The sequence below is a fragment of the Hippopotamus amphibius genome, chromosome 11 (assembly GCF_030028045.1).
Source record: "Hippopotamus amphibius kiboko isolate mHipAmp2 chromosome 11, mHipAmp2.hap2, whole genome shotgun sequence".
NCBI lineage: Eukaryota > Metazoa > Chordata > Mammalia > Artiodactyla > Hippopotamidae > Hippopotamus > Hippopotamus amphibius.
In genome coordinates, this window is record NC_080196.1 from 23,844,794 (window position 1) to 23,964,523 (window position 119,730).

The 119,730-nt window shown below is 43.0% G+C and overlaps 4 protein-coding genes, 1 non-coding gene and 1 pseudogene across 14 annotated transcripts; 4 read left to right on the top strand and 2 right to left on the bottom strand.

Annotated features, from left to right (window-relative positions):
- LOC130830853 (DNA replication complex GINS protein PSF1-like) overlaps positions 1-4,475 on the top strand; it is an 8,890-nt pseudogene extending 4,415 nt beyond the window's left edge.
- Positions 4,476-10,742: 6,267 nt separating this feature from the next.
- LOC130832029 (class I histocompatibility antigen, Gogo-C*0203 alpha chain-like) lies at positions 10,743-18,142 on the top strand. Of its 4 annotated transcripts, none has more exons than XM_057700566.1 (8): positions 10,743-10,861; positions 11,179-11,448; positions 11,679-11,954; positions 12,628-12,903; positions 13,023-13,133; positions 13,567-13,599; positions 13,746-13,794; positions 14,897-18,142. In XM_057700566.1, the coding sequence occupies exons 1-7, from the start codon at positions 10,789-10,791 to the stop codon at positions 13,790-13,792; spliced, it is 1,086 nt and encodes a 361-aa protein (XP_057556549.1). In that variant the 5' UTR covers positions 10,743-10,788; the 3' UTR covers positions 13,793-13,794; positions 14,897-18,142. The 4 variants fall into 4 exon arrangements, 3 of the variants coding, with proteins under 3 accessions (XP_057556549.1, XP_057556550.1, XP_057556551.1); XR_009048172.1 differs by having other exon boundaries at positions 10,765-10,861; positions 12,628-13,018; positions 13,053-13,133; positions 13,462-13,599; XM_057700567.1 differs by lacking the exon at positions 13,023-13,133 and having other exon boundaries at positions 10,765-10,861.
- A 19,154-nt stretch (positions 18,143-37,296) lies between these two features.
- On the bottom strand, positions 37,297-69,668 carry LOC130832032 (HLA class I histocompatibility antigen, alpha chain G-like). The gene is made up of 6 exons (XM_057700572.1): positions 69,245-69,668; positions 47,320-47,495; positions 42,068-42,364; positions 39,908-40,183; positions 39,019-39,294; positions 37,297-38,901 (listed from the first exon to the last, which is right to left on the bottom strand). Exons 2-6 carry the CDS (start codon positions 47,378-47,380, stop codon positions 38,723-38,725), a joined length of 1,089 nt encoding a protein of 362 aa, XP_057556555.1. The 5' UTR covers positions 47,381-47,495; positions 69,245-69,668; the 3' UTR covers positions 37,297-38,722.
- Positions 58,390-58,528, bottom strand: LOC130832150 (small nucleolar RNA SNORA70). Its single transcript, XR_009048229.1, has one exon. It is a non-coding gene; the product is annotated as a small nucleolar RNA SNORA70 (small nucleolar RNA).
- TRIM39 (tripartite motif containing 39) lies at positions 69,201-82,306 on the top strand. Of its 4 annotated transcripts, none has more exons than XM_057700561.1 (8): positions 69,201-69,539; positions 69,889-69,997; positions 71,618-72,077; positions 73,102-73,197; positions 77,148-77,378; positions 78,566-78,588; positions 79,179-79,294; positions 80,035-82,306. In XM_057700561.1, the coding sequence occupies exons 3-8, from the start codon at positions 71,625-71,627 to the stop codon at positions 80,580-80,582; spliced, it is 1,467 nt and encodes a 488-aa protein (XP_057556544.1). In that variant the 5' UTR covers positions 69,201-69,539; positions 69,889-69,997; positions 71,618-71,624; the 3' UTR covers positions 80,583-82,306. The 4 variants fall into 4 exon arrangements, with proteins under 4 accessions (XP_057556544.1, XP_057556545.1, XP_057556543.1 ...); XM_057700562.1 differs by having other exon boundaries at positions 69,915-69,997; XM_057700560.1 differs by lacking the exon at positions 69,889-69,997 and having other exon boundaries at positions 69,204-69,539; positions 80,035-82,305.
- Positions 82,307-83,268: 962 nt separating this feature from the next.
- On the top strand, positions 83,269-89,711 carry RPP21 (ribonuclease P/MRP subunit p21). 4 transcript variants are annotated; one of them, XM_057700579.1, is made up of 5 exons: positions 83,269-83,400; positions 83,477-83,577; positions 83,672-83,754; positions 84,854-84,979; positions 85,125-85,264. In XM_057700579.1, the coding sequence occupies exons 1-5, from the start codon at positions 83,344-83,346 to the stop codon at positions 85,220-85,222; spliced, it is 465 nt and encodes a 154-aa protein (XP_057556562.1). In that variant the 5' UTR covers positions 83,269-83,343; the 3' UTR covers positions 85,223-85,264. The 4 variants fall into 4 exon arrangements, with proteins under 4 accessions (XP_057556562.1, XP_057556563.1, XP_057556565.1 ...); XM_057700580.1 differs by lacking the exon at positions 85,125-85,264 and adding an exon at positions 89,629-89,711 and having other exon boundaries at positions 83,282-83,400; XM_057700582.1 differs by having other exon boundaries at positions 83,282-83,400; positions 83,624-83,754.
- Positions 89,712-119,730: the final 30,019 nt, after the last annotated feature.

Genomic DNA, 119,730 nt, shown 5'->3' on the forward strand with positions numbered 1-119,730 from the left:
TCTTTAGTTGCAGCAGGTAGGCTCCTTAGTGACGGTTCCAGGGCTCATGAGTCATGGCTTGCCAGCTCCTTAGTGTGGCATGCGAATTCTAAGTGGCTGCACGCGTGTGAGATATAGTTCCCTGACCAGGGATCGAACCTGGGTCCCATACAGTGGGAATGCAAAGTCTTATCCACTGCACCACCAGGGAAGTCCCAAGACTAACATTCTTATAGATTTTGTCTCCTCCTTGCCATTACTCTTCCATTTATACTACTTACTGGAGTATGACTTTAATCTTCTAATTCATCTATTGAATTATTCATTTCCATAATCATATTTTTAATTTCCAAGAGTTCTTTCTTTTTCTATGATTATATATAATTGTTTATAATTCTGGTTTTGTTTCATATGCCATATATTTTTATATATGTTTATATGTCTTTCAGATATTATTGATAATAGGTAGGGGACATATCAGGGCTCCTAGTTACCTGCTTTCATAATATCATGAATTTTTCCTCACAGCACTTAGCTCAGTAGCGATTTGCACTTCTCTTTGGTGTGTCTGCTAAATATCCATCTCCCTCACAACAGTGCCTGTCTCCCATCACCAGGGTCTTCTTTTCCTCTTCATTCTACTTCCAGTGTCTCCAGATTCGATTCAAGATGGCCTTGAAATATATGCTCCTTAACCTGTCTGCGTCTCCCTCTCTCTGTCTTTACAAAGGGATCACACATTGGGTGCCTCATGGATTTGCTCTGTGTAAAAACACGTGGCGTTATTGAGATATATTAAGTGTTCCTCTGTTCACAGTTACCATCATTATAGTGATTATAGCATTTAAACAAATTCCATTCTTTTGCTTTTATAAGCCAAAATTCAAGAAATTTCTTTGGGGAATTCTCTGGTGATCCAGTGGCTTTCACTGCCGTGGGCACGGGTTCAACCCCTCAACAGGGAATTAAGATCCCACAAGCTGACCCGGCAAAAAAAGACAAAACAAACAAACAAACAAACAAAATGCACTCTGCTTATTGGAGAATATAAACTGAAGTAGACAGAAGCAGGACCACATAACAGAACATCACAGAAGAAGTTGAAAGATGTCATTTATTAGTCACTCGTTCATCCAACCAAATTCCAGTGCCTACAATGCACCAGATCAAGTTCTGGTCTAGGACTCTACGCTGCCACTGCCAGGGGCCTGGGTTCAATCCCTGGTCTGGAAGCTAAGATCCCAAAGGCCTTGAGGCATGACCAAAGAGAGAGAAGAAAGAAAGAGAGAAAGAGAGAAAGAAAGGAAGAAAGGAAGAAAGAAGGAAGGAATGAAGGGAGGAAGGGAGGAAGGGAGGGAGGAAGGAAGGGAGGAAGGCAGAAAGGAAGAAAGAAAGAAAGAAAGGAAGGAAGGAAGGAAGGAAGGAAGGAAGGAAGGAAGAAAGAAAGAAAGAAAGAAAGAAAGAAAGAAAGAAAGAAAGAAAGAAAGAAAGAAAGAGAAAGAAAGGGAAAGGAATTTCGTTGAACATATATTTTAGAGAACATGTGTGATTATCTAATTAGGATAATTTTCTAAAAGTGAAATTTCTGGGTCAAAATGTAAGCACACTGAAATTATTGAGATATTTTCAAAAGGGCCCATTAGAAATTTTGTACCAGTGTTCAATCCCATCAATCTTTATGACAGTATATTCTTCCTACCCTCTGCTTGATTCTCTCACCACTTGCTTTCATCTTTGCCAAATTGACAGATTTTAATTTTTACTCCCATTTTTTATTCCACATTCTCATTTTTGTTCACATTTATTTATTACTAATATATTTGACATTTGCATTTCTTCTTTTCCAAATTGTTTCCTAACATTCTTTAATTATTTTTTGTTTGGGATGTAGTTACTTTAAAATATTAAATTCAGGAAGGACAAACCAACCCCAACATCAGGAACTGGTCTGACACTTACATTAGGCCTCAGAAGCTGGGCTGGTGCTCACATGGCCGTGTTATCCTCCTATTGGACGTGTCATCTCACAGAACATCCACATCAGACAAGGACACCTGAGACCATGACACAGTGAGACAAAACAAGCCCACGACATCATTCTGTTCAAGCACAGACCAAACAAGGCAGCACTGTGCCCCTCACAATGTACCAAACCTCTCCCTATGCTGATAAGAGTGATTCCTGCTTCTTTCCAGTCACAGCCGTATCCTCGCTCTAGTCTGCCCTCCCTACAGGGAAGAGTCATTGAGATGCCCAGTCATAGAATGGCCCCCACTTCCTGACAACACCCAAACTAGACTGAGCCCCTCCTCCACAGACCCTCCTCCAAATAACCCAACCAAAGCCCAAATCTTATATATGTTCTAACACCTTCACACCTAGACGCCCTATGGTCCCTGATGTGTACATTCTCCCTCGCTGCAACCAGTAAATCCGACGTGTTCATCCACAGTGCTCCTGGTGGTCTTTGGCTGAAGAACATTGATACGTCGCCCTTCTGTCAAAAAATTTTATGTGTCTTTGGTGAATATGGGCATGTGTTTTTGTCTTTGTGTGTTTGTGGTCGACATAGAGAAGTTTTCCATTTTTCTTTATGGTTTTTCATCTTTGGATCATGCTTAGACAATTCTTCGTTCCACAACTGTAAAAATGGCATGGGTGTTTTCATTTAGGTAGAGACCATGAGGACAGAAGAGTCCAGGGTGAAGGAAAACAGAATTGTTTGAATCTGGGGGAAAGAATGGGGAGGAGCCATAGGTAAAGAATTCCAAGCTGGTGGAGTCTACGGGTCACATTTTCTGTTCTACAATTTCACAAGTATATCTACCAAGCCTGTAAGGTAATTTTTTTAAATTAATTAATTTACGGAACTTCCTAGGTGGCTCACTGCTTAAGAATCTGCCTGCCAATGCCAGGGACACAGGTTCGAGCCCTGGTCCGGGAAGATCCCACATGCGGCAGAGCAACTAAGCCCGTGCGCCACAACTACTGAGCCTGCACTCTGGAGCCTGTGAGCCACAACTACTGAGCCCACTCACCTAGAGCCCACGCTCCGCAAAAAGAGAAGCTACTGCAATGAGAAGCCTGCGCACCGCAACAAAGAGTAGCCCCGCTCACTGCAACTACAGAAAACCTGTGTGCAGAAATGAAGACCCAACACAGCCAATAAAAAAAAAAAATCTAATAAATAAATTTAAAAAAATTAATTAATTTACTTATTTATTGGCTATGTTGGGTCTTCATTGCTGCTCGCAGGCTTTCTGTAGTTGCCAGCCGGGGCTACTCTTCATTGTCCTTCAGGGGCTTCTCTTGTTGCAGAGCACAGGCTCTAGGCACATGGGCTTTAGTAGTTGTGGCCCAAGGGCTCAATAGTTGCCTCTCACAGGCTCTAGAACTCATTCTCAATAGTTGTGCTGCTAGGGCTTAGTTGCTTCGAGGCATACGGGATCTTCCCGGACCAGGGCTCAAACCCGTGTCCCCTGCATTGGCAGGCAGATTCTTAACCACTGCACCACCAGGGAAGTCCCCATAATTTTTAAAAAATATTTATATATTTATTTATTTTGGCTGCGCTGTGTCTTAGTTGCCGCATACGGGATCTTCATCATGACATGCAGCATCTAGTTACCCAGCCAGGGGTCAAACCCCGGCCGCCTGCCTTGGGAGTGCGGAGTCTTACCCACTGGACCACCAGGGAAGTCCCTATAAGGTAACTGATATATAACGTATTCAATAAATACTCAGGCCTGCGTTAACAAGTGAAGACTTATATGCCTGCTTATGTTTACCAGTTAATGAAAACAGCACCGGCCACGCCATCAGGAGCCGTAGGAGCCGGGGCCATGGGGCCCAGAGCGGCGGCAGTTTGCCTGAGAGACTGTGGTCTGCAAGGGCCCGCACCTCCACCGTGTTCTGCGAGAAGGCGATCGAGCTGGTCCGCGAGCTGCATTGCGCGGCCGAGCGAAGGCAACCGGCCTTCAATGACGATGGACTCAGGCAAGTTCTGGAGGAGATGAAAGCTTTATAGGAACAAAACCAATCTGATATGAATGAAGGGAAGTCAGGTGGACTAAGTGATTTCGTATCAACCATCAAATTTTAACACTGTTCTCTGTTAAGAAATCAGTGCTGCACTGTAGCATACCTGTAAGACCGATTGCTTCAGATTAGAGCACTCACGTGGGAATATGGCAGTGTCTTGCCAAGTGCTTTATGATTTCACATGTCTGCTGAAGAAAAGGAGTGTTTCAATCATTACAAAAAGTTGCCTGCAACCTACATGAGGTCATTGGGAGGAGATGAAGGTTTGGACATCACGCAGGATGTGAAACCTCCAAAAAGCCTATACATAGAAGTGCGGTGCCTAAAAGACTATGGAGACTTTGAAGTTGATGATGATACTTCAGTCCTATTAAAAAAAAAATAGCCAGCACTTTCTACCTCGGTGGAAGTGCTAGCAGCTGATTAGAAGCGTTCCGGAGCATGTGATGTCGTGACCCAATGGCTGCCAAGGCCCCCGCCCCACCATGCAAGGCTGGACCCAACCAAAGACACTTCTCCACCTCCTCCACCTCCCCCAGGCCCACCACTTTTTGGTTTCAAAATTAAGACTTTCTTTAACCAGGAATGCTTGGCAGAAGAGTATGGTTGGTTTTTTTCTCTTTCATTTGAACCTTAATTTTTCTTTTATTTAATTTCCAAATATAATTCTATAACCTTCCATTGTAAACATATTTTTGAATCTGTGTTGTATGCTTGCATTTTGAAGCATCAGTTCTCAATAGAGGGTCTGAATTCTTGCCATACAGAGACTCCACATATCCAAACTGCTGTCCAAGGGAAGTCCAAGATCAAGGCTCTAGCAGAGTCTGTGCCTGAATAGAGGGCTTCCTGATTCATACACCACCATCTTCTCATTCTGTCCTCACAAGGTGGCAGTGGTTTATTTTTCTGTTATACAGGATTTTCCCCTTTGTGTGGTAAGTTGAATCTGTAATCAACATTCCTACAATTCCCAAAATACTATAGTGTTTTTGTTTAATGAAAGTAAACATTTATCATATTACACTTTAATCTCTTTTAAACAATGAGGAAGAGTTTCACCTGGCTGTATGGGGAGACAGTAGGTCCCGGTGCATCTTGTGTTGTTGCTGGAAGTATGCATTGTGCAAGCCAAGGAGCTGAATTTCTGCAGTTCCTGTTTCCAAATCACATGGGCAGGTAGAGCTAATGGTCTATAAATTTGTCAGTGTATTTGATGTTTAGTAACATATTAACTTACCACCTGGCTATTTAGGAAGAAAGGAAGGACACAGTGGATTTTGCCCATTCCCAGCAGTGGTGGCTGGTCTGGCTCATGCCTGTCTGCAAGATTGTGGGGTGAGCACCAGGATCTGCACTTTAGAAAGGGAAACTGAAATTGGGGCTAGGAAAGGAGCTTTATGCAGTTTCCCCCCAAGAGTCACAGTGACCAGAAAGTCACATGAAGAGCTGGTCAACTAAGTGGAGGGCAGTTTCTATTGCCCAATAAACTGAAAATGGTAGGCACTGGAGAGGCACAGAGTGGGCTTGCCTAGGGGTTGGTGGCCTTTCCCCACAGGTCCCCTCCATGACCAGCCCAGTAATCTCAGAGGCATTCAAATTTAAAGTCCAAATAAACTCAGTACCTGGCACACCCTGTGCAGTTTATTTCTTAAACAGGAATGTTTCTGGCCAAAATTATACTCAAGAAATCAACCTATAGAGAGGCTCTACCTAAGCTGTGGATCTGCATATTTTCACAACACATGTACTTAGGTCAGTAGGCAGCCTCTGGCAGATTTGTTTTTTGTTTGTTTTTGCTTTTTTTAAATGGGCGTGCAGCGTGGCTTGCGGAATCTTAGTTTCCTGACCAGGGATTGAACCCACGCCCTTGGTAGTGAAAGCATAGAGTCCTAACCACTGTACTGCCAGGGAATTCCTTCATTTTTAAAAATGATTCCTCCCATAGGTTCATAGCCAGATCAGATTTTCATCTGAATCTCTGCCAACAAACAATAAGGAGAATGTCCCTAGTGAGTGGGATGGATGATGTTTTAATTGTAGGTCAGTGGTCACTTCCTTCCCTTGCATTCTGCTCTTCTAAGAATATGGAACCATGTGCAGGTGATCCTAGAGTTCATGTGGGTCAGCCGTGAGGATAAACAGCAGTGAAGACCACTACCCTGTCTCCAGCCCAGCATCATTCCTGTACGTAAATTATATGATGTAATTTTCTGTCGAATTCCCAAAATAAAATAATAAATATATTCCTTATTTGAAGTGCATGTATACTAGTCGAAAAGTTAAAATTTTGTAGGTTTTACTGGTTTATGTTGACTGGTTCTCTAGAATAGTGGCTAGAATTTTAAAATATGTGTTTTTTTCTTATTATAGAGGTAATATATACAGTTAAAAAGACAAAAAAAATACAATGTAGAAAATGAAAGTAAGTTCCCCCTTTACCTACTAAATACCACTATCCAGTGTGTCTACTGTTAACTGGTTACAGAGGTAAGTGCAATCCCATTTCTTTTTAGTATTTTCCCACTTACTTTCTAGTTTTTGTTCCTAATGTGAATGGAATCTTCTTTTGTATTATATTTTCAAATTGGTTTTGGCTGATACATATAAAAAAGCTATAAATTATGATGATTTGGCCACATTCCTGTATGAACTCATTTCTTTTTCATATCAATTTTGTTGTCTAGAACTTTCAGGAAAATGTTGACTGCTGCTGGTAATAGCTGAGAACTTATCTTTTTCCTGACTTGACTGGAATGCCACTGTCTTCTCAATCTCCCTGTCCCATGCTTCTCCAGGAAAACTACCAAAACTCCCTCAGTGCAACTTGCAACCTCAAAATAAATTCCATACTGTAATAAAACAAAACAGTGGTAATTAACAAACATGATTTTTCCAAGTGCACTTTGGCAACTTGAGTGATGATCATAGATGGTTTCTCACTTAACTCCCTAAAGTTATGAGTTATATATATAGAATTTTATTGTTGAACTATCTTCCATTCCATCTCAACATTCTTCTTGGTCATGGTGTGTTAACCATTCAGTGAACTGCAAGATTTCATTTGCTGTTATTTTATTGTGGAATTTTGCAACTGTGAGTGATGCTGGTTTATAGTGTTTGGGAAGAGGGGAACCTCTGTGTGTTCACCTATGTGTCTATGCTTTGTCAGTGTTTTCAGTTATCTGTTCTATGAAACAGCCATCTGAACACAGTGGCTTTAAATGACCCCATTTTATTAGCTCTCCCAGTTCCGTGGGTTGACTGGGCTCAGCTGGGAGGTTCTGCAGATCTTGCCCCTGAGGGACCCCAAGCAGTTGTATTCAGGTGGTGGCCTGGCTGGGATGGCTTGGCCTCTGGTCTCCATGTGGGCCTCTCCCTTGGTTCTCTCTAGGGAGCTGGCTGGGTTTCTCACCTGGCAGCTTAGAACTCCTGCAGGGTTAAGAGGGTGGATGTGGGTGCCGCTAGTTTTCTGAATGGCTAGGCCTGGAACTGGAGTAGTACCATTTCTGCCAAATCCGGTCCAGATTCAGTGAAGAGGCCACGGGAACTACATGAAACAGAACAACGAGAGGCCCCACAGTCAGATGGGGTGTCTGTTTTTAGTGGTGCTTGTTCCTTTATTTCTAATAGAAATGTACCTTTTAAAGTAGCATTAATACCTGTAGAACCATCTCAGTATGAATCTTCTTTGGAGATGTTGATCTTTGATCATTTTTTATTTTCTTTAGTTTATGGTCAAGTTTTCTACTTTTTCTTAAGTAAATTTCAGTTAATCATGTTTTTCTAAATATTGTAATCTATATTTTGAAATGTATTGAGGAATTTTTTTCTTTTCTCTACATATGGTCATTCCTAGCATGTATCTGTCTTCCCTTTTTTGTCTTAGTCATATAACTAAAAAAAGTATCTGTAATGACAATGTATTAATCTTTTAGGATGTAGAGGAGGGAGATGCAAATTTCAGATCTGTTGCTTTTCACAACTGATAGTATTTTAGGATGAGTTGAATTTATTCTATTTTGTAACTTTAGAAAAACTTTCATATAGTACAAAATGTAATAGCGAAGAAGGCAGCCATCTGCAAGTCAAGGACAGAGGCTTCAGGAAAAACAAGCCTGCTAATAGCCTTGATCTTGGATTTCTAGCCTCCAGAATTGTGAGAAAATAAATTTCTTTTGTTTAAGACAAAAAACAAAAAACTATCACCAATATAATATAGACAAGGATTAGCTCTTGTTATGGGCCTTTTTAAACGCTTATGACCTTGATGTGATAAATCATGTTACACTCTTTGGGGTATGCTGTGTTTTAAAGATATGCCTACACCCAACATAAACAAATCCATGATTTCCATATGAAGATAATTTTAATATGCATACACCTATGAGTCACACAGTTGTCCTTTGGGAGAAAGGAAACTGAAAACTAACAATGTAAATATGCATTGTCCAATATGGTAGTTACTAGCCACCTATGGCTATATAAATTTAATTAAATAAAATTAAAACTTCAACTGCTCTGTGCACTAGTGACATTTCATGCGCTTGATAGCCACGTGTAGCTCATGGTTACCACACTGGACAGTGCAGAAACAGAACAATTCCTTCATCACAAACGTTCTATTGGATAGGACTGCTCTTCATGCTTTGTGGGCTTTGAAAGGGCCAATATTATTCTGTTACAGACTATATCAGATTTCTGTCTGGGATATGAAAATTAAGCTGGTGTATAACAAAACCAAACTAGGTAACGAGTAGGTCTGCTTCTTTCAGGCATAAACTGTTCCCCATTCCAAAGGTAAACACCTGTCCCCCTATCTCCTTTCCCAGTCTGAGGATGCTCTCTGGCACCAAATTGCCAAGGGATGAGTTCTCTCCTAGAGGAACCCAGGGGCAAAGCTGTAGCTAAGTCTGGGGGGGCAAGGAGTCCAGCTCAGGGAGAGGGATTCTGAGAAATGAAGAGGAGGCAAAGGTGGGGCCAGTTGGAAGACTTTCTCTGGTTTACTCAGGACAGCAGTTCTCAGAGTGTGGTCTGTGGAACTCTTGAAGTCACTGTGACCCTTTCATACCATGATCACGATCATGTCTTGGATAATGAGGTCAAAACTATTTTCATAACATTTGTTATACATTCTTTGTCTTTTCACTATGTCGGCATTTGCACTGAGGTAAAACTTAACAAGAATGGAGGCTGCAGTAGTAGTTATTCTTCACCATCACCTACTTTCACATTAAAAAAAAAATCAAACTAGTGTCACTTTAAACTGGTTAAAGCATTAAAAATTATTATCTGTACTGGGATTTCCCTGGTGGTGCAGTGGTTAAGAATCTGCCTGCCAATACAAGGGACACGGGTTTGATTCCTGGTCTGGGAAGATCCCACATGCCGCAGAGCAACTAAGCCCGTGCACCACAACTACTGAGCCTGAGTTCTAGAGCCCTCAAGTCACAACTACTGAACCCATGTGCTGCAACTGCTGAAGCCTGAGTGCCCGTGCTCCACAAGAGAAGCTACCACAATGAGAAGCCTATACACTGCAACAAAGAGTAGCCCCCCACTTTCCACAACTAGAGAAAGCCTGAGTGCAGCAATGAAGACCCAACGCAACCCCCCATAAATAAATAAAAAAATTAATTAATTTAAAAAATTATTATCTGTACTAAATCACTATCCTCATTCTGCATTTTAAAAATATCTTAAATGATGTCATCAAATGTACATATAGGCATTTCTGCTACATTCCAAAGTACTATGTCCCAAGGAAAATAATTTTTATGAGCTGAACTAGCCTTTTTTTTTAATGAAATGCTATTTTTACTTGAAGGAAAGAATGACACACAAGTTATGACAATTTAGACTTGGCCATTTGGCAGACATTTTCTTGAAAATGAACATGAGCATCTCCATTCAAGAAAACCAACTGACAGATGACAGCTAACAGTATTGTTGCCTTGATAAAATGTAAGCTCTCCAGAGAAAGTCAGAATTCTGGAAAATTTGTTCCCCATCTCTGTAAGCTTGACAGCTTCTCAGTACTGACAAACTTTTCTCTTGGGATGTGTGGTAGTATTAAAACAAATATGATTTTTTTTAATAGTTTGATTCCAGTGTTGATTTATAGGAATCAACACTGGAAGATCTATATGACTTAGTGAAACACTACATTACTTTAAAAACCCATGCATTACTAAAACATCTATTCAATGTCCAAGATAAGCCTATGGATTTTAATGTAACAAAACAGGAAATATTCAATCATAGTGTTTCAGGCTCCACTTGGTTAAAAAAACAACAACTTTGAGTATCAAAGATGAATATCCACAATTATTTGAAAAGGGTAATAAAAATACTACTTCTACATACTTGTAAGGCTGCATATTTTTCCATATACTTCAACCAAAATAATAATTTAAATGCAGAAGCAAATACGAAAATCCAGCGGTCTTCTAATGAAAGAGACAGCAAAGAGAGTTGCAAAAATGTAAAATGTAAAAGATCCACTCTTCTCACTACCCTGCTTATTTGGAGAAATCGTTATTTCTCATAAAAACATACTACTTCTGTTAACATGTAAAGTGTTATCAGTATGATAGCCCTGCCTGGATTATAATGTCGGGCCCTCCCGCGTGGATTCTTTGACACGGCCCTACTACTCACTCCCAATACGTGTCGGGTTTCTACAGAAGCCAATCACCGCCACCGTGGTTCCTGGTTACAAAGTCTCCGCGGACCCGCCTCCACTCAGATTCTCCCCAGGCCACAAGGATGCGGGTCATCGGGCCCCAAACCCTCCTCCTGCTGCTCTCGGCGGCCCTGGCCCTGACCGAGACCTGGGCGGGTGAGTGCGGGGTCGGGAGGAAACGGCATCCTAGCGGGGAGGAGCGAGGGGACTGCCCCGCGGGGTCGCTGGACCCCTGGGGATAAAGCTTCTCCGCTGTCCCCTGCCCAAACCCGCCCCCTCACCTGGGCCCCGCCCCGTCCTGTCCCTCCCCCGCCTCCCGCCCCCTCCGAAGTCCAGAACCATCTCGGAGCTGCAGCCCCTTTTCCGTCTCACAGGCCCCTCGCCCCCTCCCCCCTCCCGGCCCCACCACCTCGGACCCGGGGCCCCGCGCCGGGAGGAGGGTCGGGCCGGCTCTCACCCCTCCCCGCCCCCAGGCTCCCACTCCCTGAGGTATTTCTACACCGGGGTGTCCCGGCCCGGCCGCGGGGAGCCCCGCTTCATCGCCGTCGGCTACGTGGACGACACGCAGTTCGTGCGGTTCGACAGCGACGCCCCGAATCCGAGGATGGAGCCGCGGGCGCCGTGGGTGCAGCAGGAGGGGCCGGAGTATTGGGATCGAAACACGCAGGGCGTCAAGGACACCGCACAGACTTTCGGAGTGAACCTGAACACCCTGCGCGGCTACTACAACCAGAGCGAGGCCGGTGAGCGACGCGGGCCCGAGTCCCGGTCACGACCCCCATCCCCAGGGACGGGCCGGGGTCGCCCCAACATTGCTGGACCCGCCGGGCCCCCTCACCCAGGAGGATTAGGCGGGTCTTCAGCCGGTTTCATTTTCAGTTTAGGTTGAATCACTGTGGTTGGGCGGGGGCGGGGGCGGGGTTGGCTTCGGGGCGGGGATAGGTGGGCGGGGCTGACCTCGGGGCGGGGCCAGAATCTCACACTCTGCAGTGGATGTACGGCTGCGACGTGGGGCCGGACCGACGGCTCCTCCGCGGGTACGAACAATTCGCCTACGATGGCGCGGATTTCATCGCCCTGAATGAGGACCTGCGCTCCTGGACCGCGGCGGACACGGCGGCTCAGATCACCAAGCGCAAATGGGAGGACTCCGGTGAGGCAGAGCGCGACAGGAACTACCTGAAGGGCACGTGCATGGAGTGGCTCAGCAGACACCCGGAGACCGGGAAGGACACGCTGCAGCGCGCAGGTACGAGGGGCCTCGGGGCCGCCCTGATCTCTACTCGGCTGGAGCTGGTTTCCCACGAGGAGAGGAAAATGGAATCAGTATCAGAATACCGCCCTTCCTTCTGGACGAGAGAGGGAGGAGATCTTCTAGGTTTTTATATCCTGTACTAGAGAGTGACTCGCCCAGATGGCTAGACTTTCTCTAAAGGATAATTAAGGAATCCAGTTTCATGGGGTTGAAAAGGGAGACCATCCCTGAAATAACTGATCAATAATTCCTGTGAGCCTGCGTTGGTGGTATAGTGGTGAGCATAGCTGCCTTCCAATAATTCCTGTGACCTTGACAGCAATATTGTGAACAATGACGTTCTCTCTCAAGGCCTTGTTCTTGGCTTGCAAACATCTTTGGAGGCCTAACTCCAGCGTTTCTGAGTCATTCACTCTCCACCCAGATTAGCACCGGAAGTCTGTGTTTTCTTCCTTTGAGACCTGGAGCTCCTACCCTAGTCTCTCATTCTAGAAATTCCCATGGAATAGGAGATATTCCCAGACCCCTGAGTCCAGGCTGGTGTATGGATTTTGTGCTTCTCCTTCCAAACCATTCTCCTGTCCATTCTCAGAATGGTCACATGATGCTGCTTCAGTGGCCCATGGAGGGAACACAAAGTGTGCATTTTCTGATTCTTCCTCCTCAGACCCTCCAAAGACACATGTGACCCGCTACCCCATCTCTGACCTTGAGGTCACCCTGAGGTGCTGGACCCTGGACTTCTACCCTGCAGAGATCACACTGACCTGGCAACATGACGGGGAGGACCTGACCCAGGACACAGAGCTTGTGGAGACCAGGCCTGCAGGGGATGGATCCTTCCAGAAGTGGGCAGCTGTGGTGGTGCCTTCTGGAGAGGAGCAGAGATACACATGCCATGTGCAGCACGAGGGGCGGCCTGAGCCCATCACCCTGAGATGGGGTAGGAAGGGGGTTGGAGTGTGGAGCTTATAATCAGATAAAGCAGAAGCCCTTCAGGAGAACTTCAGCAAGCCAGCACTGAAGCCTGAGGAAGGCCCTCACCTTCCCTCTCCTCCGCAGAACCTCCTCAGCCCTCCGTCCCCATCACGGGCATCATTGCTGGCCTGGTTCTCTGTGTGGCCACTGGAGCTGTGGTGGCTGGAGCTGTGATCGGGAGAAAGAAGCGCTCTGGTAGGGAAGGGAGGGAGGGATCTGAGCTTTCTTGTCTCACTGTGGGGTTTCAAGCCCAGGTAGAAGTTTGCTCCTCGTGACTGGAAAGCACCCTCCACACACTAGTGGAGTCTGGAGCTGGGTGCTGACCCGTCTCCTCCTGCAAAGTAGATGTGAAAATGAAAACGGATGTTTCACCTGGATAATTCCGGTGATGGGGACCTGATTCCCAGCCTTTGAAGGTCAGAGGGGAAAGTCCCTGCTGAGGACAGACCTCCAGGAGGTCCGTTGGTCCAGTCCCTGCTCATCTCCTTTTTTTACATTTCCTGACCCTGCCCTGGGTCTTCAGTCATAGCTCTGGAAACGTCCCTGGAGTCCAGGACTACGGGGCTCCTCTAGGATCTCATGGCCCTGCCTCCTCCCTGGCCTCCCATGTGACGTTTTCTTCCCACAGGCAGAGAAGGAGGGAGCTACGCTCAGGCTGCTGGTAGGTTTGGGTGGGTGGAGGGTTATCCCTGAGACCCTTGGAATATGTAGATGGGAGCCCATGGGCGGAATCTCACCATCCCGTAATTCCTCCTTTAGTCTCATCTCCTGAGGGCTCTGACGAGGTCCTGTTTTGTTTTATTCCAGGCAGCAACAGTGCCCAGAGCTGTGATGTTACCTTTCACCAGCCCTAAAGGTGAGACCCTGAAGGGCCTGAAGCAGGAGAGGTGTGGGTCAGAAGGTGACATGACTGGGTTATGGGGATTCTCTGAGTGGACATTTGGAACATACAATGGACTGCTTAGAATGTCAAGACTTCTGTGACTGGCTTATATTTGTTCATGATTATTTTCTTCTAAATGTGAGACAGCTGCCTTGCATGGGACTGAGTGATGCAAGAGTTGTTTACACACACCCCCTCCCCTGCATTGTGACTTCAGATTCCCTGACTCTTTTTTCCGCAGCTGCATCTGAATGTGTCTGTGTTCCTATCAGCATAGTGTGAGGAGGTGGGGAAACTGGCCCAGCCCTGCCCACCACCACCCCCTCCCCCCACTGCCCTCTCTTCTCTTCCCTGATGGACCCTCCTGTTCTGTAAGAGGCAGGGCTGGGCCCTTTCTACCTCTGTCTTAACTTCATATGGCACTGAGAAATATTGAAAATAAGAATCTGGATGTGAATGTTTTTTCTAATTCATGTCTTTAGGGTCTATGGGTTAATGAAGAAAAAGATTTCTTAAGTTTGAGACAAGAAACAAATGGAAGCACTGAGAACCTTCCAGAATCCATGTTTGCTGTGCTAAGTCTTTTGTAGGTAGGACTGGAGAGGGATATGAGGAGTCAGTGCTCAGCCCACTGTGGGCTTTGAAGTGGTCACTCTTTGGATGGGTCATCTTCTCAGCTCCTTTGCCCTTCTCCCTTCTGTAGAACCTTGTCCCGTCAGGACCTGTGATCACAGAGACTCACAAGTCACCTGGGCCTTGTCCTGTCTCCGAGCTGTGGGAAGCAAGAACTTCCTGTGGCCGGGTCAGCCTAGATTCTTGCCTCAGTCCAGCCCTCAGCCCTATCTTTTGGATGTTTATGTTTTGCTTCTTTAGTTAGTTTGTTTCATTGTGATTGTTCTTTTCACCTATTGAGTTCTGGTCTCATTCTGCTCTGGGTGTCCCCCGTCTCTGAACGCAGTAGGACTCATTTTGCCTGTCATTGACCCCACAAAGCCCACGGCAGCCCCTGCACACGTGAGTCTCTGGTATCGAGAGGTGACTTTTCTCACTCATCTAGCTCTGGTCCTCCTTCTAGGGCTGTTTCCTGGATTATCCTTTCCATCTTTTCCGAAGAACCAAATTCTGGAAAGGAACAAGGACTAAACCCTGGAAGTCCCGGTGCTGCATGATCTGATCAGACCACACACCTGAGCAGACTGCAGAGTTTTGGCACTACGTGTGGACAGCACAGAGACCAGGGAGTCCTAAACTTTATTCGCATAAGAATCATCGGGACATCTTGATAAGATTCAGAAGGTCTGCAGTAGATTGTGTATTATAACAAGGTTGGTGCTGATGCTGCTGGCTTTCAGACCACACACGTAGCAGCAAGAATGCACGTGGACCAGGATTCCCACGTGGCTGTGCACCAGCCTCACCTGTAGGGCTTGTCGAATAAGCAATTCTTGGGCTCTGTGCCCAGCATTCTGAGGTGGTGGGTCTGGGAGGAGGCCTGAGTATTTTGCAGCAATCCCTACAAGCAGTCCTGCGGTTCAGCCAGATTGGGAACCGCTGAGGTCAGTGATCAGAGAGCGCTCAGGTTGGGGAGGAGCCTTAAATCCACACTTAAACCTTGTTTTTTCCTGGGAAGAAAAGGGCGAGATGTACGCTGGAGGCACATGTTGGTTTCTCTACCCTGGGGTATTTGGCCGGGTGGAAGACAGGAAGTGTTCTTAGCTCGAGATAATGAAAACCTGTGAATCTTTGCTCTCCAAAACTATTCCCTAGATAGATTTCTCACTCATTCCTTGGTGTAAACAATGGAATACAAATTTTTCTAATTGTAACACAAATGAAAATTGTGTGTGTATGTGTGTCTTGTGTACCCTGGGGACTCATCTCATTTCAGGGAAAGCCACAGAACAAGCTTGAGGCTACACAGCCAGGAACAGAATCCACAATCCACCCAAGGTCAAGTCCCACATAGGGGGATTCTGTAATGGCATGAGACATTTGGGGCCTTGGATGGGATGGAGTTTATTTTGCATGTGGGAGAAATGCAAATAATTAGTGTCCAAACGGTAGAGACTGTGGTGGTTTTCAAATGTCCCTGTACTGTATGATACTCGAGAGGCAGAAACAATATCTTCCATAGTGGCTGTGCTATTCTGCATTCCTGTCAGCAAGGAGTGAGTGTTCCTGCCCTTCTGAATGTTTGTGTGCCCTCAAAATTCTTATGTTGAAATCCTAATGCCCAGTGTGGTGGTAGTAGGTGGGGTCTTTGGGAAGTGCTTAAGTCATGAGAGTGGAGCCGTGATGAATGGGATGAGTGCCTACAACCCTGTTCCCAGTCCCCAAGGTGTGGGTTTTTTCCACACCACCTAGCACTTCTCTGATACCAGCAGGGGTTCTTACAATTCAATTCAATTCTGACACTATCTACACTATCTACCTGGAGATCACATCAGATCACACGGGTTAAAGATTCAGTCTCACAAGAAGAGCCACCCCTCCCAATTTTAGATGCCAATCGCAAATACAGGTTGTCACCTGTGATTCTGACTGATGGGCTGTGAATCAGTCGTTCCCAGGACCCCTCCTGATTTGCTAGAGGCTCACAGAACTCATTTTACTTAATGTTTGTCAGTTTATTATAAAAGGATATGATAAGGGATACAGATGCACAGTGGTTAAGAATCTGCCTACCAATGCAGGGGACATGGGTTCGAGCCCTGGTCTAGGAAGATCCCACATGCTGTGGAGCAGCTAAGCCTGTGAGCCACAACTGCTGAAGCCCCCGCACCTAGAGCCCGTGCTCTGCAGCAAGAGAAGCCACCACAATGAGAAGCCCACGCACTGCAATGAAGAGTAGCCCCTGCTCACCACAACTAGAGGAAGCCCGCTTGCGTCAACAAAAACCCAATGCAGCCAATAAAATTTAAAAAAAAAAAGGATACAGATGAGCTTCCAGATGGAAGAGATGCAGGGGGGCAAAGTATGTGGGGATGGGCACCAAGCTTCCATGTCCTCTCTGAATGCACCCCTTTCCCAGCACCTCCACATGTTCACCAACCTGAAGACCCTCCAAACCCCATCCTTTTGGGTTTTTATGGAGGCTTTATTACATAGGCATAATTGATTAAGTCATTGGCCATTGGCAACTGATTCCACCTCCAGCCCCTTTCCCCTGCACAGAGGTCACGGGGGTGAGACTGAAAATGACAACCCTCTAATCATGGTAGTTTCCTCTGGTGACCAGCCCTCATCCTTAGGTTAGCTAGGGACTTTCCAAAAGTCACTTCATTAACACAACAAGACACCTTATTGCTCTCATCACTTAGGAAATTCCAAAGGTTTTTGTAGCTCTATGCCAGGAAAGGGGAAAAAGACCAAATATACACTTCTTATTATAAATCACAATATCACAGTGCCTCACGTAGAGATCCCTAGCCCTTTATATTGTGTGAGGACATAGCCAGAAGGTGGCAGCTATGAACCAGGAAGAGGGTCCTTACCCAACCTTGCTGGTGCAGTGATCTTGGCCATCCTGGCCTCCAGAACTATGAGCAATAACTTTCTGTTATTTATAAACTATGGCTGATGCTATTTTGTTACAGCAGCCCTAACAGAACTGTAGTTCCTGTTGCTCCACATCCTCACCAGTACTTGGTAATATCAGTTTTTATTTTAACTAATCTAATAGATGTGTAGTGGCATACTATTTTTTTATTTGCATTTCCCTAATGACATATGATATTGAGCACCTTCTCATATGCTTTTTCATATACCACCTGTATTGTCTTCAGTTATGTGTTATCTGTTTTCTTATTGTTGAGTTTTAAGGGTTCTTTGTATATTTTAGATACGTCTTTTATCAGATACGTGATTTGCAAATATTTTCTCCAAGTCTGTGGCCTGAACTCTTTTACTGACAAAACAGCATATACTAATGACTAAATATAAGCATAGATTTGTATTTTAGAAAAAAAATACTAGTATTTTTCTGGAAAGAGAAATGAGAAATTGCTAACTGTGATTTCTGGGCAGATGGCCTTGGGTGACTGAGGGATGGCAGTTGGAGAGATGTGACGTGTGTGCGTGTGTGCGTGTGTGTGTGTGTGTGTGTGTGTTTATCTATACATCTATATCTATATAGATATATGCCCCTCAGCATTTTAAATTTTCTTGTGTGTGTATCAAAGAATGCTTTCAAAACTAAATTACATTAAAATCCTTTAAACTTGTAAAACACTTGACAGATCATGTCCAAATCATGTGTTAAAACTCATAATCTGATCCTCTATTCTAGAACCAATGATTTATTTTTGAGTTTTTTTTTTTTTTAAAGCAGTAGTAGCTTCACATCAAAATTGAGAGGAAGGTACAGAGATTTCCTGTTTACCACTCCCCCACCAACGTATAACATCCCCACAGAGTGGTACATTTGTTGTAATCGATGAACCCACATTGACACATCATGATCACTGCACACCCACAGTTTACCTTGTTTACCTTAGGGTTCGCTCTTGGTGGTGTACATTCTATGAGTTTGAACAAATGTATAATAGAGGTATCCATCATTATAATATATGGAGTATTTTTACTGCTCCAAAAATCCTCTGTGCTCCTCCTATTCCTTCCTCCCCTCCTCCTAATCCCTGGCAAACACTGAACTCTTTACTGTCTCCATAGTTTTGCCTTTTCCAGGATGTCATATGGTTGGATTCATGCAGTATGTAGCCTTTTCAGATTGGCTTTTACTTAATAACATGCATTTAAGGTTCCTCTATGTCTTTTCAAGGCTTGATAGCTCATTTCTTTTTAGCACTGAAAGAATTCCATCGTCTAATGTACCACCATTTATTTATCCACCTACTGAAGAACGTATTGATTGCTTCCAGGTTTGGGCAATTTTTTTTAAGAACTTTTATTGAGATATAGTTAACATACAATAAACTGCATATATTTAGAGTGTACAATTTGGTATCTCAGTCTCCCAATCCATTCCCCCCAACCCTCCCCGCTTTCCCCATTTGGTGGCCATGTGTTTGTTCTCTACATCTGTGTCTCTATTTCTGCCTTGCAAACCAGTTGATTTGTACCATTTTTCTATATTCTGCATATATGTGTTAATATATGATATTTGTTTTTCTCTGACTCACTTCACTCTGTATGGCAGTCTCTAGGGGCTTGGGCAATTTTGAATAAAGGTGCTATAAACATCTGTGTGCTCGTTTTTGTGTGGACAAGAGTTTTCTCCTTTGGGGAAAGACCACAGAGTGTGATTTCTGGATTGTATGGTAAGTTTGTAACAAACAACCAAACTGTCTTCCAAAGTAGGTGTATCATTTTGCATCCCCACCAGCAATGGACAAGGGTTCCTTTTTCTCCACATCCTCACCCACACTTGTAGAAGATTATAATAAGTCCAGCTTATCAATTATTTCTTTTGTGGATTGTGCCTTTGGTGTTGTGTCCAAAACCATACTCAAAAGTCATCAAGGTTCTCTCCTGTATCATCTTCTGGGTGTTTTATAGTTTTACATTATACATTTAGATCTCTCCTCCATTTTGAGTTAATTTTTGTGAAGGGTGTAAAGTCTGTGTTGAGACTGACATTTTTTAATGGTGTTGTTCCAGCACCATTTGTTGAAAAGGTTATCTTTGCTCCATTGTATCACCTTGCTCTTTTGTCAAAGATCAGTTGATGATATTTATATGGGTCTGTTTCTAGGTTCTTTATGCTGTTTAGTTGATGTACAGTGTCCCTCAGCATCCACAGGGGATTGATTTCAGCACCCCTCAAAGATACCAAAATCTGTGGATGCTCAAGTCCCTTTTATACAATGGCATAGTGTTTGCATATAACCTATACACACCCTCCTGTATACTTTCAATCATCTCTAGATTACTTCTAACACTTAATACAATGTAAATGCTATGTAAATAGTTGCCAGCTTCTAGCAAATTCAAATTTTGCTTTGGGGAACCTTTTTGGAATTTTTTTTTTTAATTTGGGGGCAGTGATTTGCCCTGTTTCCTCTCCTCTTTTATAAATCCTAGAAGAGTTGTTGACTTTCATTCTGTTCAGCTTTTTACTTGGTTTAAGGACAGAGAGGTGATTTCCAAGCTGCTTATATGTAGAACCGAAACCAGAAACTCCCCAAAGATCTTTTTTTGGTTTTTTTTGGAGTATAATTGCTTTACAATGTTGTGTTAGTTTCTCCCCAAAGATCTTTTCGCTGAACTGTTTTGCCTTAAATTTTTCATTTCTAGAAAAGATGGGCTATAGGATATGGACAAATCCTTCCCCTGAAAATAGGTACAAATGTCATGTAAAATTCAAAAACCATCTTCTTAAAAGCATCAAAGAGTTGGCAAGATAATAAGAAATGACCTAGCCCCCAAAAGAAGGGAAATATCCTGCTTGGACTCCATAGAGAACAGTGTCCTGAAAATGGAGAAACAGCTCTAAGTTTATTGCCCCAGAGCCCAGACTGGGTAGTCCTGCATTTCCAGCATTTCGCCCCAAACTCCTGACTTTTCTACCCATCTGCCTTCCCTTTAAAATTTCATACCAGCCTTTAAAAATTCTGATTATAATGTATATGGATAGTGTATAATGTATGATAATGTATGTTCACTATAGAAAATTTATAAAATGCTGAAAATAATGAACGATAGTAGAAATAACTGTAATCCTCACACCTGGAAATATTTTGTTGCATTTTCTTCTAGTTTATTGTACAACCTGCTGCTGCCCTAGTGCTGAAGCACCAAGTTGATGAGCACAGACCTCAGTGGCCCTGAGCTCTGTGCCTGTATCTGCCTTCCAACTAGTGATGATAGACGGTCCCACTCCTATCTAAGGTCACGCCTCAGCTTGGGCATAAGATTGGGCCTCTCCGTCCCCTGATAATCTATTTCCCACTCTCTACTGTATCATTCATTCTTTTTTTTTTTTTATAAATTTATTTATTTTTTTATTTTATTTATTTATTGGCTGTGCTGGGTCTTCGTTGCTGCACACGGGCTTTCTCTAGTTGCTGAGAGCGGGGGCTACTCTTCATTGTGCACAGGCTCCTCATTGTAGTGGCTTCTCTTGTTGTGGAGCACGGGCCCTAGGTGCGTGGGCTTCAGTAGTTGCGGCACATGGGCTCAGTAGTTGCGGCTCACGGGCTCTAGAGCACAGGCTCAATAGTTGTGGCTCACGGGCTTAGTTGCTCCATGGCATGTGGAATCTTCCCAGAGCAGGGCTCAAACCCGTGTCCCCCGCATTGGCAGGCAGATTCTTTACCACTGCGCCACCTAGGAAGTCCTGTATCATTCATTCTTGCATACAAATGTGCTATAAACCTCTCATTAAAACAAATAAAAGGAAACTAAGTAAGTGAAAACAAAATTATTCCAGGACTTCCCTGGTGGTCCAGTGGTAAAAACTCCATGCTTCCAATGCAGGGAGCCTGGGTTCGATCCCTGGTCGGGAAACTAAGATCCCACGTGCCGCGTGATGCAGGCCATAACAACAACAACAAAAATCATCCCCCAAATCCACCACCTGATCCCATGTCCCCCACCAACCAGTGCCCCATTTCTATGACACTCCTTATAGAACAATCCCTGAGTCCATTCTCTCTCCTACTGTGTTGTCTTTTCATTTTATCAGATGCATGTATGTACGTATCTTGAAAAGTAAGTACCTTTACAAGGCTTGTTATGGAGACTTACATCCCCAATCTTCCATGCATCCCATTTCTGATCCCAGAGACAACCTCTTTCACTTTTCTTTTTCTCTTATTGCTACTTCTGTTCCTCTGAATAGCATGTTCATATTGCTCCTTCTTTGTTTTTCAGTTTTGTATCATTGTAGTGGATTAGCTCTCTTTAACATACCACAGTCCTCCAAATAGTTATTTTATAATTTTGATTAGCTCAGTGTTCAGTGTCTACATTATTATGACCATGGAAATGCTACTCACAACTAAGCATTTAGTAGACTATGATTATTTTTTTCCCTGGAATTAAAAAAAAAATTTTCTGGAGTTAATGTCTTATTCCTTCATTCGCTTGGTTTCTGTTGTATTCATCATGAAATCACTCCCAAACTTCCTCCACAGTGTAAATATTTATGAATATATTCAGGTGCATCGGATATTCTACCAACTCCGTCTCTTTGCACAGACTCTCCCACAGCCCTCTGTGCTGCCACATAGGGACTGGTTTCCTGCACACCTGGGGCAGGGCTGACATTCGGGGTCTCCTTCCCCTCATCCTGGGCAGCCCTCTGCCTCTCTCTCTTACTGGCTTCCCTGTAGCCTGGATCCCACGTGTTCCTCTTTATGGTTTTCTCAGACATTTCCCCCCTACTTCATCTAGTTAGTATCCTGATAAAGGGAACATGTAAAGTAAAATATTGAAACCCTAAACATCTAAAAATGCCTTCAGGCTACACTAGCACTTATTCACGTAGTGACTTGGTATAGAATTCTGTGCTGGAAATAATTTTTCTCAGAATTTGGAAGGCATTGCTTCAACATTTTCTAGCTTCTCCAGAGCAGATTTTCTTACTTCTTAAAGTTTTCAAGCTTTCTTCTTTCCACCCTTTTTTTCTGAAATTTCATTTGTGATGTATCTTCCTGTGGATTTGTTTTCATTCACTGTGCTGAGAACTTGGTTGAGACCACTCAAAGTGTAAACTTTTGTCTGTCAAACTCTGAGAAACTTTCTTGAAATTTTAAAATTATTTGCTATTTTCCATTCTTTTTGAAACTTGTGTTATTGATGTGTTGGACTCCCTTGATTGATAACCCAGAATTCTTATAGTTCTTCTCTCCTTCTTGCCATTACTTTCTCATGGGTAGCCCTAAACAGAAGTACAACTTAATTTTCCAGTTCATCTACTGAATTATTTATTTCTGTGATCATATTTCTAATTTCCAAGAATGCCTTCTTCTTCTCCAACTGTAGACAATTGTATATAACTCTGTTCTTGTTTCATATGCCATATCTTTTTTACATCTTTTAGATATGATTGATTATAGTCATAAGGAATCCATTAGGTCTCCTGGTTATCTGCTTTCATGATTTCTGCAAAATGTTCACTTCCCTCATGACAGTGAAAGCTCCGTATCACCAGGGTCTTACTCTTGCTCTTCACCCTGTCTCCAGGGACTAGCAGATCCTGATCTACTGGAGGCCTCAAAACATATGCTGGATGATGGACTTTGGTATGATTTGGGCAGTTAAGTCACACTGCTGCTTGATGTCCTCCTGAGTTCTGAGCCTAGCAGTCTCCTATCACAGAACATTCTGGAACACTGCAACAGTTCACTTGCATGGGGTGCAGAGTCATGCCCGGCACCCGATGGACAGGGAACCAATGGAAGATGGATCAGAAAGGTCTCTGAGAGAAGACATCATGGTTCAACCCCAACTCCACCACCTCCTTAACCTCTCTGAGTCTCCCTTTCCCTGTCTGTACAAAGGGATCACAAACCGGGTGCTTCATGGGTTTGCTTTGAGGATTAAATTTGTTTCTCCATGTAAATCACATGGCATTATTGCCTGAGACATATGAAGAGTTCCTTTATTCACAGTTACCACCATTACATTGATTACAACCTTGAGATAAGATCCACTATTTTGCTTTTATAAACCACAATTCAAGAAACACCTTTGAACATGTATTTTTGAGACAGGTGTGATTATCTTCTTAGGATGAATTCTTTTTAGGAATTTAGTTATTTCTGCATCAAAATGTAAGCACAGTTCAATTGTTGAGATGATTTGCAAAAGGGCCCTTTAGAAATTTTACACTACTTATCTTTATTTCAAAGTTGAAAAAAAGACTAACAGTTTATTAAAATTTAATGTACTCATTAATGCTATTATTTTCCCCCCAAATTCTATACTTCAGGATAAAGATGAGCAAGAGACTCTGGATTTTTAGATAGCTTTCTTTGAATGGCTAAGAAATTTGGCTTTGTGCTTAGCACACTTAAAAATAGTTTTATATTATATAATCTTTTGGTATCATTTACATTGAGACCATGTCTGTGGAATCTAATATTCAATCACTAAATTGAATGTTCTCTTTACTACTTACTTTGTAACTGTGTAATATCCTAAAAGTAAACACAAATTAATAGAGTTGGTAAGAAGAGAAAAAAAGAAATTTTGTATTCCAGTTTTCAATCCCGTCAAGTTTTATGACCAGTATATTTTTCCCTTTACTGGCAATATCCTCCTCATTCACTTTCATCTTTGCCAAGCTGATAGATGTTAATTTTTATTCCATTTCTTATTCCACATTCCCATTTTTGTTCACATTTATTGCTACTAGGTTTGCTTGACATTTAACCTATGTGTCAAAGAATTTACACAAATAATTGCACAAGATAAAGGAGCAGCTTGGAGCAGGAGCTGTATAAGTACAGGTGGGCAAAAGGCAATATGATTGAGAACCACAAGAAACAATAGATAGTACAAAGAGGCTCATAAAATTTCAATATCCTAATTATAAAACATAGAAAACCAAATGATCCGGATTATTTTGTATAAAGAGAAAAGTGACAAGCTTGAAAACGCCATGATGGAGTATCAAGGATCAGATTTACTCTCCTGTCTTCAGCAGCAACAAATTCACATAAACATATGAGACCGTGGTATTCCAACCTTGGACATCAGGCAGCACAAGAATTGTGACACTTATGAGAAGGGAAACTGAAAGCGGCAAGGCCTACAATTGTCCAGTTTCCTTCCTGGAGAGTTTCCAGCACACAGCGCAGGAAGGGAGGAGCCCTAGCAGAGCCCAGCAGTCTCACTGAGTTAAGGGGACAGAGACCAGGACAGTAGAATTAGCAGAAAATGACGTTAAAAGTTATTATAAATGTACTCCTTATGTTCAAAACGTTACAAAAGAGACATGAAAGATATATAAAAGACCACAATCAAACTTCCAGAGACGAAAATGTCTGAGATAAAAATACACTGGATGTGTACTGGTAGATTGGTAGATTGTGTTGGATGTGTAATGGTAGATTTGATATTGCAGAAGAAAAGATCAGTGAAGACATAAACATAGAAACTTCCCAAAATTATATGAAGTAATAATTAGTCCAGTGTATTATTGTTTGTAACATATGTTCAAGCAACATTATTCATAATAACCAAAAAAAAATAGAAACCACCTAAATGTTCATGAACAGAGGAATGAATAAATAGAAGGTGATATGTCCACACGATACAACATTATTTGACTATGGAAAGGAATGAAGTAATGGGTATGGGGTGATGAAAACGTTCTACAAAATGTTTTTGTTTTTGTTGTTGGCTGCACTAGGTCTTCATTGCCAAAGCAGGGGTTCGATGCCTGGCCCGGGAATATCTCACATGCCTCAGAGCAACTAAGCCCATGCACCACAACAACTGAAGCCCAAGCACCTAGAGCCTGGGCTCCGCAGTAAGAGAAGCCACCGCAATGAGAAGCCCACGTGCAGCAGAAGTAGCCCCTGCCGTCCCCAACTAGAGAAAGCCTGCGCACAGCAATGATGACCCAACGCAGCCAAAAAATAAAAAATAATAAGTAAATGATTTTTTAAATAAATAAATAAAAGTGTTTAAAATAAAATAAAATAAAGTGCCCTCTTGAAGTCCCCTGCAACACTATGGCAAGTGTGTACATTAGTAATTCCCCAAGTCCTTCACTAAAGGAATCAATGGCCATTTATTTATACACTGAAGAAAAAAAATACCCAGATCTTTGCTGGGTTTATTGGACACAGTGTCCAATCTGACACTAATTCTTAGGGAACCAAAGCACCATCATGGACTCCCATTAGGGAGAGGCATATGGGGACCAGGAAATAACTTGTGTCCTGTCTCAGGTCCACCCATATTTCAGTGGGTTCTGTGTCCATACATCCACTTGGTGGTTATTTCCCCAGTTTCCAAATACATCATTGGAATGGATATGCTTAACAACTGCCACAACCCTCACACTGTTTCTTTGGCCTGTGGAATAAAAGCCTGGTAGTAAGAGAGGCCAAGTGGAAGCCCATGAAATAGCTTCTGAACCTCAGCCAGGATAGAAAATTAAAACAATATTGTATCTTGAGGGTAATGAAAGAGGTTAATACCACCCTCAAATATATAAAGGATGCAGATGTGAAGGATGGTCTGATCATATTAACAGTTAATTTGCCGGTCTGGTTCTCGTAAAAATTGGATGGATTGTGGTAGATGATAGTGGACTGCTAGAAATTTAACTCAAATTAGCCTAATTGCAGCAGATGTGCTCGATGTGATATGTTTACTAGAGCAGATTTATACAGTTTATGGTACATGGTATAAGGCTACTGAATACCTAAAAGGAATTCTTTAACTCAATTTAGTTGTATAAACAAATGGCTCAGCCCTTCATGTCACCTACCACTATTGTGCCTTTGTCTTTTCCTCATTTCTCACCTATGACCTAATGGGGAGTTCCTATGACCAGCTGACGTAAGAGGGGAAAACCTGAGCTTGGGTCACAAATGTGGCAGCTCAGTATGTTGGTATGAGCCAAAAGTGGACCCCTGCCATGCGGCACCATAGCCCCATCAGGGATGACCAAAGACAGTGCTGGGGGGCCTTCCTGCCAATGGGCAGAACTTCAGGTGGTGCTCCTACTTACCTACATTGGGCAGAGAAAAAAAGTGACCTGAGGTAAGACTATGCACAAACTCAGGCAGAGGCAGTGGCTTAACTAGGAGGGATCTGGGAGGGACCTAAAAGAAGCAAGATTGGAAGATCAGGAAAAGAATATTTGGGAAGAGGCGTACAGTAGACACAAAGAGTTAGGATAAGTTGTATCACATGTTAATGCCCATCAGCAATTATCCAAGAGACACTAAACAACCAGGTGCACAGGATGACTCAGCCAGTAGATATTAGCCAGCCTCTGTCCTTAGCCAACTCAGTGCTTGCACAACTAGCTAGAAAAGGAATATCCATGGTTGGGCTCCCTTTCACCCAGGCTGATATAGTTACTGCCACAGCTGAACAGCTGCTCTTTCAGCAACAAATAAACTCCAATTGTGGTACCATTCCTTGAGGAAGGCAACCAGCCCCCTGGTGGCAAGTTGATTATACTGTTACTCTTCCATCCTGGAAAAAGCAGGGATTGATCTTGATCTGGGCTAATTTGTATTCCGGGTAGGATTTTGTCCTTCCTTCCCACAGAGCATCACTCAGAACTATTATCCAAGGGCTCACATAGCAATATAAGTATCTGAGGCTATACTTACAGTCATTGTAGCTGAGTGATGGAGAGAAGATTAAATTCTGCTGGGCCCTCATTAAAAAATAACAATATTTGCATTATTGTGGCAGGACTCTTTCAGTCACAGGTTAACAATTTTAGCAGAAGAGATTCAATGTGTGGATCTACCTGAGAGGGGAGGGGTGAGACTGACTTGAGACATGACTAGATACAGGGACTCAAACTTGTCATCAGCTCTCTCTCTCTCTCTCTCTGTTCCTAGGGAATGTAACCAAGATCATCTCTAACCTCCCCCACATTACACCACTTCAACAGCTTAAGCAGAAAGATGAACATCTTTCTCACAGTGTCCATACATAAAGCACCAGAGAAGGTTACCTTTGGACCAATCCCTGTTGCTAGGCAGATGTGGTATAATGTGGTACACTCTGATTGGTCAGGTCTGGGTCATGTTCATCCCCTGGTACATCACAATATTTCCTAAGCTATTTAAGGTCATGCTGATTATTAAACCATGTAACTATTAAATAAAAAAAACTTTGAGAATTATTTGGGCCATAAGAAAAATGAGAGAACATTAACTATAAGCAAAGTTAGCTTTTTTTTTTCATTTCTTTACCTTTGGTTTCTAGCTAACGAAACTGACTCTTTTAATCACAAAAGTACTGGGAAGACTGGGTCACCTTTCTGGATGGTAGGACAGACAGACTCTAAGATACTCCTAAAGATCTTCATCTCCTGGCATCCAGGCCCATGTATAACCTTTCCCCTTAGAGCATAAGCTGGAGGTAGTGACTCACTGGCAGCAAATAGAATTCAGGAAGTGAGTGACGGAATATTTATTTTGGGATGACCGGGCCCAGGATATGAGGGAACTGGAGTCAATTGTCTCAAGTTCAGCTGTTTAAGCCAGGCTGGGGAAGCACAGGCTTCTGGTGAAAACCAACGTCAATGACCCTGCATTCCTTTTGCATCTGAGGACTTTCCCGTCTAGATCTCAGCCTACACAGTCACTGCCTGGAGACAGGAGGAGAAGGAAGAGACCACCAGCAGCGATTCAGATACTGACTAGGACCGTTGTGTATATGATTTCAAATCCACTTGTTTATACCTTAAGTGGAGTTGTTTTATGTTTACGGCAAAGACCAAAAAAAAGTCGTCTTCGAAGTAAAGTTGTTTTGATATAAGAATGAAGTAAGTTGTGTCAGGATGTCATCCTGTTCTCTGCTGTTGACTGACAAGTACCTAGCAGCCCAGATGCTGCTGGGGCCCCCTGGGGGCTTATCAATAAGAACATGTGGAGGAGCAACTATGGCAAAGGGACATTTACAATATGAAAAACCAGCAGTTTGGAAGGAATATCTGAGAGTTTCAGTCAGGGCAAAGCGACCCTTTGAGGATCTAGCTCTCTGAAGGTATTGAGACACTTGCTCCTGCCCTGGCCAAAGCAACTCTTTGATCGGCGGCAACAAAGTTCAACCATGCAGCAGTCTCAGGAAGGGAAGGGACCTCTGTTCGTGCTTCACCGAGGCCCTCCCTGTTGGCAGTGACATGAGCCATGCGATGGTCCCTGGAGTGATAACCCTCGAAGCAGCCTCTCCTGCCCACCAACACAGGCTCCAATGTTTTCTAGCAACATGCTCTAGCAAAGCCTTCTCTCCCGAGAAACCAAACTCCTATAAAAGATGTACCTTAAAGTATATCTGGACATTATTTCTGTCATCTCTGCTTGCCTGGAACAATAGTGTAATTAATCATTTGTTTGGAGTATGTTATTTTTTTATTAGCTTCTTAAAAGGCATTATCCTGTATGCTATTGGCTGATGAAATTATTAAAATTTCCGCAGTGAACCTGTGTTAAATAAACCATTGGCAAAGACAATCTCAGTCTCTGAGCACAACTTGCCACCTCCAAAACAAATCATAAAACAAACAAGAAATCTGATCTATAGTGAAAACAGGAAGTGAAGAAACAAAGACTCCCAAACCTAGCACCTGGTGAGTCCCATGGCTAGAAAGATGAGGAAGGTAGCAGTCTCCAATCTCCCTGTGCTGCACCTGGGACCCAGCTCCCCTTTCTTCCGTTTAGAATAATGTCCCAGGAGCCCACCGTGGTGACACTGTAATATATCTCTGCTCATCTCCAGAACAGACCACCACGGCCACACACTTCTGAGAAGTCCTTTTCTCTCAGTAAGTATTAATTCAGTGTGTGCAGCAGAATCCAAATATCATTGGTCTCACAGGATGGAAGCTTGCGTGTGTCTCCCATGACAGTGAGGTGGGCAGTTCCAGGGCTCCTAGGGTGACTCTGCACCACGAGGTTGACCAGACATCCAGGGCCCTGTGACCTTCCTTCTCTGCTTTTCCTGGAGTGGTGCCTTTATTGGGATGACCCAGGGTATCTAAGACCATGTTCATGGTTCATGAGCAACCAGAGAGAGCAGGAGAGGAGAAGGGAAGCCCTTTAAAGGCAAAATCTTAAACTTAGCATCTGAGTCATCACAGTGGCCATAATTTAGTCACACAGACACAGATATAGATTCAAGGAAGGCTGGAGAGTGAGTAGTTTTTAACCTGGGTGACTTTGTACCCAGATAAAACTATTACTATGGAATAAGGATGATTTTTGCCATACTTAATACATTTTTAAAAATCAGGAATGTCAGGATTTTTATTATCAATGTCTTAAACTGAACCAGATTTGTCTGTAAAAAATGGAATATTCTCAGAACATATCATTAATTGAAAACAAAAGTACAGGAAGAATGTGTAGTAAAATTACCTGATAAAAAAGGAAATCCCCCTCTATGATACTATAGAAACTGGTAACAGTGGCTAGGCCCAGGGAGGAAATTTGGAAAAATTGTAGATGGATGGAGGAGAAAATTCACTTTTCACTGTACCATTTATTTTTTTAGTTTTTTAAACCTTGTGCAGATATGTTGTGACTTTGTTAAACTGACTTTCATTAAGTATTGCACAAGGTATCGGACAGTGATCCAGTTCAACAGAAGACCACAAGAGAAGTTGAAATAAAAGTTTATTATTCACAGGTCTTGGAGGAAGTACACTGCATGCCCCGAGGGGCCACAGAGCAAGGTCAAAGCATGATGCGGGCAAAGTGATAGAAAGGACCTGGAGTCTATGCCTTTATTAGGGTCTGTGGATGGAGTGCTTTGGGGTTCCCAGACTAAGCACAGATTAGTCAATGCAAACCAAAAAGAGCAGGGTATTGGTAAGCTCCTAATATGCACACAGCGGAGAAAGCTTTGGGAGGCGGGAGAGACTGTTGCTCTCTTGCAGGAAGGGCTGGGGTTAGTTCAAGCTCCCTGCAGGCCTGTTGGCCACACAAAATGGATGCCAAGGCAGCAATATTATGAAGTCATTTAGCTAAACGCTCCATAGTTGATTGGCCAGTTGACATAAACTTTGAATGACCAAAGAAAGCCCCACATTTTTTTAGCAAGCATTTATTAGGCAGTTATTATGTCAGGCTTTCTGCCAGGGCCTCAGTGAGTGAAACAGCAAGGAATTCACAGTGGGGCTGAATAAGCTGGTAAATGCAACACACTAAATAGTGCTGGGAAACCACTTTTAGGAGGAAGCAATATCTAAACTGAGATCTAGAACTCACAGATATAGAGAACAGACTTGTGGTTACCAAGGTGAGGGTGGGGGGAGGATTGGGGTTTGGGATTAGCAGATGCAAACTATTATATAAAGAATGGATAAAGAACAAGATCCTACTGTACAGCACAGGGAACTATATTCAATATCCTGTGATAAACCATAATGGAAAAGCATATATACATTTTTCCATATGTGTATATATACATATACACACACATGTGTGTGTATATACATATACACATATATGTGTGTATGCATGTACACATATGTGTATATACATGTACACATATGTGTGTATACATGTACACATGTGTGTATATACATGCACACGTATGTGTGTATATGTATACATGTACACATATGTGTATACATGTACACATGTGTGTATACATGTACACATGTGTGTATACACGTACACATATATGTGTGTATACATGTACACATATGTGTGTATGTGTGTTGTGCTGAGGTATGTTCCTTCTAAACTCAGTTTGTTGAGTGTTTTTATCACAAAAGCATGTTGTATTTCATCAAATGCTCTTTCTGCATCTACTGAGATAATCATATGACTTTTTCGTTCTGTTAATGTTGTGTATCCCATTTATTGATCTGCATATGTTAAACCATCATTGTATTCCCAGAGATAAATCCCAATGATCATGTTGTATGATCCTTTTAATATGCTGTTGAATTTGGTTTGCTAACATTTTGTTGAGAATTTTTTCATCTTATCCATCAGGGATATTGGTCTGTAATTTTCTGTTCTTATAGTGCCCTTATCTGGTCTTGATATCAGGACAATGCTGACCTCACAAAATGAGTTTGGAGGTGTTCCTTCCTCTTCTATTTTTTGAAAGAATTTGAAGGATTGGCATTAATTCTTCTTTTTTAAATTTATTTTTATTTATTTTATTTATTGGCTATGTTGGGTCTTCGTTGCTGTGTGCAGGCTTTCTCTCGTTGAGGCAAGTTGGGGCTACCCTTCATTACGGTGCTTGGGCTTCTCATTGCGGTGGCTTCTCTTGTTGCGAAGCACGGGCTCTAAGGCGTGCAGGCTTCAGTAGTTATGGCACGTGGGCTCAATAGTTGTGGCTCACGGGCTCTAGAGCGCAGGCTCAGTAGTTGTGGCACATGGGCTTAGTTGCTCCTTGGCATGTGGGATTGCCGAGACCAGCTCGGCGACTCGAGGTGAGTGACGGGTGCCGCAAGCTTGAAGAAGACACAGACACAGACTGAAGAGAAAAGTGGGACCGGGGGGCTCAAGACCTCTCGGATCAAGAGCCCTGCTGACTCATCCCAGGTTGCTTTTATTGAGTTCGTGGGCTAACATTCTCAGGTTACACTCATAAACAATCAAAGGCCTCACATGACTGGGGCAATGATCCTTGTTTGCCTCCTGGGTCCGAGCTGAGCAGGTGTGGATTTGAGCTGGGTGTGGAGAGCAAAACAGCCCTGGGGGCAGGAGACCTCTCTCAGATATTGGGGGTCTGTGCCCCACCCGTGTTGGCCCCTCTGCGACTGTGCCTGTCTTAGGTTGTTCCTCCCTTGAGGAATCTTACCCGTCTTTGGCTAACCAGCCATCCTTCAGGGCCAAACAGGGTGATATTAGTCTCCACGCCCCGCACCCTCAGCTCCTCCACTGCTCAAGCAGGACATTCTGAATCCCATCGCTCGGCCCACATACTTCAACATTTTCAAGGTTTCAAAAAGGTTCCCGAATGTCTTCCCACATCTCCCCCTTTTTGTTTTCGTAGGAGAAGATAAGCCTATTCGAGTTATTTCTTTTTCCGTCAATCCTTGGAGACTTCCTCCTGTGCACCTGAGAACTAAACATAGGATAATTAAAAGACAACAAAAAGTATCAAAATGCTTAGGAGACTGCTATTCATGCCTTTTATCCAATCCAATGGATGCAATGCTTTTAATCCATCAGCTATATTTTGTAAAGTAGCAAATTTGGTGTAGAGACTGCAAAAATCATATTGCATGCCAGGAATTTTAGTTTGTAATTGTTGTATGTCCAGTGTGACACCATCCGCTCCATATCCCAGCCGATGTATCACCGGCATCATGGCCATTCCAGATTTGTAATGTTCTTAAACTTAAGGGAAGTTTCCATATTTCTGTTTGAGCTCTGCCATTCTCTAATTGAGGCCAAGGAAGTATTAATCCAATCCTAAGCCATAAGATGGGATAGGGCGAGTGCATGGCAATATTGGTATATGCCATCACAACCTTTTATAGGGATTGCAGGAGGAGTTTTTTTGGTGTAAACCATCAGAGACTGCATACCCCTTAGGGGACCAGTTTCATACTGTTCCATAGGAACCATTAAGTAGTATCACACCCTCCGTCCCACGGCAAACATCCCAAAGAATCTGATCTTGTCTGTCAGCCCATATCCGTTTTATTTCACACAAAGGTCTATCAGGGATGGCATAATTAGTAAACTTAGTCTCCAAAGCTCAAACCTGAAAACAAATGTACAAAGTTCATCTCCGGAGATTCTATATCCCATTCAAGATGGCGTTTCTTTGGAACGCTCATGATATGGCTTAACTATCCGAGATGGAATCCACACAGGTTCCAGGCCTTGTCCTGGTGACACACAAGCAAACCCTCTTCCCCATGTGATTAACCTTCCTGATGACCAGATATTAGTCAATGAGTCCTGCCACCATATCAGCAGCTGTGCATCATTAAAATGAGTCACATTCTTAGACGAGGCTCGAAAATGCCTCTCTATCAATTTTCCCAATATAATCAGTAAAGGCAATTTGCCAACTTACACAATTTTGGAAACAAGCCTGAATTTCTTTAGTAGTTAAATTAATAATTATATGTGAAGGGTCAGTTCCAATTAAATGCTTACTTCGAGTTCTTCCCTTCAGAACCAACTGAGTTAATAATTCTAAATAAGGTGACAAGGATTTTACCATAGTATTTGCTAAAAACAACCATTCCACAATTCCTTCATTTTGCATTAATATCCCCGTAGGTGAATGAGGAGAAGGTAATATAATTAATTGCAATGGCTGATTAACAGTTACTCTCTGTAATTGAGAAGAATGAATTATTTTCTACAAGTTTTAGTTCCTCTAAAGCAGCTGATGTTAAAGTTCTTGGACTATTTAATTTTGAATCTCCTTTTAACAAAGCAAATAGGTTAGACAATGCATAGGTGGGGATCCCTATGCATGGGCGAAGCCAATTAATATCTCCTAGGAGTTTTTGCAAATCATTAAGAGTTTGGATTTGATCTGACCTCAGTTCCACCTTTTGTGGTCTAATAGTTGTTCTATCAACTATTGTGCCCAAATATTGATATGGGCTATGCATTTGTACCTTTTCCGGAGCTATTTTAAGTCCTGCTCTATCAAGGCAAAGCTGCATGCTAATATACGCAGAAGTAAGTAAATCTTGATTAGGAGCAGCACACAAGATATCATCCATGTAATGGATAAGATAACAATTAGGAAATTCTAGTCGTACTGGTTCAAGGGCTTTAGCAACAAAATTCTGGCAAATAGTAGGGCTATTCAACATGCCTTGAGGTAACACCTTCCACTGAAACCTTTTTCGAGGTTCTTTATTATTTAGTGCAGGCACAGAAAAAGCAAATTTTTCTTTATCTTTGGGATGTAATGGAATGGTGAAAAAGCAGTCTTTCAGATCAATAACTATTAAAGGCCAATTAGCAGGGATCATATTAGGTGATGGGAGGCCTGGTTGTAAGGCCCCCATTGGTTGTATAACTGCATTGACTGCCCTGAGATCTGTTAATAAACGCCATTTACCAGTTTTTTTCTTTATTGGAAATACTGGAGAGTTCCATGGGCTAAAAGATTCTTCAATATGTCCTTTTTCTAACTGTTCAGTCACTAATTCTGTTAGAGCTTCTAACTTTTCTATGGTTAAAGGCCACGGCTCAACCCATACAGGTGTATCAGTTTTCCAGGTCAATGGGATTGGTGCTGGGGGAAGCAGTAAGCTTTTACGAACAGTGGCCACTAGTGAAAAGACTGATATCCAAGACCTTCTCTATCTGCATTACCTTCAGCTGGAATGGGAAATAGTTTCCCTTCATGATATTTACCAAAACCTAACCCTGGCTGATATCCTTGATTTATCAGCATTTCTTGACTTTGCATACTATAAGTATCTAACGTTGGGATGTGGATTTCAGCCTTCCATTGTTGCAATAAATCCCTTCCCCATAAATTAATGGGAAGGTCTGCTATATAGGGTTGTAAGTGGGCTGGCTGCCCATCTGGGCCAATACAAGGCAATATTTTAGCACTTTGCTGCAAGCCATGAGCTCTACCTAAACCTACCACTGTAATGTCTGCAGGACAAGTAGGCCAGCGAGAAGGCCAATGATTACTGCTTATAATTGAAACATCAGCACCTGTGTCTATTAATCCTCTAAAAGCTTTTCCATTTATAGTTACTGAGCACGTCGGGCGTGTTTCTAAAATTTTTTCAGAGAGGAAAACTCCAGCCTCTCCTGTGCTTCCAAAGCCTCTCGTTCTCCTTACTTTTGTACTATTGCCAATCTTATAATATGGCAGAATAAGCAACTGTGCTATTCTATCACCTGGATGGGCTTTCCATGGAACCGAAGTTGATATCATCACTTTAATTTCTCCAGCATAATCATTATCAATTACTCCAGTATGAATTCTAATTCCTTTTGATGTTAAACCAGACCTTCCTAGTATTAAGCCAACGGTTTCTTTTGGCAAAGGTCCAGTAATTCCTGTTCTGACCAATGTTGGAGTTTCTCCAGGCAGTATAATAATAGATTCTGCACAAGGAAGGTCTAAGGCTGCGCTGCCTGCTGTGGCTGGTGATAATTCCATGGCACTGCGGAGTATTGGGCCACTTCTGTCTGTTTCTAGATCTGATAGGCTCCCTTTGGTTGCGGGGCTAGGAGTGAGCCCCGTTGATAGTTTCCCGACAAAGGGGTTCCATCCTTATGGAAGTTAGATTTACACTGGCTTGACCAGTGAAATCCTTTTCCACATCTTGGACAAAGTCCAGGCTGTTTTTGCCCTTTGATTACATTATCTTGAAAATTAACAGCCCTTCTATCCACTCTCTTCCTACATTGTCTCTTTGTATGTCCTTGTTTACCACAGTTAAAGCATTTCCCTGGAAATTGGTTATTTTCAGTCCAGCCATAGCTTGTGCCATCATTGTTGCTTTAAAGCTCTCAGTTCCCACTCCCTGACACACTCTAATATAATCATTTAATGTTCCCTTTCCTTTCATAGGTCCAATGGCCTTCTTACAATCTGTATTCGCATTTTCAAAGGCCAATAATTGCAAAACAGTATCAGCAGCCTCAGCATTAGTGATCTGCTGCTTGATAGTCTCCTGTAATCTGGCAATAAATTCAGTATAGGGCTCTTTTGCCCCCTGCATGATCTTTTGAAAAGAGACAGGAGCTTGCCCTTTAGCTTCTATTTTCTCCCAGGCTCTTAAGCAACAATGTCTCACCTGTTCTATGGCCTGATCTTCCATCAGAATCTGATCTTGAACTCTGCCCCAATTTCCACTACCCATCAATTGATCCAAGGAGATAGGAATCTGCCTTGCTCAATTGTGGTTTGCCATAGTTTCAGCATGATCACACCACCAGGTTTTGAATTGTAAAAATTCTCCCGGGGCTAGTACTGCACGAGCCAACGTTGCCCAATCAGCTGGAATCAAACGAGAGCCTTCGGCTACTCCCTGTATGATACCTATGGTGAATGGAGAATTTACTCCATAATTTTGTACTGCTTGTTTCAATTCTTTCAATATTTTGAAGGGTATTGGCTCATGTACTGCCTCATAAATTCCATTGGGATTATTAGGATCCACTCCAGGTGCCACCCTTTCATGAACAGTTACTGGAAATGCCATTTGCATAGCTTCCAGATCTCCCTCTTGTCTAGCCTGCAAAATGCCCTTCTGTAAGGGTGATAAAACTGAGTGTCCTATAGACACAGGAAAGGCATAAGCTCCCCCAGGCGGCATTAAAGAGGGTGGAGGAGGGGGCAGTATAGGAAGTTTGCCCTCCTCCACAGGTGAGGGAGCCGAGGGTCTTAATCCCTCAGCCATTTGTATTCCCTTTTGTTTTTCAGTTTTGTTTGGCACCGCACATGCCCATCGGTCCTCTGACGGACGGGCTTCTTCATCAAAGCTATCATTTGAGCCCTCAGGAGCCCATAGAGGCTCTAATAGAGGCTCTAATACTGACTTAATCAGAGACCACATTTGACCAAACAGAACCTGGTACGGGAGTCCCTTTAGAATGCAATTTTTTAAGTTTGCTCCCAACCTTATCCCTAAGTACATAAACCCAGTGTTAGCCTAAAGAAGGAAACTATATACAATATTCTCAACTATTTACAGAATTTTTAACAATCGACCTTCATTTGCTTTTTACAAGACCTTCACTTGCTTTTTACTCCACCTGCCCTTAGGAGCTGCCGTAACAGGCATACATCTGGTCGATATTAATCTGAACTTTATTTCCCATATTTTACCCCGAACACAAACTACCCAAGAGATTTACTTACTGGCAGGATTTTCTCAGAGGCCTCTTACTCTCCTCTGGGGGGCTTCACGGCACTTCCCAATTTTTTACTTTTATCAATTTCACTTTCCGTGAACCTTCGTCACTCAAGCCTTTCGAGCCCCACGTTGGGCGCCACTTGCCGAGACCAGCTCGGCGACTCGAGGTGAGTGACAGGTGCCGCAAGCTTGAAGAAGACACAGACACAGACTGAAGAGAAAAGTGGGACCGGGGGGCTCAAGACCTCTCGGATCAAGAGCCCTGCTGACTCATCCCAGGTTGCTTTTATTGAGTTCGTGGGCTAACATTCTCAGGTTACACTCATAAACAATCAAAGGCCTCACATGACTGGGGCAATGATCCTTGTTTGCCTCCTGGGTCCGAGCTGAGCAGGTGTGGATTTGAGCTGGGTGTGGAGAGCAAAACAGCCCTGGGGGCAGGAGACCTCTCTCAGATATTGGGGGTCTGTGCCCCACCCGTGTTGGCCCCTCTGCGACTGTGCCTGTCTTAGGTTGTTCCTCCCTTGAGGAATCTTACCCGTCTTTGGCTAACCAGCCATCCTTCAGGGCCAAACAGGGTGATATTAGTCTCCACGCCCCGCACCCTCAGCTCCTCCACTGCTCAAGCAGGACATTCTGAATCCCATCGCTCGGCCCACATACTTCAACATTTTCAAGGTTTCAAAAAGGTTCCCGAATGTCTTCCCACATGGGATCTTCCCAGACCAGAGCTCAAACCCATGTTCCCTGCATTGGCAGGCAGATTCTTAACCACTGTGCCACCAGGGAAGTCCCCACATTAATTCTTCTTTATGTTTGGTAGAATTCACCAGTGAAACCATCTGGTCCTGGGCTTTTCTGTGTTGGGTTGTTGGGGTTTTTTTTTTTAATGGAAGTATAGTTGATTTATAATATTGTATTAATTTTAAGTGTACAGCAAAGTGATTTAGTTATATATATATTTTCATATTATTTTCCATTATAGGTTAATACTTGTATTAACTATTGACTATAGTTCCCTGTGCTATACAGTAAATCCTTGTTGCTTGTCTATTTTATGTATAGCAGTTTCTGTTAATCTCATACCCCTAATTCCCCCTACCTTCCCCTTTAGTAACCATAAGTTTGTTTTCTATACCTGTGAGTCTGTTTCTGTATTGCTATATGCATGCATTTGTATTATTTTTGTGATTCCATGTACAAGTGATATCATACAGAATTTGTCTTTCTCTGTCTGACTTATTTCACTCAGTAGGTCCATCCACAATGCTGCAAATGGCAGGATTTCATTCTTTTTCATGACTGAGTAATATTCCATTTTATATATGTATCTATACCACTTCTTCTTTATCCATTCATCTGTTGATGGGCACTTGGGTTGCTCCTTATCTTGGCTATCTCCAGACTTGGTAAGCACACAGGTGTGGATGGTACTTCCCAGTAACGTGGCAGGCAAACTTCTACCTAGGACTTGAAACCCCCAGCAGGATGAGAAAACTTTGATCCCTCACTTCCTTCCCTATGTAATTGGTTCTTCCTGCACATCAAACACACGACAGCTCCGGCTACCACAGCTCCAATGACAAGAAAGAAAACCATACCAGCAATGTTGCCCTTGATGGAGATGGGAAGGAAAGTTGGCTCTGGGAAGGAAAGAGAAGGGAAGGGACAGATCGCAGGCATTAGTCGTGACCTTGATGAAGTTCTCCAGAAGGGCTTCTGCTTCCCTGAGCAGCCCCACCCTCCATCCCTCTCCTTACCCCATCTCAGCCTGACGGGCTCAGACAGCCCCTCGTGCTGCACATGGCAGGTGTATCTCTGCTCCTCTCCAGAAGGCACCACCACAGCCACCCACTTCTGGAAGGTTCCGTCCCCCGCAGGTCTGGTCTCCACAAGCTCCGTATCATGGGTCTGATCCTCCCCATCACGCTGCCAGGTCAGGGTGATCTCCGCAGGGTAGAAACTGAGGGCCCAGCACCTCAGGGTGACCTCCCCATTAGGGCTGGTGTGGTGGGCCACGTGTGTTTTGGGAGGCTCTGTGGTAGACAAAGCACAGGGCCCAGGCAAGGGCTTGCTGAATAGCATTGACTCCAAAGACCAAGACACCACAACTCCTGATGGTTCGGCTGCCAACCCGGGAGCAGACAGGGAGCTTCCTCTATCTGAGGGCAGAGGGACCCATATTAAGCCAAGCCGAGTTCAAGACAAGGGTGTGGGAACTCAATCTAACATTCTCCTCCAGGATAAGAGCCTCTTCAAAGACTCTCCACTCTTTTATCAAGCCTGTGGTCAATGTTTCTAGATACAGAGGTGTATCTAGTGGGAAAGTGCCAAAAAGGCGAAAAACCTCCAAGATTCTATGAAGTAGCTCTGTGCCCTCCTGAGAGTCATTTCCTGGGCCTAATAAGAATGGGTGGGTCAGATGGCACTGCCCAGGAGACTCAAGATAAGAAGCGCCCCAATCCACACCTCTGGCTTGCAGGGAAGTCACCATCAGCACATTGGCCCCAGCCACCCCACAGTAAATATCTTATCCCCCCGTGCTGGGTCAGTTCTGGAAGAGACCCCCTCACCCCCACTCTGGAGAGAGAATGGCCCAAGCTGGGGATGGGGCAAGGGCTGAGTGGATGGGCTGTGGGAGGTCATTACCAGTGCGGTTGAAGCTCTCGCCTCCAAATTTCAAGTATCTCCGCAGCCACAGGATGCACTCTTTCTCCAGGTAGTTCTTGTCTCTCTCTATGAAGTTCCCACTGGCCTCCCACTTTCGTTTGGTGTATTGAGCAATGAATGTGGCTGCTGTGTATTGCAGAGGGTCCATATGCAAGCTCAGGTAGTCCTCACCATCATAGCCGTACTGCCAGTGCCCCGTGGTCCTGCCGTCTTGCCACAGCTCACAGCCGTAGGTGAACTGGAGGGTGTGGGGACCTGCCCAGCCCCAGGGACCAAGCAGCATCAGTTAGGCAGAGTCTTGCCCCCAAGGCCTCCCCATCCATGGTTCCAGCTCCCCCACACCTTCCCATCTTATCTCTTATCTTCTCCTGAGAGGACATTCACATTCTATAGAAAAACTAGCTTCTGATATTAATCTCTTTTACTTGCTGTCAGCTCTGCTGTGGCGTGTGGTCTATGGTTGGTTCCAGGAGGTACTGAAAAAGCCTTGGATGGGGAGTTACAGATTTGGACTTTGCCATAAACTGTGTAATTTGGGCCAGTTATTCATTCTGCATTTTTCTTGTGTAAATGGAGGATTAGATTATGATCTTACAGGTCTCTTTTGTGCTAAGAGTCTCAGATTCTAAGCACAAGTTCCTGAAAACAGAATCACACTACACAACATTAGCACAGGAGGGCACAAAGTACTGAGTACAGTTTCCCCTGAATGCTGTGGACTGAACTTTATCCCTCCAATATTCATATGTTGAAGCCCTAACCCTCGATGTAACTGTATTTGGAGATTCTAGGAGGTAATTAAGTTTAAATGAGGTCATGAGAGTGGCGCCCTAATCCCACAGGGATTGGGGGATAGGGAGATCTCTCACTCACTCCACGTGCACACACCAAGGAAAGCAAGGATGTGGCCGACTGCAAGCCAGGAAGGGAGCCCTCGCCGGGGAATGAACCCTGCTGAACCTTGATACTGGACTTTCCAGCCTCTAGAACTGTCAGAAAATAAATTTCTGTTGCTTATATCATGCAGTCTGTGGTATTTTGTTATGGCAGCCCGAGCAGGCTAATACACGAGGTGCTAGAGAATGCAAATAACATCAATAAGCCCGAGCTACTCAAAAATTCCTCGAATGAATTTCAAAGTCAAATATAAAGAAATTTGAGATCACTGCAGCCTGGATTTACCACACTCTCCTCTGGGTTCCCACAGTCTCCCAGCTCAAACTCCTAGTCCAACATTTACATGCTCTGACTTTATTGTGTCTCATCACTCCCTTATGCTGTTAGCCCTTCGAAGGCAGGGACGATGTCAGTGCCTGTAAAGCAACCATCTGATAAACCTTTGTTGAATTCATGCTCCTAGAAGGATCAACTGGTAAAAGCTGAACAGCCTCAGTATTCAGCTTGAATTGTACTTTTCACTGGTTTATGCCTTGATTTGCCTTCAAGGCCCTTTACAAATATGTTTCAATAGCACTGAACTGTCAAGAGCCATTAGCTAGAAATGATTAAATTTCAATTTATCCCCTGAATTCACTATGCCGAATCCCACCCCACACCTTGCTGCAGCCTAATTTCCTACTGCTTAGAACATCTTTTATTTTCTTCATAGACCTAAATAGTACACATCCATCAGGTTTTATACAAAATTCTGTCTCGTTCGCGAAACTTTGACCACTGGGGTGTCTCACCTATGAACCTCAGTAAACTATTTCTCTGCTTCCCATTTGGCATTTAAGGAGGTTCCTGTCTTTGACACCTCTGGTATGTAACAAAGGATCAATAAAGTTTTCACGGAAGTGAGAGTACCTTCCCATATTAATTGTAAGCTCTTTGAGACAAACACCATGTTATAATTTTCTGGACCCACACCTCCAGCACCCAAAAGAGACATACCAAGCATATATCCATGACCCAATAAAACTGCTTAATTAATCTATTTATTAATTATTAAGTCATGTCAAACAGACCCTACACCATTGTCACCAGACTAGCCCAGCCTTCATCCTCAAGTGTTAACTTGCACACGTTTTCCTGCCACACCTGACCCTATGGGAACACTTGTCAAGAGGGCCTTTCTCTCCTGGGGATTGGGGTGAAGTGACAAGCACCGCTTCCCTCTGCTTTCTCTCGGGCACCTACCTGTTTGCTTTTCTGCCAGTGCTTTGTTCAGACCATCCCCCACGGTTTGGTTGTAATATTGCTGCACGTTTCTCAGATTTAAGCGGAAAATCTTCATCCGACTTGTGAAGATCTTCGTCTCATCCTCAAAGTAACTTGGCTCCTCCATCAACCACTGAACGGAAGACTTTGCCTTCATCTCCTCACTGTCATAGCGAATGAAGGGCTGGTTGTCCACGAAGCCAAAAGCAGTAAATGAAGGGACTCCTGGAGCTGGCTCAGACACAGCTGAGTAGAAATACTGCAGAGAGTGTGATCCTGAGGTAAGAACGACAGACAGTGGGTCAGACCAAGCTCCAGAATTTACTTAGTGAGGATCTAGGGAATGAGTGTGTGTGCGTGTGTGTCTAATAGGAGATACACGACAAACAACAGAAAACAATGAAAAGACAATTACAACCCTCAGCATAAGCGAATTCAATTCCCATACAGAGTATGCATTGAGAGAATTTGAAGAATACACACACACACACATGAATATGTACGTATACACATACAAACATATCTGAGGGTGAGTCAAAAATTATCCGCACTCCGATCATATTAAAACTTCTGTTGGCCGCATTGTCTTATCATCACTTTCTGTTCAAGGCTACTGTCTCCCCAGTCACTGCTGTGCAGGTGTGAACGTATTACATCAGTTCATTTGTAACTGCAGTGTGAGTAAAAATGCATGCCCCACTTGTGATTTGCACAAAAGAGCAACGTGCAGTGATGCGTTTTTTTGTCATCTGAGAGTGTACCTGGTGACATTATTTATTGAGTACTTTGTGTGAAGTATGGAGAAAGTGTTTGTCGCGAAGAAGTGTGTATGAATGGATAGAGAAGTTCAAGGAAGGTCACACAAGTGTTAGCCATCAAGAAGGAGTTGGATGCCCATCCATGTTCATGGCTGATGACAACATTGAGTGTACATGTGAAATGATTCTGTCGAATAGACAAGTGACAGTGGATTATGTGGCAAATCATTTGCAAATCAGCCATGGTGCTGCCTATGAAATAATGCATGAAAAAAGATTTAGGTTTCAAAAAGTGTGCTGAAGCCTAAACTTCGGATTAAACGCATAAGACTGCTATCCAGGCCGTTGTGATCTTGCAGGAAAATGCACGTCTGCAGACTTCTGCCCACACTGTCGACACTCTGCAAAAACTTTGTTTTTGAGGTGTTAAAGCATCCTTCCTATAGTCCTGATCTTGCTCCATCAGACTTTCACCTGTTTGGTCCCCTGAAAGCAGCTCTACAAGGATGAAGATTCATTTCTGATGAAGAAGTGAAGACAGTGGTGCATTCGTGGCCCACAGCTCAGCCTAAAACATTTTTTAATGAGGGAATATGAAAGCTTGTTGACAGATAGACAAAGTGTATTAAAAAGAAAGGACATGATGTTGAAAAATGATGTATTTGTCTTTTCTAAAAGTTAATTGGAATAAATTCTACAGCCAGAGTGTGGATAATTTACATATATACAGAGTAAGAGATTGATTTAGTTTAAGGAATAAGCTCACACAGTTCTGGAGGGCTGGCAAGTCCAAATCTGCAGGGCAGATCTGCATGCTGGATACCTAAGGAATACTCAATGTTGTGGCTTGTGTCCAAAGGCAGTCTGGAAGCAGAATTCCCTCTTCCTCAGGAGACCTCAGTCTTCCCCTTAAGGCTTTCAACTGATTAGATAAGGCCTACCCACATTATCACCTAAGGGAATCTACTTTCTTCAAAGTCTACTGATTTTTTTTTCTTTTGGCCATGCCATGCAGCTTGCAGGATCCTAGTTCCCCAACAAGGAATCAAACCTGGGGTCCTGGCAATGAGCGCGCCAAATCCTAACCACTGGACCACCAGGGAATTCCCAAAGTCTACTGATTTAATTAAACGTTAATCTCAACTAAAAAATAACTTCATAGCAAAATCTAGACTAGTGTTAGACCAAATATCTAGGTGCCATGGCCTAGCCAATTTGACACATGAGATTAACCATCACAAGCACTTAGCACAAATACATAATTATATAGTACATATACAACTATATATATAAATATATATATGTATATTATATATATATATATATACACACACCATATGTATATGAGAGAGAAATAAGTGAACAATCTGTATACCTTACAAAGGTAGTAGGAACATAAATCCATGTGTAGCAGATATATAATATAGAAAGTACAAATGCCCCATAATAATACCCAAGAGAGAACCACTATTAACTATTTGTTCTATATTTCCCCCCTTTTCCCCCTATTCATACATTAGTAAAGATGAATGGAAGTTTGAAATAAATGTTTCTTCCAATTCAGATTGTTCTACAACTTTTATTACTTTTTTTTACAACTTTTATTTTTAATTTATCATGTGCACATTTCCATGTCCATATATATAGACTGTATTTTTTTTTCTAATGACAAGCATGGTATTCCATTGTATGTACATGGCTTATTTTATTTAACTTTTCCAGTACTGTTTTTCCCAATTATTCACTAATAAACATAATGCCTCAAAAGTATTCTTGCATTTATTTCTTTGTATACTAGAGAAAGTGTTTCTATGAATTCTTAATTTAAATGGAAATGTTGAATCAAGTTTATAAATAGTTTGAATATTAATAGATAGTACCAAAGTGCTCCACAAAAAGGTCATCAATTTATACCCACATCAACAGGAGAAATTGGAATATATAGTTTTTCATTTGTTTGTTTAGGCTTCACTCAATAGATTACTTAAGTAAATTTCACTCAATAGATTATTTAAAAAGTCAACAAAAACTTGGGAGGGCCTTTCCTTTAGAATTAAAGTGTGGTTTTTTTTTTTAATTGAAGTGCAGTTGCTTTACAATGTTGTGCTAGCTTCAGGTATACAGCATAGTGATTCAGTATTTTGGCAGATTATATAATAGGTTATTATAAGATAATAGGTATAATTTTGGGGGCTGTACAATAAATCCTTGTTGCTTATCTGCTTTATATGTAGTAGTTTGTATCTGTTAATCCAGTACCCCTAATTTGTCCCTCCCCTCTGCCCTCTCCTCTTTGGTAATCACAAATTTGATTTCTATGTCTGTGAGTCTGTTTCTGTTTTGTACATACATTCATTTGTATTAATTTTTAGATTCCATGTATAAGTGATGTCATAGAGTATTTTTTTTGTCTGACATTTCACTAAGCATAATATTTTCTAGGTCTATCTACATTGCTGCAAATGGCAGTTAAAATATATATTTTTAAATCTATTTCTGTTATAATTAGAGAAGTTGAACATAATTTCACATTTATTGGCCAATTAAATTTATTCTTCTGTAAATTACTTATTCATATCATTTTTATTCTTTTAACAGTACTGTTTTTCTTTTTTAAGAAGAACCTCTCCACTTCTACCCCTTGGCATGGGCTCCTTCTTTGATGAACAAGTCCCTCTCACTGTGAACTGACTCTGACCCCACTCAGATCTAGACTCCATAGAGAAGCATCTGTTGAGTCAAGTTAAGAAGTCCTTCCTGAGGACTCAGACAATGGATATGCAAGCCAGCAGTTCCTCTGCCTGTTCTCTGCCCATCCCTACTGTGGTCCTGCACCTGAGCAGGGGCTATACAGGGAGCAAGGCTGGTTGCTAGATGTTCAGAGACAGCGAATTCCAGGGAATGACTGTGGAGAGGAAAAAAAAAAAGAGCAAAAGAAAGATGAAAGACACTAAATACAAGCTCCCCTTTATTCTTTCTAAGGCTCAGTCCAGCAGCCATAGCCTGGATGACTTGGTCCATTCAGGCAGGCAGGAAATGTACAAATATGTGAATGTTCACACCATACTCCCATTAAACACCCTCACCAAACCAGTTAGGTTTGCACAGAAATAAATTCTGTTTCCTAAAAATTATCATTGTGTTGGAGCATTTCCTCTGTGGTCTGCTATTATTTCTTTGTTTTATTTTAATTCTTTTAATAACTGTATAAAATAGACATTTAAATTCCATGTTAGAGGTGAGAAACTGAAGCTTAGTAGCAAAGCTTTAATTAAAACCCATCTCTCTTTCTCTCTTGCTCATAAATAGGTGAGACAAAAAAAAAAAAGTGTGAAACCAACATCACATTCATGCTGCCAGATATAAATGTCAAGAATTTGTTTCACTTTCCATAGAGTTTTGCTCGTCCAGAAACATTTTACTCAGCAATTAAGTCACGAGCCTGGCTATCCATCTGGTCTTCTTGGTGCACCTCTAGACTCTGGAGAGTTCAACACCTGAGGCTGGAGAGGATGGTTTCTCATTAGTTTGCATAAAGGAAAATACAAAAATCATAGCTTGGGGTGGGGAGAGCTTTACATAGTTCGGGATGCGGTTTTCCTGGATCAGTCACATTTGAGTACATCAATGAAGCACTTCTTCCATCTGAATAAAAGATGAATGCGTGTGTTATCTGTTTCAGCTCTGTCATTAACCAAGCTTCTGATAAATAAAAACGTTATTTAAAATATTTTATTTTATCCCATTTTTTTAATTTCTGTTTTTGTAAATTTTTATAATGTGCATAATGTATTGGTACAATGGAACATCTACATACTTCATAAACAAATAAACACACACTTTAAATTGTAAAGAAAGATGATTTATAATCTTGGACACCATCCACCCCAAACTCTTGCTTCTGGCTGTGGCTTTGCCCTTCAAAATATTCAACAAGCCTCTCTTTTATAAGTAGCTTTGAAAAACTAGAAACATCCCGGGACTTCCCTGGTGGCACAGTGGTTTAGAATCCACCTGCTAATGCGGCGGACCTGGGTTCCACCCCTGGTCCGGGAAGATCCCACATGCTGCGAGCAACCAAACCCGTGCAGCACAACTGAGCCTGCCCTCTAGAGCCTGCAAGCCACAACTAGAGAAAGCGAGGCTCAGAGCAACAAAGAAGGCAGCAAGGAAGACCCAACGCAGCCAGAAAAAAAAAAAGAGAGAGAGAAACAAGCAAAAAAAAAACAAACCCCAAAAACAAAAAAAACCCACTGGCTTCCTGCCTCCTTCAGAGATCTGCCAGCCTCCTTCTTGTCCGCAGTAGATGCCATTCTTTGACAGACCGCACACCTGTGCCCGCCTGCACCAAGATTTTTTGGAAAGTCACCCTTGAGCTCCCTATGCTCTTTAGTCCCACTCTGGAGTCTTCCTCTGCCAGTTTCTGTTTCCGCTGCAACTGTTCCCAGCGCGGCACCCCCAGTCCCTACTCACGGGCTCGGGTCTCCGGCAGGAAGGTCAGGATGGAGTGAAAGAAGACAGGGGTCCACAGCATCGCCTCAGCTGCTACGATTGGCCCCAACACCCCCGGGCACAACCGGGACGGGGCACAGAGCACACAGCGCCAGGACCGCCAGCTTCACTTCTCTTCTTACCCGAAAGGGCGGGACCTTAGAAAAACAGAAACTGCTAAACAGCGAACAGGAAAGGGTGGGGAGGGAAACTAGAGCACCAGGCAGAGGGAGATAAAGACTCGGAAAACGAAGTCCCGCCAGAGCAGGTTTCAGAGAAAATTAAGTCTCGGTGACCACAAAAGACGCTCCCGGTCCCCCATAGCCGACGCCACACCAAGTCAACCAGTAGCCCAGGGCTGTTCCAGACGGAGCCGCCCCGCTACTGGACTTCAGATCCTAGGCACGTCTCTCAGACTTGTTTTCTTCCTCACCCAAATGCAAATAATGTTAATCTATACATGGAAAACCACAGAGAAGTTAAAAGAGTGATGAGCAACTTGGAAAAATATAGCACGGGGTTCCATCTCTGGTCACGGGAAGTTCCGCAGGCCGCCGGGTTTTGACAAAAATAAGTAATTTTTTTTGTTTTAATGTAAATTTATTTTAATTATCTTCAATTTAAATATTTTTTAAAAACTGAATTGGCAGTCATGTCAAAAAAAACCGATCATTAGGGAATTCCCTGATGGTCCAGTGGTTGGACTCCCTGCTTTCACTGCCTAGGACCCTGATAGATCCCTGGTTGGGGAAGTAAGATCCCACAAGCCACACGGCCAAAGAGGGGGAAAAATTACATATTTAGGGGGGAAATCGGCAATAAATACACAAAAATAATGTTCTGATTTGGAGTGTTTTTTCCCTCCAATTTCAGGTTTTATGGAATGCACTGTCTTTGACTTATCCAATTAATCAGTCACACTGGCAATCATTTCGCAGTATACACATATATCAAACCATTATGTCCTACACCTTAAACTAATATAATGTTATATGTCAATTTTATCTGAAAAACTGGGGATAAAAATAAAATGTCCAATTAAAATAAGTTCAGCAGGAGCATTGTTTGTGTAAGACAGAAACTGTTATGAGGAACCTGGGAGAGGCAGTTAGCCCGCCTACTCTAGGCGAAGTGAGACAACCGTTGGGTCACAGACTTGCCTCCGAGGGTGGGGGAAGCTCTTCTCCCTGTTTCGGAGTTCAAGGGGACCAGCTTCAGACCCCCACAGTGCTGGAGGTGAGGGAGGGTGGTAGAGCTTGGGACGAGGATGTGGACCCAAGAGAAAGATTAAAAAACAAAAACAAAGGACATCCCCTTTCCGTCTCCACCCGGCTTCTCTTTTGCTCACATCTGGATGGTTGACAGCATACCCTGACAGGAGCCAATAGGGACCAGAAGTCAGGACTTCTCCCACCTTTAGTTTCTCTAATTACAGCAGCAGTAGGAGGAGAGTCCCCATCACTCCAATTCTTATTATCAAGTGCAAGGTCATTCACGGGGACCCAGTAGGACACAACTTGCAACTTGTAGCTAAAGCCAGGGGAGCAGAAGGAACAAAGATGTGGGCTAGTCCTCAGCAGAAAGCAAAGGGTTTAGCAACCAATAGCTCCTGTGAGAGCATACTATCTTGATAGCTTCAGCTTTGTAGTAAATTCTGAAAACAGGAAATATGAGCCTTCTGATTTTGTTCTTCAAGATTGTTTTGGCTTTTCTGTTTCTCTTTCATTTCCACATGAACGTTAGAATTAGCTTGTCAAATTCTGCAAAGAAGTTAACTGGAATTTTACAGGGATTGCATTAAAGCTGTAGCTCAATTTGGAGAATGTTGCCATCTCAACAATATTAAGTCAGGACTTCCCTAGTGGTCCAGTGGTCAAGACTCTGTGCTTCCACAGCAGGGGGCATGGGTTCGATCCCTGGTCGGGGAATTAAGATCCCACATGCCGCACCACCAAGAAAAAAAACAATATTGTCTTCTGATCCTTGAACATGATAAATCTCTCCATTTATTTCTTTCAGCAATATTTTTTTCATTTCAGAGTATAAATTATACACTTGTTATATTTATTCCTAAATATTTTATTCTTTTTGATGCTATCTTTCATGGAACTGTGTTCTTAAGTTTATTTTGAATTTCTCATTGCTACTGTAGAGAAATACATTTGGGGGGACTTCCCTGGTGGTCCAGTGGTAAAGAATCTGCCTTCCAATGCAGAGGACACAGGGTCGATCCCTGGTCAGGGAACTAAGATCCCACATGCCGCAGGGCAACTAAGCCAGTGCACCGCAACTACTGGACCTGTGCACCACAACTAGAGAGAGAGAACCCACACACCACAACTAGAGAGAAGCCCACATGCGCAACTAAGACCTGATGCAGCCAAAAACAAAAAAAAAGAAACAAAATAAAATGTCAAAATTTTTTAAAATAGAAATGCAACTGATTCTTGTATATTAATCTTTGTATTTGTTGTCTGTTGCTCTGTAACAATATTATCACCAACTTGGCAGCTTAACACAACAGCATCTTATCTCACAACTTATCTCACAGTTTCTGTGGGCCAGGAGTGGAGTATGATATAGCTATGTCCACTCAATGTTGGACTATCCCATCCAACATGCTGTCAACAGGGCTGGGGTCTTATCTCAAACTTTTACTGGGGAAAGACTGATTTCCAGCTTATGTGGATGATGGCAGAATTCAGTCTCTTGTGGTTTGGGGGCTCAAGGTTTCAGTTACTTGCTGGCTATCAGCTGGAGGCTGCCCTTGGCTCCTAGAGGCTGGCCTCAGGTCCTTGCCACATGAACCTCCCAACATGACCACTTGCCTCATCAAAGCCAATAAGGGAGGAAGTGTCTTTGCAAATTTGTAGTCACAGTCCTATGTAACAAGGTGTGACAAGTGACATCCCATCATACGTGCTGTATTCTATTGATCAGAAACAAGTCATAGGTCCTGCCCAAACTCAAGGAAGATAATGCAAGCGTGCAAATGCCAGGATGTGGTGTTCATGGGGGCCATCTTAGAGTCTGTCCACCAGCCTGTCATCTAACCCCTTATTATAATTCGTCTGTCCCATATGCATAATAAATTCACCCCATCTATGATCACCAAAGTTCTCATCCCATTACCTTATCAGCTAAACATCTAGAGCCTCTTCATATAAATAAATCAGGTCCAGGTGTGGATAAAGTTCCATGAATATACGAGGGTGAGTAGAAGATTGTCTGCACTCCGGTTACATTAAAACTTCTGTTGGCCACACTGTCTTGTCAGCGCTTTCCGTTCAAGGCTACTGTCTCCCCAGGTACTGCTGTGCAGGTGTGAACGTTACATCACTTCATCTGTAACTGCGATGTGAGCAAAAATGGATGTTCCACTTGTGATTTGTATAAAAGAAGAGCAGCGTGCAGCGATTCAGTTTTTTTGTGGTCTGAGGGTGTACGTGGTGCCATTATTTATCAAATACTTTGTGCACAGTATGGAGAAAGTGTTTCATCTAGGTCACCTATAGTCCTGATCTTGTTCCGCTGGACTTTCACCTGTTTGGTCCCCTGAAAGCAGCCCTACGAGGACAAAGATTCACTTCTGATGAAGAAGTGAAGACAGCGGTGCATTCGTGGCTCAGTCTGAAACATTTTTTAATGAGGGAATATGAAAGCTTGTTGACAGATGGACAAAGTGTACTGAAAAGCAAGGACATGATGTCAAAAAATGTATTTGTCTTTTCTAAAAGTTAATTGGAATAAATTCTACAGCTAGAGTGTGGATAATTTTTGACTCACCCTCATAGTTCCTTTCAATCTGTAAAAACAAATTATCTGCCTCACACACCTCAACATAAAATGGTAGGACAGGCATAAGATAACAACTGTAAACATTCCCATTCGATATGGGGGAGAGGGGGGATAATGGAGATACTATTGCACAGCAATTCTGGTATCCAGCTGGGCTAATGTTGGATGGGTTGGTCCTAAGTTTCAAGACCTGGGAATACTTCTCAGGGCTTTTGGCTCTGCCCTGTGGATGCTTGATTCCACCCTGAGTCATCCTTCCTTTTTCATGAAAGGCAGCACTTGTACCTGAGTCATTTTCTCAGCTTGCTTCCTACCAATAGAATTTAGGGGGTCTGACAGCATCCTTTCCTTCCCATTCTGCATTCTCCTCATCCTTTTCAGTACGAACTGCCAGTGATTTTACTGACTAACCTTCTTAGAAAACATTGTGGGCCATCCATGGATTTCACTGGTGTTCACAATTAGACAAAAGCCACAACCATGGATCTTTTCTACCATGGGCTTCTGCTGAGATGGCTGAGGGACCAGATCTTCAGGCTTCCTAGAAGTCCTATGGTTTAACTGAGAGGTTTCATGAGGCATATGCTTAGTATTTTTTAAAGGGCCTGTTGTGTGACTGAACTTACTTGATGCTTAGATCTTTCTGTGGTTTTAACTAAAACTGTATAGTCACACCCTTAGCTTTTTCTCTATGCCATGCTTTCCTGATAGTGCTCGAAATTCATTTCCTAATTTTAATGCTTTTTGTCATCAGGAAAGACTGAGAATTTTCAAATAATCAAAACCTGGTTCCTTTTCTCTTTAGCTCTTCTTCCCTCAGTTTGAAAACAAGCAGCACCTGCAACATTTTGCTCGGAAATTTCCTTAGCTATATAACCAGTTTCAATGCTTAAAAATTCTGCTTCCCACATGACCACAGGAGATAATTTAGCTAAGCTTTCCATTACCACTTAACAAAGATCTCCCCTTCTTCTAGTTTCCAAATTTAGCTAAGCTTTCCATTATCACTTAACAAAGATTTCCCCTTCTAGTTTCCAATAAGATGTTCCTCATTTCCTTCTGAGCCCTCAGTTATTAAAGTCCAGGTTTGTAATAAGTCTGTTCACAGACATGTAAGGCTCTCTCCAACATGCTGTTAGCTTGCTTTCTTTTTGGCCTCACTGCATGACTTGCCAGATCTTAGTTCCCTGGCCAGGGATTGAACCCAGCAGTGAAAGCGCGAAGTCCTAACCACTGGACCACCAGGGACGTCCCTCCACCATGCTTTAAAAAAAAAAAAAGTATTTATTTATTGGCTGCTCTGGGTCTTCGTTAATGCAGGTGGGCCTTCTCTAGCTGCGGTGAGCGGGGCTACTCTTCTTTGCAGTGTGTGGGCTTCTCATTGTAGCAGCTTCTCTTGTTACGAAGCACAGGCTCTAGGTGCGCGGGCTTCAGTAGTTGTGGCACGTGGGCTCAACAGTTGTGGCTCGAGGGCTCTAGAGCACAGGCTCAGTAGCTGTGGCGCATGGGCTTAGTTGCTTCATGGCATGTAGGATCCTGCTGGACCAGGGCTCAAACCCATGTCCCCTGCATTGGCAGGTGGATTCTTAACCACTGCACCACCAGGGAAGTCCTCCATTGTGCTTCTTAAAATCCTCCTAGCCTCTACCAACCGCCTGGTTCCAAAGCTACTAATCTATTTGTAGGTCTTTGTTATAGCAACATCCCACTTTCAGGTACTAAGATATATATTACATTTCTACTAATGCATAACTATTACCATCAATTAAATGGCTAAAACTATAAACATTTACTATCTTGCAGGCTTTGTGGATCAGGAATCTGGGCACAGCTTAGTGGGTCTGCTGCTTAGGGTCTCACAAGCCTGCAATCAAGGCGTTGACCATCTCAAGCCTTGACAAGAGGATGTTTTCCCAAATTGTTGGCAGAATTCAATTCCATGTGGCAACAGGACTAAGGGCTCCAGTTTGTTGCTGATTATTGACCAGAGGCCACCCCTAGCTCCAAGAAGCAGCCCTCAATTCCTTTCCACATTCCTCCCAACATGGCTGCTTCATTAACGCCACTAGAGAAGAAAGCCTCTTTCTAAAGTAGAAGTGACAATCCTATGTAATGTAATCACTTAAGTGATATCCTATCACTCTTGCCATAGTCTGTTGGTCAAGAGCCTCAAGCGTAGGTTATCACAAAAATGAAGTGAACACCAGGAGGCAGGGACTATAGGGACTACCTTACAATCTATCTGCCACAATCTTGTATTGTATTACTGCTGAATTAATTTATTCATTCCAGTAATTTGTGTCGGAGGGTACCTTAGGATTTTCAAAATGCAGGATCACATTATTTTCAAGTAAAGATAGCTTTATTTCTTCCTTTCCAATGTAGATGTCCTTTTTTTTTTCCCCTAATTGCACTAGTTATAACCTCCAGCACAACGTTTATAGAAATGGTGACAGCAGACATACTTACCTTTCCTCAATTTTGGGGGAAAGCATTCATTCTTTCACCATTAAGATGTTAGTGAGGTTTTTCATAAATGCTCTTATCAGGTTATCACAATGACTATCAATAGATGAGTTCCTGTCACTGCAGGAGACATATCTGTGGCACCACCCTCCAGTTCAGCCACGTCAGGACAAGCTTTGTCAGGATTCTTCATCCTGACATTTACAAAAATTATCACTTTGTCAAATCTTCATACTGCTAAAACATTTTTTTAAAAAGTTTATTTGGCTGAGCCAGGTTTTAGTTTGAGCATGCGGGATCTAGTTCCCTAACTAGGGACTGAACCCAGGCCCCCTGCATTGGGAGCGTGGAGTCTTAACCACTGGACCACCAGGGAAATCCCTAAAACTTCTAAATAGTGTGTTTGGCTTCTCCTTTGTTCTTACTGTTAGTGTGCTGTTATTCTTGCAGTAGTAATAGTTCTGCAGTGTTTTGATATCTATAAATGCAAGAACTTAGAATACAAAGAATAAACAGAATGAGGTGAAGTTTGGATACACATTTAACATTGCTTTTAAATATTATAAACATTAAATTAATCTCCTGGATCTGAGAGGCAAGAAGGAAGCAATGGCATGAATAATGAATCAGTCTGAAACATATGATACTGTACAAAAACTATGACAAGTGGTAATGCCTTTAATATTGTAGAAGATTCAGTTCAGTATAAATAACAATGTGCTTTTCTAACACTTAAAAAAATAATTTTGACAAAACTCACCAGTGGTTTATAATTGCTATCAATGTAAATATTGGTGGTTTTAAAGCTGTGTGGAAGTTGAAAGTACTCGACACATTGTCAGTGCTCAGAATTCAAAGAAAATAATTAGCAATGATCAAGAAGCATGTAAAGAAAATTATGAATTAGATTCACGCAACAAGTAATTTAAATAAAACTCCTGAAATAAATTTTATCATAAAATCAACAAAACTTGAAAAGGTACCATCAGAGTCCCAACCAAACTTTTTATTTTATTTTATTGGAGTATAGTTGATTTACGTTGTATTAGTTTCAGGTGATTCAGTTTTACACACATTCACTCTTTTTCTTATTCTTTTCTCATATAGATTATCACAGAATGTTGAGTAGAGTTCCCTGTGCTACACAGTAGCTCCTTGTTGGTTATCTGTCTTACAGTGTATGTATGTTAATCCTAAACTCCCGATTTATCCCTCCCCACCCCCCCACCCCCAACATTCCCCCTTTGGTAACTATACGTTTGTTTTCAATATCTGTACGTCTGCTTCTGTTAAGTAAAGAAGTTCATTTGTATAATTTTTAAAAATTCATTTCCACATGAGTGATATATTTGCCTGTCTCTGACTTACTTCACTTAGTATGATAATCTCTAGGTCCATCCATATTGCTGCAAATGGCATTTCATTCTTTTCTATGTCTGAGTAATAATCCATCGTATACATGTACCACATCGTCTTTATCTATTCCTGTTGATGGACACTTAGGTTGCTTCCATGACTTGGCTATTGTAAACAGTGCTGCAGTGCACACTGGGGGTGTGCATTATGATTTTTCTAATTATGATTTTCTCTGGATATATGCCCAGGAGTAGGGTTGATGGATCATATAGTACTTCTATTTTTAGTTTTTTAAGGAACCTCGATACTGTTCTCCACAGTGGTTGTACCAATTTACATTCCACCAACAGTGTAGGAGGATTCCCTCTTCTTTACACCCTCCCCAGCATTTATCGTTTGCAGACTTTTCGATGATGGCCATTCTGACTGGTGTGAGGTGATACCTATTGTAGTTTCGATTTGCATTTCTCTGATAAGTAGTGATGTTGAGCATCTTTTCATGTGTTTTTTGGTCATCTGTATGTCTTCTTTGGAGAAATGTCTATTTAGATCTTCTGCCCATTTTTTGATTGAGTGCTACAGAAGGAGGAAGATGCTAGATCTTAAGAGGTAGGTAAACCCTTTGATTGTCTTGTCTAAACTAGGTACAAACCTTGGTGTGGCTTGCTCTATTACTCTGTCTTTTGCATTGTTACACAAAAATTAACTACAGTATTCTAAACAATTCTGAATACAACAATAGCTTTCCATCCTGGATTATGTTGGTAAAAATTACTTGTGAAGGCATACTACGGTACTTCACTTCTAAAATTCCCAGGCATTAGAGGCCTCAGAATTTCTCTACCTGCACAACACAGAAACATCGGTGTTACTGCAGGATTTCACATTACTCTCTGGAATCCCCTAGAGAATTTTGGGTGTGAAAAAAACATTACTGGACACAAAGTTGAAAATGGCAACAAAGCCCTGCATAGATAGGGCTTTGGTCTGAATCGGGCTTTACTATCCCGGCAAATAAAAACACCATAAGACTTCCAGGAAAGTGAAATCTGGGCATACTAATCAGGTCTTTTTTTGCCTGAAAATGGCAAAACCTAACTCAAGCTTGTCAAAATAGGGATTCATTGTCTTATTTAACAAATTAAAGGAAAAGCTGGGATGCAACTGAACCTCAGGTTTAACTAGAACCAGGGACTCAAAAGCAACTAAGACTCGCTATTTCTTATTTCCTCTTTTCTCTGTATCGGTTCAAACTCATTTCTTGTCTAAGCTGTAATCACAGCCACCTTTATCTAGGTTCCTAACTCTGATCTTTAACAACAAGGAAAGGGTCACTCTTTCCGGTGCAGATGTAGCAAATTGCAGGAAAGAACCTTGAAACAAGGGTCTGAATACCGGCATGCCTGTGCTGTGCAGAGCTGAGAGACTGGCTAAAGAGAGAGTAAGCCAGCAGCAAGCTATCCTCAGTTTACGAGCTGATCTAGGAATCAAACATCCTAGTGCATTCCAGAGCTAAGAAAGCACAGCTCCAGCGGCGGCCCCAGAAACAGGAGGTGTCAATGAGCCGGGTCTGCATTATTCTAGGAGTCGTGCCAGGAGGCATAAAGAACCTGCTCTTTCAGTCACTCTACCACTTTTTTGGTAAGAACCTAATTCCCCAAATTAAATCCCTTCCTACTTAAAATACTTACACCATCGTACCTTTCAAAATCCAACTCAAATGTCTCTTCCTTTTTGAAATCTTCCTGAGTCTCCTAGAAAATATAGTGCCTTCCCTGACTCCTTTAGCATTTGCACTTCTTTTGGCAATAACCACACAGTTATCTGTAAGCCTGTCTTTTCACAGTTACTAAATCACAAGTTCCTTCAGCACATGAATCATTTTTTGCATCTTTCCCCCTAACCCCCACCATCCCACCCCAGACCTAGCAATATCCTTTGAATACAACAAATGTTCAATAAATACTTGTTGAAATGCCTTGAATTGGAATTTGGCTTAAAAGATTTTATGATGTGATGCAGAGGGAAGCAGAACTTCAAAGTAAAGAAAACACAGCCTGCCAAAACAGCAGAAGATAGAAATGGACAGAACAAGTGAAATCGAAAAACAACTTGCCCTTCTGAACACTCGTAAGAAACTGCAATTATCCTTCAATTTTCAAAAAACTTCCCCAACAAGGCTACAGAGGTCTAAATTTCCACCATATCTATATGTTGACTTACTTGAGTTAACTATGACTTCTTTGTCGCTAAAATGCAAATATCCTGGGCTTAGGAAGAAATTAAACTTTGGCGAGAATATCTCAAATAAAAGTATCTGCCACTAACTGACACCTCCTGGTTATCAAGTACTTTACACACATCCAAAAAGTGTCATGTCAAAGATGAGAAGCTAGAGCCCAGAGAGGTGAAGCCCACGGCAAAAGTCACACAGGTAGGAAAGGACAGAATCAAAATCTACACCCAGGTCTCCCTGATTTTTGCCGCCACGCACTTTGCCTCCAACACTGAGGATATTGCCCTACAGAATGAGACTCAGGTAACTCAAGAGATTCACTGCAGAAAGGGGAGAGTCAAAACGACTAGAACTAGAACACAGCTCATGGAATGCAGGCCTGGAAGCCCAAGGATGGCTTAAAAGCGGTTAAAAAAAGAAAAGAAAAAAGATTAAGGAATAAAATGTACAAGTGAAATGCAGATGATATCCAAATAAAACTTTATTTTCACTTCAAAGTCTGACTCAGCTTATCTTGGGAGTGTGAGGGGAATGCTGAGGAAGATTCTGTTAGAGGTTCAGGGGAGAGGCAAGTGGGGGGTGGGAAGAGAGGTGGTGAGGAGAAAAGGAGAGACTGAGCAGACGACTGTATCCAACAGTGCTCTGAGACCAAGGAGGGAGCAGCATGAGTGGTGTCAGGTGCCACAGAGAAGACCAAGGAAAGGCATCTGAGCACCACTGGAAGACAGTGTAAATTAAGTGGTGAGAAAAAGCAGGATTGCAGAAGTCAAAGAGAGATGAGATTTTCTTTTTTTTTTTTGGACAGGAAAGTAGGATTTATAGCTGGGCATGGGTAAGGAGCGGACAGTGCCAAAGCTCTCATGAGTGCAGGGCCTGCCATTTGTCCAGACGGCCACGTATTTGACCCCAAGATGAGCCATTTTTCTGCCACCATGTTTTCAAATTCATCCCCATTAAACTTGGTGAATCCTCATTCTTGGAGATGTGGATCCTCTGGCAGCCAGGGAATTTGAACTTGGCCCTGCAGAGGGCCTCAATAACATGCCCCTTATGTTGCAGCTTGGTGCAGATGGACATTACGACTTGCCAATGTGGACCCTAGCCACTGTGCCCTAGGGCTTTCCAAAGGCACCACAGATACCTATCTGGAGCCTAGACTGGGGACAGCATGCCAGTCATGAATGTCCACTGGAAAGGGCTGTCTCCAAGGTCCCGTAGGGCAACCCATTCAGGCAACAGGCTGCATATACTACCTAGGAGGCTGCTGTTTGCAGCCACTGCACACTGGGCGCCCATGGGGAAAGATGAGAATTGTGGAAACTAAAATAAATGCAGACCACTTCCCTCACTGCAGCAAGGGGAAGACTGTTGCTACATAGGTCAGCAGGGTCGATGAACACTTAATCAAGACTACAGTTAGTTTGGAGCTGGCAATATCTCTAGAGAAACACTTTGGAATTAGCTGTCTATTTTCCCAGCTACGGCCTCAGATTCCTGAAGGCACTGTGACTGTCTTGTTCACTGGTATCTATGGAACCTAGCACAATGCCTAACACAGTCTCTCAATAAAGGTTTGTTTCTGATGGACTCCTCCTTCAATATTTGGGGAGTACATGCTTAATGAGTGTCCTCAGTGGTCCAGGGCCTACCTCTGTTGCAAAAAGAAAGTAATTTTCATGAGCAGTTTGCAAAGATCTTGGCTTCCCTAGAAAGTGCTCAGTTTGACAAACCAGAAGGATCACTTTGCTTCTTTTACCAGCCAAAATGAAGACTGTAGAAAGTTGTTTTAAACTTTCTCTCCTTGCATTTGAATGGGATCACATATGGAATCCCCCATATACCTAAGTGCACAAAGATGCAGTGTTTATTTCTCTACAAATGGTCTGTTCTTCCTCACAAATCGCCATCTATAAGCTTAGGACAGCCCATTGGACAAGATCATAAAGAGGCTTGTAAGCCATTCCACAGATATTCGAGTCTCATCCAATCAATGAAGGATAAAAGTCATCATTAAAGATGACTGAGTAGGGGAATACCACAGAATTTTGAGTCAGAAATATCACCAAGGAGGCAGTACAGAGGAAAGACTGGGAGTAGTGCAAGGGAGTGAGACCAAATGCTCAGATAAAGGTAGGGAGTCAGTTGCCACAATCTAGGAAAGGCCTGAAATAGGACAAAGTGGAAATGGAAGGAGGAGGTAGCTAAGATGTTTAGAAATGTCAGAAACTGGCAATTAATTAAATGGGAGGGATACAGGACAGGAATAACAACATAATTAACAAAGCAGTGAAGCACTGGATCTCAATAGCAAAGAAAATGCTCTTTTAGAAAAAAAAGAAAGAAAAAAAATCTCATCCCAGTAGTTTCACATCCTAAGGGTCAGAATCTCCATATGGAATCTTTCTGTGGTGCTCTATGGGAACAGGAAGAGGGCTTTAGAGGCTATCACTGTTGGGTCACTTCCTAAGCAGTGGAATTCTTAGGATGGGACAGAGGACATTCTAGTTCCTCAGAGATTCACTGAAGTGAATCGGTATGATCAATGACAACACTGTGTTGACCCCAAAGTGGACAAAGGTCTGAGTTTGAGAGACAGAGTTCCTGAAGTCTCTCTGACAGAAAAACCCATCAGCCTCTGGACTCTACCTAATCCTTCTCCAGTCCTAATCTCCTTAATCCTAAATCTGAGCTCACTTATGCCAGCACCTCTAGAGTAAATCATAAGGTCTGAGACCACAGCAACAAGAGAAGCAGAGTTGGACTCACTGAGGCAGCCAAAGGAAAGAGGGAGAGATGGAGAAATGCAAAATAACAGATCTGACTCTATTACCTGGATAGTGCCTTTCATTCTTCTGTGTTTTCTAGTAAGTCATTAGCAAATCATCTGCCATCTTCTTTTTCTTCAAGAACCAATCAAAACTCAAATTTGCATTTGGGAAACAGAAACTTTCAAGAAACCCAGGGACATTGTTTCAGGACCATGGAGAGCAGAAGGTGGTTATTCCTGAGGAAATGTCACATCCCAACATGCAGATGAGGGAACGAAAGAACAAAGGGCAGCAGAGTCATCTATGGAGAGCATTTAGGTGAGGAACAAACACTTGGACTATAAGATCCAAAAGGGCCCTAAAGAGCACCTAGTCTGAATTCCTCATAGGAGGGATACTCTTGAGCCAGAGAAGGAAATTCTCTATAATTTCATTACAGCCAACAACTCTCTTCAGCCACTTATCTTAAAAGGCATCTATAGGGAATTGAGACTTTTTCAATTTCCTTGGAAGAAATGCATACAAAAAGAACCTTTGGTTGACGGTCCTAAAAAGAGCATTACAAACAAGAACCAAGGGACTTTCCCCGGTGGCGTGGTGCTTAAGAATCCACCTGCCAATTCAGGGGACACGGGTTCAACCCCTGGGCCAGGAAGATCCCACATGCTGCAGAGCAACTAAGCTCGTGCACCACAACTACTAAGCCTGAGCTCTAGAGCCTGCAAGCCACAACTCCTAAGCCCACGTGCCACAGCTACTGAAGTCTGCTCGCCCTAGAGCCTGTGCGCCACAACAAGAGAAGCCACCACAATGAGAAGCCCGAGCACTACAACGAAGAGTACCCCCCACCCCGCTCACCACAACTACAGAAAGTGCATGTGCAGCAACAAAGACCCAATGCAGCCAAAAATAAATTTAAAAAAAATTAAACCAAACAAGAACCAAAATATTGATACCATAAAGACTCTCACCTAGGTAGGATAACACAAGAGCTGCCAACTCAAGGTAAGTCCTTGGGTCTGCTGACACCCGTGCGGTGTTTTTTTCTTTATAGTTGTTGAGTAGTTAAGGATCAGATTCTCCTTCTGGCTCTGCCATACACCAGCTGTGTGACCTCAGGCAAATTACTCATTCATTCCAAGCCTTGATTAATCTGAGCTAATCTTCCCATGTGTCAGACACTGTGAGGCCATGGGAAAACAGACAATTTCTGCTCTCAAGTAGCCCTCCGTCCAGTGGAGGACAGATATAAAAACATCAATAATTCAAGAACATTATAAAAGTACAGAAGTATTGCAGAGGGAAATATTAACACCTTGGAGGTGGGAGCAAGATTAGGAGGAATCCAGGAAGAGGAAACAACAAAGGCATCAAGCTGTGTAACAGGGCACTAGATTTAGGGAACTACAAATAACTTAGTTCTGATGAATGATAATTTGGCAGTGGGGAGAGCTGGAGTAATAAAACCTTCCACATACTGATGCTGTGGAAGTTAAAGGAGACAAAGCACTATACAGATAAACATTAGCTACGTATCATGCCAAGAGCTACTCCTATGAGGAAAAAAGTCATTAATTCAACCACAGGTACAGAATACCTTCTATATACTCACTATACTAGGAGCAGACTCTTCTTCTTTTGGTCCCCTCCCTAAAATACAGCCAGCTTGAGGATCAAGAAAACCAAATTCCGCACTCTCTCCTAGGAGGTAAAAGTGCCTCCCCTATGCGTATCAAGTAAGGGGAGTGGAGGAGAGCTTGACAATGCCATCACTCCTCTATCGAAGTGTCACTTAGATAAGCACATCTTGTACTTGTGTGATTTGAAAAAAGGCTTTGCCTACAGACCAAAGGATGACAGGGATGACCTCTGGTATGATTCCCCTTAGCAACAAGTAGTCAAGCAAGGTAGTATGACGATACAGAGTCACTTGATCAAAAGTGGCAAGTTTCCCAACCTCAGCTGACAATGAGAACATACATAAAAGTGGTTAGAAAATCATCTTTATGCCTGTTACTCTTTTCAACCGCTTCTACTTAGTACTAATTCTCTTAGCTTCCCATAATCAAATATTTGCATAAGAATGAGTACCAGCCACGGTTCTACAATTTGACTAGTCCACTGACCAACTCAATGTCTACACCAAGGACATCTGGATACTGCAGTCTCATGGAAACTTCCCTCTGGTGAAGTGTCTAGAGACACCAGTGAATTTTAGTATTTATATGCTACATTGGGTGTCCCCCCAGAATTCATGTCCACTAGGAACCTCAGAATGTAACTTTTTTGGAAACAGGATTTTTGTAGATGTAATCAAGTTAAAATGAGAGCATACTGGATTAAGGTGGGCGTTAATCCAATGACTGATGTTCTTTTTAAAAGAGGGAATTCTGAACACACACACACATACACACACAGAGAGAACACCATGTGACAGAGAATGCCAAGGAACACAAAGGATTGCCAGCAACCACAAGAAGCTAAGAGAAAGGCATGGAACAGATTCTCCCTCAGAGCCTCCAAAAGCAATCAACCTGACCAACACCATGATTTCCTCCAGACCTGTGAGTGAACAAATTTTGTTCCTTTAAGCCACCAGTTCATGATACCTTGTTATATAGCAACCAAAACCCTAGGAAACTAACATATTACCTCCCCCACACACACACAATACATGTTTTCCTTCTATGTGCCCTAGGATTTTTTTTATCTTCTCAGATAGAAAAGGATAGATATCAATGCCAGTAACTGTATTAGCACATGGAAAGTGGTACTCGTGAGAGCAGCAGAATGGCTGTGCAATTCAAGTCAAAAGAACACCTTCAGAGGTGATGTAAAGGGCAGGGGAATTTAATTCTGAAGGCTCTGTAAGGTGAGACCCTTTAATCTCTGCAGTAGTTTTTTAAATATCTACAAATTCTTTGATACTCCAGGGAGGGAGAGAAGGGCAGAAGTTAAGAAGAACTCCTGGAAATCAGTAACACATTAGTTGCGAAAGAGTGAGAGGAAAAAATCTCAGGTTGTACATGTTGAGCACTAGGTGTGTGGGTTTCAGGAGAGATACAAATTTTGAGAATCTTTAGCATACAAAATAGCCGATCTCAAATGAGCTTCTCTGGCCAAATGCACAAGAATTACCTGGGGAAACCTGTGAAAACATGGAATACAAGTAATACTTAAATAAATTCTATAGTTAAAAATTTACAGGACTTCCCTGGTGGTGCAATGGTCAAGAATCCCCCTTCCACTGCAGAGGACACGGGTTTCAACATTGGTCCGGAAAGATCCCACATGCCACAGAGCAACTAAGCCCATGAGCCATAACTACTGAGCCCGAGTGCCACAACTACTGAAGCTTGCACACCTAGAGCCCATGCTCCGCAACAAGAGAAGCCACCTCACTGAGAAGCCCACACACCATAACGAAGAGTAGCCTCCACTCGCCGCAACTAGAGAAACCCCAAGAAGCAATGAAGACCCAACGCAGCCAAAAATAAATTAATTAATTTTTAAAAATTTACTACCATTAGTAAGACATTATGATGGGGGTCTAGATATGAGTAATAGTCAAATATTAATTATTTCTTCTTTATCCAAACAATGAAGCACCTGGTTTGCTTATCAGAAACTGGGGGAAAATCTCCATTCATAACAGCCAAAAAAAAGATAAATGCATCTGTTTTTTAAAAATGAAGATCTTATTGAAGAAATAAAACAAGACCTGAATAAATGGAAAGCAAACCACATTCCTGGCTAGGAAGACAATATAAAAAAATGCCAACTATTCCCAAATTAAATTATACATTTAATGCTTTTCCATTTAGAATCACAGTAGGTTTTTTTTTTCTTTGAGGGGAGGAAATAGTAAAAAATGATTTCAGAGTTTATATGGAATACATGTCCAAGAATATCTAAGAAAAAGAATAAAAATAACAGGAAAAAGAGACTTCTCTGTCTAGATTTCAGAAAATACTATAAAATGAATGAAATAAAATCTATGATGTTGGTGTAAGAAGAGATAAATAGATTAGAAAACAGAATCAAAAATCCAGAAATAGATCTCACTATGAAAGAATTTCAGATATGATAAATGTGATAGTTTAATTCAATGAAAAGAGGATGATTATTTAATAAATGGACCTAGCACAACTAGCTGTCCATCTAATTCATCTAACGCCTACTATTCAACAGTAGCCACTAGCCACATGTGGCCACTAAGCACCTAAAATGTGCCTAGTCTGAACTGAGATTTGATGTGAGTGTGAAATACACATCAGATTTCAAAGACTTACTATGAGAAAAGAACATAAAATATCCCACTAATAATTTTTTTAAATGGATTACATGTAAAAATAATATTTTTGATATAATGGGTTAAGTTGGTGAAATAAAATATATTAATAAGATTAATTTCACTTGTTTCTACTTTTTATAATGCAGCTTAGACTAGAAAACTTAAAATTACATAAGTATCTTGCATTTTATTTCTATAGGACAGCACTGATCTGGAGAAAAATAAAGATCTTCCCTTTACATTATATTTTTAAAAACAAAGGTAAAGGGCTTCCCTGGTGCCGCAGTGGTTAAGAATCCACCTGCCAATGTATGGGACATGAACTCGAGCCCTGGTCCAGAAAGATCCCATATGCTGCGGAGCAACTAAGCCTGTGTGCCACAACTACTGAAGCCTGCGCACCTAGAGCCTGTGTTCCACAACAAAAGAAGCCACCACAAGAAGCCCGTGCACAACAACAAAGAGTAACCCCTACTTACAAAAACTAGAGAAAGCCCGCACACAGGGAAAAAAACCCAACGCGGCCAAAATAAATAAAATTAAATTTAAAAAAAAAGATAAAGCCTTAAACGTAAAAAATTTAAAAACGTTGTAAGAAAACCTAGGAAAGTAAATTAGAATCGGGGGGGGGGGTCAGGCTACATTTCTTAATGAGGACAGTGTGTCATGTGTGCGCATGTATGTATGTATAAATTGATAAGCAAAAGACAGATAACCCAACAGGAAAAACGGGCAAAGGACAGGATTGGAAATGCACAGAAAACAAATCCCAATAACAAACACACAAAGAATAACAACAAAAAGATCCTCAAAATTACCAAGGAAGAAAAAGTATAATTCAAATAACCAAGACATCTTTTACTGGCCTGAGAAAAATAAAAACATAGATAATAACTATCTCTTATGGAGATGTGGGAAAGGGGAAAGCTCATACATTGCTGCCAAGGTAAATGTAGAGAATAACAGCCTTCTTAAAAAGCAGGAAGGAAATATCCATAAAAATTAGTACTACGGCCGTTCCCCATGGATACCAAAATCCACTGATGCTCAAGTCCCTTCTAAAAAATGGCAGCCCTCCATATCCACAGATGCAGAACCCACAGATATAGAACCCATGGATACAGAGGGCTAATTGTAAATAATACCCTTCAACCCTGGAACCTTTTTCACAGTAATAAATCCACTAGCACATAAGGACAAACATTCAGAGAATCTTTACTCTAACACTATGCAGCAGCAGAATAAAAAAATAAATTTTTTAAAAAAGAGGAAATTAACGCAAAAAAAAGGAAACAAGTAACAACAGGAAACTAAGTGCCCATTTACTAATAAAAGACTGGAAAATGTATATTACCTGCAGAATAAGACCTATTATGCAATCATTAAAATTTTTTAATGAAAATTAGCAAAAATTTTTAAATATGAAAATGTCAACACTGGCTCCACTGTAAGCAAAGAGACTATCTCATAATGCACTGGTGTGAGCAGAAATCGGTACAACCTCATGGAAAGGAAACTAGAAGGCGATTAGAATTTTAAATTTGCACACCCTTTAACCCAGCAGCTCAGTTTCCAGGAATTTGTCCTAATACAGATGGTATGACAATTTAAAGATATACGCGCAAATATATCAAATCATTACATTGTACACCCTGCTAACTAATAGAGCGTTATACGTCAATTATATCACCGTAAAACAGAGGGGAAAAGGTACATGTACAAGGATGTTCACTACAGCCTTTATTTAATAAGACTTGGAAAAACCCTAAATGTCTTCTCCAAACAAAATGGCTGAATAAATTATATGTCTACATAATGAAGTAGTGATGTAGATGTGAAAAAGAACAAGGTAGTTCCAATGTTCCTGAATTGGAAAGATAAAAGCCAGTATAAAGTATAAAAACCAGTGTGTAAAGCATAAAAAGCACAAAAAAACTGATGATTGATTTTCTGTAACTTAAATTTTTCATAATTCAAAAAACGGTGGGGGAAAATTAGCTGCTTTGCCTTTTTCTGAGTAAGGATCTCAAAAGTCTGGACAGTTGAACTCTCTCGCTCCCCAAATTACCATATCTGACTTTGACCAGTTTTCTACCTGCACTGCTAATACATCCTTTTCCTCTACATGACTCAGTTCCAAGTTATCTAATATAAAAGATATATCGGATATATCTTTTCCTAATATAAAGACAATATTAAAGTGTATATTTAAAATTTTTTAAATTATCCTTCATATTACTATTATTCATTTTTGCATATTCCTGTGTTGGAAATCCCTTGGTAAAAATCAACATCACAGGACTTCCCTGGTGGCGCAGTGGTTAAGAACGCTTTTCGCCTGCCATTGCAGGAGAAAAGGGTTCCAGCCCTGGTCAGGGAAGATCCCACACGCCTCGGAGCAACTAAGCCCGTGCGCCACAACTATTAAGCCTGTGCTCTAGAGCCCACCAGCCGCAACTACTGAAGCCCGCAAGCCACAACTACTGAAGCCCTGGAGCCTAGAGCCTGTGTTCCACAATAAGAGAAGCCACTGCAATGAGAAGCCCATGCACCACAGCAAAGAGTAGCCCCCACTCGCTGCAACTAGAGAAAGTCCGCGCACTGCAAAAAAGACCCAACGCAGCCAATCAATAAAGAAAGAAATTTATTAGAAAAAAAATCAACATCAAAACTCAGTGTTATTCCACTTCTCCTGAACTACAACCACAGTCCCTTTTATTTTAGATAAGGAATAACTTTCCTTGTTTAAAGAATGTTCTTGTATCTTAGTACATTCATAAATCTCAGCTGACCAAGTTTCACAGTTCATAAATTTGTGTTAAGATCTCAAGTTTTCTTTATTATTATTTTGTTTGCTATCACATAGACAGATGGAAATAAGAGATCATAGCATTGTGTTCACCCTCTTTCTCTGTTATTCTCTCTTAAAAAATATTGGGTACTTCATTATTGTCCTATGTCAGAGGTCAGCAAACTATGGTCTGCTATTTATGTTCGTACAGCCTTCAAGCTAAGAAACATGTTTACACTTCTAAACGATTGGGGGTAAAATCAAAAGGAGAATAAAATTTCAAAACAAGTGAAGAATTTACATGAAATTCAAATTTCAGCAATGCTTACTCAGTACAGTCTAACACTATTTTCATACTACTCGTACAAAGACAGAATTAAGTATGGGCAACAAAGCCAAAAATATGTTCTATTTGGCTCCTTACAGGAAAGGTCTGCCAACCCCTGTTCTATGACATACTACATGCCCTTCATAATTTTATAGTTTTACCTGGACATTCTTCCCCCTCTCCTTCCATATTGAGCATAAAGTCATCTTAATAATCTATTAGTCTCCAGGCTAACATATTCTTCATGCTCCTCAGAAATGCACTTCCTCCTGGAAATTTGCTTAATATTACCACATCCCTGGCCACCGACAAACAGAAGGCCAGAATGAAGTGCTAGCCAACACCTTAAAAGTTACAAGCCAGAACCAGAACCAAACCTCAGCACCCTCCCTAAAGAGGTTTGACCGCCCAGTTAGTAGCTTTCAAACTACCCAACCTTAGAATTGAGGTAGTCCGTGAACTAGAAAAAGTACTGCTGCTAAAATTCCCAATGGGCAAATAACAATGGGGGGGTTAATAAATATAATTTTATCAAGTTTAATCCTCTTCAAATCACTGCTACTGAGAAAAAGTGAACCAAAAGCAAAGAACAGTGAAGAAAAAGCAGACCAACTGCATTTAGCATGCCTGACCCTAAATATTTATACCTCCCACATGAGATATTTTCTGCAAGTAAATAGTTCCTGGCTCCTAGGATGAGAGGTTACATACTGCACAGTGTTTGTAAACTGCACCACAACTTACAAAGGAATAAGCTGGGCCATTGGGCCATTTCCCCTCGAAGAGTACACCAAAAATTTCTCATTTCTTTCAGTCAGCATTCTGTATGCCAAGTAATGGGGGAGAGAAGGCACGGCGAGCTGCCTTTTCTTTTATTTGTTTGTTTGTTTATTTGGCTATGCCGGGTCTTAGTTGTGGCTTGCCGGCTCCTTAGCTGGCGAGTTGCCTTTTCTACCAGCAGTGTTTACTCTCAGCACTAACTTCTACCCAGCCCCAGCACATCTCTCCCCGGCTCCAACTTCTCCCCAGTCCCATCGCCCCTTTACCCAGCATCCACTCCTCCCCAGCTCCATCAGCTCTACTCAGCACCTCCTCCCAGTCTCATCACACCTCTCTCCGCCGACTCTTCCCCAGCTTCATCATCTCACCCTCGTCCTCCAAAATCACAGGCCTGTGAAGCTTTCAGCAACAGGAGAGGAAAGTAAGGAGGCTATAACGCAGGAGTCTGGAGTCGCCACACACAGCACCACCTGCTCTTGCGGAGAAACCCAAGTCACAACCCCAAAACTGGAAAAAGACGGGATTGGCTCGCACCCAGAACGGGTGCTCACGGCGTGCTCACGGCGCGCTCGCAGCGGTCGGACCCCGAGAGAGGAGCTGAGGACGCAGATTTGAACAGCAGAGTCGCAGTACCAGCTCTTTTGGGGTTCCCACTCCAGCGGAGGAGGAAGATCATTTCCATAGAGCCGCCTAGCAAGGACAAGGTGACGAGCATCCGAAGCCCACGGCAAGGAAAACAGAGCTAATGCCTGCACGTTAAAAGGCTAAAACTCAACTAGTCGGAAGTGACGTGCCAACTGAGACCCGCAGGTCCGCCACGTAACTGACAACCGACTTGGCGAGCCACCTTCTCCCGGGACTGGCCCGGAGAGAGAAGTGTAGCTCAAAGTCCGCAACCCGCCCTTGCCCCGCCCCCGGCGGCTCCCGGCCCCACCCGGGACCAGCGGAGCCGGGCCAGAGCCCAGGCCCGCACCCTGGGCGGGACCGTCCCGCCCGCCCCGGCGCCCGTAGGCGCCCTGAGGGCAATGGGCTTCAGCGCTCCACCACGCGCATGCGCGGCCCTCTTTCTCCAGCAGCTCCCTCGGGTCACCTGGACGACCGCAATTCAGCCACCTGCCCCTCCGCGTCTCTTCTCGCCCTTGACTCCTCCTGCTGGTTCTCCCCTCCGGCCCCCCGCCTCCTCCTTGTTCCGCAGGCGCGGCTAGGCCCTCCCGCGGCCGCCCGCCGACACCCCGGCTTCCACTGACACGAGCCTCTCCGCGCGGCTTCCGCTTCCGGCGAGTATTGTGTGTCGCGCTGCGGGGCGGGGGCGGGGGGAGGAGGAAGGAGGGAGGCAGCGCTCCGGCGGCTCCGCGCCCCGCACTCCCGGACCCGAAGCCGGGAAGGTAGGTGCTGTCCCGCCGCCGCGCCGGGACCTTGGGGCCTGCCCCCGCTGGCCGGCTCCGCACGCCGCGTCCTAGCGCCCCGCGACTGCGTCACCGGCCCCCCGCACGTAACCACAGCTGCCTCCGCCCGCCTCGGGCCCGGGCGGACGTTTTGCCGCCCCGGCGACGTCAGCGCGTCCGGCGTTGCTTGGCTACCCCGCCGTTCCCCCGTCCCGCAGCCGCTCGCCTCCCCGGGTGAAACTCTTACGCCGTCACCGCGGGTCTCGGCTGCGTCATAGCGGCAGGCATCCCACCTTCACGTCACACCTCCTCCTCACCTGGACACGCATCCCTCCCTCCCTGCCAACAGCGACGTTTCCTGTCCCCCCTCTCCAGTCCCCCTGAGCCGGATCTGGCGGGAGAAGATGGAGACGGGGGTGGGACCGAGTTGTGGACCACGCTCAGGAAAGGGTCGCAAGGTGGGACCCCCGACAGTGGTAGAAACAAAATGAGGACGGCGCTGAAGTTTGTCCTTCTACTGAGACACGAGGATAGAGGGGAAAAAAGGACCAACCCAGAGGCACCCAAGGCCTCACTACTGCTGTAGCTCCAGGTCCTCTCCCCATACCTCCCTAACCTTTCCCCATCTCTCTTTCACACTACTTATTTGCTAGCCTAGACCCATCCTGGTCCCTAACTCTGCATACAATTCAACTCACCCCAAGTGAGGAGACCACCTAATTTCTAGAAGATTAGGGAAAGGAAGGGTTACTCGACAAAGTTGGATTCCCATAGGTAGAGAAAAATCATCTGACAACTTCTCTCCTGGTTGAGGGAGGAAATTCAGGTCCAAATAAGTTAACAGTTCCTACTCCAAATTAAACACGTTTCACGTATGCCATCAATATATACAGGAGTAATCATTGTTAACTCATTACATGGCCACTTCTCTGCCAACACATAGACTTACTATATTTCGCTCTGTTGGGTCCCTCAGGAAGAGGGGTTAAGGGGATGGAGAAATTAACTATTTCATGGATAAAAGTGGTGATGTTTTAAGGATGGAATAGAGGACCAGCCTTCTGCTTTATAAATCTCTTAGATGCATTTCCAATTCTTTTGATGCTTCATAGAGGGAGTTCTTGACTGCCTCTTTACTTTTCTCCCTGTTAATTTCCAACCACTTCAGAAACTATTAGTTGGAAGTACAGTACATCCAAGAAATTAGACATCAGTAACTATTTCAAAAGACTGCAGTCACTGTTGAATACTTAGAATAGACTTGTCAGCTCTCTTTTCAGGAAATTATTGCCCTGGGCTCAGTAACAGACTCTTCAGTATAGTTGCCATGAATTTATCACTTTTCAGCAGTTCCAAACGTTCCAATGCATACAAACAGAAACGAGTTGTATGAATCATTTCATTTCAAGAAGAGGGCGCACTTCCTCTAGGCTAGCCTAATAAAAGAAAGAATAATATCAAACTTTTCTGAAAAGAAGAGGTTGTTAACCTTGCCTAACTCATTCTGTTTATTACCCTTTGAAAGAATGAGAGAACAGTGGCAGAGAATCAAGCTTAGGCTGCTTGGGGCTACTGTAGTAAAACTCTTCTGTAACATTAAACTTTAAAATATACTTAATTTAAGAAGTCTTAATGCTTTGGCTTTTGTGGCACCTTTCACTTTCCCACACTCTTTTCTCATCTATTAGAAAAAGATGTCAAACTAGGAATACATTGGTCTGAAACTGTTGGTTGTAAGATACAAGTGGAATGAACCTGGATCAGGAGAAGTACTCTGGGCTAGAGTTGAAGGAAACCTCTGCTTCTAACAAGAGAAAGCAGTGGTAAAAGACAAGAGATTGAGGGTTGTGTGTCAGTTTGCTGAAGAGAAAAAAAAAATTGATGGCTAGGAGTCACAAGTTTTGGAAATGGAGAAATGAAAAAGGTTGACTAGTGGAAGAGAAGATGTAAAATATCATGATGGGGCTAAATCTGGAGATTGGATTTAACATGGGGGTAAATGTCAGGCCAGGGAGGCAAAAAAGACTAAACCTCCCAACTAACATTTTTCTTTTTGCTTCTCCCTTCCTAACCTCAAGTTAAATAATGGCCGAGACAAGTCTGTTAGAGGCTGGGGCCTCTGCAGCCTCCACAGCTGCAGCTCTGGAGAACTTACAGGTGGAGGCAAGTTGTTCTGTGTGCTTGGAGTATCTGAAGGAGCCTGTCATCATTGAGTGTGGGCACAACTTCTGCAAAGCTTGCATCACTCGCTGGTGGGAGGATCTAGAGAGGGACTTCCCTTGCCCTGTATGTCGAAAGACGTCGCGCTACCGCAGTCTCCGGCCTAATCGACAGCTGGGCAGTATGGTGGAAATTGCCAAGCAGCTCCAGGCCGTCAAGCGGAAGATCCGAGATGAAAGCCTCTGCCCCCAGCACCATGAGGCCCTCAGCCTCTTCTGCTATGAGGACCAGGAGGCTGTGTGTTTGATATGTGCAATTTCCCACACCCACCGGGCCCACACCGTCGTGCCACTGGATGATGCCACACAGGAGTACAAGGTAGGAAACCAAACACATGGTGCCAGTGCAGGGCAGGGGGGAGGAGCACAGAGGATGGGAGACTCCCTGAGTAGAGGATCGTTAAGTTCCTGAGGGCAAGGTGGTACCCGATCCTCACTCTGTAGTCCCCTAAGAGCTATGTACATAGGGGCACACAGTACGTCTGATCAGTTATCCTCAGGCATGAAGAAGAGCAGGAAGGAGTACCCCCAAAATTTCTGTCTGACTTTTGTAACATATTTGAGTATGTGTGGTCATGGAATGTGTCATATTTTTCATAAATGAATGAAACCACATGCAGAAGATCAAACTTAAGAAGAGCTGGAAAATGGTCTGGTTTCTTCATTCTGTCCCCTTGCTCAGCACACCGCTTGTTTACCCACTGGTACTGGGAACAGGTAACATCACTTTAGAATGATCCCCACCAGGCTAAGCTGAACCAGTCTGTTTGCATCTTCCCCAGATAATGGATAACATGGCATCTGGTTTAACTTACTGCTGGGACACAGGGAAAATGTTTGAGTAATAGGAACTAGAGATTTTAATAATGTCTTAACACTTTATCAAGTACTTTGCCTAATTATGTTAATAAAACCTTGGAAATAAGACTTTATGGTAGTTTGCAGAATAAGTAATCAAGATTTTATTATATTTGCCAGTGATTAGAGTTGGATAGGAAAACAAGTTTAAAGAAGGATATCAGGGTGCAGAAGGTCACTTTGACAGTAACAGGCAGTTCCTTGAGTTAGAAAGTGAATAGGTCTGGGGAAGGACAGAGAGTCGGTGATAGCCGGACACTGTGAGATTCAGTGAAAGGAAGATTTGGTGAGCAAGGAAGGTGATGGAGACAGGCTGGTGGCAGGAGGAGGGACCTATAGGAAGCTGACACCTCAAATGACAGGCAAGGAAGGGAGTTGGATCAAGAGGTGGTGAGGTGGATAGGAAGCAAACAAATGGGGTAGCCTCTGAACATAAGATGTACCGGCCAACCCCAAATGTCATTCTCCCACTTCTCACCCCTCAGGAAAAACTGCAGAAGTGCCTGGAGCCCCTGGAGCAGAAGCTGCAGGAGATCACCCGCTGCAAGTCCTCTGAGGAGAAAAAGCCTGGGGAACTCAAGGTAAAGGCAGGCAATACCATTTGGGCTACTCTGCAGGCCGTTAACCAAACATAACCACACATTATTTAATCCACCAGTTCTGGTTTATTAGAAAAATGCTGTTCTCTCAAAAACAATGATATTTTGTTAAGCTTGATTGTTATTAAATATTGTACGTAAATTACTTGTTATGGATTAGGAATTGAGAAGGATGTAAGAGGTGAAGGACAGAACATCTTGTATCTGGCAAGTTGAGGGAATTCATGCCCGTTGGTCTCCTTTTCTTTGTAAGGCAGGGAAGGAGGCTCTCTGCTGAGAGTTCCTTAGAGAGATTGAGGAAAGGAGAATGTGGAAGGTGCACTGGGGAGGAAGGATGAAGGAGCTGCCCAAGAGCTCCCAAAGAACCCCCCAGAGACATTAGGACCACATTCTCCTTTTTTTGTTTGTTTTTTTGTTTGTTTTGAGGAATACATTTAATTTTTTTTTATTTTTAATCTTTTAAAATTATTTTTTAATTTATTTTTGGTTGTGTTGGGTCTTCATTGCTGTGCACAGGCTTTCTCTAGTTGCAGCGAGCAGGGGCTACTCTTTATTATGGTGCATGGGCTTCTCATTGCAGTGGCTTCTCTTGTTGTGGAGCACAGGCTCTAGGCGCGTGGGCTTCAGTAGTTGTGGCTCTCAGGCTCAGTAGTTGTGGCACATGGACTTAGTTGCTCCGTGGCATGTGGGATCTTCCTGGACCAGGGATTGAACCCATGTTCCCTGCATTGGCAGGCAGATTCTTAATTACAAAGCCACCAGGGAAGTCCCAGGACCACATTCTCTTAAATCAAGTAAGCTCAAGTATATTAGATGATATTGGTTCCTAGAATTCTTCCCGTCCTCATCTTCTACCTATAGGATCCTATCTTATCCTAAGATGAAAACCACTTCCTATATAACCTTTCCTGACCCTTCAGAAATTAGCTTTCTTAATTTTCATACAGTTTCGCATCTCTTCCATAGCATTACCATATTTGTAGCATGGTATTTTGGTATCTGCCTTATTTCTTCCTTTGGACAGTGAAACGTATTAATTATAGCAGTACTGTAATAATAACTAGTATTTATTGAGTCCTGTGCATTAATTCATTAGATGTCCATGACATTTCAAACTTACAGGATTGTAATAGGCCTTAGGGTTCTGCCCAGTTTTAAGTTCTAAGAGTTCAGGCTAGACTTGGCCCAAATGGGATATAGAAGAGGTACAAGACAAGGAGAAGGGAGTCCAGGAAGTCATATTTGGCAAAAATGGACTTGGATACCCTGTAAGGTAAGTATTGTTATCTCCAGTTCACACAGGAGGAAACAGAACTTGCATAAGTGTTTAGTCCAAGATCATACAGCCAGTATGTGGCAAAACCAGAGATACTAATTCTGCAGGAATCAGTAAATATTTACTAAGCTTCCAGCATAGGCCAAACCCTGTCTTTGACACTGGGAAACAATGATAAGCAAAAGCACAGTCCCTGCCCTCTTTAAGCTTACGGTCAAGTAGAGAAAATAGAAATGACATGGCACAAAAAGCACAGTTGCAAATTCCTAGGAAGACAGCAGAGAAACTTGACATCATTAAAGGCTTCCAGAAGAAATTAAATAATGAGTTTTTGGAGTTGAGATTTAGGGATCACCAGAAATTAAACACAGGTGTGCAATTAGTAAAAACAATTTTTTTTAACAATTTCAACAGGAAGCAAGTATTATTATCCTAGTCCTTTATACATTTTAACAAACAAACATTTGAATTTTTAAAGAATTTAAACTAATTTTTATTGCAAAGGTGAACTTTAAAAAAAGTTATTCGTCCTTTTGGAGGGCTCCTGAAAAACTTAAAATATGTGAAAATGAAGCTTATTCCCAGTCATTAGCTTTCCTCTTCCTGTTGATCGCCTTCTTAACGGTAAAGGATGGAGAGGGAAATAAAAATTTTAAAAACCTGCTAAATGCTTGAACAGAACTGTGGTTTGTTTTTTTTTTTTAATGTAAATTATCATTTCAGTGGTCTCAGAAACTATCACCAACCACCAACATTCCTTCAGTGACCTTTTTTTTTTTTAAGTTTTATTTATTTATTTATTTATTTGTTTGTTTATTGACTGCATTGGGTCTTCATTGCTGTGCGTGGGCTTTCTCTAGTTGTGGAGAGCAGGGCTACTCTTTGTTGTGGTACGCGGGCTTCTCATTGTGGTGGCTTCTCTTGGTGGAGCACAGGCTCTAGGTGTGTGGGCTTCAGTAGTTGTGGCACATGGGCTCAATAGTTGTGGCTCATGGGCTCTAGAGTGCAGGCTCAGTATTTGTGGCGCACGGGCTTAATTGCTCCGTGACATGTGGGATCTTCCCGGACCAGGGCTTGAACCCATGTCTCCTGCATTGGCAGGCGGATTCTTAACCACTGCACCACCAGGGAAGCCCTTTCAGTGACCTTTTGAATTCTCTCCCTCATCCCCACCTCCAGACCCACTGCCCTGCAAAATAGAGGGAAAAAAAGAGAAGGGATTACGAGATTAAATGAGAACCCTTTGCTTTCTTTTTACCAGTTATGAGTCTAAATTCTACCCATACATCACCCCTAAATACACACCCACACAGAAAAAAGGCTGTGTTTTACTTAGTGGTAAATGTTGTGAGAATATGTTTTGTTACAATATGCTCCTGAGGAGGCAGCAATGGAATGGGAAGCAGCAAGCAGCTCTAGAACTGGAGCTGGTCAGCCTCTGCTGGGCGCTAGCTTGCAATCCAGAAACACAAGGCTCGTAAGGCCCACCCTGGCTTTGCAGCCCCACTTTCTGTTCACCCTCAACCCTGCCTTCCAGTCCCTATCCACTTCCTCCTTCCAGAGTCCCAGTCTCTGCTTCTAAGTTTGCTTTCCTCTTGGGCTGATTCCTCCCCATCAAACATGAAATGCTTGGGGAATCCTTTGGGGAGAGCACTCCTGTTGCAGTGGAGATGCTAAAGGGAGGATGTGCCTGCTGATAACTCTCAGAAAGAGTTATGACTGGAGTTTCAGTCCTTTATTACCTAATTTCAGAAATTTTAGAGGTTTAACTAGAAGAGCATGTTCCAAATTTCAAGCAATTAATTTACTAACAAACTTCTATAACCTGTTCCTGAGGTGTGGGCTGTCAGTCTCTGAAGTAACTTGAAACTGTTTAACAGGTTCAGCCCTGAAATCTACGTATATATTTTGTAACGACTGATTACTAAAATCTCACTGATTCTGATATTTTTCCAGTTGCTTCTCTGGTTTTTATCAAGTAGATGTCTTGCAATGTACAAATGATGACAGTCTCTAACTTTCCAGTATTTGTGCTTTCCTTGTCTTGACAGATTGCATTAGCTAGAACTTTAGAGTAGGGAATAGCAGAGGTATCTCTGATGTCTGTAATAGTATGTCATATTATTGAGCTCTTATGTCCTGAATTTTTTTACTAAAACAAAAGTATAGCTTTTTTAGAAGTTAATCTAATAAAGAAAATGAAATTTTTAACATTGGTTTATTTTTTATCTCCTCAATGGTGTTCATCCCAAGTCATCAGTAGAAGTGACAGTGGGGATGGAGCCATTCTTTTTTTGGTTTTTTTAAGTTTTTATTGGAGAATAGTTGCTTTACAATATTCTGTTAATTTCTGCTGTACAGCAAAGTGAATCAGCTATGCATATACATATATACCCTCTTTTTTGGATTTCCTTTCCATTTAGGTCACCACAGAGCATTGAATAGAGTTCCCTGTGCTATACAATAGGTTCTCATTAGTTAGGGATAGAACCATTCTTTATAGAAGGAAACTCCAGTGGAGAGAAACATGAGTGTCCTAGTAAGCTCTTTCCAATGACACTGGAAGTCTGTGTAAATTCATACACATGGTGGGTGGGGAAAGGCACCCTATGCCCCACTGGCCCTGTTAAACATAACACCCACCCTCTGTTCTCAGAGACTAGTGGAGAGTCGTCGACAGCAGATCCTAAAGGAATTTGAAGAGCTTCATCGGCGACTGGATGAAGAGCAGCAGGTGTTACTTTCACGACTGGAGGAGGAGGAACAGGACATTCTACAGCGCCTCCGAGAAAATGCTGCTCACCTTGGAGACAAGCGCCGGGACCTGGCCCACTTGGCTGCTGAGGTGGAGGGCAAGTGCTTACAGTCGGGCTTCGAGATGCTTAAGGTTCGACCTTTGCCCCTGCATAGCCCCTCAGGCCGAGCGCAGTCTAGCTTTGCACAGGCCATTCTGTCAGCCTGCAATGCTCACTCCTCCGCTCTGCCTCTCTAAATCCAGTTCCTTCTTCCAGACATGCTCAAAGGCTCTTTCTCTACAGAAAGGCTTCTCTGATTTCTCCCATCCCCTATGATCATTTCTGTGTTCTTATGTCTTGTCAACAATTATGTGCTTAACTTGTACCAAAGAAAAAATTCACTCTTTTGAGAGGAGGGCAGTCTAGTCTGAATTAGTGAAAAAACTATGCATTAAAAATTGTGTAAATGCAGTAACCATTACTTATAAATCCTGGAACTTGATTTACCTAGTGCTCAGAAAGAATAGAATCATAGTTTGAAGGACACTTGAAATAATGTGTAAGTAGTATATTGCTTTCAATATGTAAATAGTGCCTCTAAAATGTTTGAAATAGTTTGTTTTCTTAAGCAAATGAATGGTGTTAGCAAGGCTGTAGGAAACATATTTCTTATCTTAGAGATCACATTACCAGCATTTGAATCAGTGAGGCTTCATTGTACATTTATCTGCATGTTATATATTGCTTGGTATTTATTCTCGTGTCCTTTCATGTATGTGTGTTCTGCCTTCCATATTAAACTGGGAAATCTTTGGGGGGCAGAGATTTGTCTTCTTTGTCTTCTGGACCCCAAGTATTCACAAATCAGGATTGGCACACAGCTACTAATATTTATTAACCAGTACTAGACAAGGGATATCAAACCACAACAGGAGAGTGTGATTCGTTCCTATGCCAGCAGTCTGGAACTATCTGTACTGATCCTCAAGGAGACAGGTGTGTGGTTGGTACTTGGGGGACAGAGTAAAGAGCAGACACAATCCCTGTCCCTGGCATTGAGTCCCAGTGTTCTTGAGGAGCAAAGACAAACACACAAGAAACTATTTGGAAGTGATATCAATTACCAAGCTTCATCATGACTGAGAGTTGAAATGGGGGTTAGGTTGGGAGAGATGTACTCAGATTCCTCTAGAGCTCGTCTCCTTGCATTGTGACCCTTAGTTTGCCTTATGCATATTTAATAGATCTAGATCTAGAACTTTTGGGAGGAGGGAAACCTGTTGCCTTTAGGACCCTTGACTACCAGGACCAATATTGCTTTCTTTTCTCCTTCCTCTAGGATGTCAAAAGTACCCTGGAAAAGTAAGTGATTCTTGTATCTCTTTGAGTGAGTTAGGTCTTGGCTTAAAGAGTAGGGCTACAATAAGTAGTTGGGGGAGTAAGGATGGGAAAGTCGTGCCGTGTCCGGGTAGAAAAAGGGAGAAGGTTTATTGCATCCATGAAGCCAGTTAGAGAGCAAATCATTGGGAGTACGAGTCCCTTACGTTTTCCCCTTTGAGCATTAGGACTTCCTTGTTAAGGTAGATACCAAGATAATGTAATAGGACCAGATTCTACCTGGGCCTATGGGTGGAATTGTGTCCAAACAAGATGGAAGGAGGAACTGGTTGGGGGTGGGGGGGTGGGGTATCTGTTTGCATGAAATATGACAATACCTCCAAAAAGTTCTAAGATTTATTCTTAAGATAAGGGTTTGTCTAGGGGACCATATGTCTCTCCATAGATAGGCAAAAGAATGCAATAAGCGAGTACTTGCCTTGAGGGAGGAGAAAGTGTTTCTTGAGGATGGAGAATTTTAGTTTCTCCCTAAAGATGACAGCATCTGAATACTTACTAAGCTGGAGCTTCCCCTGACCCTGCCCTTTCTTCCCCTATCTCCCCATCCCTCCTAGATGTGAGAAGGTGAAGACCATGGAGGTGACTTCAGTATCCATAGAGCTGGAAAAGAACTTCAGCAATTTCCCCCGACAGTACTTTGCACTAAGGAAAATCCTTAAACAGCTAATTGGTGAGTTGTTCCAAAAAGGAAACTAGTAGAAGTAATCAGCAGAGAGAAGGAAGTCTTTAGGTCCTGCTTTATCTGGACTTCAGTTGTCCCCTCCATCACTCGTCATGCCCGTATCCACATTCATTCCTTCACTTGGCTTTCAGTCTCACCCTGAGTCACAGAACTCAAAGTGAGAAGCCTCAGGCATTATCTGCTCTTAGTCCCACGCTTTTCTAAATAGGGACCCAGAGATATTAAATAATTTGCCGAAACTGGCCCCCTCTTGAGAGTGAAAGGGAGTCTCAGTACTTACTCAGAAAATAGTCATAAGTCAGGCTGTTCCAGGAAAACAGACCCATGGTCACCCTAGCGCTAGACTATAATGCTGCCTTGCTCTGTATCCTTCTTAACATTTTTTATTCTTTCTGACCCTTGGACTGTGCCTTGTGCTTTTCCGCACAGTGAAGTGGATGATGATGTCAGGGGGGATGGAGAGGACCGGGCAGGAGACTAAACCACCAGTCCTTGCAGAGTCAAGAGATCATTACCTGTTTATTTTAGGATCAGGATGAGAAGTGAAGCCGTTGTTCCCTCCCCTCCCCTGCCTCAGGTGACACCGAGGATTGAGAAAGTTAAGCAAACCACGGGGCTCTGGGGGCTTTCAGGGAGCAGGCTCTGCGAAGGCAGGCTGGAAGAGTGAGGCAGGGGCGTTGAGCTATTCCCATCCTCATCTAGCTCCCCACTCTGGCTTCTCCCGCCAGCGGATGTGACCCTGGACCCTGAGACTGCTCATCCTAACCTAGTCCTGTCGGAAGATCGGAAGAGCGTCAAGTTCGTGGAGACAAGACTCCGGGATCTCCCTGATACACCACGGCGTTTTACCTTCTACCCTTGCGTCCTGGCTGCTGAGGGTTTCACCTCAGGTCGACACTACTGGGAGGTGGAGGTGGGCGACAAGACCCACTGGGCAGTGGGTGTGTGCCGGGACTCCGTGAGCCGGAAGGGCGAACTGACCCCACTCCCTGAGACTGGCTACTGGCGGGTGCGGCTGTGGAACGGGGACAAGTATGCAGCCACCACCACGCCTTTTACCCCTTTGCACATCAAGGTGAAACCCAGGCGGGTGGGCATATTCCTAGACTATGAGGCCGGCACACTGTCTTTTTACAACGTCACAGACCGCTCTCATATCTACACCTTCACTGATACTTTTACTGAGAAACTTTGGCCCCTCTTCTATCCAGGCATCCGGGCTGGTCGGAAGAATGCTGCACCACTTACCATCAGGCCCCCAACAGATTGGGAGTGACAGGTAGGGACATGGGAATAATCAGGGTGAGGCAGGGTCAAGAGCTATGGGCCTTCCTTCCTGTGACCTGCTGGAACGTCTTCGTGTCTGCCTGGTTCCAGTCCTGAACCATCTAGGAGAACACCTTGGTTTCTAGAATGGTTTATGGGGAAGAGTAGGTAGGACTGGGCTGGGACGAGAGCACTGCAGTGTCTCCCTCCTAACTGTTAGGGTGGAGTGCTGATTCCCAGGGGTTGTCTCCTCTGAAGTCCATCAGGTTTTCTGTTGCACAAGGATGGGTTGGGAAGGAAGGAGAGGCTTTTCCAGAAACAACAAGTCTATGGGAGGGTCTGACTTGCTCAAACCAGAGGAGGAAACAGAAACCCCTGTACATCCTTTTAGGGGGTTCTTTGACCCAGAATAGTCTTGTTTTTTTTTTTTTTTTAGGAAGATCACAGGGGTCTTTGTACCTCTAAATTGAAATAAAGATGAATGACAGTTGCTCTCGTGGGTCTAGAAGTTGAGGAGTTATTTTCAGGGCAGAGATTAGGCATCAAGAAGGTTAGAAAGAAGGTCAGGAAATGGGGCTAAAGGAACAGATTCCTGAAGACTAATGAAGGGGAGAAGGGTTTCTTTGGTTGCCATTGAGTAGGATTGGCCAGAGGTAGGAATGTGGGGAGGAGGGGTAGGAAGAAAGAGAACCCACGTCCCTGCCTCAGCCTTCAGCAGAGCTGGCTTATCACCCGCCTCCTTGTAGTTGCTCGTCTCCAAGAGCTGTTACCTTGCTCATCTGGAGAGGCAAGATGCAAGAGATCCTGCAAGACACGTCTACCCTTTCACTGCTTTCCCAAGGGAACTTGGAAAGGAGAGAGTCAGATACTAGAGGAAAGAGAAAAGTATTCCTATCCAAAGCCCTGGCCTTAAAGGATGCTACTAAGTAGCTACTCCCAAGTTTTCAGCCTTGTTACCTGGCTAAGGTGTCCAAGCCAGACAGGGGAAAAGAAGATGGAGTCTTCCTCACCCTGGGGACAGGGTAGAAGAGGGTGGTATGTATAGGGAAGGGCCAGATAGGCAACTTCCTTTGGCCGGTGTGCATCTGGCCTGGAACTCGTGTTCACAAGAGCTGTTTTTTTGTTTGTTTGTTGCCATCCTTCACCTTTTGCCATTTCTCCTATCAGAGAATGTAAATCATTTTAATGTTAGGCCAAAATAAACAACCTGTAGGGTACATATGTTTTCAAAAAAAGGTAAAGCAATGCATGCCAAACCAAACTAAAATGACTGGATTATCTGCTACTTGGGTAATCGGGTTCACAGAAGATTGGGACAAGAAACTGCAGTTTATTGAGGGCATTTCAGCTCCTCCTACCACCTCAACAGGACTTTGTCCAGACTCTCCTCTTACCTTTGTGCCTTGACTGTGGTTCTTTGTGGCAAGATGCTTTGGTTGGTAAAACATAATATGGAACAAAGGATCCACTGAAGTGATCTATGTGTCCTGTGGTAATTTGATAACTTCTGTTGATGTGTAAGAAACATGGGTGTTAAAATGGATGTTCCTTGGAATTCCCTGGTGGTCCAGTGGTCAGCACTCTGCACTCTCACTGTCAGGGGCCTGGGTTTGATCCCAGGTCCTGGAACTAATATCCCACAAGCCACGCGGTGCAGCCAAAAAAAAAAGTTGCATGTTCCTGGGGCTCACCCTCAGTGATTGATCGAGATCTGGAGTGGGCCTAGGCATCTGCCTTTTAAACATACTCCTCATTTGAGTCTGGAGACCCTTATGAAACTAATCCAAGAGAAAATTTCAACCATTTCCTTCAAACTGAAGGCTCGGTTCCCTGCCCAGCCTGATGGTGGATGAGGGGAGGGGTTTGAGAGGAGATAACCCTCATCCTCTCCTGACTTATGCTGCCCTCTCCCCATCTCAGGGTTTACTCATGTTCTATCCTTCTACTTAACCTCAGGAACGAGTGGTTATTAACTATGAACCAGAAGTAAACACAATATGTCAAACAGAGCAAAGCAGAGGCAGAGGTCAAAGGGAGGGATGTGAAGCACTGCATGTGAAACACTACAGGGGATGTTTTTTCAGGGGCAGGGGATGATGTTGACAGGTTCCTGTGCTCCAGTACCTAAGACTAGGAGTTAGTGAGGACCACCTACTTACTGTGTGTCCAGCACTGCATTTTGGTAATTGGAAAAGATTGGAAGTAAGCTGCGCTTTCAAAGGGCCAAGAGCCCTCTTCCCTCCATCTACCACCCTCATGATCCTTTCCAATTTCACTCTCACTGACATCAGTGGTTTTTTTGAATGTATAACCTGCTTCTTCAGTCTGTAGGTCTTCCGGGCATCTGCCTTTGGCTTAAGGAGCATAGGGCAGAAAGTCTAGCTGGCTATGAGTTGCACATAACCATCTCCCCAAACTATCTGCATAAAGAAACCAGTCTTCTATCCTGAAGATGTTTAGCAGTTTAAGATTCTCTCCTACTCCGCTAGTCTCTGCAGTCTCCACCTAATATGATCATGGGCTTGAGGAAGACTAGGAGGAAGCCAAAACTCACCGAGGAACCCCTGGCTTGGATTGCAGAGGGCGTGGTGGCTTTGCAAATTCATGGGTCTGTAAGGCCGCAGGGTGGCGCCAGCGTAAGGACGGCTGAGGAGCGCGCTCGGCCCCAGGAACTACGCTTCCCAGGAGGCCTTGCGCGGACGCCCGGGGACTCGGCTAGCCCAGGGGTAGGGCCTGTGGATGGTCGTGTGCTGGGAGCTCGCGCGGCGCGGATGGCCGGGCAGGTGAAGGACCGGGAGGCTTTCCAGAGGCTCAGCTTCCTGTACCAGGTGAGTCCACGTCGCGGCGCACGCACAGGGAGGCGGCCCAGCGCGGAGGGCCCTCAGTGACGGCTCCCTCCCTCAGGCCGCCCACTGCGTCCTCGCGCAGCACCCCGAGAACCTGGCGCTGGCGAGGTTTTACTGCCACACGGAGAGGACCATAGCGAAGCGGCTCGTATTGCGGCGGTGAGAGGGGTGCGGAGCCCGACGGCGGGCGGGACGGGGAAAGGAGGGGAGAGGGAGAGCGGGCGCCCGGACCACCACCCACCTCCGTCCCCAGGGATCCCTCGGTGAAGAGGACCCTCTGTCGTGGCTGCTCTTCCCTCCTCATCCCGGGCCTGACCTGCACCCAGCGCCAGAGACGTGAGTGCGCCTTCCTGGGTGGGATGTTTGAGGAGCACCTGTGGGCTGGGGGAGGGGACGCGCAGTGATCCCTTCTTCCATGTGGACGGGTGCCAGGTGTGGGATTTGGAGGCGTCGGCTTTTTCCAGCTCTGAGTTAAGTTGTTAACTCCACTCGGACAAACTAGGTCTGGGCAGTAGAGAAATGATGTTGCCATGAGAGGCAGCCTCGCCTTCGCGTGATAATAGATGTTATTTGACATCATGGAAAACATGATTCCATCTTCATTCATTCATTCAACAATTATTTTTCTGAGATGTGTCAAGTATTGCTCTAGATCATTATTCTCATTGAAATTATAGTTTGACTGAGACAAACAATTAGAATAGCGTAGAAGAATGCTTTAATTAGGGGAGCAGAATACTCAGTTACTTAAACCAGTAGTGGTGAGGTTCATTATAAAGGAAGGGAGTTGGAGATGGAAATTCTAGGCATTTGTGAGGCCTCAGAAAAGGGAGTTTGTGGTGCTGTGAAGGAACTGAGAGTTCAGGAGGCTGTTTTGTGGTGGGCAAGGCCAGGACGTGTAGCGGGAGAGGGAAACAGGGCAGATCTTGAAGAGCCTTGTTAAGGAGTTTGGACTTCATCTTAAAGGGTACCAAGAGGGACTTCCCTGGTGGTTTAGTGGTTAAGACTCCACACTCTCAATGCAGGGGGCCCCGGTTCGATCCCTAGTCAGAGAACTAGATCCTGCACACCACAACAAAGATCCCATGTCTCACAATTAAGACCAGGTGCAACCAAATAAATAAGTAAAGGGTACCAAGAAAATGACAGACTTTATGTGGGGACTTGACGCCATCAAATCAAAGTGGGGAGGGAGTAGAATCCCTACTGGAAAACAGTGGAGGCAAAACTGGGTGCAGCAAAAGCTACAACTGGGGATCCAAATAAAAATGCACAAGTGATCTCACTAAAAGAAGTTTTGGCATGCAGAAGATGCTCAATATTTATTGACAGAATAAAACTGAAGAAACTGCCAAAAAAAAAAAAAACAACTGGGTGCAGGAGACCTTTTCTTCTCCTAAACCTGGGCACTCTCTTTTCCCCACATGCACCCCAGGCTGCAAGGGTCAGCGCTGGACTATACAGACCTGCCTGACATGCCAGCGCAGCCAACGGTTCCTCAACGATCCTAGGCATCTGCTCTGGGGAGACCGGCCTGAGGCCCAGCTGGGGAGCCAGGCAGGTGAGAGGTGGTTGAGAAAATTGGGGATATCCCAGGGGGGTAGTGACAGTGGGTAACACAGAGCTGTAGAGGACACGTGGATGGGTTCTGAGTTGGTGTGAAAAGTGCCATGGTCTTAAAAAACTTATTCTGCTCATCTACTCAGATCCCAAACCACCACAACCCCTGCCAAACACAGCCCACCCCATTCCAGCCCACCTTCCTGAGGAAAAAGTGCAGACTCAGAGTTCCAGTCAGCAGTGATGGATTCACCCTGTCTTCCAAATAAATTTTGATTCTGTTTAACTTTGCGTGATTCTGTTCTGTGAGTATTTCAGCTCTTAACTCCATTTTCCTCTGTTTCTGCCTGTATTTCTCTGTCACCAGCTAACCTCTTCTTTGTCCTTTTTGTCCTTTGTCATTGTCATCCTCGTACTCCCACCACTCAGGGAGATCCCAGTTACCACTTGGCCCCATGAAGCTGCTCCCATTTCCAGGACCCTGCCTCCAGTGCCCCTCCACGCCTGCTTCCTCAATGCAGTGCCATAATTAGAGCTCAGGCTCCAGGGTTGTCTGCAAGGCCCTGAGCTGCCTTAAGGCAGTCCATTTTAGGTAGCCCTGGCCGTTGACTAAAGGGCTGGGCAGACAGACTGCTGATGCCACTGTTGCTGTTTTTAAAGGAGGAGGGGAAAGTTTGGGTGGGGTTGGCAGAGGGAGGGTTAAGATTCTCCAACCCCACTTGGTATTGGGTCTTGTCCCAATCCCTGTGTTTTCTTCTATAAAATTCTAATAAGAGAAATTGTACAACCTGAACTAATAAAGTCAAAGGTACTGACAAAAGGACACTGACAGATATTACACAAGTATGTTCTTCAAGGTTTTCTTGAAAATCAGCAAACAACAAAAATTGTTTTATTTGATATCCCTGGACAACTTACTTGAGGACTGAATTTCACACTGACCTCTTTGCTAGGTGCCAGCTAACCCATTTACCCCAAAAGTAGACAAACAGAATTCACTATTCCCAGAATGCAGTTTTCTTCCTTCCCTCTTGGAAATCCTGGTTGCACTTATTCATTGCTGTATAAAAATCACTGTGTAATGTTGTAGCTTAAAACAACAATGATATGTTATTTTCCCTGATTCTGTGGGCTAGACTGACTGAGGCCTTGTCTGAGTGGTTCTTCCGTTCCATATGGCATCACCTGGAATCACTCAGCTGCATTTAGCTGGTGGCTGGTACCTGGTCTGGAAGACTCAAGAAGCTTCATTTGCGTGAATGGCTCCTCATTGCTTCTCCGTGTGGCCTTGCTGTGTAGCTGGCCTTGACGTCCTCACAGCAGGGCTGTCTCTGGGTGGTTGGACTTGTTACATAGCTTCTGGCTTCCACAGAGAGTATTCCAAGAAGACAAGCTCCAAGGTACAAGTGCTTATCAAGCCTCTGTTCTCGTCATGCTTGCTAATGTCCCCTTGACCAGAGTAAGTCACGTGGCCAAGCCCAGGTTCAGTGTGGAAGGGGCTACACTGGGGCGTGAATACTGGGAGGTTCATTGGTTCCTTGAGGACCACCAGTGTAGCAATCTACCACATCCTAGTTTTGCCTTTGTCCCTGACTCATTCTCTCCACTGATTCCTTCATATGTCGGTACACCATTTGCATGGAAAATACTAATTGGTGTGCAAGTAACTAAATGTCTCTGAGTTATTCTTTGATGTTTATTTCTGGAAATAGTACCCAATGGGTCAACTGTAGCAGCCAACACAAACGGGTAGCCTGAAAGTGCACCTCATGCAGGCCTGGACCCTTTGTGTCCTCAGCTCACCTTCCTTGGCTCCCTCCTTGAGTGTCATTTCTGAGCTGGTTGATTCTTGCACACTAAATCTGGTTCTTGGCCAAGTTGTTTTGAGTGTGATTATGATTGCACATAACTGAACCGGGGGATAGTAGTGGGGTTCCTCTAACTAGAAATCATAGCCCTCTTCCTCCTCCCAAAACTCTGTCCTTTTTCATGTTTACTTATGATACAATAGTTGTCAGTATGTGCAAAAATGGATTTCTTATAACAAAGAGGAAATCAAAGCCCTAGTATGCAATAGTCAGTTTTCTTTTATGTTTCTGAACAGTTCAGTAATTCAAAATCTGTGCTCTGTTAGGACCCGTTAGATAAAATTAAATAGAGGAGAGAGAAGGAACTTATGTCATCCCAATTGAATCAAGAAAACAAGGTCTGGGAATTCCCTGGCAGTCCAGTGGTTAGGACTCAGCACTGCCACTGCATGGGGTGCAGGTTTGATCTTTGGTTGGGGAACTAAGATCCCACAGGACGCACAGTGTGGCCAAAAAGGAAAAAAAAAAAAAAAGTTTTGAGGGAGGTAAGGGGTCTAGTCATTTTTGGTTCAAAACCTCAGGAGCTTCCTAGATAAAATCTGAAACTAGCCCCTGTATACAAAGGGCAAGAAGAGATCAAAGAAAGAGGCAGACCACTCCAGATTGGTAGGTGGCAGGTTTAAAATAAGCAAGGGAACTTACATACGAAGCTTGTCTTGGGCAGCAGCAAGATGAGTAGATCTCCACACCCACCCACCAGAACTTTAAAAGTTTATATAGAGGCCTTAACAGGGTTCAGTCACACCTTCAGTCCTGATTACCTCCTCCAACAGCCATGCACCTATCTGGGAAAAACTTTCAGGCAGAGGGAACAGCTAGGGCAAGTGTCCTGAAGAGGGAACCTCCCCAGGGTATTCAGAGTTCACAAAAGAGGCCAGCATGAGTGAACAGAGTGAGCTAGCTGGAGAGTAGTTAACGTAGCCAAGAGGTCATGGGAGGCCAAGGATCTCTAGGCCATCATAAGGGAATTGACTTCTTCATTGGGAGACCATTGGCAGTTTTTAGTAAGAAATGACATGATCTGGCTTAATATTTTAAAAGGATCACTCTGATCTAAGAGTAAACTAGGAGAGCAAGATTGGAAGAAGGGAAAACAGGAAGCTGTTGTGGTTGCCCATGTGAGAAATGATAGTGGCTTGGACCGGGTCTTAACAGATGGAGAAAAGTGTTCAGATTTTAGATATAGTTTGAAGGTAGAACCCATAGATTTCCTGATGAACTAGCAATGGGGTGTAAGAAAAAAGACGAACAATTCCACAAAACGAAAGTTTGAACGGTCTCCTGATATGTACTATAATATATTCATAACAAGATATTGGTTGTACTTTGAAACTATTCTCTGAAAAGGATATTTTATGAATTTCTATTTGACCCAAGTGTACAGAGAGTCCAGTATATCTCCAGCCCCGATGTGTGTATTAGTCTCCTAGGGCTGCCATAACAAAGTACCGCAGAACGCGTGGCTTACAAGAACAGAAGTTTATTCTGTCACAGTGCTGGAGGGTAGAAGTCAAGCCATCCGCAGGACAATGCTTTCTCCAAAGGCTCTGTAGGAGACTTCCTTGCCTGTTCCTCCTAACTTCTGGTGTTTGTCAGCAATTCTTGGTGATCCTTGGCTTGTAGATACATCGCTCCAGTCTCCGCCTTCAACATCATATGGCATTCTCCCTGTTTGTCTCCTTCTCTGTTCACATTTCCCTCTTACAAGGACATCAGTCATTGGAGTAAGGCCCACGCTAATCCAATACAATCTCATCTTAACTTGGTTATATCTGTAAAGACCCTATTTCCAAATAAGGTCATATTCATATGTTCTAGGTGGACAAAAATTTGGTGGGGGACATTATTCAACTCAGTGCAGGGCAGAAGTTGGGTTTAGAATTCAATCTAATCATTCCTAGGGCTTCTGGAAAGTATGCTGTATGCAGAATGGAGAGACATGCCATCACTAACTATGAACTTTTCTCTCTGTAATGTTAATGCTGTAAGGTTCTTAGCATACATGCTCTCATTATAAAGATAATCAAAGTACCTGATGCTGTTCATTGAGCCTTTTGAGGATCTGTGGTATAAATCAGGGGGGGAGTATTTTTCCAAATTCAAAGAAGAATGAGACAGAACAGTAATTCACCATATTAATGAACTAAAAGAGAAAAAAATCATATAATTTCAGTAAATGTAGAAAAAACATTTGACAGAATCTAACATTTATTCCTAATAAGATCTCTCAGTAAATGAGGAATAGATGAGAACTTCCTCAACCTTAAAAGGACATCTATGAAAAAGCTACAACTAGCATCACATTTAATGATGAAAAACTGAATGCTTTCCCCCTAAAATCAGGAAAGAGACAAGATTGTCTACTCTCACCTCTTCTAGTCATCATTGAACTAGTGGTTCTAGCCAATACAAGTCAAGAAAAAGAAACAAAAGGCATCCAGATTGGAAAGGAAGGAATAAAATTGTTTTAGTTTGCAGAAGACATGATCATCTATGCAGGAAGTCTTAAGATATCTTTTAAAAAGCTCCTACAGGGACTTCCCTGGTGGTCCAGTGGTTAAGACTCTGTGCTTCCACTCCAGGGGGCGTGGGTTTGATCCCTGGTCAGGAAAGTAAGATCCTGCAGGCTGTGCAGTATGGCCAAAAAATAAATAAATAAATAAAAATAAAAAATAAAAAGCTCCTACAACTAATAAGTGAGTTTAGTAAGAATGCAGGAGACAGATAGATAGATAGATATAACATTGTATTTCTATATGCTAGAAATTATATTTCTATACACAATTAAAAACCAATACCATTGGGACTTCCCTGGTGGCGCAGTGGTTAAGAATCTGCCTGCGAATGCTGGGGACACAAGTTTGAGCTCTGGTCCGGGAAGATCCCACATGCCACGGAGCAACTAAGCCCATGTGCCACAACTACTGAGCCTGTGCTCTAGAGCCTGAGAGCCATAACTACTGAGCCCACGTGCTGTAACTACTGAAGCCTGTGCACCTAGAGCCCCTACTCCACAACAAGAGAAGACACTGCAATGAGAAGACCACACACTACAACAAAGAGTAGCCCCTACTCACTGCAACTAGAGAAAGCCCACGTGCAGCAATGAAGACCCAACGCAGCCAATAAATTAATTAATTAATTTTTAAAAAATACCATTTACAATAGCATCCAGATATTAAATACTTAGGGGTAAATATGACAAAAATTATGAAAGGCTTATGTACTGAAAACTATAAGATATTGCTACAAGACCCAAATAAATGGAGAGATATATCATGTTCATGAATTGAAAGACGATATTATTGAGATGTCAGTTCACCCAAAACCTATCTCCGTAGATTTAAAGCACTCTCAAGCCTTTTTTTTTAACTCTGAAAGTCATATATTAATAGCCAAAACAACTCTGAAAAAGAAGAAGAAATTGGAGGAATTAAAGATTTGAGTTCAAGACTTATAAAGAGATAGTAGACAACATAGTCTTGGTGTAAAGATAGAAAAAAATAGATCAATGGAGCAGAATAAAGTCCAGAAATAGATCAACACATATATGGGTAACATTCTTAGCAAGGCAAAAGGCAATTCAGCGAGGAAATGACATTTTTTTACAAGTGATGCTGAAACAATTACTTATCCATATACAAAAAATATATAACTTCATTCCACTGGTCTCCTCAGCCCTCCTCTCACCCAAATCCTAGTCACTGCCTTTCTCCATCTTGCTGCCCCTTCTCTGCTCAGGAGCCCCTTCACCCCTCCCCCCTAGCCCCATCAACCTTGGACCCCAGGAAGAAGGGTCAGACAAGGTATCAACTCCTCCCCACCCCCAGGATATATTTCCACAGAGTCTGAGGATGGAGCCTTCAGCACAGGGTGGAGCAGGAAGGCTGGAGTATTGGAACCCAAAGACCACAGATCTTCAAGGGTTAAACTTGAAGATCAACACTTTCACCTTCCCTTCTAAGAGCTGCCTTCCTGGTCTATCACATCCAAGACCATCACATTCCCAGTGCAACTCATCATCCTTCCTTTGGGACTTGCCTTCATCTTCTTGCTGTTATCTTGATGCTTGTTATAGGGAAGAGAAAGAGTCCAGGTAGGAAAGAGAAATCCCACTTCCTTATGGCTTCCCCACCCTAAATTGTGAAATTGCCTCATTTTCTGCCCCCATTACTGCTGGGCTAGAAATGGCTACACTTAGATATGCAGCAGACTGTGGGAAGGAAACTGGCTGGCAGGTGGGCAAGGCCTCAGCCTAGTTGAGCAACCACTGCCCGGGGGACCAAAATCTTCAGGGAACCAGGCCCGCTGGGACTAGGCAGTTGGGGTAGGAGTTTTCTGGGTTAGAAGTTTAATTGTCAGGTCGGCAGACTAAAAAGATTTAGGCTAGAAGCAAGGCTGGGAGGCTGCTGCCTGTTGAACCATAGTCCCTGCATCCTAGGACTTTCTGGGGTCAGACTGCTGCTTCAGCTCAGCGGACCACTCCATGGTGTTTACAGGCCACAGAGATCTGTTTGAAGCCAGATATCCTCTGCTATCCCTTTGAGGTCTTTGGTCAGTATGTCTGGGGTGTAACTGAGAGGCACCCAGGGTGCCTAGAAATCAGATTTCCATAATACAAGTCACCCCTCTCTAAATTTTGTCCTTGGTTTTTATACATTTTTTTAATAAATTATTTATTTATTTATTGGCTGCGTTGGGTCTTCGTTGCTGCATGCAGGCTTTCTCTAGTTGCGGCGATCAGGGGCTACTCTTCTTTGTGGTGTGCTGGTTTCTCACTGTTGGCTTTTCTTGTTGCAGAGCACAGGCTCTAGGCACCTGAGCTTCAGTAGTTCTGGCACGTGGGCTCAATATTTGTGGCTCATGGGCTCTAGAGCACAGACTCAGTAGTTGTAGTGCAAGGGTTTAGTAGCTCCACAGCATGTGGGATCTTCCCAGACCAGGGCTCGAACCCATGTCCCCTGCATTGGCAGGTGGATTCTTAACCACTGTACCACCAGGGAAGCCCTATAAATTTTTTATATGAAGTTAAATGTTAGCATAACAGATAAGTAAGTGAGAAAATTTGGTGAACATGTGTACATAGATGCCTGGCAAGCTTAAGCAGGTGAGGACAGCAGGTGAACTGTGACCAGCACAGGTGAGGACAGAGGAGCAGAGTTCAGGCAACCAGAATTGGGTGCCCTCCCTGTTTTAAAAGGTACCTGGGGTTTTGCTTCTATTCTGGTATATGTATGGTAAGGCCAACAGATCAGGAGATGATTACCATTGAAAAGATAGTTTTACTGTGGTTCCCAAGAAGGGGAGAGAGAGCTGTTGCACACCACACTGAGCAAGGCCACAGACAGAACACTGAGGTCAGTTGCAGATAGAGAGCAAGCAGAACATCAGGAAAGCCTTTATTGTGGTTTTTGTGGGAAGGAACTGGTGAGTTTGGGATTGCTACTTAGAATAATTTTAGCGAGCTCCAAGGTGTAGCCCCTAGTTGTCTGATGCCTGGCGCTGGGGCGGTTAGGGCCTAGGGTTAATGTCTCACAAGTTTAAGAGGGAATAAAGCAGGCAGCTGAGGGGATGTGGACTCCAGATTTGTTAGTTTGCATATCAAAGTGTGAGCTCCTGGGAGAGTTGATTGCTATCTCTAGGAGTAGGCTAACCCCCGGGAGGGGCAATCCCTCCCTAATATGTAAGGCCGAAGCAGTCAAAAACTTTGGAAACTAGAAAATATGGTTAACACACTCTCACCCAGAGGTTACAGGTCAGAGGCCTAGGGTCTGTTGCAGGATAGGCTTCAGGAGAGCAATTGACTAGTCCCAATGAAATAGGAGGGAAGGGGGCAGGGCACAACCTTTAAAAGAATGGCATAGCCCGGGGAGATGACATAAGCTGCTTAGAACCAAATAGGGCCAAGATGGCAGTTGACTTCCAGTAGACCTTGAGCCTCAGTATATGCTCGTGGTAACACATCAGCAAGCTAAATGACACACCCACAGGCACCATGGCCATTCCAAGGCTGACCATCAAAGACTGAAAAGTGGGCAGTGGCCCAATTTCTAGAAATCTCCACCCCTTCCCCACAACACCTGGAATACTCCTCCCACTCATTAGCCTATGAAATTACCTACTCCTATAATAGCTGACATCCACATTCTGGGGCCGCTCCCGCCTTTTGAGATGGCCCACTTCTCTCTGTGGAGTGTTTCTCTCTAAATAAATCCACTTCTTACCTATCACTTTGTCTCTCACTGAATTCTTTCTGCGATGAGACATCAAGAACCTGAGTTTCATTAAGTCCTGAAACCAAGCGTTAACCTGAGATCAGTTCTTTTAACCTTATCTCAGTTAAAAGACCGTGGGTTTTGGCCAGGTTCGAGTCCCGGCACATGGGGTCAAGTCCCAATCTGATGTGCACGGTTTCACCAACACTTCCCTTTCCTGTATTGCTTCCTGATCCTGCCCCAGAGTGGACTGAGATAGTTCTGGAAACTTCACTGGGGCCCACGACTAGCCAGTTCCTTGACAGTGTTCACCCTAGCATGTCACAGAATGTTTTCTCCTCATAAGAGGTAAAGACTGGGACTTTTTATTGAAACTGAGTAAGTAGGTAGGAGGGTCAGAGAAGGAGCCTTAGGATGGGGGAGGCAGGAGTCCAGAGGAGGAGTTTGTCCTTAGAATCTGTAGGCTGTGACCAGATTTATTTACAAGTTTCTGTTTGAACACCTGTTTTCAGTTCTTTGGGGTATATACTTAGGAGTGCAATTGATGAATCATGTGGTAGTTCATTTTGGGGGGAACCACCAAACTCTCTTCCACAGCTGCTGCACCATTTCACATTCCCATTAGCAATATACAAGCATTCTAATTTCTCTCCATTCTTGCACTTATTTTGTTTTTTATAGCCATCCTAATGGATGTGAAGTGCTATCTTCTTATGTTTTTTTTTTTATTTTATTTTTTCTCCTTATGGTTTTGATTTGCATTTCCCGAAGACTGATGATGTCAAGCATCTTTTCCTATACTTGTTGACAATTTGTATATCTTTAGAAAAATGTCTATTCAAGACCTTTGTCCTCTCCCCCCCCCACCCTCCCTGCCCCCGCACTGCACCCGTGAGCAGGATCTGTCCTAGTGCTGGTGGGTGTGTCATTTAGCATGCTAATGTATTACAATGAGCGTATACTGAGGCTCAAGGTCTACTGGAAGTTGATGACTCGTCTGCCATCTTGGACCTAGTTGATTCTAACCAGTTTTTGTCATGTCCTATGGCTATGTCATTCTTTTAAAGGTTATGCCTTCCACCTTCCTATTTCATTTCCATTTGTTTCTCCCAAGGTCTCTCACCTTCTGAGATGGCCCACACTCTGTCTGTGGAGTGTGTTTCTCTCTAAATAAATCCACTTCTTACCTATCACTCTGTCTCTCACTGAATTCTTTTTTTTTAATTAATTAATTATTGATTTATTGACTGAGTTGGGTCCATTGCTGCACGAGGGCTTTCTCTAGTTGTGGTGAGCGGGGGCTACTCTTTGTTGTGGTGCTCGGACTTCTCATTGTGGTGGCTTCTCTTGTTGTGGAGCACAGGCTCTAGGCACTCGGGTTTCAGTAGTTGCAGCACATGGGCTCAATAGTTGTGGCTTGAGGGCTCTAGAGCACAAGCTCAGTAGTTGTGGTGCATGGGCTTAGTTGCTCTGTGGCGTGTGGGATCTTCCCCGTCCAGAGATCAAACCTGTGTCCCCTGCATTAGCAGGTGGATTCTTAACCACTGCACCACCAGGGAAGTCCTCACTGAATTCTTTCTGCAATGAAACATTAAGAACCTGAGCTTCATTAAGTCCTGAGACCAGGTATGTAATCTCAGTTAAAAGATCATGAATTGAAGTCCCAATCTGAGTTGCAAGGTTTCAGTTCCTCACAGTGTTCTGGCCCTTTAAAACAATTGCTCATGTAAGAAGTACTCAAGATTTTCTCGAAATTCTGCCTTGATTTTTGTTTGTCATTTCTTGCATCATTGCTGTTTTCCTGATGTGTTTCAGCACTTATCTCATTACATCAAGATTATTAAGCACGTGATTGATCCTTGAATTTCTGTGTCTCAGCTGCTGCATTTGGGTTCTGCCCTTTCTCTCTGTCTTATTACACAAGGATTAGGAAGCATTCCCTGAACAAAAGAATTTTCCATCATCTTGGGGTTGAATATGAGTTGCTGTTAACATCTGAATTTATATTTAGAGAAGGTAGGTGTTGTACAACCAAGCCTCTTCAACTTGCAAGCTCTCCAAGGTCATCTAAACCACAGGGTTGATTTTCCTCCACTGTACATTTACCCTGAGGAGCTGATGATGTTATAACATCCATTCTAGAGATGTGTTTTTGTTGAAGTGAATGATCTCGAAGTGTTTTGGGTTCTGATAAGTACATAGCCAATGTGGATACCGGCTCCAGGAATCCTGATCTTGTACCATTCTCCCACTAAAAATCACCAGGAGCTATGATTTAGGCATTTAGAGGTTTCTTTCGTCAATTTCTTTCTTCACAGCGTTGTTGGGTCTTCCGCTAGGCAGAGCCTTGCCAAAACAGGACAGGGCTGGGGGCTGAGGGCTGGCAGCGGCGACTGGGAGTGGCCCTGCCGCGGGCGAGCAGGGACGGAGTCCCGGCGTGCGCGGATCCGCCTGCGGCTGGCCGCGGTGCCAACTCCGTGTCTTTTCACGAGTTCCCGGAGTTCCGTCCCCGCACAGTCCAGCATCGTGGCTGGCGGATAGAGGACGTTAAATAATCGTTGACTGATTTAAGGAATGAGCGACGCAGCGATGTGTCTGAGCTGCACAGCCAGGAAGCCGAAAACACTCGCGGACCATTTCTGGGTCTGGCTCTCTTATCCAGCTGCTGAGATTCTTCTTCTCACTTTCACCTCCCTACTCCAACTCCCACCTGGGAGCTTCCGCTGGTCTCTCCCTATTGTCAAGCTTCACAGACCCCGCCCCATCCCCCGCCACACACATGGATTTGGGACCTCTTGCCTTGCGGGTTTCTCGGTTCTCCCAGCTCAGATGTGTTCCCCAAGCTTGGACATGCCTTTTGCTTCCCAGAGGTGTAGGGAAGAAGCAATTCGACTTTGTCCTTTGAGCTTCTTGTTGTGTCTGGGAAGTGTGGGACGCTGTGGGTTAGTGGGAAACCAGAGGAGACTTAAGGGACAGAGTTCACCATCCTTATTGTCCCTTATGGAAATTTGTAATATCTCAATAGGAGGATTTTTCCTCAATGTAAGGGAAAAAGTTAAATTGGAGAAAGAGCCGGGAGGAAGAAGAGAGGATGATGGACTCCTGTGCTAGAAAATAGTTCACGAGAAACCTAATGCAGTCGAAAAACCGGAGGGAAAGAGGCTTCCCTGAAGTTCCTCTGCAGTTGCGTGGGTCACAGATGGTCAGCTTCCTTCGCCCAGAGTCCTCTCTTTTGGCGCCACCTTGTGGCAGCTCCACCCTGTTTGCGTTCTCGGCTGATATCCTGTCCCTGCCCTCACCCGGCGCTCCTCATCTGTCCCCCCTCCCCCCGCTCATTCCAAGTCCACAGATACTTAGCCAGAATACCAGAGTAGGACTGTTTGTCTGAGAAAACCTACACTGATGCAAGAAGAGCTGAAAAATTGTGCTCCTATTATCCCGAAGTCTCCAAATGGTGCTGATTTCTTAATATGCAATAGGTATACATTGGGCAACGATCTTGCCCAGGCAATGGAAGGAAGAAAAAAAGGAATCACCAGAAGGCCCCTGTCCCTTGTCCATGGTGTCTGGTCCTCTTGCGCTACGGGCTGCAATTTCCTTCTCACATTGACCCCAGCCAATTCCTGATTGAAAGAGCTTTTACATGATTTGTGTTCATTCTTGGATTTGTCCATCTTCTCTCTATCCTCTCGTGTATCTCCATATTTGTGTTTTTCTTCCCTTCCAACACTGTAGTCCTGCCTTGATTCTTGTCATTGTACTCTTCCTGGCTTGCACACAAGTAAGCCAATTCTCCAAGAAGAAATTCCGGACATCTCTTCATTATTTGTTTGTTAGTTACTGATTTTATTTGGCTGCAGAGTTTATGGGGCAAGCTCTCAAGTTCCTTAACTTTTTATTTTTAAAAATTTACTATAGGGACTTCCCTGGTGACACAGTGGTTAAGAATCCGCCTGCCAATGCAGGGGACACAGGTTTGATCCCTAGTCTGGGAAGATCCCACATGCTGCGGAGCAACTAATCCCGTGAGCCACAGCTACTGAGCCTGTGTGCCACAACTGCTGAAGCCCACAGGCCTGTGCTCTGCAACCAGAGAAGCCACCATAATGAGAAACCTGAGCACCACAACAAAGAATAGCCCCCACTCCCTGCAACTAGAGAAAAGCCCTCGGGCAGCAACGAAGACCCAATGCAGCCAAAAATAAATTAATTAATTTTTTAAAACTCTACTATAAAAATAATGCATAATCACAACAGGAAATGAAAGAATCAAATTTGTGCAAATATATTTTTAAATCTCTTCCATCACTAAACCCACACCCATTTTATTGAGGTAATTTATATTATCAACCTACTCCCTATATTTTTGATTTCTCCATTTTCATGCAAGTATAAACACCTGTATTGAGGGACTTCCCTGGCAGTCCAGTGGTTAAGACTCTGTGCTTCAGAATCTGTGCTTCCACTGAAGGGGGCACAGGTTTGCTCCCTGGTCTGAGAACTAAGCTCCTGCATGCCTCATGGAGTGGCCAAAAAACAAACCAAACCAAAACAAAACAGAAACAACAAAAACTGTATTTGGTGTTTTTCTCGCATAGCTTTTTCTTTTTTTTTTTTTTAGCAAAGAAACACACTAATTTTACTTGACACAATCATTTTTAACAACTTGAGATATAATTCACATACCATACGATTCACACAAAGTGTACAATTCAGTGGTTTTAATATATTCACAGAGTTGTGCCACCCTTACCACAATCAATTCTAGAACACTTTATCACCTCGAAAGAAACTCCATAGCCATCGCTCTCCATTTCCCCCAAGACCCCAGTCTTAGGCAACTACTAACCTATGTTTCATTTCTACAGATTTCCTATTCTGGATATTTTACATAAATCATACAATATGTGGCCTTTTGGGTCTGGCTTGTTTCACTTAAGATAATGTTTTCAAGGTTCATCCTTTTGTAGAATTATTAGTACTTCCTTTCTTCCCTTTCTTCTTCCTCCTCCTCCCCCTCCCCCTCCCCACCCTTCTTCCTTATCTCCCTCTCTTCCCCCTCCCCCTCCTCCTCCTCCTCCTCTTCTTCTTCTTCTACTCTTCTACTTCTTCTTCTTCGCTGAATAATATTCCATTGTATAGACATACTATATTTTGTTTATTCATTTATTATTGGACAAATGTTTGGGTTGTTTACATTTTTTGCTATTATGAATAATGTTATTATAAACACTTGTGTACAATGACTTTGTATGGACATGTGTTTTTATTTCTACTAGATAGATAGCTAAGAGTGGAATTGCTTGATCATATGGTAACTCCACATTTAACCTCTTGAGAAAATGCCAGCCTGTAGTAGTGGAGTAAGGATCCAACTTCACTCATTTGGATGTGGATATGCAGTGGTCCCAACACCATTTGATGAAAAGATTCCTCTTTACCCCATTTAATTGTCTTAACACCCTCTTTGAAAAATCAATCGATCATAAATGTGAGGGTTATTTTTGGACTTTCAATTCTACTCCTATTTTATTCTTTTTGGTAGCATTATAAATTGAATTTTTAAATAAATAAATATTTATTTATTTATTTATTTATTTATTTATTTATTTATTTATTGGCTGTGTTGGGTCTTTGTTGCTGCTCTCAGGCTAGCAGGGGCTACTTTTCATTGTGGTGCATGGGCTTCTCATTGTGGTGGCTTCTGTTGCAGAGCACAGGCTCTAGGCACATGGGCTTCAGTAAGTTGTGGCCCACAGACTTAGTTGTTCATCCTGGCCCGGGGATCGAACCCATGTCCCCTGCATTGGCAGGTGGACTCTTAACCACTGCGCCACCAGAGAAGTCCTTGAATTATTTTCTAATGTTATTTTTGGGTTATCCATTTATATTGTATAGAAATACAATAGATTCTTGTATCTTGATCTTGCATCCTGCCAATTTGCTTAACTTGTTTTTAGTTCTAATGCTTTTTTTGTTTGTTTTTGTTGTTGTTGGTTTGTTTTTTGTTTTTTTTTTGGGGGGGGGGTGGTTGGCCACGTAGTGGGCCATGCAGGATCTTAGTTCTTCCACCAGGGATCGAACCTGTGCACCCTGCAGTAGAAGTGCAGAGTCTTAATGACTAGATCGCTGGGGAAGTCCTTCTAATGATTTTTTTGGTGTATTCCTTTAGATTCCCATGCATAAGGTCATATCATCTGCACATAGAGATAGTTTATTTTCTTGCTCATTGTAGCCTTTTTAAAAAATGAAATCATTCTATTCAAAGTGCCCTGTTATTTGCTGTTTTATGTATACAATATCATCCTGCCCGTGGTATCTCATTGTAAGTTTGACTTACATTTCAAACTGGGCATTCTGCCAGTTTCACAAAATAAACTTTAACTCATCATTTTTAAAGCTACTCCATAGTAATATTATGTTTGCAACTACTCCCTTTTGATAAATATCGAGGTTTCCTTTATTTATCACTACAGTGAAAGCTCTGTACATATAATTTTACACACATATCCTTACACAGCCATCCCAAAAATCTTTTGATTTCATATAACACTAGACTGTGGTAGTTAAACTGATGGTCTGATTGACTAGCTGGATGTACTGACTGGCTGACTGAAATCCCATTTCTCCTGTGTATAATTTTAAAACAGTAACTACATTTGGAACTCACATTCTCCAAGCCCAGCCATACTTAATCTTTCCCAGTCTCAGAAGTTCCCTTTCTGTCTCTAAACTTCTCTGTCCCTGAAACCACTCTTGTACTCCATCCAGTTCAAGAAGTGGTCTTGTCCCCTAGTCCTAGTTCTACCACTCGCTTGTTTACTTTACCTTGCTGAGGAAGGTAAGAAATTTATCTCCATTCACTTCACATCTAGTTATCAAATCTCCATGTAGTTCATGCAAGCTGAATTGAAAACATGTTTGTGTTTCTTCTTTCTTGCCACTACACACATCATCACAGAGTTTTTCATACCTTAGACCTACTCAAAAGATTTGTGACTGCTGTCCAGATGAGGTAAATTCCTGGGCTTCTCACACCCTACCAATCCAGACCAACTCCTACCTTGGGAATATGTTCCTGCCAGACCAGTCTCCTCGATATCCCATGCTCATGCCATAATTCTCTATGCTTCTGCATCTTTGCTCATTCCAACCCTCTTACCAATTCTCAAGGGTCAGCAGTAACCTCTGCTTTCAAATGTAATGGACTTTCCTGCCTTCCTCTCTCCCAACCTCTTTAGGGATTTTTACAGAGTGCAGCCATCCTTCTTGAAGTGCTTACTTTGGCCTAAATGCGGTTACACTATAGATTCACTGTAGATGGGCTGCCTGGCAGAAGAGAGGCTCAGGTGACTTACTGCCTCTGTGATTCACTTCCTCTTCTGCCCAAACAGGCTCTTCTATTATACAGACATCACGGTTATTAATGTATTGAAAGTGGGGGAGATTCAGAATTTGAGATTGTGTGATTAACGACTCTGTTCAAAATCACAATTTCATGACCATTAGGGTTTACCTTAGACTTTCCTTTCTGGTATCCCATTGTATCCAGTTGAGAGAGAACACCAGCTCCCTATAGGCTAGGACACGTAGATCTGTCCACAGTGCTGAAAGTCTTAAATGGGCAGATTCCACCAGCTCTATGAATGGCCTTCTTGTTGTGGAAAACTGCCCTACAATTGAATTTGTACATTCATTATTTACAAATTTAGAGCATCTGAGTTACTGAACAATCCAGCAATAAGTTGGGAAGATAACATACAGAAAGATACACAAAATATTCTCTTACGCCCTATGCTGAAATGTACAGAACAAAACAAAAATAGACCACAAAATGAGTGAGAGGTTTATCTTTAAATTTTTTATCATGATATAAATAAATTCAGTATTATTGTGGAGGAAAGAGAAAGAATTCAGATTTTCATTAACTTTGATTATCCCCTCCCAATTTATTATCCTTTTTAACCTCACATTTCAATTTTTTCCATAGTTTATCTTCATTCAATGTTATGCACACATTTACGCTTATTTCTTATTTATTTTTTATTTAAACTCACGCCTTCCTCCTGAGATCTCTCCTTTTGCCTGAAATACACTCTTCAGAGTTCCTTTAGTAATGGTATGTTTGTGTCAGATTGTCTGTCTTTGGAAAATGCCATTGAGATTTTAGTTTTAATTATTGTATTTTCATTTATAAAATGTTGTATATAATTCTTCTCAAATTTTCTTGGATATTCTTTACAATTTCTTATTAACTGAAAATATTTAAAAGGTTGTCTTTTATTCATAGTAAGAATAAGCTATTTTATAACCTATTTTTATTACTCTCATTTCAAAGTTATAAGATTCTGCTATTTGCTTTTTATGTTTCTTCTTTCAAGGCATCTTGTTTCTTGTGAACATAGATTTTCTTTTCTAGTGTTAAGTATTCGTTTTGCCTATGAAGTGATTTTTGGAATTTTCAAAGCATGGATGATAGTAGATTCCTCCAGAGCGGAGTTGTGTTTGCTTTCACCAGATTCCTTGGAGTATGGCCTTCTTAATCCTGAATTCATGGCATGATAATATTCAGAACATCCATGTAATGTTAACTTGGGTTGTATATCTGTAAGAGAGAACACCTGTGGTTGAAACTTAGGCTGTGGTATTATTCTGCTGCCTGCCTGGGAAATCGGTATAGGAAAGATTCAGACTCTTTACGCATCAGGAGAGGGGCCATCTGTGCTCCTTGATAGGGATCTTCCTGTGACCCATTTGTTCCTGCTAGGGGTAACCATGACTCCCAATTCCCTCCCTGTATAATAGTAAAAAAAATCAGACATGAGGGCATCTAAAATTTTCCTGTGAACCCCTTTTTGGGAAGTAGAGGAATGTGCTGCAGGAAAAGCAGGGCATTGTACCAAAAAAGAGGAAGATGTGGGACCTGGGAAACCAGGGCATCAACCCATGAGAAGGGAAAGGGAGTTACCAGCAAGGCAGAGGGGAACCTTAACCAAGAAAATTACCTAGGCAACAAGCATCACGGTTTTGAAGGGATTGAGAAGGGATTCATTTAACTGGGGGAGAGTTAGGGGGATAAATTTATAAAATTAAAACATCATAGAAAGTAAGAAAATGAAAATATCAGGCAATTATTAAAACCCTGGCAAAAACCAGTATGTATGGAAAGGACAATTAGGAGAGTTTAACATGTGGTTCAGGTATTAGTAACATTCCCATAAGTAAATAATTGTAACTCTGACTCTCAGTCCAGTTAACTGAACTCCCTACCCTAGGAGGATGAAATTACATTTATTGGGGAGATGGAGGAGTTGGAAGTGTGGGAGGAAGGGATATTAGCATGTCAAAGACAATTTCTATCAATAAAACTGAAAAGACAAAAGAAGCATGAATGTACGCTATCAAAAGACATGGAGATAACAAACAAAACAGAAGCTAACAGGCTTGAAAGTAGTTGTTTTCCAGAAAAGGGGTAGAAGGAAATGGTTGGGAGAAAGTGGAGGAGAGATGGTATTTTGCTACCGGCAAGGCACTGTGTAACTTTTTTTTACTGGGCCCTTGGCAGTGAAAGTGGGGAGTCCTAACCACTGGACAGGCAGGGAATTCCTGAGGCATTGTGTAACTTAGTGAAGGGGGAAGTGGGCAGTGCAGACAGCCAGCCTCACTGAGAAAATAGGGTTGCAAGGAGTGGTGATGGGTTTGTGGGTTTCTGAAACCTCTTCTCCTGAGCCCAAGCAGGACTGGCTTTGCGGCTGAGGCCATCAGCACCCAGGGCCAGGAAGGGCACTGAGGCTGCTGTTATGTGGAGAGAGGCAAGGGGAGACTCCAACCTTTTGACCTGTGTGGGTCGGCAGACTCCAGTCTCCCTGGTGGCTCCATTCCTGGAGTTAATATGACAAATTGCCTGTAAATTCATCCACTTGAATGGAATTCCTCCCCTTCCTTCACCACCACCATTTCCTAGAAGGGTTGTTCTGCACATTGTTCATCGATTTGTTTTTGCCAGCTGGAGAAAGGATAGAAGGGAAGTCCACCCAGCACAGCCAGAAGGAGGCAGCTCCGAGGACCCCTGCTTGAGGTGCACAGTGAGATTCTTCAGCTCCGGAGGAGAAATCTCTTGTAGGTAGGAAGGAAAAATCAGAATCGGGAAGCGGTTCCTTATTTCACAGAGACTGCCAACACAATGGGAAAGCACAGAGGAAAAGCAAAGAAACTATTACCACAGAAGATGGAGTCATGGGGTGGGGGGCAACAAGGAAGATTACAATGGGGGAAGGACATTCGAGACTTCCTGGGCATTGGCTGCAGTTATAAATCTTGACTAGGAAATGGATATTTGAGGGTTCAGTAGAATTACTAAATGAAGATTACATTTATGTTTTTAGGACTTGCTGTTTATATGTCATATTTTTACAATTGTAAATAACAGAAATAAATAAACAAAATAAATAAAAAGAAAGGGGAAAAAAAAGGAAACTCCAAAAATAAAAACAAGCTGGAGTGTGGTAGAACCAACAGTCAGCCCTGAGTCCTGCATTTTCAAATCCTATTCAGGCATTGGCCCTGTGACCCAGTGGATGCCTGAGCCTCTCACCCTCAGTTTCTTTTTCTTTCTTTAAATAAATTTATTTATTTATTTATTGGCTGTGTTGGGTCTTCGTTGCTGCGCAGTTTTTCTCTAGTTGTGGAGAATGGGGGATACTCTTTGCTGTGGTGCACGGGCTTCTCATTGCGGTGGCTTCTCTTCTTGCAGAGCTCCAGGCTCTAGGGGCACAGGCTTCAGTAGTTGCAGCACGTGGGCTCACTAGTTGTGACTCCCAGGCTCTAGAGCTCAGGCTCAGCAGTTGTGGTGCTCAGGCTTAGTTGATCCACGGCATGTGGGATCTTCCCCGACCAGGGATGGAACCCATGTCCCCTTCATTGGCAGGTGGATTCTTAACAACTGGGCCACCAGGAAAGTCCCCAATATTTGTTTGTTTGTTTGTTTATGGCCATGCCGTGAGGCGTGCGGGATCTTAGTTCCCTGACCAGGGACCAAACCTGGGCCCTTGGCAGTGAGAACAGGGGGTCCTAACCACTGGACCACCAGGGAATTCCCTTACCCTCAGTTTCTTCTCCTGTAATGCACTCAAGGTGGCTAGGACAAGAGGTGAACAACGATGGAAGGACCCCAGGTGAAGCCTAGTTAGTCACTTGTGCTTACAGATGTGAAACCCCAGCCTACCCAGGTAGAGTCTCGATATGCGAAAAAAGTTTTCACCCCAGCTCAGGTTTTCCACCCTCAAATGCCCAAGTGCTGAGGGGCAAGGCTAGGTCAGACTGTTATTATGAGCCTCCCTCTCCTAGGCTCTGGAATCTCGGCTTTCTCCCTCCTTACTTCAGACCCCCAGATCCATGGTACCAGGTTCAGGTTCATCATGGGCACTGCTCCCTCAGACGTGGGGAAACTGTTGGTGCAGCCTCCTCTGGGCAGGCCCACCTTGCCGTGATTAGCTGAGACTGAGGGAGGGAATAGGGCTGAGACAGAAAGGGCTGCTCTTATGAACTCTCCCAATTGCAGACTTACCCGGCTCTGAACAAAAAGAAACCTCTGGGTTTTATCAAGTCACAAAAACTGCAGCCACCACAAACCAAAACGTCAAATACTTTAAAGCTGTCTACTTGGCTTCAGCAGTAGGGGAAGAGCAGGCGAGACTCTGGCTGATCCAGGATGCCAGGGGGCTCAGGAAGCAGGGCTCCCGCTCCTTCTCTCCCCAGCGGAGCGGAGCTGCAGCGTGAGCAACTCTGATCTGGGGCGCGGGATATTCAATTATAGCTCCAAATCCGGGCTAGCCAATCGGGGAGCCAGACCAGATTAGCAAGGAAGGAGGGTAGGCAAAGCAGAGGTTGTTAGAGGCCCGCGGAAGCCCAGCAGGAAGGAAGGGCGTGGATCTCCTCAGGATGCGACCTCTGGGTGGGGCCTTCATGCCTGGCTACCCGATCTACCCTCCCTCCATAGCTTGGGGCGGGACTGCCCCATCGGGTGCCTTGAGCACCGGATCTGCGTTCAGCGGGTTGGAGAACCACTCTTCGCTTTGAGGGCCTATAGCCAGCTTCTCTGGGAGAGTCAGCGCTGCTACAGGGGAGGAGGGAGACGGGCGGCCTCTGGTCGCATGTCCCAGCCACTCTATTTCTGGTCTCCCGGCCTTTCAAAATAGTGAACTTGAAAAGACTCGGATTCTGCCGCTTCTGTCCAGGCCCCTTTCCCCTTTACCTGAGCGTGAGGGCATCACTTGCGAAGGGGCGGGCCGGGTGGGGGATTCATGGTGTGGGCGGGAGCTCGAAGCTGGGGATTGTTCCCAGCTACAGAAAAAGTACCCTCGACCATTGCAGTTAGTTTGGACTGCATAAGCTAAATTTAGATTCCTCAAAGCTTGGTTGGGGGCGGGGCGGGGGGGTAGTTCACCCAGAAAGAGCCACCTTTCCACCCTTCCTCCACCTCCTGGCCGCTCTCAAATAGAGGTCTGGCTGGCCCGGGAACCTGGAATGAGTCCTTTGAACAGTAGTTTAAAAAAAAGTTTGTGGGGATGAGTAAGATTAGACGTGAAGAATGGGGAAACTTGGGGCCGCAAGTTTGGACTCCTGGAAGGGATGGGAAGCCCACCCCCCACCCCCGACTCCACCAAGAGTGACTAGGCGATGGGTTTCATGAGCACAGAAACTCCGGCGCCCAGTTGGAGCCTTGGAGGTGCACGTTTATTCTGTATCTGACCGTCCGAGAGTCGGCAGTTCTGTCCTCAGCGAGTTCTGGATCTTTTGGGGGAGAATTGAGCCCGAGATACTTTCTTTCTCCGGGAGAACAATGCGCGGGGCAGACCGCTCTGTGCCCAGGCAAGGAAGCCTTTGAAAATAGTTATACGAAGAAAAAAATCAAATTCATTTTTGCTTTGCCTTACTGAGGACAGCTTACCTATTAACTGGTCCCAAGGGAGCTGGTGCTGGGAATAAAACTGATCCTCCGGGTTTCCATCCAGCGCCTCCCCATAAAGCTTGGTCTCCCCTCTTCCTCTGGGAAAAAAGTGATGGGACCCTCCAACCCCCACGCAGGAACCCCACTGCCCAGGCCTCCAATTCGGTCTTGGCGTGGCCCACACCCCCTACACTGCCCATGGATGGAGAATCACACCCGGCGGGGATTGTAGCTTTAAAAATCCCTGAACAGTATTGTGGGAGGCGGTGAGTGCAGAGGGATACTGGCAAGTGTTGGAGCCGGCTGACACAGACTGTCCTGCAGCTCCTCCTGGGGCCTGTTTCAGAGTAGAAAGGACTGCCCTAGGAGGACAGGAGAGGGCAAAGGTGAGTTTGAGGTCGCCTGGACTTTGCTGTCTAGCAGGAAAGGGAGGTGAGAGGTGAGGAACAGTGACCATGGCATGGAAACCTAGACCATGGTGGGGTAAGGGAACTGGTGCGTTTGCAACTCAAGGCTTTGGCAGTCTAGACAAGCAAAGCAAGGGAGTGTGGCCGGGGGAAAAAAGCAAGGGAGTGGAGAAACAAAAAAAAGCTGGAGAGGGGATTTGGGCTGTAGGCACCCATGGTGAGGCCTGCCAATTGTCAACTGTGGGCTTTCAGAGGTGTCCCAGGCCCGGATGCCTCTGAGGCAAGTGTGCTCATAGACGTTGCATCTAAGTGCTCTCGAGAATCAGAGCTTTATCTTCTGGGGAGCACCGATCATGCCCTCTGCTGGTGGTTGGGACTCCAGACCCTGCTTGTCCTCTCAGAGTCCAGGCTTGCAGCAGTGCCCCTGCAAAAACCCCTGGAACTTCAGCAGGAGGGGGGCATCAGATGGGAGGCGTCAGACATGCAGATTTTCCCATAGATTAAAGAGTATTCTGTTCATGCAGAAACATCCTCTCCTAATAAATAATTTTGAGGCTGGAAGGAATGACAGTCTGGAAGAGGGGTGGGGGAATTTGCATAGTGAGGTTTTGTGTTTTTTTTTTTTTTTGAGGTTGGGCTATTCTTTCTTTGTTGCTGATTTTTAGTTTTGTTTGTTTGCAGAGCTGTGGCAAAAACTAATTGAACTGTATTCCTCTCTTAAAGTATGGCTGTTAACAACACACTGTGCCTCAGCATCATTAGTAAGGACCAGTAAGAGCAGTACCCACCACAGAGGGGGGTTATGAAGAGAAGATGAATTAATATTTATTTGGCTTTTACACTGTTAGCCTTACAAATAATTTTAAATATCATGAAACACAGTTGATTCTAAGTTTTGATTCTGTGGAAAGGGGGAGAGGGAGGGGGCAATGAATAGATGGGGAGTCAGTTATGCAAACTGGGTAAGGTTCCTGTTTGGTAAATACACTAGAAGACTACAAAGTATATTTCTACCTGACGTGACATGCTAAGCCAGCTGCAGTTCACACTGAACATTTTAGAACCATATTTGACACTCTAAAAAAAAAAAACATTTTTAAGAAACTATACTTTTTTTTTTTTGGCTGAGTTGGATCTTTATTGCTGTGCGCAGGGCTTTCTCTAGTTGTGGCGAGCGGGGGCTACTCTTTGTTGAGGTGCTTGGGCTTCTCATTCCAGTGGCTTCTCTTGTTGCAGAGCAAGAGCTCTAGGTGCTCAGGCTTCAGTAGTTGTGGCACATGGGCTCAGTAGTTGTGGCACATGGACTTTGTTGCTCTGAGGCATGTGGGATCTTCCTGGACTGGGGATCAAACCCGTATTCCCTGCATTGGCAGGTGGATTCTTAACCACTGCGCCACCAGGGAAGTCCAAGAAACTATACTTTTGTCCCATTAGCATTATGCCATGCATGTCCAAAGAAACTTGAACTATATGTAGCATAAAGAACAATTTAGGTATCTTTTTTATATTTTAATAAGAAATGGAATAATTCTGTGTTACTCCAAAGAGTACCCAGAAAAAATTTTAGAAATAGAACCTCCAGTGGATAAAAGGGGTCAAAAAGTACAAACTTCCAGTTATAAAATAAATAAGTCATGGGCATGTGATGTACAGCCTGGTGACTATAGTTGATAATACTGTAGTGCATATTTGAAAGTTGAAAGAGAGTAGATCTTAAAAGTTCTAATCACAAGAGAGAAAATTTTATAAGTATGTAAGGTCACAGATGTTGCTAGATTAGTGGTGATCATTTTCCAGTGCATACGAATATCAAATCATTATGTTGTATACCTGAAACTAATATAATTCCATATGTTAATTATACATCAATTTTTTAAAAGTAAATAGAACTTCCACTTAAAAATAGTCAAGTAGCTGGAGTTACACAGAAATGCTCCCACAAATAAGAATGCCTTTCAAAGGGGGCGAATCTGCTTTAAATTGTGTTGTTTGTATCTTTTCTTAATGTTATATCAAAATGATTGCATATGTTTTCATATATTTAATAATCATTGTCTGCAAAAATCATGTGATCATTTCAATAGATGCAGAAAAATCATTTAACAAAATTCAACATCCATATGAAAAAAAACTCTCAAGTGGGTATAGAGGGAATGTACCTCAACATAATAAGGGCCATATATGACAAGCCCACAGCTAACATCATACTCAACAGTGAAAAGCTGAAAGTTTTTTCTTTAAGATCAGGAATGAAACAAGGATGCCTACTCTCACCACTTTTATTTAACATAGTATTGGAAATAATTGCCAGACCAATTAGACAAGAAAAGGAAATAAAGGGAATCCAGATCATAAAGGAAAAAGTAAAACTGTCACTATTAGTAGATGACGCCATATTATATACAGAAAATCCTAAAGGCGCCACAAAAAAACCTATTAAAACTAATCAGTAGGGCTTCCCTGGTGGCGAAGTGGTTAAGAATCCGCCTGCCAATGCAGGGGACACAGGTTTGATCCCTGCTCCAGGAATATCCCACATGCCGGGGAGCAACTAAGCCTGTGCACCACAACTACTGAGCCTGCGCTCTAGAGCCCGTGAGCCACAACTAATGAGCCCACACACTGCAACTACTGAAGCCCTCATGCCTAGAGCCCATGCTCTGCAACAAGAGAAGCCACCGAAATGAGAAACCCATGCAACACAACGAAGAGTAGCCCCCACTCATCACAACTAGAGAAAGCCTGTGCAACAGCAACAAAGACCCGATGCATCCAAAAATAAAAATAAATAAATAAATAAATCTTTTTAAAAAACCCAAAACTAATCAATAAATCAGTAAAGTTGTAGGATAAAATATCAACATACAATCTAATCTCACTTTAAATTGCATCAAAAGAATAAAATACCTAGGAATAAATTTAACCAAGGTGGTGAAAGATTTTTGCACTAAAAACTGTAAAACATTAATGAAATAATTTGAAGGCACAAATAAATGGAAAGATATTCCATGCTCATGAATTGGAAGAATTAATATTGTTAAAATGTCCATACTACCTAAACACAATCTATAGATTCAATGCAATCCCAATGAAAGTTCCAGTGGCATTTTTTATAGAAATATAATAATCTTAAAATTTGTATGGAACCACAAAAGACCCCAAATAGCCAAAGAAATCTTGAGAAAGAAGAACAAAGCTGGAGGTATTACACTCCCTGATTCCAAACTGTATTACAAAGCTATAGTAATAAAATAAAAACAGTGTGGTATTGGCATAAAAATAGACATGTAGATCAATGGAACAGATAGAGCCCAAAAACGAACCCACACATATGTGGTCAAGTAATTTATGACAAAGGAGCCAAGAATATACAATAGGGGAAAGGACAGTCTCTTCAATAAACAGTGTTGGGAAAACTGGACAACCACATGAAAAAGACTGAAACTGGACCACTATCTTACACCATACACAAAAATTAACTAAAAAATGGATTAAAGGTTTGAAGAACATAAGACTTGAAACCATAAAACTTCTAGAAAAAAACAGGTGGTAAACTCCTTGATGTGAGTCTTGGAGATGATATTCTGGATTTGACACCAAAAACAAGGGCAACAAAAGCAAAAATAAATAAGTGGGAATATATCAAACTGAAAATATGCACAGCAAAGGAAACCATCAAGAAAGTGAAAAATCCCAGAAATAAACCCTCACATATATGGCCAAATCATTTTTTGGTAAGTGCCAAGACCAGCCAATAGGGAAAGGACAATCCTTTCAATGAATGGTGCTGGGAAAACTAGATAGCTTCATGAAAAAAAAAAATGAAGTTTGGACCCTTATCTAATATGACATACAAAAATAAACTCAAAATGGATCAAAGACCTGAACATAACAGCTAAAATTCTTAGAAGGAAACATAGGGGGAAAACTTCACAACATTGATTTGACTATGATTTCTTGGATATGACATCAAAGGCAGAGGCAACAAAAGGAAAAATAGGCAAATTGAACTTCATAAAAACTAAAAACTTTTGTGCATCAAAGGACACTATAAATAGCAAAAGTGCAACCCATAGAATAGGAGAAAGTATTTGTGAATATCAGATATCATGTATATGATAAGGGATTAATACCCCGAACATAGAGAGGACTCCAAAAACTCAATAACATAAAAGCAGACAACCCAATTAAAAAATGGGCAAATGACTTGAATAGACATTTCTTCAAAGAAGATATACACATGGCCAATAAGCACATGAAAAGATGCTCGACATCACTAATGATTAGGGAAATGCAAGTCTAAAACAACAGTGAGATACCACCTCACGCTCATTAGGATGGCTACTAAAAAAAGAAAGAAAAAAAAAAAGAAAACAAGTTTTGGCAAAGCTGTGCAGAAAGTAGAACCTTTGCAAACTTCTGGTGGGAATATAAAATGGTGCAGCATAATAGAGTACAGTTTAATGAGGGGATTACTTTAATAGACGTGTGTGTGTGAAAAGGGTGTGAGCAGTTACCAGTTCTCTTAAAAAGAGCTGTAGCTGTAGAAGAGGACACCAAACTAGTCTGTAGTCTTCAGTAGAGGAATAAGGTATTGCCAACCCACAAAGGAGCAAGAAGGGATCCTGGGAAACAAACATCCCTACCCCACTCTTCTCTTAATCCCCAATTCAATTGATGTTTCCCATTGGGTGAAAACAACCAAAAGCCAGAGTGCACGGGAGCCCATTCACACTATCTGAAATGGTTAACCTGCCAGGGCGCAGAGCAGGGTGAAAAAGATTGAATAGTGGCAAATGTAGAATGTCCAGCATAGACTACCCACCACTTTTTTAAAATTAATAGACTTTACACCTTAGAGTAATTGAGTGGAAAGTACGGAAAAACTGAGTGGAAAGTATGGAGAGTTCCCATATACTCCTTTATCACTCCCATTCATTTCCCCTTCCCATTCATTTCCCCTATTTTTTTTTTATAAATTTATTTTTATTTACTTATTTTTTTATTGGCTGTGTTGGGTCTTCGTTGCTGCACGTGGGCTTTCTTTTGTTGCAGATAGGAGGGGCTACTCTTTGTTGTGGTGTGTGGGCTTCTCGTTGCAGTGGCTTCTCTTGTGGCAGAGCACAGGCTCTAGGCACATGGGTTTCAGTAGTTGTGGCACATGGGCTCAATAGTTGTGGCTCACAGGCTCTAAAGCGCAGGCTCAATAGTTGTGGCACACGGGCTTAGTTGCTCCCCACCAGGTGGGATCTTCCTGGAGCAGGGATGGAACCCATGTTCCCTGAATTGGCAGGCAGATTCTCAACCCCCGCACCACCTAGGAAGCCCTCCCCTATTGTTAACATCTTGCATTAGTGTGGTGCATTTGTTTCAATATTGATACATTATTATTAACTAAAGACCATAGTTTACATTAGGGTTCACTCTAGGTGTTGCATTTTCTATGGGTTTTGACAAATATATAACATATATCCACCTCTATATTATGCATATATAATATATATCATATTATATAGACATATATAATAAATATATATATAAATTTTAAAAATATGATATATATCATTCTTGTCTCCCTCCCTTCTGAACACCTGGCAACCATTGACTTTTTACTGTCTCCATAATTTTGCCATTTCCAGAATGGTGTAGAGTTGGAATCATACAGTATACAGCTTTTTCAGATTGGCTTTTTTCACTTAGCTACATGCATTTAAAATTTCCTTCATGTCTTTTCATGGCTTGATAGCTCATTTATTTTTATCACTGAATGATATTCCATTGTCTGGGTATACCACAGTTTATCCATTCACCTACTGAGGGACATTTTGGTTGCTTTCAAGTTTGGCAGTTATGAATAAAGCTGCTATAAACATTCATGTGCAGGATTTTGAGTGGATGGAAGCTTCCCACTCACTTGAGTAAACACCATGAAGCATGACTGCTGGATAATAAAAGGGTGGGAATTCTCTGGCGGTCCAGTGGTTGGGACTCCATGCTTTCACTGCAGGGCGCACGGGTTCGATCCCTGGCTGCACGTCGCAGCCAAAAACTAAATAAAATTTTAAAATAACGAAAAATAAATAAATAAAAGGGTATGTGTAGTTTTATAAGACACTACCAGAGTGACTGTACCATTTTGCATTCCCACCAGCAATGAATGAAACTTTGATATTTTTTTTACCACGAGCAATGAATGAAACTTCCTGTTGTTTCACCTTCTCAGCATTTTGGATTTTAGCCTTTCTAACAGATTTGTAGTGGTATTTCATTGTTGTTTTAATTTGCAACTATGTAATGATATATCATGTTGAACATATTTTCATATGCTTACTTTCCATCTGTATATCTTCTTGGGTAAGATGTAAACTGTTCAGATTTTTTGCCCATCTTTTATTGGGTTGTTTGTTTTCTATGGTTGAGTTTTAAGTTTTAAGAATTCTTTGTATAGTTTGGGCGCCAGATTTTATCAGATGTGTGCTTTGCAAATATTTTCTCCTATGGCTTGGCTTTCATTCTCTTTAAGAATGTCCTTCACGGGCTTCCTACGTGGCGCAGTGGTTGGGAATCCGCCTGACAATGCAAAGGTCACGGGTTCGATCCCAGCTCCAGAAAGATCCCACGTGCCGCGGAGCAACTAAGCCGTGTGCCAAAAAAGAGAAAAAGAATGTCCTTCACAAAGCAGAAGTTTTCCACAAATTCAAGTGTTTAGCAAACTCCAAGCAGGATAAATACTGTATGATATCGCTTATACGTGGAATCTAAAAAATACAACAAACTAGTGAACATAACATAAAGAAGCAGACTCATAGAACAAGCTAGTGGTTACCAGTGTGTGTGTGGGGGGGGGGCAATTTAGGGGTGGGGGAGTGGGAGGTGCAAACTATTGGGAGTAAGATGGGCTCAAGGATGTATTGTAAAACATGAGGAATATAGCCAATATTTGGTAACAGCTGTAAATAGAAAGTAACCATTAAAAATTTTATAAAGTAAGAAAAATTTACAAAATAAAATTTTAAGTGTATATAATGCTACTCTTTGTATAAGAAAGAAGACCAAATAAGTATTTATAACAAGTGTGTTTATTTTTGTAAAAAGAAACTCTGTAAGAATAAAACAGAAACCAATAAAAAATGGTTAGTTGAAGGGAGAAGGAAGAAATTAATGGGGAGAATACGATAAGTATACAAGAGTGAGTCAAAAATTATCCACACTCCAGTTATATTAAAACTTCTGTAAATTCTACAGCCAGAGTGCGGATAACTTTTGACTCACCCTCATACTTGCCTGAGTACAGTTTTTAAATCTTATTTTTTTCTTTTGAACTTTGAAAGTGTTTAACATATTTTAAATTAATTTCTTTTTTTTCTTTTCTTTTTTTAAATGAATTTAATATAAAAAATCAAAGTCTAAAATTGAAAAACTAAAGTATATGAACCTGTTTATCTAGCACATTTTGAGGTAATCATTAGAGAAAGTAATTATCTCAGGTGACTTCTGAATACAGTACTCTGTACATCCTTCATGGTAAATATTCTAAAGACTAAAAGAACAGCAAATAAATACTAAAGTTCACTCAGTACTTACATTGTCAGTAGTATTAAATATGGCAATTTTGAAACTATTTTATATATTTTGTGATAAAGCAAATAGATAAATATGTCAAGGTTATAAGATTTTCAATTATTCTGATAAAAGATAAAATACAAAATCAAAGAAGTTGAGAGAAAACTACAATGTAAAATTTGAATTGGAAATATCAATGTGAATTCATGATTTTTCTAAACACTAAAAGTGTCTTAAAACAGTGATACCTCTGTAGCAATGAGTTCTCCCAACACTTAAACAGTGGTTTCTATATACCATTCCTCATTAAAAGAACCAGTGCTCTTTGGAGAAATGGCCGATTCCATGTCTGAAGCCTGGGAAAGTAAAAACTGAGTCTGGGACATTGTCATGCCAGAAACAAGAAAGTGGGGTCACAGACAACTTTGGGGCATGTGAAAAGGACACAGGAGTCAGCTTAAAAGGGCTCCTACTGGACACATTTGGTACAGTTTGAGCACAAAAGAAATGATTGTAATTGACTGTAATATACTATAAAAACCCTGAATCTATAGTTTAAAAAAGACTATAACTTTCTACCTTTGTAGATTAATACATCACCACCTTACTCTGAAAATTGATTATTAAATGGAAATAATTAAGCATTTACCATGGCTTTTTAGAAGGAACCCTACTTTTCCAGTTGATGAAGGAAAATTCTCCTCTAGATAAATACCCCCTTATACATGTAGGAGTGAGAGAAGTAGAAAAGCACCATTTTGTAACCCTTGATGAAATAACTCATTCAGGCGAGGATCACCATAGATGCCAATTATTGGGTGAAAGTTTTTAGAATATTCACAGTGTCAGGAATTCCCTGGTGGTCCAGTGATTAGAACTGCATGCTCTCACTGCCAGGAGCCTGGGTTCCATCCCTGGTAGGGGAACTAAGATCCCGCAAACTATGCGGCACAGAAAAAAAAAAATTCAGTGTCAAAGAACCATGCAGATGACTTGTTAATTGCAAAGGGGAACATTTTACCTTCACAGGACAGATTGGACACTATCCACCTTAACCAAGTGATTACACTTAGCATCACTCGCTGTGGAATAACTTCACATTACATGCATTCCTATGTGAGGCAATGTGAAGAATACAGCACTTTTGAAGTATCAGTCCCAAAACTGGGTAAGTAGAATCTATTTTTTTTTACTTAAAAAAATATGAGCTAGAGGAACAAGTTAAATGACAACACAGAAAAATAAGACAAATCCAGAATGTAGGACGTTTTATAGACGAGACTGGCCTAGTCTCTTCAAAGAGTTAATTGTATGAAGAAAAAGACTGGATTCTTCTGGATTAAGAAGAAAAGGAGAGAGGCTTCCCTGGTGGTCCAGCAGTTAAGACTCCGCACTCCCAATGCAGGGGGCCCAGGTTCGATCCCTGGTCAGAGAACTAGATCCCACCTGCCACAACTAAGAGTCTGTGTGCCACAACTAAAAAGATCCCACCAGCGCAGCCAAATAAATATTGTTTTTTAAAAAGGGAAGAGGAAAGAAGAGGACATAATCACAACAAAGAGCAATGTGTGGAACTTGATTCCTGGTTTGTTTCTTTAATGCTATAAAAGACATTTAAACTGGGAAAGCTTGAATATAATATTAGATTATGTTAGGAATTATTAATTCATTAGACATGATAATTCTATTGGGGTTGTGTAAGATATATACTGATGACCTAGGGATGAATAAGCATAATGCCTGCAACTTTCTTCCAACTGGTTCAGGAAAAACAAAGTATAAGTAGACACGAATAGATGTATTAGCAAGATAGAGACTAGTAAAGCAAATGTGGCAAAATGTTAGGATTTGTTGAATCCCTGTATGAATGTCTGGGTGTTTATTGTCCTTTTATTCAGTTTGTGTGTTAGACAATTTTCAAAACAAAACGCTGGAAAGAATTTCCATATTCTTTTCTTTTTCTTTTTTTAAACATACTAACAGAAGACATTCCAGGCAGCAGCTCATTATATTATTTCTTCTTTGTTCTCCCGTGGAACCAAAAGATTCTCGTTTATGATATTTCTGAAGGCACATTAAGAAACATTCAAACTTTATCTCTTTACAAGTTTGGCTTTACTATTTTATTAAAAATTCTTGAATTTGTAAATATTAAAACACTGCAATTTACTACTGACACAAGAGTGACAATGAACTAGCAATAAAATCAAAGTAGAAGCTAAACTAATTAGAAGCAATAGCAACTCCATAATTCAAAGATAATTTAAACAGGCGATTTTAAAGAGTTTAATAAGGCTCAAAGCAGCCGCTCAGCCTGCAGTGATGCTGTCCCACCAACAGATGGCGGTGCAAAACGTCTCACGGGCAGCCGGAAGCCTATTTACCACTGGCTGTTGCGATCTCCTAATTACTTGAACTGATGAGTTCATATTATAATTTGTTTTATTAATTATTTTTACTGCTTATTGCAGTTACTCTTATACTACTTACTAACTGGTACAGAAGTGTTTTAATAACTGGTTGAGCAGTACCAGTGCAAACCGGCTGAATGTCAGCGCTGTTTCCTCCTATTACGACAGAAGCCACCAGGCTCCTGCCGGAGGGTAATCCCTGCACCGGGACTGTCAGTGCCACCCCCGCCTGCTCTCCAGGGCTTGTTCCATCACTAATCCCCACTCTCCTGCACTTTCAACCTTTCCTCCTCCATTTGACCCTCTCAACAGCGTGTTAAAACGTTCAAAACTTTAAAAAAAAATTTCCTCACTTTTATATACTCTGCTCTCCCCATTTTTCTCTCGTTGTAAACACAAACTTCTTGAAAATTATATCCTTTTCTCCACTGCCTCCATTTCCTTCTTCCAAATTATTCCTCAATCCCCTGACACCTGGGAATTCTGATCCCACCTGTCCAATAGAACTGAATCAAGACCAGCAAGGCTTCTTTTTACTAGATCCAGTGGACACTTCATTCTTGTCATCAAACCACAGCAGCATTCCACACTGCGCCCTTCCTTCCTTCTTCCCTTAGCTTTCAATGCACCACACTTCCTAGGTCTTATCCTGTCTGCTTGTTCCCCTTTCCCTGCCCTCCCTTTTATATTCTCCAAGTTCTTCCTCAGACCTTTTCTCTTCTCTTCTCACGCTACACACTTTCTGCGGCTGATCTGTTACCCTCCTCCTACCTATATGTTACTGACGCCCAAATCTCTGTCTGCAGCCACACCTCTCTTCCCCCAAACCCCTTAATTCCAATTTCTATTCCTTCTCTGGGATCTCTGAAAAAAGCCTCTGATCTCTCTCCCCTTTCCAAACCAGTCTCCATACTCCAATCAAATTGACCTTCAGCACAAATCTCTCCTTCTTGGCTTTAGGCTTAAAGTTCTTCAGTGCTCCTCTGGATAAAGCCTTCACCTTTAGCATGGCTGACAAGGCCCAGTGAGAGCTGACCCAAGCCTACCTCCCCAGCTTCACCTTTCGCCAGTTCTCCCTTGCACCCTCTGCCCCAGCCATGCTGAACGAGTTAGTCTTCCAAAATTGTCACGTGCTTGTTCCTTGTCCTTTCCTGTCCTCTTAGGAATGCTCTTTCCCTCTCAATGCCTGGCTTACTCCTGCTTAGTTTTCAGACCTCAGCTTGGACCTCTGTTCCTCTAGGCTTTCTCTGACTCACCAAGACCCGCCCCTGCTGGGTGTTCCCATAGCAATTCTTTACCACAGACCATTGATTTGTTTCTTCAGTCTTACATAACTTGCTATACAGTCACAGCTTCCAGTCCCGCCCTCCACTCCTTTCTGACCAGCATCACAAGACCCTTCTATATGGAGCCACCACGATCCCACAGGACCCTGTTCCACCCTTCTCACAGCACTTATCACATTTTTTGGTAATTATTTAATTGTTTCCATATTCCAATAAATTGTGAACTCCACAAAGGACCATTACCATCCATATCACTTACCACTTAGCAGTGACTGGCAAATAGTAATTGCTTAACAAATAGACCAGTGTTTGATTGGTGAAGGAATCCTTGGGGTGATTATAGTTCTAGCCACCTTACTTAGTTACAATGATTCAAGACTCATGTATAGCAATTTTTATAATTTACATAGTGCTATGGAATTACTGTATTATTAGTGTCTGGCTCTTCTGTTCTTGGAGGATAAGGTCTATGCCTTACTCAGTTTTCTTGTCCCAGAACTCAGCAAGCCTCACACACAGTTTCAACCAATTTCGTTGATTGTATCAATGATAATAAGAAATAAACAGAGGCCCAGACAGTTGAATGACTCTGGACCACACACAGCTACCCTGTCCCACAACCAGGACTGGAACTCATTCTAGAAAAAGCATCTAAATGGAATTTCAGCATGAATGAGAAGCACTAGTTTCTCACCATCAAGAGACTGGCCTTAAGCTGTGGAAATTCCCACAGCCCGAGACCTCCATGGTCAAGTATCTCCATAGTAGATGTGACCCAGGAGGGTTGTGAGGTCAGCGGTCCTGGGTATTTCATCATGGAAGGAAGACTGGACCCCTGGTTTCCTTTGTCCCTTTTAGTCCGTTTCAAGCCCAGCTTCAGGCACTGGTGTTCAGTTATTTATTCTTCTCCTCCCAAATCTATTTGTTGCTAAGATAGTTCTTGTCCCAGTGTTACTTTCCTACAGAATGAGTATTGGCAGGGGCCTGGGAAGAATCATTTACATTCTTGGGGATGTTAGTTTCCTCCTTCCAGGTCTTCAACATAAGAATCCCCCTCCTCATCTTCCCCTCCAGCATCAGGTCTCAACTTTCACCCCCACCCCTAGATCTCCCAAATGCCCCTGGTGAAACTCATGAGACAGCAAAAGGTAAAAACAAGTGAAGAGAGACAGCGCAGAGGCAGGGGTACAAACAGAATTCTGATTTTTCTCACTTTTCTCCACTTTTTTGAGATCATTCCAATGTCCCCACCCTACCTCCAGCAGCAGTGAAGTCCCCCAAGCCTCCCTGATCATCATGAACCTTCAGAGGATGCTGAGCTGGGGTCCCCTTTCTTCCATCAAAAGACCCAGCCCCAAGGTAAAAAGTCCCAGATGGCAGACAGGTGGGTTTTTCTCTCCACTGTAACCTTTTCTCTTTTACAGCACATTTTGGGCAACCTTCCTGCACATTCACATGCTGGTAGTATTTAAACTTTGCACTGGAGTGCAAACTCCATGATTTATGTCCTCACTGGGACCACAGTGGAGGGAGGAGCTGGAGGAAATGTGTGGCCCAACCACCTCAGACTCATTTGCTCCTGGTGTGACAGGGTCTCTGCTGGAATTATAGAAACTGGCCCAAGACCCAGAACCTGAATAGAATGCTTTAGAGTGAAGAGAGGAATCTGGTACGCCCTCTTCTCCTCACCCCTACACCTAACGGCTAACCTAACAAACAACACTTTTTGCTACCACCCAACCCAAACAACATTGTGGCAGCCAATAAACCAAAGCCCATTTTTCCTTTTCTCCAAAAATTAAATGTAAGAGTCCAGCTGCTTGCTTGACAAGGGAGAAGTACAGCAAAGCCTAGAGTGCCCTGTCTCACAAGAGAGCTGATCTCTGCTGAAATGCGCCTGACACCGTAAGACAGCTCAGATCCTGCACTGGGTCTCCTTGGCTCCATCCCAAAGCAGGGTAAGTGGGATTCAGGAGGCTGGTTCTGTACCCTCCCCTATGAATCTAGTACACCCTTAGTGTTACAGGCTTTTAAATAATGAAACGATACTGCA

What these genes read in the sequence shown, in the direction of transcription:
- LOC130832029 (XM_057700566.1), top strand. Translation starts at nt 10,789, where the DNA reads ATGCGGGTCATCGGGCCCCAAACCCTCCTCCTGCTGCTCTCGGCGGCC. An exon ending in GCCCATCACCCTGAGATGGG is followed by an intron (nt 12,904 to 13,022) that starts GTAGGAAGGGGG and finishes TCTCCTCCGCAG; the next exon opens with AACCTCCTCAGCCCTCCGTC. An exon ending in CGGGAGAAAGAAGCGCTCTG is followed by an intron (nt 13,134 to 13,566) that starts GTAGGGAAGGGA and finishes TTCTTCCCACAG; the next exon opens with GCAGAGAAGGAGGGAGCTAC.
- LOC130832032 (XM_057700572.1), bottom strand. Translation starts at nt 47,380, where the DNA reads ATGCTGTGGACCCCTGTCTTCTTTCACTCCATCCTGACCTTCCTGCCG. An exon ending in CGAGAGCTTCAACCGCACTG is followed by an intron (nt 39,295 to 39,907) that starts GTAATGACCTCC and finishes TGTCTACCACAG; the next exon opens with AGCCTCCCAAAACACACGTG. An exon ending in GCCCGTCAGGCTGAGATGGG is followed by an intron (nt 38,902 to 39,018) that starts GTAAGGAGAGGG and finishes TTTCCTTCCCAG; the next exon opens with AGCCAACTTTCCTTCCCATC.
- TRIM39 (XM_057700561.1), top strand. Translation starts at nt 71,625, where the DNA reads ATGGCCGAGACAAGTCTGTTAGAGGCTGGGGCCTCTGCAGCCTCCACA. An exon ending in CGGGCTTCGAGATGCTTAAG is followed by an intron (nt 77,379 to 78,565) that starts GTTCGACCTTTG and finishes TCCTTCCTCTAG; the next exon opens with GATGTCAAAAGTACCCTGGA. An exon ending in GTCAAAAGTACCCTGGAAAA is followed by an intron (nt 78,589 to 79,178) that starts GTAAGTGATTCT and finishes CATCCCTCCTAG; the next exon opens with ATGTGAGAAGGTGAAGACCA.
- RPP21 (XM_057700582.1), top strand. Translation starts at nt 83,344, where the DNA reads ATGGCCGGGCAGGTGAAGGACCGGGAGGCTTTCCAGAGGCTCAGCTTC. An exon ending in AAGCGGCTCGTATTGCGGCG is followed by an intron (nt 83,578 to 83,623) that starts GTGAGAGGGGTG and finishes CGGGGAAAGGAG; the next exon opens with GGGAGAGGGAGAGCGGGCGC. An exon ending in CTGCACCCAGCGCCAGAGAC is followed by an intron (nt 83,755 to 84,853) that starts GTGAGTGCGCCT and finishes CATGCACCCCAG; the next exon opens with GCTGCAAGGGTCAGCGCTGG.